The following is a 144,179-nucleotide window of genomic DNA, read 5'->3' as shown; positions in this document are numbered from 1 at the left end:
CCTTATCTGTTCCTCTGGTGCCTCTTGAGGTTCTTCTTCATCGTCAGTCTGATTTGGAGAGTATTCTTCATCCTCTTCGATATTTTCATAATTTACTTGCCTAGGAATGTATCCTTTTTCATCAACCACTACATCAATGTTGTCAACAATTCTTCCAAGTATTTTATTGTAACACTTATATGCTTTGCTGTGGGGAGAATAACCAAGGAGAATGCCTTCATCTGCTCTATGTTCAAGTTTGCCAAGCTGTTCATCATTATTCTTAATATAGCATTTGCTTCCAAAAATTTTGAAATGCTTTACCGAAAGAGTCTCACCATACCAGAGCTCATGAGGAGTTTGAGTGCTGTTCACTCGGACATTTGTTTTGTTGAGAATAACAACCACAACAAATGCAGCTTCGCCCCAGAAGGTTGCGGGAGTTCCAGACTCATCAAGCATAGCACGAGCCATTTGTTGGACCATTCTGTTCATCCTTTCCACCACTCCATTTTGTTGAGGAGTCCTAGCTGTAGAGAATTCCCTTCTTATTCCATGTTCTTCACAGAAATCGAAAAATTCATTTGAGGTAAACTCCCCACCTCTGTCGGACCTGAGGCACTTAATTTTGTGATCTGATTCGTTTTCAGCCAAGGCTTTGAAGGATTTCAATTTTTCGAATGCTTCGTCTTTGTGCTTCATAAGTCCTAACCAAACCATCCTGGAGAAGTCGTCAATGAATAATATAAAGTATTTTTCTCCTTGAGGTGACCTTGTCCTAAATGGACCACATACATCTGTATGGACTAGCTCAAGAGGCCTGCTAGCAAATCCTTCCTTCTCAGGGAAGTTAGTTTTGGTTTGCTTACCAAACTGACATGATTTGCATATTGTGTTGTCTGGAATTTTGATATCTGGAAGACCACGAACTGCCTGGTATTTGCATGCTTTCCTTATTTGTGAAAAGCTTAGATGCCCCAACCTCCGGTGCCATAACCAGTGTTCATCATCCTTGCTCAAATAGCATTGTTGTTGTCCTTCTTCAAATATGTATAAATTATTTGGAGTTCTTCTGCCTTTGATCACTATTTTTCCTGTATCAAGATCACGAACACTACATCCATTTGATCGAAATATTACCTCGGTTCCTTGATCGCACATCTGACTAACACTCAGTAGATTATGCTTCAAGCCATCAACATACAAAACATTTCCAGTTTTGACCTTTTCTTTCAACTGAGCAGTGCCTCTTCCTTTTATGACTGCAGGGGTATCATTTCCAAAAGAAACTTTCTTTCCCTTTTCTAAAACACTATATGATTCAAGTTTTTCTTTATCACCTGTCATATGCTTCGAACATCCACTGTTGATGTACCATAGATTTTCCTGTCCTTCTGCATAAAAAGCTATCCCACATCTTTCTGGTTATGGTTCCTTTATTCTCCATGTTCTGGTGCTTGAGGCTTGTTCCTTTGTCTGTCGAAACCTGCTCTTGCATTCAGAATCTTCATGACCGAAGTTATTACAAATAGAACATTCAATTTCATTTTCAAGGGTCAAAAAGTTGTTATAGGTCCTTTTCGTAATCCCAGTCATACTTCTTTGTTTTTGAGCTTCTCTAGTCATGATTGTCTTATAGGCAACACATTGAGCTGCTTTGCGACCAAAGTTATGGCAAGAGAAACATTGGCCATTGAAGAAACTTTTGCGATTATCAAATCTACCAGCCAAATGATTGTAGTTCCTATTGTCATCCATTCTTGAAGCATCTTGAGAAGTTTTTACATGTGGCTGGTTGTAGCTTTTGTTCACCCTTAAGATGGATTGCCCCTGGTTTGCCTGGTAGTCTTTGCTTATTCTTGATGTAATTTGTCCCTGTTTTACCTGGTGATCTCCATTGGGCTTTTGCTCATTCCTCCTGCTGCATCAAGATAACTCTTTGAGGTGGATGCTTGAGATGCTTCTCCATTGTACCCCAGACCTGTCTTGATTAGTGGAGAATGTTGTACATTGATAATCTCATCCAGAGTTTCAGATCCTTTAACAAATTTAAGATTAAGAGCCTTTGTTTTCTCAATTTCTTTTCTAAGGCCAACAATTTCACATTCTAACTTCTCAAGAAATTTTTCTTTTTCATCAAGTTGGAATTGCAGAGTATCAATGATCATATCTTTTTCTTCTAAACATGTTTTGAGTCTAGAAATATCTTCATAAAAACCATCTACATCTATAGCGTCCATGTAATCATCATCTTCAAAAGCCATTAAAAGTTTATAATCATTACCTCGTTCATCTTCGTCACTATTTGACAGGCCATCACTGTCTTCATGAGTGTAGTAACTTTTCTTAGTTGCATTTTGTTTCTTGTTCCATCTAACAGGTTCCTTCCCTTTGTCAATCTTATCCTTATGAGGACACTTGGCAGCATAATGACCGACTCTTCCACAAGCAAAGCATTTGAAAGGTAACTTACCTCGGAATCTTCCAGCACCCCGTTGAAGATTCTTGACAAAATTTGATTCTTCTTCTTCTTCTGACACGTGTCCTGACTCATAGTAGTCTCCTTTGCATGAAGCCTTGAAAGCAGTTTCTCTCTTGTCCGATGGTCCTCCTTTCCTCATTTCGTAAGCAGTTAGAATCCCGTGTAGCTGTGACATGGTAAGGTTTCGTAGATTCTCTTTTTCTTCTATTGTAGAAACTTTAGATTCAAACCTAGGGGACAAAGATCTTAGAACTTTTTCAACCACAACAGCCTCTTTTATTTCTTCACTCAAGTTTTTCATACAATTAACAATCTCATCTACACAAAGGAAATAGTTAGCCACACTTTCATCATTGTGCATTCTGAGATTTTCATACTGAATTCTAAGGGTTTGAAGTTTTGCTCGTTTTACCTGTTCATCTCCTTCATAGCTCAGAACAATCTTGTCCCATATTTCCTTTGCGGATTTATACTGCATAACCTTGACGAATTCTGATTGAGATAGACATCCTAATAGGGTATTGACTGCCTTTGCATTTGTTTCATATTTCTTCTTCTCAGCCGGATCTATAGGAGTTGCCGATGGAAAAGTGTACCCTGTATCGATGATATCCCAGACTTCTGTACCAAGAGATTGAAGATAGGCAGTAACTCTTACCTTCCAATATACGAAGTTTGTCCCATCAAAAATCGGTGGCCTGATAGATGCTTCTCTCTCGTAGTTGCTCATGATGATGGATCTTCCTCCAAGCGATCAAGCTTCTTCAGAAGGACCTGCTCTGATACCAATTGTTGGAAATAATACTGAGAGGGGGGGGGGGGGGGGGGGGCTGAATCAGTATTATCAAGCCAAATATTCCCTTTTGAAAATTCAGAGGATATACGCTACTTCAGTTAGTAAAACCCGCGTATATACGCAACTATGAAGAAGGAAACCCGCGTATACAATTCAAACTTATGATTTACTTTATCTTTCAGATGTTGATTATTAATCTGTGTGTCTGAGTGAAATAGACAGTAATTAGACTAGTAAAACAGAACAGAAGACAATCACACACAAGAACACAAGATATAAGGTGGAAACCCAATGTGGGTGAAAACCACCTGCAATTCGTCTCTATCTTTCTTTAATTAGAAACTTCCTTTTACAAAAATTAGCTCAAAAATCAAAGTGCTCAGAATCATTCGAAACTTGAATGACAATGTTTGTCTCGAAAAAACTATCCCAACGCAACTCGTTTCGTTCAAAATAGAGTCCGTATGAGGAAGATAGAGCTCACTGACTGTTTTGCCAAACAGAGAAATTTTTTGGAAAAAAAGGTACAATCACTGCTTAGTCAACAATCCATACTACTGACGTGGTAGGTGACTGGGTAGGTTCAACGGATGGTCAACATCCAATCACACTATGACAAGTGGCATCCTGGGGTTGGTTTACAGGTTGGTGATGTGGCACATTTTTATTGGTCAATGCAGGACCAATGAGGAGGGGACAAGTGGCAGGCCCAAAGGCTGCCACGTGTCCCTCCCTAAAGGACCGCTTGGGCGCTTTACCAAAATTTTTATGGAGTCGTCGGGGTTAGACCTCGCGACCTCCTCTGCATAGTCCAACCGAAATACTGTTTTGCCACACGAGTGGTTCTTATTAAACTATGGGTTCTACGTATATTTGTTTACATAATCGTTTGGAGTTGGGGGTTAGGAGGGCCAACCTTCCCATGTGAACACCACGTTAAACTATCGACTAACAGCTATATAACCACGTGGATATGTCAACTAACCACCAATTAGACCACCACTAAACCTTCCAATGTGAACACTCTGGCGGTTAGTGCAAATAGTTACCATAACCGGCGGTCAACACAAAATTGTCAGCTAACCGTCGGCAAACTGCAACATGTGAACACATTACGTAACCTCTAGGGTTAACGGTTAGCGGAGATCGCAGTCTAAACCGCGACATTCAACACGACATGTGAACACACTCCTCTGGCGGTGACGGATATGGTTATGGTGAGCGGAAACGACCAGCCTAATCACCCAATAAACTACGTATGTGACATTCTCCATGGAAACTCTCAACATTAAGGCTAACACTTAGCCTAAAAACATGCCACAAAAATGAGTTTAAAAACACTAATCCATAATTATTGTTAATTAATCTGAATTGTATATTAATTGAACAGGAGTTTAATTCAGTGGTCCACCAATTTCAACACTAGCTCCAAAATTAGTGGGACTAACTGGAGTTCCCCCACTTTTAGTGGAGGTTTTCTAGGGAAAAACAATTTGGAGCATAACTAGAGCAAATTTTAACCAAATTGACCTCAGGAAAAGGTGTTCCTAGAAAATTTCGACATTCTAAACACAATGGAACATGTTGTAAAGGTAGAGAGGCACTTATGTACATGATTTTTCCACATTGAAGTTTTTGGAAGCCTAGGGCCACTAGGAGAGGAGGTCAATCCTACATCGGATGTAGTCCATTCACAGAGTTTGGAGAGTCATCTTTGGGGTTTTTGGATGCTCTGAATCCATTGAAGTAGATTTGAGGAGTCGTAGAGCATTGTAAAATGTAATTTTTTTCCATTTTGAGCAAATACAGAGGCCTAAGCCATAGAAGCTGGACCAAGGAGATGTAGCCTAGGAGGGGTGAACTCCTTTATCAAAACATTGTGTTAAGTGTTCTTCTTGATGGTTTGTTGTACATTTACTTGTTGTTTTTCAACACGTGTCTTTCATGTTATTCTGCTTGATCCAAATGGATCTAAGAACACTCTCTAAATATTGAAATCTCTTAAAAAACATGCCAAAGATCAAAACAATTGCATGCCAAGAGCCCTTAGAATGGCTGAAAAGCACTATCGGGAGGCAAAAACTAGAGAAAACTGTGAAAAAAACATAGTATGGGAGGCGTGAACAATGGATGCATAGTAGCCGTCATATATCGCTGATCAGCAGTCCAGATCTGATCGCCAATCGCAATCGGCACTCACAGACAGTGGATATTAGCGCTTAACATATGTGTGTAGCGACGACAATTAGCGGAGTTAACTAGGACTGTTGATCAAGCGCGCAGATCGACGGCCCACGTTGCATCGCGAGATCGTTATTGGAGATTACAGAGCACTTACAATGGCCCGGGGCATGAGTGATATGCGATTGCAATTAATCGCATTGCGATATCACAATCGGAGAGACATTATGAAGTGATCCAATGAACCAAACCCGATGGTTTTATCAATATTATTTCATAAGATTTGAGATCCGCAGAAAAGCCATTTTTAATGCATTTTCGCAGTTTTCGTTTATTAAACGAAATGCGAAGGGTGAAGTGTCGATGCGATAAGCTGAACCCAAAAGGGTTCCTTAAGGCTATTATATATTATTTCAAGTCCGGAGAAAGGCCATTTCTAATGCATTTTCGCAGTTTTAACATATTTCAAAAATACAAAGGGGAGCCTTGGAGCAAGGCCGAAGCGACTTGCGATAGCGATAAGGATGGACCCAATAGAGGAATAAACCATATTTAAGGATTTTTGAAGTCCGAAATAAGCAGTGTTTTGGGTGGAATTTCACAGTGTTGCAGCGTTCTCTATGCAAAATAGAAAAAGATCGTTTTTGGGCATTCCAAAGGATTTCAGAGGCCCGATAGCCATACTGTTATAGTACAGGTGGCCACCACCCTTAGAAGCATTTAACAATGATTGCTAATTCTTGGAAAGGGGTTTGAGCGGACAGGGGATGGGGAGACTAAAAGCCAAGAAGCTGAAGCGAATAGGCAGCGCTTTTTTGGCTTTAAAGCCATAGCAAACATAATACAAAGCAGAGAGTGCCAAGATAGAGCTAAGACAGAGACAAAGAGTGATCCAGAGAGTCTGTGTACTCAAATAAAGCTTGAGAGGTTCAAGCAAACTCTTACTGTTATATCTGTGTGTATTGAGTCTCAAATTGAGCTCATACTGTTGTAAAAACTCTACTTGAAGATATAATAGAGAGTCCACCACTGAAGGCTGGACCAGGAGATGTAGCCTAGGAGTATTGGGTGAACTCCTTATTAAACTTGTTGTGTTTTTATGTGTTGTCTATTATAGTCTTTTACTGCTTCATAGTCTATGTATTTCGCAATCTAATCAATCAATTGCATAAAATAACATGGGAAAATCCATGCACATGAGTTCCTAAAACCTTCTTAATTGTCTTAGATCTCATTATCAGATCAAGTGGTATTAGAGCTTTAGGTTTACTAAGGTTAGACAAGCTTGTGCTAGATTGATGAATGATAACTAGGTCAAAGCTCAAATTAGGAGAAGGAGGACTGGTTGAAGCTAACCCAGAAATTGGTAGAGTCTATCCTAGGAGGGAAATGGCAGAAGAAAATCCCTTGGAATCAGACTCTCAGTTCATGGACAATTTCATGACCATGAGAGCCATGGTAGAAGAAATGTATCGAGAATTTAAGAAAGGTCGAAGTGAAGATTCTTCAACCTCCAAACAATACAAAGGAATAGAAGAATCTCTTATAGATGGCCATTCTAAAGGCAAAGGGAAAGGAAAAGAGGCTTCTCTATCCACACCTCCTGACAGCCCTAAAAATAAAAAGAAGAAAACATCTTTGATTAAATTAGATGTTAAATTTGATTTTCCAATCTATGATGGAGAATTAAATGCAGAGAAGCTAGATAACTGGATTAGACAGATTGATGTGTATTACAGGGTGCATAGCATTGATTCAGACAGGAGTAAAATTCGGCTGGCCAGCCTACGCCTTGGAGGAACTGCCTTGGTATGGTGGGAAGGCAGGACACAAGCTGACTTGAAGAAGCATGGTAAAATTCTTTTTGTCTGGAGTGAATTTGTTTCTGCAATTAAAAAACAATTCCATCCACTAGCTTATATGCAGCAAGTTATGATGAGTTGGCAAACTCTTCGCCAATTAAAAGGGCAAAGTGTACAAAGCTACACCCAAGAATTTAGAAAAAAGAGTTTTGATTCTAGGCATTTCTTTAGACTCACATGAAGCTTTGTTGAAGTATATAGGTGGTCTACACAGCTATTTTAGGCACACCATTCTCATGTTTAACCCAACTAGCATAGATGAGGTATCTGTTCAGGCTACCCATCTAGAGGCTAGAGGCAAGAATGTGAACCCAGAGATTGGGGGATCATCAAACCCCACTGCAAGCAAGAACAAGGAGAAGAGGAAGTAGAAATGGAAAGAGAGGAAGGCAAATGCTTTACAAAAGGCCAAACCTTCATGCACTCACTACAAGAAGGATGGACATGATGATGAACATTGCTAGTCTTGCATCTGGCGCTAAAACCCAAGAAGTTCGATGGCAAGAAGAAGAAGACTGCTGCTGCTATACAAAAAGATTTGGGGTCAGACTCAGGTGATGAAACAAAAATCGCAGCCACAGGTATAAAAGGTAAACATTCTAAAGCATCTACTAGTAATTCTGCACAAACTATTGATAGTGAAGAAAATGAGAGGAAAATACATGAGCTTTTTCATATTAGAGTTATTTCCAAGCATCAAAAGATTGATACTTTGTTTGATAGTGGCTCACAAGCAAACATAATTTATGAAGCAATTGTAAAGAAACTGGGATTACTAACCACACCTCACAAGAAGCCATATCCATTAGGTTGGGTATGTGATAAAGCAAAGCTACAAGTGACTAGACAATGTAAACTTAGGTTTTCTTTTGGGTCAGCATTTGTAGATGAGGTTGAGTTAGATATCGTTCCCTTAAACATATGTGGAATTGTTTTAGGAAGTCCTTACTTGTATGATAGAAAAGCCATTTTCTATAGAGTTGAAAATAAGTATCAACTCATTAAAGATGCGATCGAATATATTGTAAGAGCTCATAAACTCAAGAATAATTATACTCTCATAAACTCAGGGTAGATGAAAAGAATTGTAAATTCATGCAAGCAATTTTTACTAATGGTTGTAAAGGAAAAGGAACCTGATAAAACCAACTTATTTGAAGGCTGTAATGCTAAACAACAAGCTGATTTAGAAAAAGTTGTTTCAGAATATGATATCCTATTTCAAGAACCTAAAGGTCTGCCACCCAAAAGGGAAATTGTACATGATATTAATTTGCAACAAGATGCTCCATTGCCTAACATCGGAATGTACAGGTTATCCGCTTTAGAGAATACAGAGATCAAGAAGCAGGTACAGGAGCTACTCGAGAAAGGGTTCATAAGACCAAGCACATCACCATGCAGATCTCCAATCATGTTGGTGAGAAAGAAAGATGGTTTGTGGAGGATGTGCATTGATTACAGAGCACTGAATAAAATAATGATCAAGAATCGTTATCCCCTTCCTCGCATTGATGATCTATTGGATCAGTTGAAAGAAGTTGTTTACTTTTCCAAGCTAGACTTGTGTAGTGGTTACCATCGGGTCAGAGTAGTAGAGAAAGATAAATGGAACACTGCTTTCAAAACAAAGCAAGGGCTGTATGAATGGCTAGTTATGCCTTTTGGCTTAACTAATTCTCCTGCCACTTTCATGAGAGTTATGAATGATGTACTCAGGCCTTTTATTGATGATTTTGTAATTGTATATTTGGATGACATTCTTGTTTTTAGTAAAACATGGGAAGAACATTTGAAGCATGTAAAGCGGACTCTAGATGTTTTGAAGAAAGAAAATCTCTATGTTAAATTATCAAAATGTGAATTTGGTAAAACATCTTTGAATTATTTGGGTCATATTGTAGGGGGTGGCGAATTGAAGATAGATCCATCTAAGGTTGCAGTCATTGTAAACTGGCCTAAACCCAAATCTGATACAAAAGTTAGAAGCTTCCTAGGAGCAGCACAGTATTGGAGAAAGTTTATTGCTAACTTTTCCTTAATTGCAGCTCCCTTACATGCTTTAACATGAGTGAACAAGGTGTTTCAGTGGGGAGGCAAACAACAGAAAGCCTTTGACACCTTGAAAGAAAAAATTAGTACAACACCAGTACTAGCATTGCCAAATCTTCAACAACCATTTGAGATCAAAACCGATGCCAATGACTATGCCATGGGAGCAATGTTGATGCAACATGGTAAACCCATATGCTACCGTTCTGAGACTTTTAATTCTGCAGTAGTTAATTATCCTACATATGATAAAGAATTGTATGCATTAGTCCAGAGTGTGAAAAAGTGGAAACATTACTTAATGGGAAAAGAAATAATTATACACACTGATCATCAGCCACTTCAGTATTTGCACTCACAAACTAAATTGCAGCAATCAAGACACTATAGATGGATGGGTTTCCTACAACAATTTCATTTAGTCATCAAATATAAAAAGGGCATACACAACAAAGTTGCAGATATGTTGTCCACACCAACCATAAATGCATCTGCTATACTTAAGCATAACTCAGTAATGCATGAAAACTACATTGATCAATATGCTGAAGACATAGACTTTAAAGATGTATATGTAGCTTTAAGTAATGGAAAAAATGTAGAAGAATTGGATTACTATGTTAAATATCAACTCTTGTATCATTTGGGAAAGCTATGCATTCCACAAACTAAAAGAGTCAACATAATTAGGGAAGCACATACTTATATGATATCAAGTCATTTTGGTGTAAGTGAAACAGTTGCACATCTGCAAAGATACTGCTATGGGCCAATAATGCATGAAACAATTTCTAGATATGTAAAAGGGTGTACCATGTGTGCTAAAAGTAAGCCCAGCAATAGAAAACTAGGCTTTTACAGTCCACTACCAGTCCCTTCCCGTCCTTGTTAAGGTGTTTCCATGGAATTTGTTGGGGGATTGCCAAAATCTAGAAAGGGACATGACTATTTATATGTTATTGTGGACAGGTTCAACAAAATGTGTATTTTAATACCTTGTAATAAGCAAATTACAGCTGAACAAACAATGAAGTTGTTCTTTCAGCATGTCTAGGTGCATTTTGGGTTACCCACTTCCATAGTATCTGATCAAGACTCCCAATTTGTTGGGAAGTTTTGGTCAAGTCTGTGGGAATTGATGGACACCAGACTGAAGAAGAGCACAACCTTTCACCCATAAACAAATGGCCAAACAGAGGTAGTCAACAGGACAGTGATCCAGTTGCTCAGGGGTTATTGCAGCAAGCATCCCAAGCTTTGGGATGAACATTTATGTTATGTGCAACATGCTTACAACCGTGCTAAACATTCTTCTACACAGAGATCTCCTTTTGGGACATATTTTGGTTTTATACTAAGGTCTCCCTTGGATTTTGTCTATGAAAAAGACATAACAGTTGTTGGGCACAGTGATGTGGACAAAGCAACCAGGTTCATCGAACAGATCCAAGAAATTCACCAAGCAGTGCAGGAACAACTGGAAAAGAGCCAAGCCAAATACAAGGCAAGGCATGATAAACACCGGGTGGAGCACAACTTCCAAGTTGGTGATCAAGTCTGGTTGTATATCAGCAAGGGCAGAATGCAAGGTGAAGGAAAAAAGCTAAAGCCAATAAGGTATGGGCCTTTTAAGGTACTTGAAAAAATTGGTGAGAACACTTTCCGCCTTGATCTGCCAACATACATGCACATCTATTCTATTATGAAACCAGATCACAAAAGATAGAAAAGATAGATCAACGCCTTAGAATTCAGCCTCTTCGAGGGGGCAACCTCCTTTGCATTACACAAATGAATGATTCTTTGATGATTCAAATGAAAAAACCTCCTTTCTATATATAGGAGTCTAAGGAGTCACAATATAACCCAGCCAACCTAACATTAATAATATATGGCCACAAAAATAACAATAGAGGGATTCTATGGGGCACAGTAATAACAATATGGGGACAAATAGGGGCACAACAATATTAATAAGGGATACAACTACAATAGTAATGGGGTAATCACTAGTATTATAGGGATCTAACATGCCCCTCTCCTTCAAAAAAGTGTTGTCCTCAACGTTTGAGTAGTTCTGGATGCTTATGTATAAAATTCTCATCCTCCCATGTGGAATCTTTAGCGGATAAGTTCTTCCACTTGATGAGATACTCTGAAATTGATCGATTTCGTAGCTGTCGAGTTCTTGTTTCTGTGACTGCTTCTGGTTCCAATATAATTTTTCCTTCCTCATCAAGTTCTGGAAATATTGTTTGAACTGGGAGCTTGTCGCCTATAACCTTCTTTAAACATGAAACATGGAAAACTGGGTGCACGAGAGAAGCTACAGGAAGCTCCAATTTGTATGCCATAGTACCAATCTTTTGCAACACCTTGTACAGACCATAATACTTTGGTGATAATTTATTATCCTTCTTAGCTTGCATGAGGGACATTTGTTTATATGGTTGTAGTCGTAGGAATACCCAATCACCTACATCAAAACTTCTTTCGCTGCAATGTTGATCAGCCTGTTGTTTCATTCTATTCTGTGCCAACACGAGGTTATCTTTTAAGAGTTGGAGGACTTGTTGTTGATGTTTGATGTGATGTTCCACTGCTTGAACCTTAGAATTTTCTCGTAAATATGATGTGATGGATGGTGGCTGATATCCATAAAGTGCCATAAATGGGGTCATTTTTGTTGTTGTATGGAAGGAAGTGTTATACCACCATTTGGCCAGACGCAACCATTTTACCCATTGTGTCTGTTTATCAGATACAAAGAAACGAAGATATCCTTCCAAACATTTGTTTACTATCTCAGTTTGCCCATTAGATTGAGGATGATAAGATGAGCTATGAGCTAACTAAGTACCAAGACAAGAAAATAATTATGTCCAAAAATTTCCAGTGAAAATGGGATCTCTGTCACTTACAATAATCTTTGGGTTTCCATGTAGCTTTTGAATTGTTTCCATAAATGCATTAGAAACTGTATTGGCTTTAAATAGATGTGATAATGCACAAAAGTGTGCATACTTGGTAAGTCTATCAACTACCACCATGATGACACTCTTTCCCTCAGACTTGGGTAAACCTGTGATAAAATCCATTGAAACCTCCTCCCAATGTTGACTTGGAATGGATAAAGGTTGTAATAGACCCAGGGTCTTAATTGTTTCAACTTTATTTTGTTGGCAAACCAAGCCACAAACTTTTTAATATCTGATTTAAGGCCATCCCAAAAAAAATCTTTCTTAACCCTGTGGTAAGTTTTTAAAAATCCTAAGTGCCCTCCTAAGGGAGAAGCGCGCAATTCCATAAGAATCTTTTGTTTGAGTTGGGAATTCTTATAGAGGTATAAGCGATCTTTGTACCATAACGAATCATTTTGCCAGCTAAATGTATCAGATGTACTGGAATCTTATTGTAACTTTCGAATAAGTGCCCACACTTCTTCATCATTCTTCCATTCCTCCCTTGCTTTGTTTATCCAATCTGGTTGGATAATAGAAATGGCGCACAACAATGCTTCCAAATCCTCATCTTTTCTTGAGAGTGCATCTGCCACCACATTTTGCTTCCCTTTTTTGTAGATGATTTCAAAGTCATAACCCAACATCTTTGTGACCCACTTTTGTTGCTCTTTAGAGGATAATCTTTGTTCTAAAAAGTATTTAAGGCTATCATGATCCGTTTTTACCTTGAAGTGTCTTCCCATTAGGTAGGGCCACCATTTCTTAAGCACATGTAGTATTGCCAACATTTCCTTCTCATAAATAGCTTTGTGTAAAAACTTTCCCTTGATTGGACAACTTTCAAAAGCATTGGGTCTTTCATCTTGCATTAAAACAACACCAATTCCATTTCCTGAAGCATCACATTCCACAATAAAGGTTTTTGTGAAGTCCGATGTAGCTAAGACCGGTGCTTGGCACATTGCCTCTTTAAGATGTTCGAAGGCCTTTGTTGCTTCTGGAGTCCATGAAAATGCATCTTTCTTCAATAATGTTGTTAGAGGTGCCGTTATTTTCCCATAATTCTTAACAAACTTGCGATAATACCCTGTCAACCTGAGAAATCCTCGCAGATGCTTTATGGATGTGGGGATTTTCCATTCCTTAATGGATTTAATTTTGCTAGGGTCTACCTTAACTCCTTCACGAGATACAATATGACCCAGATATTCCACCTCTTGTACTCCAAAGGAACATTTGGATCTTTTTGCATATAATTGTTTCTCCTCCAATAGTTGTAGCACCCTGTCAACATGTTCAACATGATCCTTCCAAGACTTGCTATAGATTAGTATATCATAAAAAAATACTAACACAAATTTTCTAAGGAAGGGTTTGAAAATGGAATTCATCAAACCTTGAAATGTAGAAAGTTCATTGGTAAGGCCAAAAGGCATGACCAAAAATTCATAATGACCCCCATGAGTTCTAAAAGCTGTTTTCGGAATGTCTTTATTCTTCATTCTTATTTGATGATATCCTGAACGAAGATCCAACTTGGCGAAGTAAAATGATCCATGCAATTCATCCAGTAATTCTTCAATGACAGGAATGGGAAACTTATCTTTAATAGTGAGCTTGTTGAGCTCCCTATAATCCAGACACATGCGCCATGATCCATCCTTCTTGTGCACCAATACTACTGAAGCAAAGAAAGAACTTTGACTATGTTGAATTATACCAGCCTCTAGCATTTCTGCAACCATACGTTCAATTACACTCTTTTGGGCATAGGGATATCTGTAGGCCTGATGTTTGGAGGAACACTTCCTAGAATCAGATGAATAGCATGATCATGCTCATGAATAGGTGGGAGACCTTTGGGAGTCTCGAATACCTTGGAATGATTGTCCAAGACTTTTTGGAGATCTAGAGAAATAGATGATTCCGATGTGGAAACATCTAGTGAACATAATTGTGCAATTACACCTCTTTGTTCCTTTTTAGAAGCTTGGTCATACCGTTAGAGCTGATTATCTTTCCTGGTTTCCTTGCAATACCCCTTAATTCAACTTCCTTCCCTTCTGCAGAAAATTTCATGAAAAGTTCTTGAAAATTAAAAGCTATTGTACCCAAGGTTGTAGCCATAGGACTCTTAGTACAACATCAGCACCTCCCATTGGAATGGAAACCATCGGGCTAGTCAATACATATTCTACCATGGATAGCTTGATATTATGGCACTTTCCAAAGCAATTTATTGTTCCTCCATTTGCAACCATCACTTGACACTCTGGTGCTGGATATATGAAGCAATTCAATTCTTTTGCTACCTTACAATGAATAAAATTGTGGGTACTTTCTGAATCAATCAACACTATCACCTTTTTCTTCTTGATTTATCCTTCTATCTTGATGGTTTGAGGAGTGGTAATTCCAGCCAATGCATTACAAGATATGGTCGGATCCATTTCTTCTTTATATAGGCTTTGTTCCTGGAGTATATCCTCTTCTTTTGACCTTTCTTGCTCCTTTTCTTCTTCCTCTTTACAATCTATGTAGAATAATTTCTTCTCAGCACAATTATGACCTTTAGTGTATTTGCTATCACAACTGTAACAAAGCCCTTTTGCTCTTTTTTCTTCCAATTGTTGTGGTGTCAACCTTAGAGGTTGTGGAAGACTAGGGGCAACAACACTTCCATCTTTATAGTTGTGAGTGGTATGCTTCCTGGTTGCCATAATTTTGCTTTCCATTTTTCTTGCTAACCTGAACGCCTTCTCTAATGAATCAAGTTCACAAAGGCGAACATCATGTTGGATATTATCCTTTAAAGTCCCTATGAACACATCAATCCTATGCTCCTCTGGAATATTTTTTACCCTTATGTTCAATTTTTGGAACTCCTCAATGTGCTCCATTATTGAACCCTTTTGTTTGAGACTTATCAATTGGCTAAAAAAATGTTGCTTTTTGTATCCTCATAATGTGCTATCAATTCTTCTGTAAAAATTGCCCAAGTGATAATTTGTTTATGAGAGCAAAGCCATTGATACCATACAAACTGATTTGGTTCCAAATATAAAGTTGCAATACATACCTTTTGTGTGTTTTGCACATTATTGAGGTCGAAAAATTGCTCCATCTGTAATATCCATGTTGCGGGATCCTTGCCATCAAACTTCCTCATATCAATTTTTGGAATATGCTGGGTCTTCGATCCAACATTAGAGTCTATGAAATCATGATTAACATTTCTTTTGTTCGCATCATGAGTTTCCTTTACTACCCTTTTACCATTAGTAAGTATTTCTTGTAGAAAATTTGTCAAATATGTCTTCAAATCTGCCATGCCTGTCGTCAAATTTGTCTTCAAATCTACCTTCAAATCATCCATCTTAGCTTCCACGCCATTCATCTTAGCTTCCATGCCCTTTATCTTAGATTCCACGCCATTTATCTTAGCTTCTGTTAGCTTTTGTGAGAGTGACATTTGTTGCAATTGGTCTTGTAATTTTGATATATCATGTAGCATTTCTTCCTCTTCTTCATGAGTCATGCTAGAGCTTTCAGGTTGCTTACTAGGTGTTTGCATTTTCTTTCCTTGGGGCATCAGTTACCAATAATAGTGCTCTACTATGCCCTTTGAATTCCTTCAAAATAATTTTTCAAACCAAGCTTAAGCAAAAATTTTAAAAAATCTACACACCTTTTTTCACTTTGTAGGAGCTCGATATTGCCTCTGATATATCTATGTAATTTCGGATCATCCAGTTCTGAAATTGCGCTCTGCAGTAGCCCTCTACGTCTTCTTTGCAATGCCACCAGTCTGATCCAAATTGGATTCTCCAAGGAAGAGTTATGCCAATTCTCCCATAGTGACCTGATTATAAACTATTTCAGTAGAGCAAACTTGTACGACATGCCACGTGTCCCTGTTTCGACCTTTCGCTCTGAAAAATATATACAAGAAACTACAGTCCGTCCTATTTCTGTAACTTCTTACGAAATTTCAATCTGATGCTCAGAGAGAAAGTTATGACGATTTTCCCCATGTCACCTTTTTGGAATGTAATTCAGGAGTCTGCAAAAAAGACCAACTTCCTTAGATCATATCTCCACAAATATAGCGCGAAAATGAAATTCGGACCTGAGGTTCAGTATGATTTCGTCTCAAATGGGTTTTTTTTCCACTTCTGAAACGTCGCAGAATTTTTTTTTATAGTGAAAATGCCACGATGATCTATTTGGTGCAGTGAAACCTTAGAATCCAAAGCTCTGATACCAAATGTTATGAAACCAGCTCACAAAAAGATAGAAAAGATAGATCAACACCTTAGAATTCAGCCTCTTCAAGGGGGCAACCTCCTTTGCATTACACAAATGAATGATTCTTTGATGATTCAAATGGCAAAACCTCCTTTCTATAAATAAGAGTCTAAGGAGTCACAATATAACCCAGCCAACCTAACAATAATAATATATAGCCACAAAAATAACAATAGAGGGATTCTATGGGGCACAGTAATAACAATATGGGGACAAATAGGGGCACAACAATATTAATAAGGGATACAACTACAATAGTAATGGGGTAATCACTAGTATTATAAGGACCTAACATATTCAGTGGTAAATGCAGAAAACCTAAGACTGTTTGAACCTTCATTAATTGAAGATCTCGAAGAGCAAAGTCAATTGCCTTCCATTGATGATCTGTTGCCTGAATATCTCAACGAGCTGCAGGAAGATACAGTTTTGGACAGGAAGGTGAGAACCATGCACAAAGAGGATGTTGAGAACCTAAGAATTTGACTCAAAGGTTCAAAACCCAACAGTGCAAAATGGATAGAGATTGGGCCAGTGAGGCAGTTGTATCCTCACTTAAGCGATGCTTGAAAACCAACTTTTGGTGGTCCAAAAGCCTTTTTAGTGGGAAGGCGTGATCCAAATGGATCCAAGAACACTCTCTAAGTCTTGAAATCTCTTAAAAAACATGCCAAAGATCAAAACAATCGCATGCCAAGAGCCCTTAGAATGGCTAAAAAACATTATCGGGAGGCAAAAACCGGAGAAAACCGTGAAAAAAACAGAGTATGGGAGGCGTGAACAATGGATGCACAGTAGCCGCCAGATCTGGACGATCAATAATCCAAATATGATCGGCACTCGCAGACAGTGGATATCGGCACTTAACATATGTGTATAGCGAAAACGATTAGCAGAGTTAACTAGGATCGTCGATCAAGCGCGTAGATCGACGACCCATGTTGCATCACGAGATCGCTATTGGAGATTACAGAGCACTTACAACGGCCTGGGGCATGAGCGATATGCGATTGCAATTAATCGCATCGCGATATCACAAACAGAGAGACATTATGAAGCAATCCGATGAACTGGACCCGACAGTTTTATCAATATTATTTCATAAGATCTTAGATTCACAGAAAAGCCATTTGTAATGCATTTTCGCAGTTTTCGCTTATTAAACAAAATGCGAAGGGTGAAGCGCCAATGCGATAAGATGACCCCGAAAGGGTTCCTTAAGGCTATTATATATTGTTTCAAGTTTGGAGAAAGGCCATTTCTAATGCATTTTCGCAGTTTTAACATATTTCAAAAATGCAAAGGGGAACCTTGGAGCAAGGCCGAAGCGACTTGCGATAGCGATAAGGACGGACCCGATAGAGGAATAGACCATATTTAAGGACTTTTGAAGTTCGAAATAAGCAGTGTTTTGGGCAAAATTTCACAGTGTTGCAACATTCTTTGTGCAAAACAAAAAACGATTGTTTTTGGGCATTCCAAAGGATTTCAGACGCCGATAGCCATAGCATTACAATACAAGTGGCCACCACCCTTAGAAGCATTTAGAAATGATTGCTAACACTTAGAAAGGGGTCTGAGCAGATAGAGGACGGGGAATTGAAAGCCGAGAAGCTGAAGCGAATAGGAAGTGTTGTTTTGGCTTTAAAGCCATAGCAAACAGAAGACATAGTGGGTAATGCTGAGACAGAGCTAAGATAGAGACGGAGTGTGATCCAAAGAGTCTGTGTACTCAAAAACCTTAAGAGGTTCAAGCAAACTATTATTGTTATATCTGTGTGTATTGAGTCTCAAATTGAGCTCATAATGTTGTAAAAACTTTGCTTGAAGACATAATAAAGAGGCCACTGCTGCAGACTGGACCGGGAGATGTAGCCCAGGAGTATTGGGTGATCTCCTTATTAAACTTGTTGTGTTTTTATGTGTTGTCTATTATAGTCTTTTACTGCTTCATAGTCTATGTATTTCGCAATCTGATCGATCCATTGCATAAAATAACATAGGCAAATCCATGCACATGATTTTGTAATACCTTATTAATTGTCTTAGATCTCATTATCAGATCACTGCTCATGATTCTAACATAAAACTTAACATAAATTTCCCTGTTTTGATCCACAAACACCATAAGAGAACCATGCACTTGAAGCAATTGACAAGCATTTGTTTATAAATATGAAGTTGAAATTAGCACAACAAAACTAACATTCAATAACAAATCATACAACACCCTCCAAAATTTCACTACATTCAAATTTTGGTGCCTACTTTATTGTCATATCAAGCGTCCCTTGGTCATCAAGTGTTGTTTCATGTCATCCTATATGTTTCAAGTGTTGTCGCATTGATTAGAACATATTTGGTGTATTTAAGGGTTGTAACATCTTTGTTGTTGTAAAACGACACTTTTTGGTCACATTCGCACACACTTCACCCATTGTTGTTGGGGAATGTTTGTAAAGTGGTGTTTTGATGTTTACTTATCATTGTTTAATCTTGTCTAAGTTTTATTGATGATTTTCTATGTGCCATGCTTGATTTTATGTCTAAACTCATCGTGCTTACCACTTTTCCTATCTTCCAGACTTAGACAAATTTTGGTTTCAAAGCGAACCCCTAAGCGCAACAAAGCACTCTGAAGTCTTAATAGAGAATCCATCATTGTTCGGAAGTGCACCATGTGCCCTCCAAGAGCACAAAGTGCACTCCTTCGACTTGAAGGAATGCACCCTCCTTGAGCGCATGGGCGCACCCTAAAGGCCTTAAGCTCCATCCTTCAACCTTCCAGAACGTGCCATGCACCCTCTTGACCCTATGAGCATATGAGTGCACTTCAAAAGCACAAAGCCTTATCCTTCAACCTTAATAATTGCGCCATGCAACCTCTTGGGCCTCTTGAGTGCATGAGCGCACCCTAAAGACCTGAAGCCTCCCTCCTCTGGCCTTTAGGAGTGCGCCCTGTGCCCTCCTTCTCTCCCTTGATCGCACAACGCACTTAAGAAGCTTGAAGCTTCTCTTTTGTCCTTCGAACTTGTGCCATGCACCATGCCTTGATAACCTCTTTCTCTTGAGCGCATGCCGAAGCCTTGAAGTCTCAGCCCTTTAGCCATTTAGCCTTTTGAAGTGTACCCATTGTGCCCAAAAGCTCTCCATGTTCCTTCAAGGCGCGCTGATAAGACACGAATAGAAAATTTGCATATAACATGTTAGAATAGGATATTTTCAGCTGATGGTTGCTTCTCATGAGTGATTGCAGATGCAAGTATTCCAAGAACAACATGGCAGTCATGCACATGGAATATCGGGCAAAGAAGGCAAACAAAGGAAGCATTGAACACCAAAGAACCCATTGAAATCTTGATGATAAAAGAACTTCGAATACTCCATTAGGTCAACGACCCTTTGGAAGGTGAAGGTATCAATTATCAGAGGCTACATGAAGAACGAAGACACGAGTTGCAACCATGTCACCATTGAAGAAATTCCATGTCATCAATCATTATTAGTCCGAGTCATCAAGGATAGTGACATGTCACATCTTCATCACATGATGATGTGGAAGTTATGATGTAATGATTTAATCATTGTAAAGGAAAATAAGTGAAATTCCAATAGTCATGTTTGGACAAAAGAGTCAAGGAAGTCCAAAGGACATGTAATACCAAGAGTCATAGGTAATTCCAAAAGTTATTTGGAAGTCCAAAGGTCATTAGGAGTTGGAAATTCAAGAGTCATGGGGATGTGGAAGGTCATGCCTCGAGTTATAAAAGGATCCTCATTACTCATGTGAAGATATTTTAACCTTGGCTTCTCCCACAAGGCATTAGAGAGACAAAGTTAGTACTTTTGGGGAGCAAGTAGTGGCTCTAACGCTCCACTATTGGAGCTAGTGATGTTCGTTGTATTTATGTATCTTGGAACTTTTGCTTAATATCAAAGCTTTTCAAGCCAACACATTTTCATACATGGATTGTGGATGTTTCTAAGACTATTATTTGGATTTTTATGATTCATGTTTGCTTTCACATGTATTGGAGTAATTTAACTATTTTGGTGGCTTTGGTGCTTAACTTATTGGAGATGTGTTGTAATGTTTATAATGATAATCACATATATGTGAACTATTTCATTTGATGTTAGACGAGCCTTTCTCATTCATGTGGGTCTCCTTTAGGTTAGTAATATTACTTCTCTCTTAGAGTGTCACTTTATTTCCCCCTTTGTAGTAAAAAAACCTTGATACATCCGCAATCAAACATTCACAAGACACACTCACTTTCTCATTCAAAAGCCCATGTGTGCTTGTCTCTCATGCTAACAACTAAAGCCAAGGCATATATTTAAGTAAATGACAACCAGGATGTATTCTGGATGGGACTCCTACACCAAACAATGTGAGTTCTAATTGGGACCTCATATCGGGGAGATCCCCTATATGTTGGTAGTATCCAACACTGTCGACATGACCATATCTAATTGGCTTGAGATTTTTACCTTCACCTTATAATCTTTCCTTGCTGATGTAAAACCAAACTTGATCTCCCACTTGGAAATCATGATCAACCTGATTCTTATCATGTCTTGCTTTGTACTTGGCTTGGGTTTTCTCCAGTTGTTCTTGTACTCTTTGATGCACTAATTGGATTTGTTCAATGAAATGCTTGGCTTTGTCCACATCACTATGTCCATCTACTGCAATATCTTTACCAAAGATGAAATCCAAAGGAGACTTTGGCAAATAACCCAAACAAGCTTCAAATGGAGATACTTGTGTAGATGAATGCTTGGCACAATTGTAGGCATGTTGGATGTAATGCAAATGCTCATCCCAAAGTTTAGGATGCTTACCATAATATCCTTTTAGGAGATGCACTATTGTTCTATTCGCTACTTCTGTCTGGTCGTCAATTTGTGGATGAAATTTAGTGCTCTTCTTCAACATTGGGTCCATGAGTTCCCATAAACTTAACCAAAACTTCCCAATAATCGAGAATCTCAATTAGAAATAATCGAAGTAAGAAACCCAAAATGAACCCACATATTTTGGAAGAACATCTTTGCAGTTTGTTTAACTCTAACTTGTTTCTTACAAGGCATCAACACATACATTTTGTTGAAACAATCCACTACAACATATAGATAATCATGACCTTTCATAGACATTGGTAGTCCCCAACAAAATCCATAGAAATAATTTCTCAAGGACGAGAAGGGATAGGAAGTGGAGTGTACAAACCCAATTTCCTATTGCTTGGTCTGCTAGTGGCGCACACAAAACATCCTTTTACATATCTTGATACAATTTCATTCATATGAGGCCAATAACAATACCTCTACAATTGAGTAATTGTTTTTTCCTACACCAAAGTGACCAACAATAAGAGAAGTATGGGCTTCCCTTATGACATTAACGTTTTCACCCTGTGGAATACACAACTTGCCAAGATGATACAACAACTTGTTATGAACATGATAATCCAACTCTTCAACATGATTTCCTTGACTCAAACTTGCATAAACATCTTTAAAATCTTCACCTTGAGCATACTGTTCAATATAACTTTCATGCATGATTGAATTATGCTTAAGAATAACAAATTCATTGATAATAGGCCTTGATAACGTATCTGCAACTTTGTTGTAAATACCTTTCTTATACTTGATAACCAAATGAAATTGCTACAAAAATCCCCATCTGAAATGTTTAGCTTGTTGTAGCCTGGTTTGCAATTGTATATATTGCAACGATTGATGGTCAATATGAATAATTGTTTCTTTACCCATCAAATAATGCTTCTATTTCTTCACGCTTTGTACCAAAGCATACAACTCTTTATCATAATTTGGATAGTTAATCATTACATTGGAAAAATTGTCAAAATGATAACATAATGGCCTACCATGCTGCATCAAAACTACTCCCATAACATATTCGCTTGCATCGGTTTGAATTTCAAATGGCTGCTTAAGATCTGAAAGTGTTAGAACTGGTGTTGTACTGATTTTTTCTTTCAAGGTGTCAAAGGCTTTCTACTGCTTGCCTCCCCACTGAAAGACCTACTTCACACTTGTTAAAGCATGTAATGGTGCTACAATTAATGAGAAGTTGGCGATGAATTTTCTCCAATATTGGGCTGCTCCCAAAAAGCTCCTAACTTCTGTTACAATGTTGGGTTTAGGCCAATTCACAATAACATCTACTTTGGAGGGATCAATCTTCATTTCACCACCTCTTACAATATGACCCAAGTAAACCAAAGAGGTATTCCCAAATTCACATTTAGACATCTTCAAATATAATTTTTCCTTTTTCAAGATATCTAGAACTTGCTTTACAAGCTTGACATGCTCTTCACGAGTCTTATTAAAAAACAAAATATCATCTAAGTAGACTATGACAAAATCATCCAGGAATGGACACAATACATCATTCATAACTCTCATGAATGTGGCAGGTGCATTACAAAGCCCAAATGGCATAACTAACCATTTAAACAGACCTTGTTTTGTCTTGAAAGTAGTTTTCCAAATATCATCTTCAACGATCCTTATCTGATGATATTCGCTTCTCAAGTCAAACTTAGTAAAATAAACAACATCCTTTAACTAATCTAGCAAATCATCAATGTGAAGAAGATGATTACGATTCTTTACTGTAATCTTGCTCAAATCTTGGAAATCCACACACATGTGCCATGCACCATCTTTCTTCGAAACCAAAACAATAGAAGACCCACAAGGAGATGTACTAGGTCTGGTGACCCCTTTGTCAAGCAACTCTTGTATTTGAAGGGATGTCACCAGTGCATGAAAGACAATCTCTTTATCACAGGGAGGGGCAAAGGCCCCTCCGAAACCATCGCCATTGGGAATCAACTAAAAAACAACCGACATAAGAAAATAACTTTAAGGTTTCAGATTTGAAAAATTGAGAGCACCAAATTCTAAAAACGTTCACTTATTGAAACTTCATATTTAAATTTAATCAATAAGCATATAAAAATTCAATATCTACAATATTACTATTATTATTATTTTTAATATATATATATATATATATATATTTCATATGAAGTTACCTATATATTTATCTATAGTATCAATGATATTCACATCACGTTAAAAGATTGAATTAAAAATATTATGAAACATATAAAGGAAAAATGTTGCATATACATGTAACCAAACTTATTATTAGAGTTTTAATAAAATAAAAAACAAGAATATTTTTATATATAGAGATGTGAAATTTATATAAATGTAAATAATATTATTAAGAATCAACAAAAATTCATCTTAAAACTATATTTAGCCAAAAGTCGAGAGGAATCAAGCCTCTCAATGTGCAAATCTTTCTTCCGATTTTGTACTAAAAAAGAAATTTGTATTTTGAAAACTTTGATTTTTCTTCAAATTTAAAGTTGGTCTTTCTTTAAATTTTATACTAAAAAAGAAAATTTACATCTTACAAGATTTAATCCTTTTAAATTATAAATTAAGATAAATCTATCCTAATTTTTCAGTACGAAAAAAGCTTGATTGTATTATGTTAGATAATCATATAAAATCCAAATATATCCGATATAGTCTGATATGAGAGATAATCCCAAACCTATACAAAACTGTAGATGAAACAAAAGAAATGCTGATATGTAGCCAATATTCCACCATAACTAGTGAAGAAGAAAAAGTATATGTGCTTCCAACAAACTATCAACCAGAAGGGAAGACTATGCTTGAAACATATAGATAGTTCTAGATGAGTCGAAACCCCGTGAAGGGGCATCTTCTACCAGCTCAGAGAGGATATACAAAATATGCAAAAAATATGCAAGATAAACAGTATCCTGAAAACATACTTGGGAATTTTGAGATGGTAAATGTAAGATTTATGAGCGAGGAAGAGAAAATTCCTGAATGGAAAAGGTTTCAGCTTCTATTTTAATATCCATATTCCATTTGTCCATTTGTGAAAGGAGTCCTCTCTTTGATAAGACATCAGCTTATTAAGAAATAATAAAATGACATAATAAAACAACCTAATATCAAGTATCTTGATTTCACTAAAAACAATACAATAAAATAGCAAAGTATAAAAAATATCAATTACTTAAAATTTATTAATACTAAATGAAATAATAACAAAATGACCCACTATCAATCAATTCATTTGTTTTTAAGATTGTAAATAGTTATTTTTAGTGTTGATTTGATAAATGAGTTATGATAAGTTTTCTCACCATATAAAAAAACATAAATACAATATCGACTATATTAATTTAGTTAAAACGATACAGTGTAAAAAACATAAATACCAATTAACTAACTATCTTGATTTTATACGGAAAAAAAATAGAATAGATTACCCAATACCAATTACCTAAATTACCCCAATTTCATTGATAATAAATTGAATAGCAGAAATTACACACTATCCATTAATCACTTAGTTGGTTTCACTCACATAATATAGCATCCATAAAATTTGAAACCAGGTACCGGGAAAACAAGCACATCTAAATCAGTATATTATTTCACAACATTCTAAACAAAGGCGTCCCTGAATCCCTTTTTTCAAAGGAACAATTCGTTCAACCGGAGGTTTGAACAAACTCCGAACCCTCCACAACGCTTCGACTCTGCATAGGGGTAGATGTTCAGAAAAAACGGTTGATAACGTACCTTTTTCTTAGTTTTCAGTTTTCCTTTGCCACCAGTGCTGTGAAAGAAGGGAAGTTCAAATGGCTGGCTCATCCGCCCCACTTTCATCATCCGCAGCCAACTATGATTTGCCGTGGGTTGAAAAATACAGGCCCACTAAGGTGTCTGATATTGTTGGCAACCAGGACGCCATTTCAAGGCTTCAAGTCATTGCCAGGGATGGCAACATGCCCAACCTTATCTTAGCTGTATGCTTTCTGCACCACCATTCTCATTTCTGAAATTTGATGTATAGAAACAGTAAGAATATGCTTGTTAGCACGTGATGTTCTCAAATGTTGGTTAGCAAGAAAAATAAAACCAGGCTTCTCTATGGCTGTTAGGGTCCTCCTGGAACAGGGAAGACCACTAGTATACTGGCACTTGCTCATGAACTTCTGGGAAGCAATTATAGAGAAGGTGTTATAGAACTCAATGCCTCTGATGACAGGTACTTTGTAAACAATTTCGTGGTCGATGAAATTTTGTATTCTTTTCCCTTTAGTTTATACAATTTATTAAGGTTTTGGTTGGTCTCGCATTATCTTCTGCAGGGGTATCGATGTTGTGAGAAACAAGATCAAAATGTTTGCACAGAAGAAGGTAACACTCCCTCCAGGGCGGCACAAGATAATAATTTTGGATGAGGCTGATAGGTAAGTAAAGACCGTTTATTATTTCTTTTACACACACAGAGCATGGTATACACCAAGACTATGTCACATTACATGGACATTAATATTTGGTACATGTCTGTGTCACTTGCCTCAGTGCATTCGGCAATTTAGGTTTAGGTCATTGACACATGCTTCAGTTTTCACTGTCGGTGGGCTTTATTGGCTAAGACGGTCCATGTAATCTTACCTTGGAATTATCCCCAATTTCACAGAATAGTGCATTTTTTATTCGGAGCAGATGAAACTTAGGGCTTTATTGTAACTCAATGCTTGTCAAGCACCTATGATCTCAGTTTTTTGATTAGGCTCCATAATGCTGTGTTCATGTGGCATGGGGTCGTTCCACTTGTTAGCTCCACTCCCATGTTATGGCTTTTTTCTGGTTGGTTTCAAATTATTGGTACCAGGGCTTTTGGCCATTGGTTTGGTAAAAACCATAGTAGCAAGATTCGAATATCAATGAGAATTCGAATTCAAATACGATTAGGTATGGACATGTTCAGGAACAGAATTCCCATGAAGTCATCTTGCTGATTTTTTGCCCAAGCCATCTGGATGTTTTCGCAATGTGTTTTCGAAAATCTGATTTTTGGACCCTTGCTGAGTTATTTCCAAGTTCAATATTTTCATCAATGGTTTAGATCAAGAATATGCATTTTTAAAGTACGCTTTAGATCACCATTGCTTATAAAAAATATTGTGTTGTATTTGTGTGAGTACAGCATGACAGGTGGAGCGCAACAAGCTCTTAGGCGCACCATGGAAATCTTCTCCAATTCAACAAGATTTGCACTTGCATGTAACACTTCAGCCAAAATCATCGAGCCCATACAGAGCAGATGTGCTATTGTGCGTTTCACAAAGTTATCAGACCAGGAGATCCTTGGGCGCCTTATGCGAGTAGTTGAAGCTGAAAAGGTGTGTTTTAAATTTTAATGTATGCTTTGTATTTGGGTCATGTGATACTTGCAATGTATGACGATGTACAGGTACAGAAAGTCAGTCATAACCCAAATGAACAGTGATGGTTTGGTTAGGGTTGCAGGCCTTGTTAATGGCTAGGGTTTGTTGAAAGAAAGTTTGATTTAGATATGCAAGTTCATTATCTTGTCATATAGGGATGCTTTTTACTTCATTCTCATCATATTTTAGAACATAATGTTTTCTTGTTTCTTTATGCATTTGCATGTGATAGACATCCAATAAGTTTTATGGCACATCCATTACAATTGAAGGATTATGGTACTTGTAGAAAATATACAGTGTCTATAATTATGTAAATAAGAAAGTGGTGCCCCCAAGCTTGTTCACATTTCTCTTTATTATTTATGCAAAGTCCAATTTGAGCAAGCTTCACTGAACTACAGCGGCTCTGAAAAGAGTCAGTGTCTTACATAATACAAGGTATAGGAGGTATATGAATTGACAAAATATGGGAAGACATTGGTCACTATTTTTGTGTGAATGGCAAGAGATGTTGATATATACATTAAAATATATTATCGTATTAGAAAGACTGAAGGAAAAAATTCAATAACAGTTATCCTCTCCCATAGTTAACCCACCTCAACTTATTCAGAGGCTTCGGGGATTAGGGACAGAACAAGTTGCAAATATCTATGGATACAGCCAAATACTAGATCACAGGACATGCAACCATAATTTCTCTGTGTTTTTCAAATTAACAAAACAAGGACAGGTATACTCTCACTTGGCTTCCGTACCTTATGTGAGGATTCTGCAATCTTGTTAAATTTGCTCAGTGCTCACAAACATTATAGAAAATTTTAGTTACTCAAAGCTGATAAAGTTTACATCAAATTTTAATTGTTGAACATTCCATGCCAAAAGATTGAACTTCAAGTTACCAAAGAAACTCCATTAACTTCCCTTTTTTTTCCTTTTGGTGTAATCTATTGACTTAGACTTTTTCTCTTGTAGACCACATGAATTCTCACTTCTCTTTTGATTCACTTTTTTCTTAATCTGAACTCTTCACTCTATATTTCGGCTACAACACAATCTACCTCCTTTTTAAAAAAATGTGGTGATATAAATTATGAATATTTGTAGCTTGTAACACATCATATTGTGAGGTTCCACTTTGTGATTTTCCTCACATTGATGGAAATTTGTTGCTGGTTCATTGGAGCTATTGGATTGTCTTGGGGGGATTAATCTTCATGGAGTCTCTATCTTCATGGCATTATATCATTTGATGGAGGTCTTTAGTCAGGGGAGTCTTACTTCTCTTTGGTTGGATGATTGTGCTAGCTGTTTGGTGGTCTTTCCACATGTGCTTGCCTTGTTGATCAGCTGGTGGTCTTTCCACATGTGCCTGCCTTGTTGCACTTTTGATGGATGTGGAGCATACTATCTCATTATGGTTGTTTGGTATATATGCTTATCTTGGATATGAATTATGGTTCCAGCCCCCTAAGGGGTTAGATGACGATTGTCATAAGAGTTAGATGTTTCATAACATTGTTGTTGATGTCTCCTAGTGACTTGGTCAGTTGGTTTATGATGTTGGTGCCACTAGGATCGAGTATTATACATGATCCTTAGGTGTTGGACAGGGAACATTCTTGATGATTGGATGGGTTGTCACTTTTTATGCCCTTTTTTCTTATGGTGTTGTTTTGGTGGGATGAGTCATGCTGCCTTTGTAGGATTTTCCTAGATGATTTAACTTTGTGATAGCAACATTTGCTAGACATCACTTGGGGGAGAATGTGTTTAATGATATTAGTACCCTCATCGATGTGTTATTTCCCAAGTTTGAGTTAGAGGGGGCGAGGGTGGGCGGTGGGTTCTACATACTACATGTGATTTGATGGTGATCTAACCTCTTTCCTAAGCTTGGATACTTATTTTTGATGTAATAATCCCTTTGTGGTGGTGCACTTTAGTTTGGGATTTATGCTTTTTGTTGTTATCATGGTTGGGTTTTGTTAGGGAGAAAATTTTTAATCTACATGGTACAATTTTTTATTAGAGTGCACCCCTCTTTAGCACACATTCACAATGATTTAATTTGTTGGTGACTAATTGGATGGGGACTATGGTTACATGTGAGCATTAACCTTTTTACATACATGTTGAGGTTGATTAACTATTCAATGCTCTAGATTAAGGTTAATAGCTTGGGCACCCTACTTCATTGGCTTCCTTTTCTTACTTGAATGGGAAAGATTGGCTTCCTTTTCACACTTGAAGGAGAGAGGTGGCACATTGCATGCATTTACATGGTCATCTTACTATATTTGGGCATATCTTTGGAGAGTGAACTTGTGGTGACACTTCTTATTATTTTTGGAGGTGTATATTTATTTATTTCATGGAGTTTGGGCATGGTCAAAACCCGAATTCATTCTTATCTCCTTGGTTTTGTGTTGTTGGAGGTTGCCTACTTACTATTTTGGGGTTTGACTACTACACCTTGCACATTCATCCATGGAGTTGGTTGCAGATTAATTAATTTATTGTTGTATATTCTTTCCTTGCACAAGTCTCGAGGAGTTGTATTTACATTGGAGATTATTTATTTATTTATTCATCGAGGTGGATGTACATTAGGGAAAGAGCCCATGAGAAATCTTTCTATTTTGAGAAAGTTGTTGAAGGTTTGACCAAGCCTTCTTGTGAAGTGTTCGTACTAGTTGGAATCTTGCACACTTGCTCATGCATCTTGTTGACTACTTGCTATTTTGGGATGTTGGTTATGGAGCACTTTTCCATGTCAAGAATATCTGATTGTAGTTGCTTGCATGCATCTTGGGGGGTGCATTATTGAGACATCATTTGACCATTTGATGGAGCACTTGATGTTCATTTTCTAACATTAGAAACTTGGTCAATTACTTCCTAGTAGATGCATGTCAATTTAATAAATAACATGGCTAAAATTTTGACTTGAAAAATATCTAACAACAAAAGCTAATTAAAACATCAATCTCATACACACACACACATGTTTTCTACTCTTTAAAATTTGTTGTTTCATTAACAATAATCTACATCATACGAGGGCTCCCTTTCTAGGATAATTGCCCTTTGAGGAAAACCATAAATACAACAATAAACTTGGAATTGATCTAGCTGGTCAAATCCTTGACTTGTCCTTTGATTTGCTTGTTGATCTGAATCTTTCCCTTGTCGCCCCTAGCACTCTTCCACGAACTCTACACACTTGGATGAATGTCCTTCTTTAACCAATCACTAAGATCTCACTATCTCACTGTGTCTTCTTCTCAATGTTTTGTCTTGGCCCTTAGCCTAATTTTCTTTTTATAAGTTTGAGTTATTCATCAAATTCACAACCCTGATCTCCAAAACGATTGATGGCTGAGATTAGATTTCAACATCAGTTGAGATCAATGTTTGAGATTCATCTAATTCACTAACGCAGATAACCTTTGCATTTCATTAGATTAACTCTCTTTATCTTATAAAAGTCAATTACTTAATGATTAAAGAAATTAGGTGACTTTCACATGTCTAGACTCTTAGACTTGTGTAGAAGTACTTGACCGATGTTATAAACATCAATACTTGACATGGTCAACCTGTCATTTAGAGGAGGTACCCCACCTTCTTGTGCTATTTTTAGAGGATGTTGTTTAACTACTCCATTATTTTATTGTTGTTTGACTTGTCATTTAGTTAGTTAGCAAATATTGTAATTTAGTCAAATAGAGATGAATTTCCTTCTAAATAAAGAGGAGCTTCTCTCCCTTTCATCATTTAATTGGCAATTGGAGGATTGTGTGGAGTAAGAGTAGTGACTGAAGATCTGAGCTTGGAGATGATTGTGTTGGGCTTCCTTGTGTATCAAATTTGAAGACTAATAAAGAAATAAGGTATTGTTGTTTTGGAGTATGATTATTTTCTATGATCTTCATTCATTGTGAGTTTTTTTTTTTTTTTTTTGTAGAAGCTTCTTGCTTTCATTCTAACACATTCATCTAGGAATAAGTAATGTGAGGAGGCTTTCCCGCTTGTCTTATTCATGCTTTGTTTCATGTCTTCTATCATATCTAGTTGTTGATTGGCTCATTACTTAGCTAATAAAACAACACCTTTATGTTAATTTGATGTGTGCTAAAGTGAGCCTTTTAAGTTTAGTTTCTCATAATTTCCTTCAAGCACCTCAAGGTTTAATGCACCAAACAAGTTCACTTTTCCTTAGGTATAAACTAATTGATGAAGGTTTCAAATTAGATCTTTCATCTAAATGGTTGGAAGGTGTCAAACTAATCTATCAATCTCATAGCCTACGCCAAAATATTTGATGGTGAAAAATCAATCCTTTCATTTTAAAATGTCACATGACATCATTAGTGATTTAGATTGGATCATTTTTACCGGCGAGATCCAGTTTGGCAAATTGGGGTTTGAAAATTTTCGGGAAAACTTCGAGGTTTCAAACTTTCTTTTCCTATTCTACACACAAAGACCTTTCCAATAGCGCAAGAATCACCTCAATTAGAGTCCATGTGCAAAATTTATGCCTTAGAAGTTGACCTCCCTGTTTTGACCACCATGATTTGAGAGGATGCCATGCCAACCCCCATCATTCATGGAAAAGGGATTAGCCACGTGATAATGATGGAGAAGACTCTAGAAAAGTCCATATTATAACTTTATTTAAGAGTTTAAGGAGTCAAACCTAACCGCTAGTAGACTATCGGGCTGTGTTATAACCAAGCCACTAGGAGGAAAATGGGTTCTATTATTTTCGAGGGCATTTTGTTCCATTGATGAGTAGAGTAGCCGATAGGGATAGGGAGAGAGTACACATAGAGGATTTATCCATTGTAGTAGCCCATGGGCCATAGGGCTTACTTCTTCTAACTTGCAACCATTTTCTATTCAGACAAAGAGAGTAGAGCAATGTCACCTTCCAACTGGGTTTTTTCCCGAAAGGCTTTCCCAAGATGTATTTTGTGTCAATCGTGGTTTGTGAGTTTTTATTTCATTGTTCTCTATTTTCTGCATCATTTTAATTTGCATGCATACACAATAAACAACAATTCAAAGATCCATAAATCTAAAGAGAATTAAACTATCATACATTAGATTTTGGATTTTTAAGTATAATTTTATCATATTTGTTGTGACGAACTGTTTAGTGGAATATCCATGATAGTTTACAGATCATATTGGTATCAAAGCAGGTTTCTTTGGTTATATTGTGGAGATTTGCAAGGGATCTAGATCGACTAAGCCAAAAGTCATACAACCTCGGTCATGATCGATGAATCTATGAATAACCCTTGTGATCTTGTAGAGGAAAGGTTTTCGCGGCCGGAAGCGCAAGTTGCAGATATAAACCGTAATGTGAATCTCCTCATGGTGGCCCTGACCAATAAGCTCAAACTATTCAGGGAAAATGGGGGTTCTAATGTAGAGGTACGATTGGAGGGGAGATCAAGAGATCAAGAAGAAACAAAGAACAAGCCAAAGAAAGAACCTAAAAAAGATCAACCTAGTTCGAGTGCCATGAACCATTCATAGTTATTGTTCAAAATGGAAGCGAAGGTCGATATCAAGCCATATCAAGATGAGGTAGTTACTTTGAAGCTAAATCACTGGTTGCAACAATTATAAGTTTATTTCAATGTCCATCATATAGAGGAAAAACAAAAGATTTCATTTGTGCGACTGAAATTGGAGGGCCATGTCCTAACTTGGTGGGAGAGCCACATGGAGACCTTCAGGTTGGAGGGATATCCTAGAGTGACTAAGTGGGAGAACTTTTTTAATCCTCATAAAGTCATAATTTTACCCTATTGGGTAAGTAGAGGATCAGTGGATCTGGTGACACTACTTTAGCCAGAAGCAAGGGCAAAGTGTACAGGGGTACACCACAAAATTTAAAAAGATGGCCATAATGTTGGGTATCACCTCGAAGAATCCAGATGTACTCCTCAAGTATCTGGGTGGTCTACAAAACCATTTGTAGAAGCAAGTGATGTTGTTCAAGCCCAAATTGATGGACGAGGTACAGGTACAGTATCTGAAGAACATAGGCCTGGAGAAAGGGCAATCAAGTGAATTGAAGTAGAAGGAGACCAGGACGCTTTAAGGAGGGCAAGAAAAAGTGGAAAGGGGGAAAAGATAAAAGATGGCAACCACAACACACTAGTGCAAAGATCCCAACAACCACTACAATCACTGTAACATTGATGATCATACAGAGAAGTGTTGGAGGTTGCATCCATAGCTTAACTCGAAGAACAAAAAGAAAGATAATAAGAAGAAGAATTTCATGGCCACTAATTCGAACAAGCAAGTTGAAAGGAACTTGGACGTGGATGAGAAGATCGTCCGTACATTAGTGCAGAAGGAGGTGAATCTGAGTAACCTTCAACAACAAGAAGAGAACGAAAGGACTAGGTTCTTCCATATAAGTTAAAAAGACCAACATTGATGCTCTGTTTGACTCAGGATTGCAAGTGAATCTTATTGCAACAAAGTTGGTCACCAAATTGGAATTGGAAGTTTGTGATAATCCAAAGCCTATATCCATTGTGATGGGTAAATAAGGACGCTGAGATAAAGGTTAGGAGTTTTGTTGGGGCAACACAATACTTGAGGAAATTCATAGCCTCGTTTTTAGCAGTAGTAACACCAGTCCACTCCATAACAACAAGTGGCAAGAGTTTCTAGTGGGGAAAGGGTCAACAGAGGGCCTTTGAGGAGTTAAAGAAGAAGATTAGTCAAACGCTAGTTTTAGCATTATTGAACTTGCAACAACCCTTGGAAATGGAGACAAATGTGAGTGGGTATGCTATGGGAGTGGTCTTGATGTAGGGAGGAAGGCTTGTATGCTACCATTCTGAAGTATTTCATGGGGCAATTCTTAACTACCTTGCCTACGACAAGGAGCTCTATGCTAGTGTAAGTTGTGAAGAAGTGGAAACACTGTTTGATGGGAGAGGAGACTGTAATCCACATAGATCACCAACCACTACGGTACTTGTAGGCCCAAATTAAGTTGCAAGTTGCAACAGACTAGGCATTACAAATGGATGGGGTTTCCACAACAATTTCATTTAGTGATCAAGTATAAGAATGACAACACAAACAAGTTGGCCGACATGCTTTCAAGGCAAGCCACATCAAAGATCACAACTTTGGGAATTTTGATACAGATGAAGCCATTCACCCATGATGCATACATAAAGGAATATTCAAAGGATGAGGACTTCAAGGAGGTGTTTCAACAATTGCAGAGTCAAAGTCATGTGCATGATGATGACAACACAATTGACTTCCATCTCTAGGACAGATTACTTTACAGGTAAGTTATGTGTTCCTAAAGTGATTCCTAAAGTGAGCGATTGCAACTGATTAGAGAGGCTTACACCTCCAAGGTTGCAGGGCACTTTAGTGTAGAGAAGATAGTGGCCAACTTGCAGAGGTATGTGTATTGGCCTAAATGCAAGAACAAGTAGCTAGGTTCAAAAGAGGATGCATGCTTTATTGTATCGACAAGCTGAGTAATAGGAAACAAGGTCTTTATCATCCCTTACTTGTACCACCTCGTCATTGGGAAAGTACTTTCATGGACTTTGTGGGAGGTTTACCAACAACTAGGAAGGGACATGACCACTTATTCATGGTAGTTGATAGGTTTAGCAAGATGTGTGTTTTGATGCCTTGTAAAAAGACCATCAACGTTTAAGAAGCAACGAACTTGTTCTTTGGACAGGTCTAGGTGCACTTTGGGATATTGAGGAGCATTGTTTCAGACAGGGACACAAGATTTCTCAGTACATTTTGGACTACTGTGGGAGAAGATGGACACGAAGTTAAAGAAGTCTACAATATTCCATCCATAGATAGATGGGCAGACATAAGTAGTCAACAGGACTTTGGTGCAACTTTTGAGGGGTTACAATCAGAGGCATCTGAAGACCTGGGATGAAAATCTGGTATATATACAACACTCTTATAATAGAGTAATCTGCACTTCTACTGGTAAGTTCCCATTTGAAACTTGTTTTGGATATTTTCCACTTTCACCTTTGGAATATGCAATAAGGAGGGGTGAGGGAGGATTTTACAGGGTATGCCTTAAGGGAAGAAAGATTTGTAGAAAAGATAAGGCAAATCCATATATAGGTATAGGAGACATTGTAGAAGTCATAAGAAAAATATAAGGCCAGGCATGATCAAACAGAATAGAGAAGACATTCAAGGTGGGAGACATTACGGTTACCAAGGATGAATGAGGGAGGACTTTATAAGGGATGTCTTAAGGGTAGAAAGATTCATAGAAAAGATTAAGCAAATCCATATATAGGTATAGGAGACATTATAGAAGTTACAGGAAAATTATAAGACTAGGCATGATCAACACATAATAGAGAAGACGTTCAAGGTGGGAGACAAAGTGTAGTTACAATTGAATAAGGAGAGGCTACAGGGTCCTGGTAAGAAAATCAAGGCTTTGTGGTATGGTCCCTTTGAGATATTGGAAAAGGTAGGAGATAATGCCTATAGACTTAGTCTACCCCTATACATGCACATTTACTCAGTTGTGAATGTAGAGAATTTGAAACTCTATGAGCCTTCCATGCTAGACATGGAAGATGAACATGTCCCACCTTTTGTGGAAGATTTGGCACTAGATGCTCAAGCAAAGTTGACGAAAGATACAGTTTTGCAGAAGAGGTCTAAAACTACAACACAGGGGTACATGACCTTTGGCAGATTGGCTTGAAAGAACAACTTCCAGGCAAGGCTAAATGGTACACCCGAGAAAAAGTTGAGGAAAAATTTCCTCACCTCATTCAGTATAAGCTTTTGGGGACCAAAGGCCACCCAAAATGGGGAGGTGATCCAGATTGGATCATTGTATTCTTTGTCATCAATCTCAATGCTTTTAGAGTGGAAAAAGTGGAGGAATCAACTCAGAAGACCATTTTTACAGGCATGATCCAAGTTGGAAAATTGGGTTCTGAAACCTTTCGGGGGTATTTTGATGCATCAAAGTTTTTCTTCTTATTCTATACACATAGAATTTTCCAATGGTGCAAGAATCGCCTCAATCAGAGTCCGTATGCAAAAGTTATGCTAGTAGGAAGCTGACCTTCCTGTTTTGGCTACCATAATTTGAGGGGATGCTACGTCAGCCCCCATTATTCATGGAAAAGGGGCTAGCCACGTGACCATGATGAAAAAGACTCTAAAAGAGTCCATATTGTAACTCTAGTTAAGAGTTGAAGGAGTCAAACCTAACCACTACTAGGCTATTAGGTTGTGTTATAACCAGGGCACTAGGAGGAAAAGGGGTTCCTTTATTTTTGAGGGCATTTTGTGGTGAAAAGTGTAACTAGGTTTGGTCTTCATAATGACATTTAAATATGATTTTATGTAATGAGATGTAAATAAGAAAAATGAAATTATTTTATTAACTTGCTTCATGGGTTTCATGAGCAAGGATTTTGTTTTTGAGTCAAGACTCTCATTGAGAGTTTTTAGGATTTATTTGTCATCTAGTCATAAAATATAAGAGCCATTGTCATGTAATGAAGTCATGTTACACTTTGTAAAAGGTCATCTTGTCTATGTAAAAGTATCCTCCAAGAACTTGTCACCTAACTCTTCAAGTCGGCCTTCAACGATGAAGGAATACGCTGGAACAAGTCGGCCTAATCTCCAACTGTCAAGTCAGCCTAAAGACCTAGTGAAGACGCGTATAAATAGCCTAACTTGGCCTTATTTGTAGATACAATTCGGACAAGCAACTCGACTTAAGGAAGTGTGAAGAAATGGTGAAAAGCAGAAGGAAGAGAATAAAAGTGCAAAGAAGGGAGAGAAAGGAGGATTCTTTTGGGTAATGCGAAGCTAGTGTTTCTTCTGGGCCAGTGAAAGTGACTTTCTTCTGGGGTAGCAAAGTATCTTCTGGGCAGTGCGATCGAAGTTTCTTTTGGGGCAACAAAGTTTCTTTTAGACCAACGAAAAGACTTTCTTCTGGTGTAGTACGAAGAAGGGTTTTCTCTGTGGCAGCAAGAAAGGATTCTTCTAAGAAGGTCGAAGTAAAGACCTAGAGATCGAGATTCTCTAGGGGAAATCGAGAAGGAGAAGTGAGAAGGATAGAGATCGAGTTTCTCTAAAAGGACCCGAGGAGAGTAATTCAAGATCAAGAAGAAAGGCGAAGGAAGGAAGAGGTAGAGCATCAAGGTTGGTGATAAGGTTCTTGGGAGGATAATAGAGTCAAGGGTCTATGTCATGGTCTTGGTACTTATCAATTGAAGCTCTAGAAGAAGAATTTTGATCGGGTTTTCTTGAGAGGTTTTGGCCCTGGTTGGAGAAGCCTACACACTGTGTCACTTTTCCTTTGTTATGCATTTTGGTAATTGTCTTGATGAAAGAACACATTAATAAGCTAACGAAGAAAAGACTAAGATAAGAAGTAAAAGTGCATCACAAGAAATTATCAAGCAGAGAAATTGTTAACTTTGAATACCCTAGATTTCTCAACATGGTATCAGAGCTTAGGTGCTGAAGACAAGAAGGGGTAGTCAAAGCAAGTTGACACACAAGAATCGATCTTCAAAGAAAGCATCAAAGCAAGTCGAAGGCTATCAACGAGTTCAAGATCTACATCAAAGAAACCCTAGATCGAAGGAAGTAGGAAGAAAAACCAAAACCCTAGAAGCACTTCAAAGAAAGTGAAAGCTCTTCAAATCTAAGGAAGATTGAATCAAAAGTCAATCGTCTCTCTATTGAAGCAGAGATATCATAGAAGGCAGCCCTCCCTCACTAGGAGATTTGAAGTAAGAAGCACCAAGTTCATCACCAAGTTTAAAATTTGATCTTCGCATGTAAGTACCTCTTATTATAATACAATCTAATAAAAATGACTTCATGTTTTAAGGAAGACCAAAAGTTGGTTGGGATATCAAACTTCCTTGTTTGGAAAAGAAGAATAGACATTGTACTCGAAGTAAATGAAGTCATTGATCATGTCTATGGGAAGGTCTCCAAGCCATCCGAAGAACAAGCATTGTTGGAATACATGGAAAGGGATCTCAAGGCTCAAAAGATTCTCAAGGAGTCCATCAAGGATTCACTCATTTCCTATGTAGCCATGCTAGAAACATCTAAAGAAATATATGATAAGCTGGGAGAACTTTTCTCTAGAAGTACGATAGAAAAGATCTTATCACTTAGGTCTGATCTTCATAAATTGAAGGTGTCAAAGGATGAAGGGATATCGTCATGTCTCTCTAAGGCATCTCAATTAAAAGGTCAATTGAAGACCTAGGAGAAATAGTATCTCCGTTATTCTAAATGCATTAACTGATGAACAAGGTAACCTCATTGCCACTAGGGAAGAGGAAGCTATTCCATTCATTAGGTTATGGTCTCTCTGCATGGCAAAGGAAGATAGGATGAAGAATGAAAGTGACGAAAGATCATATGGAAGGGAACAAACAATGTTAAGATGAAAGGAAAAATTTGGGAAGTTTAGTAATCCAGAGAAGAAAAATAAGAACATGGCTAAAGAAAGATTCTATGGTTGTAATAATTTTGGGCACTACGGAAAGGACTGACCTAATTGCAAGAGGGACAGGGAAGAAGACTATTCTATTGATGAAGTGAAAGAACCAAAGACAAAGAAGCATAAGAAGGAAGAAGCGAGAAGATGACTGAGTTGATCTTCTTCATTAGAAGGTTCTTTTCACTTATAAGTTATAGATAGGAATCAATGTAAATAAGATAGGATGCATCAAGTTAGAAAGAAGCGTCGTGATAGAAGCATTAGAAGAGCTCATGACATGGAAAGCAAAAAGTATGTCTGGTACAAATTACAAAGAATAGGAAGCTCTTAAGGAAACCTCATTAATACTTATAGAAGCAAAGGTCATTATTGACTGTGACCATCATCGAAGAAAAACACCTACAGGGTGAAGATATAAAACATCCTCGAGTTTCTCTGAAATGATTCTCATCAAAAGATTCACCAAGGTAGAAAGTAAGCAAAGGTTTTCATCAGGAATTTCAACTCATGGGATTCAAGGAATGATGACATAACAGGAAAGCAGGTCTGAAAGATAAAATCCTTTCGAATGAAGTTGCTACAAGAAGTCTAAATGACTGAAAGAAAGATGAGGTATGTATGCTCACATAGATTATTATGAAAGTCATGTCACAGATAATATGGATCACTATTTCTCTCCGGGGAAATATGATTAAGAGAAGGAAGGATCTCCTCCTCTGAAGGATTGCAACAAAGCATAAATCACACTAGATGAAATCAACATAATATGTTCTTTCATGAATCATGAGGAAGTTGACTACAATCAAGGAACTATGACTGGATGCTCCTGAGAATGAAGTGTGAAAAGATAGGAAGAGATCGTGATAATTTGCAACATAGGAAGAAGACATTCAACATCTGAAGTCCAAGAAGATTTGGCTAGAAGATCTCCCGAAAGGATGTGAAGACTTTGATGGAAGTCGGAAAAAGATAGAAGACCCTAGACACTGAATTCTGTGGGAGATGTGTCAATCTACATGCAAGATGTTGATACAGAAAAATGTCATGGTGAAAGATCATCACAAAGGTAATTCTGATTTGAAATGATTGATTATGTTTGAACTAACATCTGGTTGGGCTTGTGTAGAATTGTCAAAGGGAAGATCTGTGAATGACTTCCAAACAAACCATATAGAAAGATGTAATGTCCTTTCGAAAATATGGCATGAAAACAAAATGACATGAAGAAAAGCCAGATGGAGAATCTGATGGATCACTTTATGATGAGTTAAGGACATGACTGACTCATGAACAAAAGTGATGAATGATCTATGCCCCATATATATAGAAGTTCCCAAAGGATGAAGACTCCTTAACGAAGAAGAAATTCATGACATCAAAGGAAGGAGGTCTTCATGTCGCTGGTTGTTTTAGGATCTCCACATGAAGAGTTGGGACTGGATCCCTGGTTAAGAGGAAGCATGAGAAGAAGTTTCTTACTTGGAAGAAACTTGAAAAATTCCTAAGCAAGAAGCTTAGGTACATTCCTTTGTAATAGGAATGAGTACATTCCTTTAATGGAATAAAACCTCCTAGTTTGAAAAGGAGAGATAGACATGTTGTTTTGTTCTTCATCTGGGAAGACAAAATGGAGGATTGTGTAATCATTTGGCATCCGATGCTCTTAGGGGATGAGATAGGGCATCCCATGAAAGAGTAGTCATGGAGGACCGATATTCTTTGTGGGACTGGGGAGTCCAAGAAAACAATAGTCCTTATGGAGCATATCTTGAGTGAACTCGGGTGGGGTATGTTCCTAGAGAGACAATGATGAGTTTGTTTATAAATCATTGGTCTCACCAACATTGTGCTCTGATCTTGTGGAGAGATAGAACTGTTAGTCAAGGCCTTGCTATATAACAATGTTGGTTGGTATGATGCTATACAAATGAGTTACAAATCCGAATTCTTCTTATGAGAGATTCTTCAGATTGAGAAAGTCCAAGTACCATGATGAATACCTCCCTAGTTATGAGGGAGTGTTGAAAAGTGTAACTAGGTTCAGTCTTCATAATGACATGTAAATATGATTTTATGTAATGAGATGTAAATAAGAAAAATGAAATTATTTTATTAACTTGCTTCATGGGTTTCATGAGCAAGGATTTTGTTTTTGAGTCAAGACTCCTGTTGAGAGCCTTTAGAATTTATTTGTCATCTAGTCATAAAATATAAGAGCCATTGTCATGTAATGAAGTCATGTTACACTTTGTAAAAGGTCATCTTGTCTATGTAAATGTATCCTCCAAGAACTTGTCACCTAACCTCTTCAAGTCAACCTTCAACGATGAAGGAATATGCTAGGACACGTCGGCCTAATCTCCAGCTGTCAAGTCAACCTAAAGACCTAGTGAAGACGTGTATAAATAGCCTAGCTTAGCCTTGATGATTTCAGACCCCCCTCTGCCTAAACCACTTACTGCTCACCCCTCCTTCGAAATCCACCTTCCCTCATTCCCGCCTAAATAAAATTGTCATTCCCGCCTAAATAAAACAGTGAATCCCACTCCTGGCAGAATAAAACAACCAATCCTCCTTCGCCATGTGTCTCATTCCTATTTCAAATACAGTTTACTGTTAATTATCTGTTGAAGGATATAATCGTTGCCAAATTTAATGAACCCGCTTCATCAACGGATATTTATAAACGGTAAATACTTTCAGTTATAAAATTAAAAACCCCTGTTCAACTTTTCCTTTCTTTGTACTATTCTACGAACTGAGCAACTGAGCCTGCTACTGCAACCAAGAAATTCAGCCGAACAACTTTCTTCCTCAAATATTGCAACCAGCTAGCTCCTGGGTAACTACAGTCTCCTGTTCCATTTTTTTTTCTTCAGAATGTCTTCTAAGGGTAAATCTAAAACTGTAGTAGAAAACCCTATGCTTCCCCCTGTAATTGACCTAGATCACCAGCCTTTAGTAGATCAGCATTATAAAATCTCTGAAACCAATTGTGAGTTTGATCTCTACGAACTCCACAATTGGTTAAAACAAAAATTTGTTGATCTCAGTGATGAATTGAGTTTGTGGGACTCCTTTTTTCCACAAACTCACCATTTCCTAGAATTTGTCTCATGGTGCCATTTCAGATATATACCTAGTTAGAGAGCTATTGTTGCCCAAAACAATGACATCTTATTCACAATTACCTCTGAATCCATATGTCAGATGCTCCAAATCCAAAATCCAGCCTCTCTGCACCCTTTCTCTGTAGACTCCCTCATGGAACTCTACAAAAGCCTAACCTTTCCCCACAGAGCTAAAATTTTTGAGACATTTCTGCCTGAAAATGTTCAATTGCCAAGAACAAACCCACCTTACTCATCCTCAATGTTTCCAGAGATGACAAAACAAATCATTTCTTTAGTTTCTTGTTTGTTGGGCTATCAAACCGATCAATGGGTTGATGAAGCAATCATAGGTTTCCTATCAATGTTCTCATCAGGAGAAAAGCCTTCAATTATTTTTCATTATAGTGAATTCTTGGTAGAGGTTATCCATGAACAATTTCTCAAATTTTCTACCGAAGGAGTTTTCAAGCATGCTTCAGTCTTGGTTTACTTGTTCTTATTTCATCAATCAGATAGATTTCAATTTCCACTGCAGAAACTAGATGAACAGGGAAATCCACAGTCTGTGATTCATTGGACTTCCTTGGTAAGGAAGAATACCAATGAATTCACATTCAGTGATTATATGGATTAGTTTTTATACAGAGTTTCTTGCTTGCTCAACAATGATGCTGAACCTAGAATTGGACCCGAGATTAAGAGAATTCTACATCTCAGTGAACAAACAAAGACAGGTGATTGGTACCTATATCAAAATTACACAAAGATCAGAGTATATGGATGTGAATTGCCTCCATATAAATTGCCTAAGTTTGTTCCTATAAGGATTTTTGCATTAGAGTATATTAGGAAAATGATAAATATGGATGAGTTGCACTTTGTGTCAGCCAAAAAGAAATCTCAGTTTAAGATCAAAACTCAGGTTGGACCTTTCATTTGTAATGCTAGAACAACAACAAAGGAGGCAGATCTTCTCCTTAAACAAATGAAATTCAAACTCAATTATCCTCTAGGAATTGTTTCAAAGCTGAGGGTAGAGCAGAAAACTACTCCTTATGCTCACACTCCTAGACTTGAAATTGAGCAGTATATGAATCAAGATGAATGGCAAGAAAATACATTGCAGGAAGCAGAAGAACATGTACTTTCTTCTACAACATCACAGACTCCAGTGCCACAGGAAAAGCAGGATAAAAGACCAAGGGAAGATGTTTCCCCTCTAGTCTCAGAAATTCAAGGGAAAGAATTCCAAATATACAAAAAGAAGCAGAAAACTAATCCAACAAAAGAGTCTTTCCAAGAAGAAAACACACAGACTACAATAGTCTTAATAGGCCCTTATGCTACTACTTTCCCTCGAAATGAAGAAATTTTTATAGGGTCACCAACATCTTCAGCTTCTCAAGAGCCATTGGAAACATCTCAAATAGGAGAATTAGCAATTGTTAGGCTGAACCAAGTATATTTGCAAGATATAAGGAAATCAAAAGGAAGAATGAAAATTTAAAAGCTACAACCTATTCTCAGTTATGGAAGCAAACAACATCATCACAACACAAACTTATCTCTGCTTTTGATACTGAGAAAGGAAAAATGCAAATAGCTTTCCTTGAACTTGAAGTTCCTTTTCCTAAGACTGCAGATGACTACAAAAAATCCATTTTTTCTTTTGATGTTCAACAAATCCATCCTATTGATCAAATGGATTTGCATAAACAAACAAGTGAAATGCTATATTCTACTTTGACAAATTCAGCAATGGCAGCATCCAGACTCCAGGCTTCAGTAAATAATATCCAGTCTTAGTTAAAATTAGAAAAAATATCTTCTTTGGCTAAAGACACCAAAATAAAGTCTTTAGAGGATTTGGTGATTAAATTGGGATATGATCCCAGTAATGTAAAAGCTGTTGAGGAGATAATTAGAAGAAAAAATGCTGACATTGCAGCCTTAAGGAAACAACTCAAACTTCCATCTACTGAGGATCCACAAACAAAGGAAGTTACTGAACTGGAAAAGGAGAAAGAAGATATGTTCAAAATCATCATTGAACAAAATGCACAAATTCAGAAAATGGAGACCGAAATTGAAAAACTACTAAAAGAGAAAGAGCAACAATCAACTCAATCAACAGTCATTCCTCTAACAACAGTTCCAATCACAGGTACATCAACAACAAGGGCTTCTACTTCAGCAACTACTACAACAGTGGAGACACAGTCTACAGATACATCAACTAAATTAATCAGAGCTATGGAAGATTTATCTATCAGAGGGCAGGAGATTGAAAAATTGAAAGCTCAACTTAATAATATCCAAGAACAAAAAATGGAAGTTGATAATGTTTACCTGTTAGAGCTTCAGAAAACTCACAGATTAACTTAGAGGATAGAATTTCTAGAGAATGAATCTGCTATGGCACAGACAATTGCACAAGCAAAGGAGAATATCTGGATAGAGATTAATGAAGCCATGAATGAAATTTGGCCTTTAATTGAAATTATTTTTGAGCAAGAAGAGTTAGCGCAAAAATCAAAGAAGGTCATAGAAGATGTAAAGGAAGATTTGGGTCAGAAATGAAGAGAAGTTACTGCTTTGATAAGGATTTTAAATTCAAAGATAAGAGAAGAACTGGAAGAATATGAGATTGAAGATAGAACTGAGACCATTCTTGAAGTAAGAAGAGTTCTTACTAAAAGAAATTTAATGCTACAGTTAGAGAATAAATGTCATAATCTGGAGGCCAACATTCAAAAATTCCACAGAAAGTTTAATATACTGCATCAAAAAGGACTTCCAGGTTTAAAGGGGATGGGAGACAAATTAGTTCAACTGGAAGACTATCAACAAAAATTATATTCTATAGCAACAGATAAGTCCAAGTTTTCCACTATAAAAGGAACAATTATAGGGAAGGCTTTCATGGAAGGCTTAAAGTTTGACTTATTAATCAAGCATGAAATAAAACATTTGTTTATAGTCAAGCCCACTTTCCAGAAATATAGTAAAGTGGATGAAACATATAGAAAGTTAATTAAATATTCCATCCCATATGAAGAAATATGGGATAAATTATGTCAACTTCTTGATTAAACATGTATTAAATCTTCAACAACAAAGCAACAACCTTTTTAGTCCAAGTCATCCCCAGAAATCCTCGAAATCAGTCCCAGAAAGCTTATGCAGTTTAATTTTCCTATATTCTTGAACTATTTTTGTAAACAATTTTTTGATATTTTGCAAAGAAATATTGATATTTAAATCAAGATATTTTGAGGAAAGTTGTATAAATACTTCATAGATCAAAGTACAAAGGGTTGAACCCTTGGGATAAGCTATCGAGCAGAATTGTATTCATCTAAAGTTTTTTTGATATTAATGAAAGGATTCTGAATTTGCCTCAAAGCAGCTTGTGTTCTTGTGAGTTATTTGTTGTTATTTCATTTCATATTGTAAATTTCTACATATATTTAATTTTGAATGGAGAAATTTGGGTAAGATAAGGTTTAGTGTCAACCTGTCTGAAATCCCCTATTATAATTAAAGAGATTAGTTTATTGGTCTGTTTGTCTGAGACAACTCTACATCTTTAAATTGTCACTTCTTCATCAATTTAAATATATTTTTGTTGGGCTGTAAACATTGGTTACATGCATCTTTTCCATATGGTTAATTAAATACTCTGTCTGAATATTTGATAGACCATAGATTCTCTGATTTCTGCCTTACACATCTATTTTAAACCAAATTTTTGTCAAGAGGTGGAGAACCAACCCTTTTATTATATCATGATTAATTAAGATTCAACACATGTTTGAATTAGTTTAGAACATTGGTCATCCAAACATTTTAAAAACCAACAAAATATTTTAGATGCTCTGGCATAATTCCTAACCTAGAATTATCTTCGGAGGTACAACATCAGACTGGCGCTGTTGTCGGGGAACGAAATTCTTGAATTATTTTCCCTGGGACAACGATTAAAGCTTACCTTTTAACAGTGAATAAAAGGTTAGTAGGTTAAAATCATTCACTTGGCAATTCCACAAAAATAAACTGGCTTCATGTAGACACACTAGGTCTCTCTCAGACCCACAACTTTATTCTCCACTATCAGATCTTGAGAGATTGGTAAGAATTGCTTCTGCAAGACAAAGACTAGAAGCCTCTACTTCTGCTTCTGTAATTCATCCATCTGAAATTGTTTCTGAAACTGATCCTTTTAGACTTGTTCCAATTCCTCCTGAACTATCAGATCTACCACCAAAAGTGTTAGAACTGCTATCTAAAGGAATTGATTTGCAATCAGCTCTCCTTGTCTATCAGTTAGAATCTTACCAGATTCTGGAACCTCTTACAGAATCTTCTAAATCATAAACAAAACTAGGTCTAGATTTACCAGAATTAAAGCCTAGTGATTTTATTTCTTCAGTAGTTCACACTTACCCATCTACTTTGTTAGCTTTGAGGACAACTTTTTTGTTTACACAAATCCTTTGTTTGATAATGAAGGAAAGTTTGGTCCTGAAGAACATAAATTAGTCATACAAACACCAAGAAAAATAAAAACTTCCAACTCATCTTCATTCTCTACAACTCTTAAAAGCTCAACTTCATCCCCTTCATCATCTTCATCTTCTCAAAGCTCATCCTCATCTTCCTCATCTTCATCTAATCAAATGGCTGGTATTCGACCCATCATTCAGGCTCGTTATGCAGCCTTAGTTCTTCCCAATTAGCTAAATCTTCATCCTCTACAACTCTTAAAAGCTCAACTTCATCCCCTTCTTCATCTTCATCCTCTCAAAGCTCATCCTCATCTTCCTCATCTTCATCTAATCAAATGGCTGGTATTCGACCCATCATTCAGGCTCGTTATGCAGCCTTAGTTCTTCCCAATTAGCTAAATAATTTCCCAGATGGATATCTGAAGCACTTACCTAGATTCAATGGTGAAACTAGTTTGTCTGCTGAAGACCATCTGGCAACTTTCTTAGACTTTGCTGATAACATGAATATAGAGCATGAAGATGTCTACATGAGATTGTTTGTTCAATCTCTTGAAGGCAATGTTAGGATTTGGTTTAGACAATTACGAGCTAATTCTATCCCTTCTTGGAATGAATTAGTTACTATTTTTAAAAACTAATGGGGAGTTAAAAAGGATCCAATATACTATCTGACTGAATTTGATGACCTTAAAAGAAACCCTGGTGAACTTGTGGTTGATTTTATAAAACGATTTAATAAAATTTACAATAAAATGCCACCTGATTGTAAGCCACCAGTAGCTGCTGCTAAAGTCAGATTTTCTAAAGGATTTGATGATGACTTTGCAGTTATGCTTAGGGAAAGAACTTTTGTAACCCTAGTAGACATGCAGACTAATGGTATTGAGGTTGAGGCAAATAGATCAGCCTTAGCTAAACTCAAAGCAAAGGCTGAAAAAGCTGAAAGGAAAATGAAAGCTAGGGAAGAAGGAGGTTCTTCTTCTAAAAGCAAAACTGAGGATCACAAAATTGATGAAATCACTTCCTTACTTAGAAATCTTTCAAATAGGATTTCAAAGATTGAAACACAACCTAGAGTAGTTCAACAAGCATCAAATAGACCTCAGGCTTAGTATAAAAGACCTTTTCAACCCTAGATTTTACAAAGACCCAACCTTGATTCAACCACCGTTGATGATTGATGATTGTTAGGATATTCCGACACATAGGAAATAGTTAAGTATAACTTGGTCTAGTATAGAGTTAGGTAAAGTGTGTTTCTTTACTATGTACATTTTGTAACTTACAATCCGACGGTCACGATATGTAGTGATCCGACGGTTCATTCTCTCGGTATTATCGACACTTGATTCGTGGCTTAACACCCGATTGGTCCATGATCTCTATTTAAAGAGCATGGAGGGTCATTTGTAGTTTAACCGTTCATGAGATAAGCTTATGTAAATTTTCATTCTTTTATTAATAAATTGCCTGAAGTGGCTGCGTTGGCTCAGGCCATGGACTGTTTCCCTCTTTGAGGGTTTTAACCACGTCAAAAGTACTAGTGTATTGATCTGTGATTTGTTTGTGAGCGGTGTTCTTTGGTGTTCTGTCTGAGGAACTTACCCTGTAAATTTCTACATGGTATCAGAGCTATTTGAGGGCCGCGTCCGTTGGTGATCCAAATCTGAAGCCGGTAGAACTGCACCCGACTACCGTTTCCTAGATCTATTGTTTCTGTCTGCTTTCGGGCCGAGAGGACTGCTTTGTTGTGTTGGGAGCATCTGTTCTAGTGAGGAACCCCTTTCGTTTCACGCGAAAAGGTTTCCGGTAGCCCTAGTTGCGTCATTTTTAAGATCTGGAGGTATACAGTGTTTATTTGCAGTTTACAGTTATTTTCTCTCTGTTTATTTCGGTTTCGGTTTATTTATCTTTTTTTATTACCGGATCTACACCTTTCATTTCTGCGTATGCTCTTTGCCCCGCGACTCTATGCGATCTGAGCAAATCAGAAATAGAAAGGAAGGATTTTTCTCATGCGTATGCTTTTTTCCGCTACGCCTTAGTGTGATCTCGGAAAATTAGAAACATTGAGGAAAATATTTAGTTTCCGGTTAAAGCGAACTTCGAGCCGCAAGGTTCGTTTTTTTTTGTATGTCTGTGTTGGGTTTTGTGTTTTTTGTTTTGTAGGGAAAAAGAGCTTTCTCAAAGCAAGCACGCGACCGAAAGCTTCAACCCTGCTCTCTCTCTCTCTCAAACTTTTTGTATAGCTCACTTGGTCCAAAGCTAATTTATGAGAGTAGAGGTCTTGAGTTCAAATCTCCTTTTTGTGGGGGCGGATTTTTCATTCCGCACATTCCCGCACTTCGTCGGCGACCTCATCAAATTTTCTTCAAAAAGCCATAACTTCTTCATCCGGAAGTCGTTTTCAGAACCGTTTTTTTTGAAACAGCCTAATTTTTCGAGATCTTTCCATTGGAACACTTAGTTTCAGCATCTATAGCTTCAGTTTCTGTTAAAATGGAAAGTCCATGCCAAGTTATTCTTGACAGCACCAATTACTTCCAATGGTGGTCCTACATTGTGGATTTACTTAGAAGTAAAGGTCTCTACAGAATAGCCACAGGCCAAGAAACCAAACCGAAAGATGAAGATAAGACAGCTAAATGGGAAAATAGGCAAGACCAAGCACGTGAGTTGATATGGATGTCTATTTCTCCAGATCTTAGATTCCATATTGCAGAACTTGATGCTCCTGATGAAGCAATGAAACAGATTACTAAAGTCTTTGGAATTAAAAATGAACTTAGAGCCCATCAACTTGAAAATGAGTTGCTTACATTGGACCCCAATAATTTTTCTTGCATTGAAGATTTTTTGTCTATGTTCAAGACCCTTAGACTTCTCTTGGAAGGTGTTAAGGTTAAGAAAGAAGATAGTAACCTTATATATTCCATTCTTACTAAGTTGGGACCAGCCTACTCTGTGTTTGTTTCCACCTTCCATTCTACAAGAGAAGCCTTCGTTTCTCAAGGACAAGACTACAAGTCCCTTTCCTTTGATTCTTTTTGTGATTCTTTAATAAGAGAACAAGAAAAACTCTTACACCTTGGTCTTCTTAATCTTGGAAACTCTTCTAAGAAAGCGTTAGCCACCCAACAACAACCAAATCCAAAGAATCCTAAGAAGTTGTATCCTAAAAAGAATGGTCCTAAACCAAACAAGGGTCCTAAGCAATTTCAGCCTCAAAATGAAAAATCATTTCAACAAAATGATAAGACAAATAAAAACAAAGGGAAGAAGACTGATAGATTGCAACTTTTGTAATTGAGATGGCCACTTAGAATCCAAATGCTTTAAGAAGATGGAAGCCTTGGAAGCAGCAATGAAGAAGCATAACATCCATTTGGAGCACTCTTCAACTTCAACTTCATCTTCAGGAATGGCACTTTCTGCATGTGGTTGTCAAGCATCTCGGTCTGGCTATGCACTAAATGTATCTTCTTCTCATTCTCATGAGTGGCTCATTGATTCTGGAGCTTCTTATCACATGGCCAAAAACAAAGCCATGTTTTCTTCTTTAAATGATTGTAACACCAAAAATATATATGTTGGTGATGATAGATCTCTTAGTGTTGTAGGAACTGGAACTGTTCATCTAGACAATGGTCAGTTTAATGATGTATTATGTGTTCCAACCTTATCATGCAACCTTCTATCTGTATATCAGATAACTCATTCAGGTGAAGGTAAAATCGTTGAATTTTCACCTCACAATGTTGTAATTAAGGACCTAAGAGATCCTAGACAGATTTTAGCTACTGGCATTGCTGATGATTCTACAAGGTTGTATAAGTTTCACAACTTTGGGTCATTAAATCTTCCGTCAGTATTTGTTGCTCATAATGATGAAATGAGCAAACTTTGGCATGAGCGATTTGGTCACTTAAACTATCGCTCTCTTCAGAATCTATGTAAAGAAAATATGGTGACAGGTCTTCAAATGGTATCTTGTAGAGATGGTGTTTGTTCCGGATGTGTACTCGGAAAACATCATCGGGACAGTTTTGAAAAACGTGCCTCTTGGCACGCCTCAGCCCCTTTACAGCTTGTGCATAGTGATTTATGTGGTCCACTTCCAGTTGTTTCATTTTCTGGCTACAAGTATTTCTTAACTTTCATTGATGATTTCTCCAGACGCACTTGGGTATACTTCTTAAAACTCAAGAGTGAAGTATTTAACATGTTCTTGGCCTTTGTTGAAAAACAATCTGGACATCAAATTCTTAAGCTAAGATCTGATAATGGCGGAGAATATGTTAACAACAAATTCATCAACTTTTGCACTGAGAATGGAATTCAAATGCAACATACTGTTCCATATACTCCACAACAAAATGGTGTAGCTGAAAGGAAGAATCGCACCTTAAAGGAAATGGCTAATTGTATGGTTCAATCTAAAGGACTTAGTTGGGCAAAAGCAATTAACTGTGCAAATTACATAATAAATCGCACTCCTACTAAGGTTTTAAAGAATATCACTCCAGAAGAAGCATGGAGCTCAATCAAACCAGATGTAAGTCACTTTTGTGTTTTTGGAAGTGAAGCATGGGCCCATATTCCAGATGAGAAACATAAAGCTTTAGAACCTAAGAGTGAAAAATGTATTTTTGTTGGATATTCTGAAGATGTCAAAGGATATAGACTTATTCCACTTAAGTCCAAAAATGTTATCATTAGAAGAGATGTAAAGTTTGTTGAAAATATATCGGCCTGCGAGCCTAGTTCGGCGGATGTGCCACCTCTCCCTATCTCTTCTACTTTTGAAAATATTTCTTCTTCAGATGATGAAAGCGAGGATGAAAATCCTCCCCCACCTTCTCAGGATCCTCCTTCAACTCCTCAGCTTCCAAAATGGGTCCGTGCTACTCGGGATGCAACAGGTGATCTTGCCGGTGATCCTACAGATCAGCGACGTACACGTTCTCAGTTTGATAGAGCCTCTTCTTTATTGGCTCAAGCTTCAGTGAATTATGATCCTGACACCTTTGCAGAAGCTTCAGGCCATCCAGATTGGGAAGCAGCTATGAATGAAGAATATCATTCTTTAATGGCAAATGATACATGGGATCTTGTTCCTCTACCAAAGGGATGAAAACTTGTTAGATGAAAATGGGTTTACAGAACCAAGTATGGACCAGATGGAAAAGTTGATAAACATAAAGCTCGTCTTGTTGCTAAGGGTTTTTCACAAGTTGAAGGCACTGACTATACTGAAACCTTCTCCCCTGTTGCCAAAATGAACTCTATCCGCCTTGTTCTTTCCCTTGCTACCTCTTTCAAATGGGAAGTCCATCATATGGATGTTAAATCTGCCTTCTTGCATGGGGACTTGCATGAAGAAATCTATAGGGAACAACCTATTGGCTTTATACAAACAGACTCCAGCCTTGTATGTCGGCTTAAGAAATCCCTTTATGGTCTCAAGCAAGCTCCTCGAGCTTGGTATGCCAAAATGGATAGCTTTCTTTTAGAAAATGGCTTTTCTAGGTGTCATTTTGACAATACTGTCTACACCAAGAAAGTGGGCAAGTCTCTTATCATTCTTGTTCTTTATGTTGATGATCTTATCCTGACTGGTAGTGATCCCAACATTATAAACCATGTGAAGTCTAGCCTTAAAAGGAAGTTTGAAATGACAGACTTAGGACACTTACATTATTTTCTTGGTCTTCAAGTCTTGCAGTCCAAGGAAGGTATTTCCCTTTCCTAGTCCAAGTATGCCTGTGATATTCTACGCCATTTTCACATGGAAGACTGTAAGCCAGCCCCTTCTCCCTTTCAGTCTGGAGTCAAAATTTCAGCCACTTGTACTTCTCCTGAAGTTGATGCTACCTTATACCGTCAACTTGTAGGAAAACTTTTGTATCTAACCCATACTCGTCCTGACATTTCCTTTGCTGTTGGCCCTGTTGCTCGGTTTATGCAAAGCCCACGTGAAAGTCATTGGAAAGCAGCTAAAAGAATACTTCGTTATGTTCGAGGTACAGTTCAGTTTGGGATTCATTACAGTGCCGAAGCATCTCCTCTATTGGTTGGTTTCACTGATTTCGATTGGGCTGGTGACCCTGATGATCAGAAGTCTACTGTAGGTTATGTGTTCACTCTTGGTTCAGGACCTATTACATGGGCTTGCAAGAAACAAGGTGCCATTTCTCTTTCTTCAGCAGAAGCAGAGTATCGTGGTGCCGTAGAAGCTAGTAAGGAAGCCTTGTGGCTTCGTTAGATCCTGTCAGAGTTTGGCTTTCAGCGGCAGCATCCGACTACACTTTGGTGTGATAATCAAAGTGCCATTCAACTATGCAAAGATCCAATCCAACATCAGCGCAACAAACACATTGAACTGCACATGCACTTCATCAGAAAGCTCATCCACGAACATGTTCTTGAAGTGCAATATTCTTCAACAGATGATCAAGTTGCAGACATCTTTACAAAGGCTCTCATGGAGGCGAAGTTCACTAAACTTCGATTTATGGTTGGAGTTCAGGAAGTTGTCACTAAGGGGGGATAGGCTCTAGTGCCTCCAAACTTCGATTTATGGTTGGAGTTCAGGAAGTTGTCACTAAGGGGGGATAGGCTCTAGTGCCTCCTTCCTTCTCCTATTGTGTCATATTTGTAAATCCTTCAATCCTATCCCAAGTTGTTCTTAAGGGGGGATGTTAGGATATTCCGACACATAGGAAATAATTAAGTATAACTTGGTCTAGTATAGAGTTAGGTAAAGTGTGTTTCTTTACTATGTACATTTTGTAACTTACAATCCGACGGTCACGATATGTAGTGATCCGACGGTTCATTCTCTCCTCGGTATTATCGACACTTGATCCGTGGCTTAACACCCGATTGGTCCATGATCTCTATTTAAAGAGCATGGAGGGTCATTTGTAGGTTAATCGTTCATGAGAGAAGCTTATGTAAATTTTCATTCTTTTATTAATAAATTGCCTGAAGTGGCCGTGTTGACTCAGGCCGTGGACTGTTTCCCTCTTTGAGGGTTTTAACCACGTCAAAAGTACTGGTGTATTGATCTGTGATCTGTTTGTGAGCGGTGTCCTTTGGTGTTCTGTCTGAGGAACTTATCCTGTAAATTCCTACAATGATCAAGAACCCGAAGAAACTGGACAATTACTAATGACATAAATTATTTCGATGATCAATCACAACATAATGCTATAATTCCAGTTTCCCATGATCAAGATTTAATCCAAAATCAAGAAACTTCACAGGTTTCTAAATATCAAGCCTTTTTAGAGTTTCTAATAGTTGAATTAAATAGAAGGTATGATTTGAGGCCTAGACCAAGCCCTGGTAGGCCAACCAAGAATGTTACAATCAATGAGCCTCCAGTAAAAACTGCTGAAACCCAAACAACTGTAATTCAACCATTAACTCAAGCCAATGAACATAATACTGTTGAAAAAACTATCCCAATAGTTTTCAATGTAGAAAAAGAATTAGAGAGAGTCAAAATTCCTATTCCACTGTCTGAACTCTCTAAAAACCCAGGATATAAAAACCAAGTATCAAAGTGGATCCAATCTTCAAGTATAGATGCTGAGGGGGACGTGATCAATTTACAGGATGAAAACCTTTGGTGGTTTTTGGTCCTAGTTCTGACATGATTGATGAGAACGTTCCTCCCTTTTATCTTACTCTCAAAGTTCATGATTTTCTTCTATACAACTATATGTTAGACTCAGGGGCCTCTCACAATTTGATGCCCAAAGTAATCATGGATCAATTGCAATTACAAATTACCAGACCTTATCATGATTTGTACACTTTTGACTCCAAGAAAGTTCCTTGTCTTGGACTGATAAAAGACCTAGTTGTAACTTTAGCACAAATCCCTGTAAAAAGTGTAGTAATTGACATTGTAGTCACAGATATCCCTCTCAAATTTGGAATGCTGTTATCAAGATCATGTTGTGCCAAATTAGGGGTAATTTGTAGATGGACATGTACTATGCTACTATTCCCGTATATGAGGGTGAACACCTTAGGTTATACAAAGAGGTACAATTCATTAACACTGTTTGTAGAGCTAATCAAGCAATAAATCATTCGATTTATGCTGTTGATCAAGATTTTGGTTGTTTCACATTATCATCAACTGATCTCCAAAATTGTCAACTCAACATTGAACATATTGTGAACAAACCTAAATGTATAAAAACTGATGTGTGGAAGTTATACTTTGATGGGGCTTTTTCTATAGATGAGGTTGGAGCAAGAATTGTATTAATTTCTCTAGATAGAGAAAATATAACCAATCCTTTAAGTTAGACTTCAATGTTTCTAATAATGTAGCAGAATATGAAACCCTACTTTTAGGCCTTGAGTTGGCTAAAAGTTCTAAATTTGAGTGTTTTCAGTGACTCAGAATTAATTGTCAAACAAGTAAGAAATCTATGCCAAGCAAAACATCCTAGGCTTAGATCTTACCGAAATGAGGTATGGGATTCCATAGAAAACTATTTCCAAGCTTTCAACATCACAACAATCCCAAGAGATGAGAACATTTATGCAGACTCTTTAGTAGTTTCTGCAAGCTCCTTTAAAACTCCTAATCCAATGCAACTCCAATATCAAATTCAGGTAAAATATAGGCCTTCAATCCCTGATAATCTTAAACATTGGCAAGTGTTTGAAGATGATGAACAATTGAAGAGTTTCCTGCAGGCAATTGATGATTTTTCAGCCTTGCAAATTGAGGAAGAACAAATTATTGATCATGAAAATGAATCCTCACAATTGGATAACAAGATAGCTGATCATAATATCCTCCAATTGCCAAGCAACTTCATTCCCAAGGGTCTAATCCCTCTTGAAAGGCTTTTTGATCATAATGATGTTTTAAAAACTTCGTTATTAAATACACCACAAGAGGATGTAGAAGACTGTAACATTGGAACTAATGAAGAAATTAAAAATGTGAAAATTTCAGCATCCTTACCCAAGGACATAAAAGACAAGTATATCAATCTTTTGAAACATTATAAAGATGTCTTTGCATGGTCCTATGATGAGCTCAAAACTTATGATACAAATATTATTGAGCATAAGATCCCTTTAAAACCAGAAGCCAAACCATTCCAACAGAAATTAAGAAGAATAAATCCAATCTTGCTTCCAACCATAGAGAAAGAATTAAAGAAATTGTTGGATGCAAAAATTATTGTTCCTCTGAGATTTTTTGAATGGATTGCAAATTTAGTTCCTGTAAGAAAAAATAATGGTGAAATTAGACTGTGTGGATTTTAGGAATCTGAACAAATCATCCTTAAAAGACAATTATCCATTGCCTAAAATGGACCAATTACTACAAAGAGTTTCAGGTTCTAATAGAATTTCCATGCTAGATGGTTTCTCTGGATATAACCAAATTTTGGTAGCTCTAGAAGACAGAGAGAAAACAACATTCACCACTCCTTGGGGTACTTTTATGTATGCCAGAATGCCATTTGGTTTAACCAATGTAGGGGCAACATTTCAAAGAGCTATGGATTTAGCTTTTGTTGGAAAAATTAATAAATTTATTGTTATTTATCTGGATGATCTAACTGTGTTCTCAAATTCTGATGAAAAGCACTTAAAGCACTTGAGAAAGGTTTTTGATAGATGCAGAAAATTCGGAATCTCACTCAACCCAAAGAAATCTATGTTCGCCATTAAAGAAGGAAAATTACTAGGCCAAGTCATCTCGAAATGAGGAGTGGTAATCTATCCAAAACGAGTTTCAACCATTGAGGTAAGTGGCCTCCCTAGAAATAAAAAAGAAATTCAAGCTTTTTTAGGAAAAAATATATTTTTCTAACGAAATTTATACCAAACTATGTTGAAATTGTTAAATATATTGTTGACATGTTGAAGAAAGATCATGAGTTTAAATGGAAAATGCATGCTAGATATGCATTTACACAAATAAAAAAGGTTATTCCTGAAGCCCCAGTGTTAGGCAGTCCTGATTATACAAAACCCTTCAGCATTTTCTCTTTTGCCTCTGACACCACTTTAGTTGCTGTTTTACTGCAAAAGAATGATAACCAAGATGGACAACCAATTGCATTTTTTATTGAAGTTATGACAGATGCAGATGACATTACTGATGCCCTTGTACAAGCTCTAAAAGATTTCAGAAGTTATGTCCTTCATTCCCCTATCTCTGCCTATGTCCCAAACAATGTTGTCAAAACCATTTTAACCCAACCTAATACAGATGGTAGGAGAGGGAGATGGAAAGCTAAAATTCTTGAATTTGACCTAGACATCAAATCCATTAAGCTAGTAAAAGGACAGGGTTTAGCCAAGCTGTTAGCTGAATCTAACTTCAAATTTCTGGGAATAAGTACTATCATGCAGATATCAGGAGAGAAGAATCCACAAGAACCTTTTAATAGTTCACCAGAGAAATATCCACAAGAACCTCCCTCTTCTACATATTCAGCTCTTTCTCCACTTCATATTGAGGAAAAGTTCTTGTCATCTGAATGGTATGCTGATATTGTACACTTTCTTCGTGATTTTGAATACCCTCCTGATTTCACAAAAAATCAATGCAAAACTCTTAGATTAAAGGCTATGAAGTATTGTATTATCAATGCTAACCTTTATTGGAAAGATCCATTAAATATTTTACTTCTATGCCTGACTGAGAGTGAAACAAAAGTTGTTATTGATCAGTTTCATGAAGAAATATGTGGAGGTCATTATGCTTGGAGAGCAATAGCACACAATATCTTAAGAGCAGGTTTCTACTGGCCAAAGTTGTTTTCACAGGTTGGAGCAAAAGTCAGAAGCTGCATTCCATGTTAGATTTTTGCTGGTAAGCAAAGATTAGCAGCACTCCCTCTTGTTCCAGTTTTGATTGAAGCACCTTTCCTATAGTGGGGACTAGATTTCATTGGAGAGATACATCCAACATCCAGCGATCAACACAGATGGATTTTAACTACCACAAATTACTTTACAAAGTGGGTAGAAGCTATCCCAGTCAAAAATGCTACAAATACTGTTGTCATTAAATTTATTGAGGAAAACATATTATCTAGATTTGGCTGTCCTCAGCAAATAGTTACAGATAATGCACAAACATTTAGTAGTGTTAAAATGATAGAATTTTTCCAGAAATATCAGATCCTATTGCATCATTCTACTCCATACTACCCTCAAGGGAATGGATTGGCAGAGTCATCTAATAAGAGCTTAGTAAAGGTGATAAAAAAGGTACTAGCAGATCACAAGAGAAATTGGGACAACCATCTTAAATATGCAGTTTGGGCCAACATAGTTTCACCCAAAAGATCAACAAGTAAATCTCCTTTTCATCTTGTCTATGGCACTGAGGCCATTTTTCCTACACAACTAGCCTTTTCTGTCATGATGGTTTTTCTAGAAGAATTAATCAGATTATAGAATTGAATGAAGATAGAGATGAAGTTTAGTACAAACTTCGTCAATATCAAAAAGCTAGAGAAAGAGATTTCAGGGAAGGAGATTTGGTTTTAAAATGGGATGCCCAAAGAGAAGAAAAGAGCAAACATGGTAAATTTGATCATCTCTGGCTAGGGCCATTCAACATTGTAGAGGTTAAAGGAAACAATACTTTCATTCTACAGAACCTAGAAGGAGCATACTCTACATTGCTTGTCAATGGACAGTATCTCAAGCACTATATTCAGTACTGAAAGATGTTACAACCATAATTCATTGTACATTTCCGATTTTATTTACTTTTTCATGGCAAGTGTGATTTTCACAGCAAAGACTCCATAGCCCGAGGAGAAGGCACATGGATCTGCATGTTCTCTGCATCTCACAGGGAAACACAATCCCTAGATGGAGCTGATGTTGTAACATTATTCTGCATTTTACATTTATATGTCAAAAATGTAAAAGAAAAAAGGAAAAGAAAGAAAGAAAAATGAAAAAATATATATATAAAGAAAAAGAAAAGAAAATAAAAATAAAAAGGGTATTTAAAAAAAATGGATATGAAAAAATGACAAAAATAAAAAAATGATGAAAACCCTTACAAAAATAAAAAATATGCGAGCCAGCTTAAATGCTGCATTAGATGTTAAATTAATGAAGTTAATTAGTTTAAATCGCAATTATAATTGCGATTAGTTAGTTTCTAATAAAGTTTTTTTTGATGCGACTTGTTTGTCGTATATGATATCGGTCACGCTACAATAAAGCACCACGATCTTTTCCGCCCAGATCGACAACTCTCATCGACTTTGGACCCCCCTTGCCCCTTCGACAATTAATCAAAGGGGAGGGGGGTCCAAAAAGCGGATTCCCTCTATCTCGCTTTATGTAGATGTCACTCCCTCGATGATTTCGGACCCCCCTCCGCCTAAACCACTTACTGCTCACCTCCCCTCCAAAATCCACCTTCCCTCGTTCCTGCCTAAATAAAACAGTCATTCCCGCTCCTGCCAGAATAAAACAAGCAATCCTCCTTCACCAAGTGTCCTATTCCTATTTCAAATACGATTTACCGTTAATTATCCATTGAAGGATATAGTCGTTGCCGAATTTAATGAACCCGCTCCATCAACAAATATTTCTAAATGGTAAGTAATTTTAGTTATAAAATAAAAACCCTTGTTCAACTGTTCCTTTCTCTGTACTGTTCTACGAACTGAGCAACTGAGCTCGCTACTGCAACCAAGAAATTCAGCCGAACAACTTTCTTCCTCAAATATTGCAACCAGCTAGCTCTCGGGTAACTACAGTCTCTTGTTCCATTTTTTTCTTTTCAGAATGTCTTCTAAGGGTAAATCTAAAACTGTAGTAGAAAACCCTAATTTTAGTTATAAAATAAAAACCCTTGTTCAACTGTTCCTTTCTCTGTACTGTTCTACGAACTGAGCAACTGAGCTCGCTACTACAACCAAGAAATTCAGCCGAACAACTTTCTTCCTCAAATATTGCAACCAGCTAGCTCTCGGGTAACTACAATCTCTTGTTCCATTTTTTTCTTTTCAGAATGTCTTCTAAGGGTAAATCTAAAACTGTAGTAGAAAACCCTATGTGTCCCCCTGTAATTGACCTAGATCACCAGCCTTTAGTGGATCAACATTATAAAATCTCCGAAACTAATTGAGCTTGATCTCTATGAACTCCACAATTGGTTAAAACAAAAATTTGTTGATCTCAGTGACGAATTGAGTTTGTGGGACTCCTTCCTACCTCAATTTGTTTTTCCACAAACTCACCATTTCCCAGAATTTGTCTCATGGTGCCATTTTAGATATATACCTAGTTAGAGAGCTATTGTTGCCCAAAACAATGACATCTTATTCACAATTACCTCTATATCCATATGTCAGATGCTCCAAATCCAAAATCCAACCTATTTGCACCCTTTCTCTGTAGACTCTCTCATGGAACTCTACAAAAGCCTAACCTTTCCCCCGCAAAGCTAAACTTTTGAGACATTTTTGCCTGAAAATGTTTAATTGCCAAGGACAAACCCACTTTACTCATCCTCAATGTTTCTAGGGATGACAAAACAAATCATTTCTTTAGTTTCTTGTTTGTTGGGCTATCAAACCGATCAATGGGTTGATGAAGCAATCATAGGTTTCCTATCAGTGTTCATAAATCAATGTACAAAGCAATATTACTAGACTTAGAATCAACAATAAATCTGCGAGGCAAATGATCGGAGAGTTTTAATCAGCGCGGGAAAAAATTGGTGAATTCAATAAATTAAAATATACACATATATTGAATTAACAAAAACATTTTTCATTGAGATTCAGTAAAGCCATGTTCAAACAATTGCATAATATCTATTATCAATAGATGTCCAACATGTCATGAATGAATACGTATCTCATATATGTTATGAGTCCAAACATGATCCAAAGCACTGAGTCTTGACTCCTAACCAGTGACGACATAGAACTAGAAGCATTTGCTTCTAAAAGTTTATAAAAAACTGCATACTAATCAGAAAAAAATCAGTAACTAAGAGTCTAAGACTCTTAAGAGTGAGAACTAGAAGCGATTCCTCCCACTCCTTTCCTTGCTTGACTCTCAAAGTTGTCCAAGTCATGTAGGCTAAAAAGAGGAGCCTCCTCTAATTGGACCCAATCTGTTGCATTTGTAGTTTGTAGATCTATCTCTTCAAGGTTGGTTGGTGAATGATCCAAACCTGTGATTATCATGATACATTGAAATGTGAATTAAAGTTTGACTTTGAAATTTAAAGTTTAGACTTTAAAGTGCAAAAAGATTATGAAACCTTCAAATTCAATCTCACCTAGTATTTGCTTGTTGCGAAGTCGTAGATTGTAATGGAAAAATACAAGGTCATTTAAGCGCTTTTGTGTCAATCGGTTGCGCTTCTTAGAATGTATTTTCTCAAACATGCTCCAGTTGCGCTCACAACCTGAAGCACTGCATGCTTGGTTTAAGATTCGAATGGCGAATCTCTTCAATTCTAGCGTATCATACCAAAGTTTTGCCACCAAAGACCTAGCAAGTGGCAAGGGTTTGTGAGTAGAAGTACTAAATAGTAAATAGTAAAAACTTAAAAATACAACAAAATTTAATAAAACATTTAACATACAAAATAAAGTTTAAACTTTAAAGTTTAAACAAATTTAATGAATTGATGAAGCCTTCAAGCCTCAAAGGGTACTTGGCAACATCTTAGAACTTTTTCGTATAGCACTGGTATAGGCAAATAATTTAGCTGGCACACTATAATCTTGTAGTTGGGAAAAGACACGACTTTGAAAATTTGGATCAAGGAAGCACCTTTCCATGCACGTCATAAGTCCTTTGCCAACCTCCCCATCCTCATTAAATCTGCTTTTATCATAAAAATATTGTGGGTTTAAGAAGTATCCAGTAGCATGTAAGGGGGAATGCAATTGCCTATCCCAACGTACATCAATAATGTCCCAAAGAGGCATATACTTTGCCTCCTCATTCCCATATCTTCTTTTGATGGCCTCCTTTGCGAGATCCATAACCTCATAAATGTAACCCATAGCGGGTTTGTCACCATCAACCATCTTGAAAGTTCAAGCTTTCAAATTTAAAGAAATATGAAACATTGAAAATAAAAAGAAGCTTGAAATGAAATTTTAAAAATGAAAAAGTTAAAAGACTTGAAGACTTGAAGTACCTGAGAACTCTAACAAGGGACTCCGTCACAACAATAATCTCTTCGGCATCTTTCCAGAAACTGTCATTAAACACAAGTGCAACAATTTCAATGCCTTGAAGGGCCTTGGAATGTTTAGATGCCATCCACTCAGGTCCCAAGAACATCCTCTTCAGATTTATCTTTTGCTCAACCACAAATTGCAAAGATACAAAATTTGTTGCAAATCTAGTCACTGCAAGTCGGACAATTTCCTTACCTTCAATGTATTTTCTCATAGTGTTTAGTACAATAGTGTGGTTGTATAGGTATTTGGTTATGGATTTTGCCTTCTCAACAACCTCATGTATCCAATGAAGCTTACCAATGTCCTCAAGCATTAAATCTATGCAATGGGCAGCATAAGAGGTCCAAAAAATAGTGGGGTGCCTAATCTCAAAAAGTCTACCAGCAACCATATAATTAGCTGCATTGTCGGTGACAATTTGTACATGTTCTTCTCCCACTTCTTGAACGACTTCCTCCATCATTTCACAAATAAGTTGGGCTGTCTTAACCTTGTCTGACGCATTCACTAATTTGAGAAACATTGTTCCAGCTGGAAAAGATACAAGGAAATTTATTAAAGTTCTATTCCTCTGATTTGTCCATCCATCACTCATGATGGTGCACCCTGTTTCTACCCATGATGAACGAAACTCAGATAGCACAAGCATGACATCTTCAACACTCTATCAACAAATCTGTCTTAAGGCTCCCTGATGAAGGGGCTTTAAACCCTGGACCTACAACAACAATTGCATCAACCATAGCTTGCCAATAAGGACTTCTAGCACAATGGAAAGGTATGTTAGAATAGTACCAAAAGTTAGCAATGGCCTTCCTTGCTTGACTATGGATATTTTTTTTCCAACCAGTGGCATCCAAGGTAGGTTGGGAACCGGGTTTAGTGCGGGGAGCGAAAAAGGTGTTTATGTTTCCACCTCCAGTGTTGAATGTAGGAGGACCCATTAGTCCTTGAGTTTGAGTTGGACTTGGAGGCATGTGTGGGAAACTTGGGAACATCATTGAGGATTCAACAGAGGGAAATGACACGGGGGTAGTGGAAGAAAATTCGTCAACTCCAGGAGTTCCTATTTCTTTTTTCTGCTTTGCTTTCTTGGCATTATGCTGTGTCAACATATCAATGGCCAAGGTTGCTTGGTGTTTGACATTTTCGTCAACCTTGTTGCAGAGACCTATATCATGGCCGGGTATTTGTGCAAGGTGGTACTTGAATCTATAAATGCCTCCACTACATTTTGATTTGCAAAATTTACAAACGAGCTTGGGGTCTCTGAGAATCTTGTCACAATAAGCCCAAGCAAATTCCTTCATCGGCATTGTTGTTGTTTTGGACTTGTGTTTAAACTTTAAATTGTGTCTTCTGTTAAGATTTCGAGTCGTGCCTTCTGTTTAATTTGGCTCTTGTAATAGTAAAAGACAATAACAAATTTAAAATTGCTTGTATTCTAGTAAACTCTAAATAAAAATTTGTTAGAGCAGTAACTTTAAAATACAAATTTGTCATACAGCAATTGGAGTCGTCTTGTTGAACAGCAGCGGGAGTCTTCCTCATTCCTGGAGTCATCTTGAATCTTGATGGATAGCGGCAACGACTGAGATATCATGAACACAGTGACAATGAACAGTTCACTGCTGAGATATTATGAACACTAAACAGTGAAAACACAGTGACAACTTTTCTGTGGACTGCGGTTGCGGTTTTGCGGACGACTATCTCCGAGACTGAGTTGTGAACACAGTAACAATTTCTATTCGCGGACGGCTATCTTCGGGACTGAGTAGTGTACACAGACAACTGCTGACGGCTGAGAATTGTGAATTGTCGTGAACAACTGTTGACAGCTGAGATAGCTGTGGACTGAGTCATGACTATCAGCGTTTGCGGCTTCAGCGAACTGTCGGCGTCGGAGTTGGCTTCAGTGGCTGCGGACTGAGTCATGACTGCAGGCTTCAAAGTTCAGCGGACTGTCGTGACTGTAGGCTTCAGCGGAGTGTCGTTTGCGGCTGTGACAATGGAGTGGACTGGCTGCTTGCGACTGTGACAATGGAGCGACAATGGAGCGGACTGGCATTTGCGACCGTGACAATGGAGCGGACATACAAACTAACCTAAAACTTTAAAACTAAATCGCGCCCGCAGACTTTTAACGTAGATTTTTAGCGAAAATTAAATTAGTAACTCGGAAACTCGACACACTTGCCAAACTCGGGTACTCTGCGAGTCAAACTTGCGTTGACCATGAGTCAAACTCGGTCAACTCGAGTTTGACTCGCAGAGTTTTGAGTCACCTTTTTTGGTGAACGAGCAGAATATTACTTGCAAGTAATCGACATACTCGATGATTCTTGTTTCACTACAAAGGGTTGAACCCTTGGGATAAGCTATCGAGCAGAATTGTATTCATCTGAAGTTTTTCTGATATTAATGAAAGGTTTCTGAATTTGCCTCAAAGCAGCTTGTGTTCTTGTGAGTTATTCGTTGTTATTTCATTTCATATTGTAAATTTCTATATATATATATATATATAATTTTGAATGGAGAAATTTGGGTAAGATAAGGTCGAGTGTAAACTTGTTTGAAATCCCTTATCAAGTTATAATATATTAAAGAGATTAGCTTATTGGACTGTTTGTCTGAGATAACTCCTCTACATATTTAAATTGTCACTTCTTCATCAATTTAAATATATTTTTGTTTGGCTGTAAACATTGGATAAATGCATCTTTTCCATATGGTTAATTAAATGCTCTGTCTGAATATTTGATAGACCATAGATTCTTTGATTTCTGCCTTATACATCTATTTTAAAACAAATTTCTGTCAAGAGGCGGTGAACCAACCCTTTTATTATATCATGAGTAATTAAGATTCAACACACATTTGAATTAGTTTAGAATATTGGTCATCCAAACATTTCAAAAACCAACAAAATATTTTAGATGCTTTGGCATAATTTCTAACCTAGAATTATCTTCAGAGGTACAACAACACCAATGTCTTTTGTGGCTAAAACCTTCAATTAGGGAACTAGTCCTTGGCCCCCACCAACGCGGCTAATTGAGGCAATATATTCATGCAAAAGGAAATATTTTTACATTTGAGTTTCTCACAATCAATCTTCAACAAATGTCCCTCTATACTATATAAATAGAGATCATGGACCAATAAAGTGATAAGCCACATATCAATATAGCTATTAGTATTGAGGAGAGTATGATTGTTAGATCACTTTATGGTAAGAACATATTGTGATCGTGGGATTACATAAATATAAGTGCATACTATTGCATGCTAAGGAAGCACACTAAAGGAAGGCACTTTACGTAAAGATACAATAGATTAAATTGATCTTAACTAACTCCTAAGTGCCTAAATATCCTAACATTCCCCTTAAGAACAACTTGGGATAGGATTGAAAGATTTACAAGGGTGATAGGTGTGAAAATTCCAAAAGTGGAATCCTGTTGCAGCAACTGGTATTATTTCTTCTAACTGATAAATTAATTATTTAGTTTATTGCTACGACAACATCAAAATAAACACACTCAACCTTCACAAATAAAATATTGTGGAAATAAAATAGCGTTGGAAACTGAGAAAATACTAGCACACATAAAAATTAACACCGTTGTTTTTGGACAAAAGTCCCCGGAAAAACCCAATGCGGGAAAACCGGTGCAGTAGATGAGGGTTTTATTTTATTATGTAGTAGTGAAATCTAAGTACAATTTATGGATGCCTAACTGGCAATCCAAACAACAAGAAAATCTGGGCAAAATTATCTGAAGGAATTACCCTTCCTCCACAAGCAATCTCGACTCCACTTTTCTTTAGAAACTCGTCCACCTGGACCCTTTGCATCAACCTCTGTGCTGTTTTGCACAGACCCTATGATGTCTAGCCTCTGAACTGGCTCTAATGAAGTCGTTTTGCCTGTCTCTACTGAGTAAATTGCTTTTCCAACACTTTGGACCCTCTGCCCGACCTCTGAACTGAAAACGTCTTCCTTCCTAGCAAATCGAACTACCTTCTTGAGGCTTTGCGTTGCCTCTGCGCAACCTCCTAGAGAAATCTCGGCCTCTTTGCAAAAGTACTCGCTGGATCTGGAAAACTTCCTCCAACCTCACTGTCTCTGCCCCTCATTGACCCTGCTTTGATCTTTGGCTCTTCAGCAATTGTTTCTGCTCTCTGGAAATCGATCTATTAAGAAAAGCGAACTACAAAAGTATCTTCTCCAAGTGCCCATTGACTTCTTCTTATAATCTTCTGTTGGGACTCCAACGACCAAGATTAATTCTTAATCAATGGCTAGGATCATATTGAAGTCGATCCGTGTGAGTTTCTAGATGATTCGCACCTTAACTTAATTAATTTTGATTAATTAACCATGTTCCCTAAGTTTAGACTTAAGAAATATTTAAAAAATTGGTTAATAATCTTATAAAGTCACTTCTAGTTGGAAGTTCCAAAAACAGTTATGGGTTTTGGAGATCTCATGTATTCTAGCATGTCTACAAAATTTCGTGGCGAGAACACATCCAATGCTACAAAAACTAACACTCCCTCTTAGTGAGGACTGTGTTCTCTCCAACTAATGCTCAACAACTCATGCTGCTACAACACCCTGTTTCTGTATCACCTCTGTCACGCTGCTAATGTCTGGCCATACTGCCTACCAACCACTGCACAACTCTGATGTTGCATTTGTGCTGCTATTGACACTGCCATATTGCTGCCAACTTTGCATTTGCACTGCAACTCCCTCTCATCTGTCGCTGCTACTATTGCAATTGAGAAGCATCCAAAATACTGAATCAATTGTGTTCAGTACGATGCATCTGTCTCCCGAGTCCTCACTGCTACTAGCCTTTGTGCTGTCACTGAAGAATCTGTGCTGCTGCTAACTCTGTACTGAGCAACCTGCTCTGCGTTCAACATTGCATTGTACTCAACATCTCACTGCTACTAGTCTGCAACTGTCACTCTGGTATTGAGTCCTGACTGCATCCCCTGACATTGATCCATCTTGCTACTGAATACTCTGGGCCCCTGTAGCTAGGTAATGATCCATGAGGTGGACTCCTCAAGGACCCTGCCCAAATTTGTAGCTCTTTGGGGCTACAACTCCAAGTCACCCCACCTCACTCCTGGAGGTATGGCTGCCATCATTGCGAAGTCTTCCTCCAACCTGGAGGACAACTTGTCGATCTTAGTTGACGCTGCCTGTTGGTCCTGCTTCTCTAACTTGTCCTTCTTCCTGAGAGGACACTGCATGCTGTAGTGACCAAGCTCACCACATCTGAAGCACTTGACCTTTGACAGGTCCTTCTTCTTCTTTCTCTGCTCCCCCTGCCCCTGACTGGGACCCTTAGATGCTAGGGCCACATTCTCCTCCTCCTTCACCACCTTCTGTCCGCTGCTACTGTTCCCACTGATGGAGCTCTTCAACAGAGCTCGTCTCAACTCCTCCTGCTGTAAATCAGCCCACATTCTGTCCCATCCTGATAGCGTGTATCTGCCCAATATACTTTGGATGAAGACTTGCCAATCCTCTTAGACGTTGTTCAGTGCCAATCATACTAGCTCTGAAGGTTAAGGCGGTGCCCCAACAACTGAAAGCTGGTCTCGAACTTCCTGAATCTTGGTGAGGAAGGGATCTATGTCTTCCCCTTTCTGCATCTTGCTGCACAACTCTCTGCGTCCAACCATAAATTTTCTTAGCGAAAATCTGAGCTACAATTGCTCCCTCTGATTGCTGGAATCACTCTCTTAGGCAAATCGAATTTTCTGCATCCCTGCAATTGAAAATCGAACTGTTGGCCCAACAATTTGGCGTACCTGTCTGAGCATTGCGCTGTCTCAAGAATTTCGGCACGCTGCTCCCTCTGAGCAACGAAATTCTTTTTCCGCTTCTGAGCTTCCCGGCTGATCACTCACGCTCTGATACCATGTGAAAATTTGAAAATTGGAATCCTATTGCAGCAGCTGGTATTATTTCTTCTAACTCATAAATTAATTATTCAGTTTATTCCTATGACAACATCAAGATAAACACACTGCAACCTTCACAAATAAAATAATGCGGAAATAAAATAGCGATGGAAACTGAGAAAATACTAGCACACACATAAAAATTAACACCGTTCTTTTTGGACAAAAGTCCCCTGAAAAACCCAATGCGGGAAAACCAGTGTAGCAGATGAAGGTTTTATTTTATTATGCAATAGTGAAATCTGAGTACAATCTATGGATGCCCAATTGGCAATCCAAACAACAAGAAAATTTGGGCAAAATTATCAGAAGGAATTACCCTTCCTCCACAAGAAATCCCGACACCACTTCTCTTCAGAAACTCGTCCTCTTGGACCCTCTGCGCTGCTCTGTGTAGACCCTATTACGTTTAGCCTCTGAAATGCCTTTGATGAAGTCGTTTTGCCCGTCTCTGCCGAGGAAATCGCTTCTCCGACACTTTGGACCCTTTGCTCGGCCTCTAGAATTGAAAACGTCTTTCCTCCCAGCAAATTGAAATGCCTTCTTGAGGCTTTGCGCTGCCTCTGCGTAGCCTCCTGGAGAAATCTCGGCCTCTCTGCAAATGTACTCGCTGTATTTGCAAAACTTCCTCCAGCCTCACTGTCTCTGCCCCTCATTGACCCTGCGTCGATCTCTGGTTCTCCGACAATTGCTGCTGCTTTCTGGAAATCAGTTTGCCAAGAAAATTGAACTACAGAAGTATGTTCTCCAAGTGCCCATCGACTTCTTCTTATAATCCTATGTTGGGACTCCAACGACCAAGCTTAAATCTTAATCAATGGCTAGGATAATCTTGAAGTCGATATGTGTGAGTTTCTAGATGATTCGCACCTTGACGTAATTAATTCTAATTAATAACCATATTCCCTAAGTTTAGACTTAGGAAATATTTAAAAAATTGGTTAATAATCTAATTAAGTCACTTCTAGGTGGAATTTACAGAAACGATTTATGGGTTTTGGAGATCTCATGTATTCTAGCCTCTCCACCAAATTTCGTGGTTAGAACACATCCGATGCTACAAAAACTAACAATAGGATAGGAAAATGGCGAAGGAATTAGAGCATCTCCCCTTGATGACAACTTATTGAACTCCCAACATTGTTTTTGTAAGAGAATTTGTGAAAATGTCTGCAACTTGATCATTTAAGATAAAATATTATTTTAATGTCCAACAAATGACCACAAAAGTAGGTCAATGGGACTGTTGAGTATAATTATGTCCTTTAGGTTAGAAGGGGATATTTTTTTGGGTATAGCAAGAACTCAAAAGCTTATAGGATCTTCTTACCAATGCATAGGAAGTCAATTGTGATCAGGGATGTTAAGTTCAAGGAAAACTTGGCATTTAGGAAGTCTTATGAGTTTCCATTAGTAGTGACAAAGGACGAGGAGTAGGAGGTTCCTAAGGGAAAGCAACATGCAAAGACTTCTAGTTTAGGGAGTCAACCTTTAAGTGGGGAGGAGTTAGTAGCTCCATTTAGTTTTGTTAGGAGATCTAGGTGGTCTAAGCAAACATAAGGGATGCTTAGGAGCATGTGGAGGCTCCTAGGAGCACATTTAGGGAGAGCATGCCTCCGAAGAAGTTTTCGAAGTACATGGCACTAATGAATAACATCATTGAAGAGGCAACATACTAAGAGGTTTGGAGGAAAGCCATGGTGAAGGATGATGTATGGGACGTCCTGCCAAGACTAGATGGGAAGCCAGTTCCAGGTGGTACTTCCAAAAGTACCTTCCTTGCTAAGAGGGAGCATTGATGTTAGTAGCTTAGGCAAGTAAACATGCTGAAGTCGTATAGTTGATCTTTAACTCTAGCAATTACTTTAATTATTGAAGTAATTGACTTTGATAAGATTAATTGAGTTAATCTAATGAAATGTAAAGGGTATTTGCGTTAGTGAATTAGGTGAATCTCAATTGTTGATCTCTAGTAATGTTGAGATCTAATATCAACCGTCAATCACTTTGGAGATTAAGGTTGTAGATTCGGTCAATAACTCAAATTTATAAAAGGAAGGCTAGGCTAAGGGAGAAGACACATCTTGAGCACAAGACACAATGAGATAGTGAGATCTTAGTGATTGGGTGGATGACTTTCATCCAAGTGTGCAGGGTTCGAGGAAGAGTGCAAGGGGCAACAAGGGAGAAGGTGTTGAAAAATGTAACTAGGTTCAGTATTCATAAATGTATTTATCAAAAGAATGAAAAATAATTTTTTATCATTGTTATAGTGACTTATTAAAGCATGGGTTTCATGCTTGGGTCATCATTTTATTAGTCAAAGTCCCCATTGTGGACTCATGTGCTGAAGTCGAATAATTGATCTTTAACTCTAGCAATTACTTTAATTGTTGAAGTAATTGAATTTTATAAGATTAATTGAGTTAATCTAATTAAATGTAAAGGGTATTTACATTAGTGAATTAGGTGAATCTCAATTGTTTATCTCAAGTGATGTTGAGATCTAATATCAACCGTCAATCACTTTGGAGATTAAGGTTGTAGATTCGGTCAATAACTCAAATTTTAAAAGGAAGGCTAGGCTAAGGGAGAAGACACATCTTGAGCACAAGACACAATGAGATAGTGAGATCTTAGTGATTGGGTGAAGGACTTTCATCCAAGTGTGCAGGGTTCGAGGAAGAGTGCAAGGGGCAACAAGGGAGAAGGTGTTGAAAAATGTAACTAGGTTCGGTATTCATAAATGTATTTATCAAAAGAATGAAAATTAAATTTTTATCATTGTTACAGTGACTTATTAAAGCATGGTTTCATGCTTGGGTCATCATTTTATTAGTCGAAGTTCCCATTGTGGACTCCTAGGATTAATATTGAGTCATTATAGTCATTGTATATTTTATGAGACCCTTCTTGGGCTTTTAAATGATGTAAAAATAATTATTTTTGAGTCAAAGATGAATTATGTAACCTCCACACCAAGTCGGCCTCAACTGGGCAATTCAACCTCATCAAAAGCCTATATATTGGAGCAGATCAAATTCATTTGGATACACTCTCTCTCACAAGTTTGATATCAAAGATCGAGCTAGGAAAAGTGCGAAGTTGAAAAGGAGGCGAAAAGGCGTGCGAAGTTGGTCAAGAAGGAAGGAAAAGACAAAATCGAAGTTTTGGGATCTCTCTCTCTCTCTCTCTCATGTGGGCTACTTTAGGATATTGAAGTCTCTTTGTCAAAGTCGAAGTTGCTGCTGTTGCTGCCAGTGCCAGTTGTTGCCTGTTGTTTCCAAGTCGAAGTTGCTGGGGTCGAAGTGTTGTTGTTTCTAGGTCGAAGGTTGGATCAAAGAAGGAAAGCTAGCTTGGTGTGGAGGAGGTTTGTGTCTAGGTTGAAGTGTCTCTGGAAAAACTATTGAAGAAAGAGATTTTGATTAGCTTTTCCCTTAGATAGGGGTTTTGCCTTGACAGAGTGCCTACATCTCGTGTCTTGTGTTTTTTGTGATCTTCATGCACATATAATTTGGTAATTGCTTGATGAAAGATAATATAGCAAATAAGTAAAAGAAGCCAACATAATTCACAAGTAATTATCAAGAAAGAGAAATCTAACCCTAATTGTACTAGCATTGATTTCTCAATATGGTATCAGAGCTAAGGTCAAAGAAGATTGAAGATCACTTCGTTGGATTGAAGGAAATGATTACTTCCTCTATGATAAGAATGAGATTCAATACTACAGGAAGATGGATCAAGAATATTGTCTACTACTTATGTTAAAGGTCAAAAGTCAAGGGTTCTTAGCTGCACTTATAGGATCACTTTGATGATATTGCATGGATCATTGATAGTGGAGCATCAAGTCATATGACAGGGGAAAGTAAACAACTTCAAACTCTATCAAAGGAACCATCTTCTCATGCAGTGGAATTGGGAGATAACAAAAGATATGTTGTCAGAGGCTTGGGATCAACATTTTTGAAGCTAGAGAATGGAGAAAAACTACATCTCAACAACATACTATATGTTCCAGGTTTGAAAAAGAATTTGATTTCAATTTCTTGCTTAGAAGATAAAGAGGATAGAGTTGCTTTTGTTGATGGAAAGGTCTTGGTTTGGGAAAAAGATTCAAGTATTGATAAAGCTCGAGTTTGTGAAGGAAGCTTGAATAGAGTCATTACACCAGTTTCTCAAGCCCTAGTTCATATGAAATCGATCCCATTGAACTATGGCATAGAAGATATGGTCATCTTCAATACAAGGTCATTCTCACTCTTAAACAACTAGTTCATGGCATCCCTGATATCAAAGAAGTGAAGGAGTTTGCAAGGGATGCTCTTTGGGAAAACATACAAGAAAACCATTTTCAAATAGTGAAACAAGGTCTAAAAAATATTAGGGCTCATACATTCTGATGTGTGTGGCCCATGTTTTAAAAATCACTTGGTGGTCATCTTTACTATGTAACATTTATTGATTATCACTTTAGAAAGACATGGCTCTGCCGCTCTACCTTCTCAAGAAAAAGGATGAAGTATTTGAGAAATTCAAGGAGTTTAGATGTGAAGTAGAAACCCTAACCGAAAGAAAAATAAAGACTTTGAGATTTGACAATGGTGGGGAATACACTTCTAAAGAATTGATTGCATATTGTAAAGAAGTAGGAATTAAGAGGGAGCTTATTGTTCCCTACTATCCCGAACAAAATGGAGTGGCCGAAAGAAAGAATATGACAATTGAAGAAGGTATACGAACAATGCTCCTTGATCAAGACTTACCAAAATTTCTATGGGGAGAAGTAACAATGACAACCGTATATATTCAAAATAGAAGTCCTCATAGAATTCTTGAAAATATGACACCTGAGGAAGCATTCATAGGGAAGAAGCCAAGTGTGGACCATCTCTGAATCTTTGGGAGTCTTGCCTATATCCACATTCCAAAGGACAAACGAAAGAAGTTAGATTCTACAAGCATCAAAGGGATCTTTGTTGGCTATAGTCTCTCCTCAAAGGCATATAGAATCTACATCAAGGAAGGGAGACACATTGAAGTAAGTAGGGACGTTATATTTGATGAAAATCAAGCCTACAAAAGATCCAAGGACATTCCTATTGATTCTGATGACGAAGATCTACCTATATTTGAAGAATTACAACCGGACAATCCATCTACTATTCAAGAAGAAGAAGTACCAAGTGAACCTATTCAACCTGTGATCATATCGAACCCAAGGAAGAGGCCAAATTGGTTAAAAGCTACTCTTGAAGATGCTGAAGGACATGGAGCTGTGAAAGAAACCTTTAGAGAAAGCAAAAGGCCAAAGAGATATTTTGGATATGCTGCATATATGACAAGACTAATTGAAGCCGAACCATATACATTTGAAGAAGTTGCTCATCAAGAAGTATGGAAGAAAGCTATGTAGGAAGAATATCAATCCATCATGAAGAATGGGGTTTGGGAAATTGTTCCTAGACCTAGTGACAAATCAATTGTCACCTCAAAATGGATCTACAAGATCAAACACGCTGTTGATGGAAGTATAGACAAATACAAAGCTAGATTTGTTGCAAGGGGTTTCTCTCAAAAGGAAGGCATAGATTATGAAGAAACCTTTGCACCCATTGCAAGGTATACTACCATTAGATCTTTGGTTTCATTGGCTGCTACAATGGGATGGAATATCCATCAAATGGATGTGAAGACAACATTTTTGAATGGGACCATCGATGAGGAAGTATACATTGAGCAACCCGAAGGCTTTGAAGTAAATGGCAAAGATACTCATGTCTGTAGACTCAAGAAGGCCCTATATGGTTTGAAGCAAGCTCTTAGGGCATGGTATGCAAGAATGGATGCATACCTTCTAAGAATTGGGTTTGTGAAGAGTTTTGCTGATCCAAATCTCTACATCAAGGTTGTGAATAATGAGCTAGTCATTATTCTATTATATGTGGATGATCTGTTCATTACAAGTGTGGATAGAAGAATACAAGAATGTAAGAAGCTGCTAGTAGCCGAATTTGAGATGAAGGATCTAGGACTGATGCATTATTACCTAGGTCTGGAAGTATGGTAGAAGTCTGGGGAAATATATTTTGGGCGATGAAAGTATATCATCAAGTTGTTGCAGAAATTTGGGTTGATGGATTCCAAGCCCATGACTACTCCTATGATCACCAATCTCAAGAAGTTGAGGGGCTCTGACTCAAGTCTTATAGATCCTACCTCCTATCGTCAGTTGGTGGGTTCTCTAATGTATCTGGTAAATACTAGGCCGGATATATGCTTCGCTGTGGACATTCTTAGTCAATTTTAGTTGGAGCTTTGTCATGATCATTGGATAATTGCCAAGCATATATTGAGATATCTTCGTGGCACGATACATCACTGCCTAAAGTACAATAGTAAGGAAGTCAAGCTGATTGGCTTCACAAATTCTGATTGGGGTGGTAGTGAGACCGATGGAAGAAGCACTACAAGTGGATGCTTTAGTTTGGGATCTGCCATGATCTCATGGATGAGTAGAAAGCAAGATCTTGTTGCTTTGAGTAGTGCTGAAGCAGAGTATGTGGCTGCATGTGAAGTAGGAAAGGAGGCTGTATGGTTGAGGAAGCTTCTGACAGATTTGTTCGAGAAGCCTCTGGATCCTACTATGATAAACTGTGATAATCAAAGTTGCATCAAGATGTTTGGAGATCTTGTGTTTCATGCTAGGATGAAGCATATCAACAATAAGTTCCACTACATTAGGAACTTGGTGCAGGATGGGATCGTGAAGCTATAGTATGTCCCGACAGACGATCAGGTAGCTGATATACTAACAAAGTCTCTTCCTAATAAGAAGTTTGAATATCTTAGAAGCATGCTTGGTTTAGTTGATATTGTTGATCTTGTTGATAATGATAAAAGTTTGGAAGAGATTTGTTGAGGCTTTGTGTGTGAGACACATTGCTTGGGAGGACATCTGACCGACACTATGTGTTGATGTCTAGTTCTCGAAGTAGGGACGGTGGGGTTGGTCATGGAGCTCTGACCTCGGATACACACCTAGATCCCTGGGTTGATGGTTAGCAAGTAAGCTTGATGATACCTAGAGAGGCTGGAAGCTTTAGTCTATTTTAGTCCCACTCGGATAGATTGCGCTAGTTAGGAATCTAGTCCGTGGCATTGCGGTGCCTAAACTATTGAGAGACCTTGGATAGATTGCCTTGGTCAAGAATCTAGTCCATGGCATTGTGGTGCCTAAACTCTTCATAGTTCATATAGTTTGAGATCTTCCTTGTACTTGTTATGAATACCTCCCTAGTTAAGAGGGGGTGTTGAAAAATGTAACTAGGTTTGGTCTTCATAAATGTATTTATCAAAAGAATGAGAAATAAATTTTCATTATTGTTACAATGACTTATTAAAGTATGGGTTTCATGCTTTGGTCATCATTTTATTAGTTAAAGTCCCCATTGTGGACTCCTGGGATTAATATTGAGTCATTAGAGTCATTGTATATTTTATGAGACCCTTCTTAGGCTTTTGAACGATGTAAAAAGAATTATTTTTTGAGTCAAAGATGAATTATGTAACCTCCACACCAAGTTGGCCTCAAGGAGATCAAGTTGGGCTCAACTGGGTAATTCAACCTCACCAAAAGCCAATATATTGGAGCAGATAGAATTCATTTGGATACACTCTCTCTCACAAGTTCAATATCAAAGAAAGAGCTGGGAAAAGTGCAAAGTTGAAGGAGGAGGCTAAAAGGAGTGCGAAGTTGGTCAAGAAGGGAGGGAAGGACAAAATCGAAGTTTTGGGATGTCTCTCTCTCTCTCTCTCTCTCTCTCTCTCGTGGCTACTTTAGGAGATTGAAATCTCTTTGTCAAAGTCGAAGTTGTTGCTGCTGCCAAGTTGAAGTTGTTGGGGTCGAAGTGTTGCTGCTGCTAGGTCGAAGGTTGGATCGAAGAAGGAAAGGTTGACTTAGTGTGGAGGAGGTCTATGTCTAGGTTGAAGACTCTAAAAAAAAACTATTGAAGGAAGAGATTTTGATTGGGTTTTCTCCTAGATAGGGGTTTTGCCCTGGCAGAGTGCCTACATCTTGTGTCTTGTGCTTTTTGTGATCTTCATGCACACATAATTTGGTAATTGCTCGATGAAAGATAAGATAACAAATATGTAAAAGAAGGCAACATAATTCACAAGTAATTATCAAGAAAGAGAAATCTAATCCTAATTCTACTAGCATTGATTTCTCAACAGAAGGATCTAGATCATCCAAGCAAGATTTGCTGAGGGTTTGATTAGCTGGATTATTTCCATGTTTTTGATGTATTTGTATTTTTAGAAGGCCATTATCCTAGGAAGGGAGCCCTTGTACGCTGTAGCTTGTAGATTATTATTAATGAAACAACATATTTGAAGAGTAGAAATTATGCGTGCATATGTTTGAGATTGGTGTTTTAATTTGCTTCCACTATTATCTATTTTGTTTACGTGTTAAAATCTCAGATGTGCTTGGAAATAATTAATGTTGATAGGCTTAGAAAATTAACATTTAATTCAACAAAACTATGGTTATCTTCGAACACTTCTCTTAAGGGTTTTCGAGCACATAAATTAAATTCCAAATAATTCCAAGTAATCTCCTTCCTTGCAAGGTTCGATAGATTGATTTTGGTTTCAACGGACATTAATCATCATCATCATCATAGTATCACTTTGTTGAAATTTGTGGGTTGGATTAATATAACATGGGTTTCTTACATATTGCTAGTATTGATTCTCTAAAGAGATTGATGATAGATGCTTTGGCTACATGAATGCTTACTTGTCTGTTTCTAGAAATCTATTAATTTTTGTTCCTCCAAGTTTTTGAAAACACTTAATGAGGGCGCAGATACAAGTTGTTTGTAGGAGGGGTTTGTCTCTAATTTAGTTTGGATAGTTAAATAGGCAAGAGAAACAGAGGTAAGAAGAAGATTCTTTGCTTAATTTATAGAGGCAACAACTAGATGGCTTGTGGATTCCTCTTTTTGCGCCGAGAGGCACTCTCTAATCCAATATGGAAGAGATGTTGTAATGTTTTGTAAACATTTTGACTCGGTAAAGTTAGCAACAATTTTCGTGCTCCAAGTTTTGACAACCCATGTTTGCCTATGGTATTCTTCTCTAATGTAGCCTATTTAAGGGCATAACACCAACCTAGATCCATCTTCACTTTGGATTTATTAAATGTCAAGTGGGATCAAATCTCAAGTGAAAAACTTGAGGAAAGGCTTGCACCTAAAGAGATTTGATACCTCTCGGCGCTTGATAAATCCAGAGTTAAGATGGATCTAGGATGGCGATAATATTTTCTACATTTAAGGGCTTGTTATGGTGTAGCAGCCATAAAGATGTATAAATTTTTGGAAGGGAGACCTTATCCCATATGTTTAATCAGATGAAACCATAGAATCTTATTTGATGAAAAAGGTTCTCAAAGAAATGAAACCTTCCTTGATTGTGTAATTGCTTGTACACCTATATGCCAAAAGGCACGTCAAGGATGATATTAATGAAGCCATGCTATTTAAGGACTATGATAGGGTTTGGAAATTTTCTCTTAATTGGTGAAGGAAATTATATCGTTTGAAAGAAATTTCCCTTTGTTTTGTACTTTTTTGGTTGGGGCTTGTGGATTCCTCTTTTGATAATATTTTTTGCATTTAAGGGCTTGTTATGGTGTAGTAGCCATAAAGATGCATAAATTTTTGGAAGGAAGACCTTATCCCATATGTTTAATCAATTGAAACCATAGAATCTTATTTGATTAAAAGGCTTTCATGAAGAAATGAAACCTTCCTTGATTGTGTAATTGCCTGTACACCTATAGGCCAAAAGGCCTGTCAAGGACGATACTAACAAAGCCATGCCATTTAAAGGCTATGATAGGGTTTGAAATTTATCTCTCAATTGGTGAAGGGAATTATTTAGTTTGAAAGGGATTTCCATTTGCTTCGTACTTTTTTGGTTGGGGCTAGATGGAGAGATCAACTAGAGTGGAAATTGTTATGTAAGAAAGACAACATTTAACACTTGGTTGGAGTTTTTCTATATATAAATGACATATTGTAAACAAATGTGTTGCAATACCTTTTCATTAATGCTTCTTTCAACCATGATTGGCTTACAATATGTCATATATATATATATATATATCTATATATATATGACATTGTAAGCCAAGAATGATAGTCCCTAGAGAGTGGGTTCCAATTATCAATGATTCTTTTTCAGTCCAATGTGTTGCAATACCTTTTCTTTAATGCTTCTTTCAACCATGAATTCTCCCCATTGACGAGCATCTACAACATCTTTGTTCCTAAAGCTTGATGGATGAAGCCTTTATTAACAAGTCCCTAAGTTGAAAGATGAACTTCGCATTGTCCCATGAAACAAAAGTTTTTTGTTTTGTTTTAGTTTTAGAGAAGGGCTCTTAACTTTTTATAATGTTCACAATCTCCTTTGTAACACTTATTAGGGTGGCTAGCATGGAATATTGATATGGCGGGGGAGATTGTTAGACCGTGTTTACTAGAATGATTTGTGCTTGAAAATTTAATCATTTTGTGCCCCATCTTGCTATTTTCAATCTTCTCCAATAGATGAGAACTCCCAATTGTATTTAGTTGGTCTCAATTGGAAAAGATGAAATATTGGATATCCTTGATAGGGGGAGTCCCTCATTTGCCAATGATATATTTGCGTTTGTTTGCCCTCTTGATGCATTCAAGAGGTGTCCAAGATTGATTTGAATCTTTTGACAATATCTTTGTGCATCCCTCCTAGAAATAGTATTATCCTCAATTTGAGAATGATTCGAGGGCTTTGACCCCTTTTATAGGATCATTTTGAAGGAGTTGCTAGATGCTTGCTTTCTCCAAGCTCATCCTCGATTTTTTTTCTACATAATAAATAAACAAAGGGTGAAGCATTTGGGGAATTTTGAGGTCTAAAATGGGCCTTGTTATTGTTCAAACTAGCAAGGATCCTAGGAGGGGATCCTATAGAGCAACTACTAGGTCAAGGGCAATGATGGAGCAATAACCCATTGTCACCTCAGCTAAGGTTCCCTGCTCTTTACGAACTTTCATCGTTGGGAGGAGACTCGGTCTAAGGGGACTCACTAGAGGAATAGATCAATAAGAGGATAAGGAGTGATTCCTAAGGCCTATTTACAAGAGAGACTCAATTGTACGACTTTCTTGCTTTGAAAGAAAGGTGATAGGATCTCTAGGAAGGGCTAACAGGTTTCTCGAGACTAGAGTTTGGGAATGTATCTTGTAAAGATGATCCCTAGGCTTCAAATCCTTATGGATACTTGGTCTTTATGTGATCTTTGTGGAATTAGAGTTGTAAGGTTGTAGGACCACACAGGACCAAGTGGACCCAAAATTAGGTCAAGGATGTGGATTTGATCAACCGAGGAGGGGCTTGACCTAATTATGGAAGAGAAGAGGATCAAAGGATAATTTTTCTTTAGAGAAATGAATGCAATGATCCAAATGGAGGGCACTAGCCAAGGCAAACCTAGGGCAATAAACGATCCTTGAGCTAGGGCTTGCTATATCTCGGGATCCCACCGTCAAAATTGCTTCAAATTTGGAGGGCCTTTAGAGGGAACCCTAAGGAAATTATGGACCAAAAATCAAAGTGTTTTGATGGCTACAATGAGATTTATTTGATGCCCTAGGTGACCTATGTTGGCTAGGCCTAGAAAGAGAGAGGAGGCAAGAAAAATAGGTGTTTAGGTGACCACCAGTGGATGGATTAGTGCCTTGGCTTTGGGAGAGATGGAGTCAAGATGAACTTGTGATTTGGAGAGACTATTCCCAATCAAGGAGACCCCTAGACAACTTCGCATGGCAATAGGGCCTTTAGAGGGAACCCTAAGGCAATTATCGGCCAAAAATCAAAGTGTTTTGATGGCTACAATGAGATTTATTTGATGCCCTAGGTGACCTATGTTGGCTAGGCCTAGAAAGAGAGAGGAGGCAAGAAAAATAGGCGTTTAGGTGACCACCAGTGGATGGATTAGTGCCTTGGCTTTGGGAGAGATGGAGTCAAGATGAACTTGTGATTTGGAGAGACTATTCCCAATCAAGGAGACCCCTAGACAACTTCGCATGGCAATTAGGGCAGGAGAGTAGCTGCTAGAATAATAATTGATGACTTATCAAAGTATTTTCAACGAAGATAACTTGTAGGAACATTCACCCATTCATACATGGCCCGTCCAATGATGCAATGCTATAAAAGATCAAAATTTCCACAATTTCACATAGGAAAGCAATGAATTTCAAACTTGTATAGCGAAAATTCCAACAACATTCATGTGATAAAGTAAATAACAAGAATACGCATGAAAATATTACCTACATGTACAAACGAGTATATCCAATCATCATATTATGCCAATAATCAAGCTCCAAGACAAGACAAATGTGAAAATTTCTAAATAGAAATCCTACTGCAGTGATTAATATTATTTCTCCTACTTATCACCTCGAAAATAAGTTATCTACAGTATTCTTACGGGAAATATCGAAATATATTCTATTGCAGCCTTCACAATTAAAACATTGCAGAAGGTAAATGTAAGGAAATACACTGGCACAAATACAATCACAATGACACAATTATTTTTGGACAATCGTCTTCGGAAAAACCTAATGTGGGAAAACTAGTGTAGCAGATGAGGGTTTTATTATTGTTCAACAAATTCTCTTGTACAAAATTACAACCAACAAAATAGTAATGAGAAATGTTACAGACACTTATTGACCAATTTCTACCCTAGATGAAGTACTTCTCCTTCCCCGGAATGCTTCTGATCCTCTCTGCGTCAAATTGCTTTCCCAAGCTCAATGTCAAGCTACCTACACAGGCTTTGCGTCAAACTGCCTCTGCGCTGCGTCTTTCTGCGTCACCCTGTTCCTGCTCTACGTCTTATTGACTTGCACTCTCTGAATGAGTTGATACCCTCTCTCTCTGTCTCACCTGCAACTCTCCCTTTGAATCGATTTTCTCTTGCCAAACTTCGACTAGTGAGAAAATCGATCTTACATGGGTAACTGAGTATCTGCCTCTGGTGTATCTTTCAAATGACCCTCAAGCCCCTTCTTATATCTTCCCGTTGGACAACCAAGGACCTATATTAACTCCTAATCAAAGACTCAGATCATTTTGACTTGATTTCCGTCTTTATCTAGAAGATTCATCCACAATTAGATTAATATCCTAATATTTTAATTTTCCTAAGTTTAGACTTAGGAACCCCATTAAAAATATTAATTATTTTAATATAATTGTCTCTGGGTGGAATTTCCCAAAACGATTTCTGGGTTCTTTGGAATGCACGTGCCCAAGCCTCCCTGCAAAATTTGAGGCCTAGAGGACATCCGTTGCTATCCCAAATCAACAAGAGATAGATCCAAACATCAAAATTCATCCATAACATCCAAACTCGTCTTCCAAAAGGAAATGCAAAATTCTCAAGAGCTACTAGATCCCAATCCAAGTGATGATGATTAGAATGGATCACCTCACTTCTATTTATACAATCCTCTAAGGGATTCGAGTGGCCTAATTTGGACTAATAATGCCCCTAGAATAAAATAATGTGCATAATAACAATACTTTTGGTGACAAGCCCACCAAAATAACTCAATAGCGTAAGAATAAGCCTCTCAAGAGGGAAAAATGATCAATATAGTGAGTTGTTGGGCCTTTGAGGAGGCTTAATGAAGTCCAAGGGGTGCCATGATGAAGATCTGGTCTCCAAACAAAGTGGACAAGGGGTTGGCACCTTGTTTTCTAAGCAAGAACCTGTGGTGCTCCCAAGTGGGTGTGGGGGCACAAGGACATCCTCATGGGTCTCCAAGTGGATTGAAAACACTGGTAGTCCATCTGTAAAGGCTAGGATGATGACATAAGCCCTCCCTCTGTAGTGGGAGACATTCTATGGATCCTGGAACATCTAACAAGTGTATGGTGCATGTGTGGAGTCGGCTGGGAATGGTGAACTAGGTGCATCATACTTATCTAAAAGGTGGAACACGAGCAATCAACGAGTGGGGCTATGGATCCATGAAGTACTCTCTACTATGGTGGAGGTTAATGGCTCTCAACGCTCACCCTACAAGTGCCAATATGGCCCTCTAGAGGGCTAGGACCCCGTATAGGGAGACCAAGCCCCAAATGGAGACCCACCTGCAATTCTGCATAAGATCCAATGCATCCCCTTGCCCTCCAATATAACAATTCATCAGAATAATCAAGTAAAAGAGCTTTCAAGTCATGGAACCAATGGGGCACTTCATGGTAGCATGCACTTCCATAATGAGCTTTGGCATTTACAAATGTCTCCAAGCTCAATAGGGTGTTAATGAAGGACCCTATTAGGTGGTTTCAACCTCTAAAGGAGGTGACACATTCGTGGTACATTCCTCAAGAGGCAGGTAGGAAATGATATAATAATGGAACAAAGTGGGGATAAGGGGAATCATTTAGATCACATGTCATGGTACAAGGGTATCTATAATAAGGGAAGCCCACACCTGGGTATATGAGTGTAGGAGGGAGAAAATGGTGGTACATGATTTACCCAGCCTTTGTTTTTCCACCCTTCTTCATATGCCTTTTGCTCTTGATTGATTCTTCTTCATAATTGCTTGGGGCTACAGGGGATGAGAGCATGATGTGTAATATATAGTAGTGGATACCCTCTTAAGGTGGGGCGGTTCATCACCCACTAGGGGTTGCGACAATCATGTGTTCCTTAATGATGGAGGGGGCTCATCTAGGGCCCATAGGAACCAGAGTGATGGCCATGGATAAGGTGTAGAACTCATGTTTGACTTTTGTCCACGTGCTAAATTTGTATGTCCTGGCCATCTTTTGCATTTTGTAGTATATTTCTTGTTGGGAGTGGCCAAATTTTGTTTTTTCTTTTCTTCTTAGTTGCATCAACCTTCGGGGCATCGTTCTAGGCCTAACCCAAGGTGTGGACAAGGGGAGGGGGAAGCTAACCCTATGTGGACCCAGTGGGCACTTGTGGACCTTGATGGAAAAGAGATGAATGGGCCTAAAATGAGTGCAAGGGGGGTGATGTAAATGGTGTCGGGAAGCGGGACCACGCAACCAAAGTTGGGATTTCCCATGTAGTGGCAACGTTAGAGCTAATAGCCAGTAAAGGAAATCCCGTGGGACTAGGATACAAGGTTAACCACGAAATCGGGCAATGGAGACAAGAGTGCAAACCTAACCCACTCTTTGCGTCGAATACCCCCACCAATCCATGCCCAAAATTGCTGATGACAAGTAAGGAAAATTACTTAACTATACCAATGAAAAGCCATACCTTTGGGATCGGGAGGCCCACCTTCAAACATAGAATCATAAAAAGTGGGTGAGGAACCACATGGTTGACTCAGTTGGCAGAGACACTGACACATCAAGCTATCATGTGGCTGCAAGGTGTTGTCGGCTGTCGGCCGAGGACAATCTAGGAGAAATTTTTTCTCCTATATACACTACCCACAGGTGGTGGGTAACATTTGGCTCCAACTGGGACATGATCTCTTGGGAAAGTGCACAAAGCTACTCGAATGGGAGGTCATGAGAACACGAGCAATCTCTTGGTATCGCAAACTTGTTATCTACACATATCAAAGACCAAGCACACGGTGCAACATGTTTTTGTGGTGTTTTATGATCATCCATGCTTAGTATTAGGCCGTAAAATCAACAATAAATTAAAATGAAATTTAATCTAAATGCAGCTAATCTATCATGAGAATATCATATGATGTTAGTTCTAATGAGAAAATCAGCGTGCAATGCATCCTAGCCTAACATGCATATGATATAATGTTAATACTAAGTGTAATCATAGAGCTAGTGTAGCCAACATATCATCAGATCAACATAAATATTCCTGTCTATATGATTACTTATGTAGGAAATCCCAAAGTGAATGTGGACACAATCACAATGTGGATGAAGCGGGTGGTAGGTGGGAAAATATGATCGCCATTCCAGGCAAAAGGAAACCCTAGGAAAAGGAAAATAAGTCAATTTAAAGGTGTGGGGCTTTCCCTCTAAGTACAAAATGGTGGAATGAATGATCATTCTCAAGAACTCCCTATCGCAATCATTGCTCGTAATATTATGCTTTGTGGATGTCACAAGGTCATGATAGGAGGGGAAAGGGGGATGAGGGAAGGAAGGAGTGTGATAAACATGTTGCTCAATGTGATGATCACATTAGAGGGACAATTAGGGTGTGTCCGAGGAGGTAAAATATATTCAATGAGGGGCTCTTCCTTGACAATTTACTTAGGAGGAGGAAAGGGCTCATGGTCACTTGGGGATCATATGACAAGGGGTTAGGGAATCACTTGTGGAAGACTTAGGACGATGAACAAGAGAAAAAGGCAAAGGGGAGGGTGAAGTATTATATTCAACAGGTCTTTCCTCCTCAAAATCATAATCTAAAGGTTCAAGTGATTTGAACATAGAATCATACAGAGGATAGGTAGGAGCTTTATCGATTTCATCATTATTAGTATCAAGGATTGGGTCTCCCCTAATTGGAGAATCGATTACTTCCAACTGCCCCTTTTCATGGAAGGAAAAATAATAATTTTCCTTCCTAAGGGTATTGATGGATATGTCATGATAAATAATTCTCGAGAGAAAGGGAATACCAATCTCAACCTCATCCTCCTTGTTGGTGTCATAAATGGGAGCCAAATCAAATTCAGGACCAACAATTTCCCATTTCTCCTTTTCAAATTGGAAGTAGTCTCCAATGTCATCTTCCAAGGGGCTAATGGGATCACTTTCCTCAAGGTCCTCAAAAGGGGAGTCATCAGGAGTAATATCCTTGAGAAAGGTAAAGGCAACCTCAACTTTATTTTCCATAGACTCATCTTCCCCAACACGTGTTCCCAAATTATTCTTTTCATCATGTGGACCCAAGGAGGATTCATCTTTTTGCTCATCATTTAGATTCCCAAAGTCTTCTCCTTCTTCTTCATTACTTGGCAAGCGAGACTTCTCTTCTTCCCTCTTCTCTTGGAGAACCATAGCCAAGGTATTTGTTACATGAATGCTTCTATGAGGAGAGCATCAATAGGGTTCTCTTTATATTCACATTTCATTTTATAGAGCTTCTCCTCTTCCTTGTACAAATGGAAGAATACTTTCTTAGCATTACATTCCTTTACTAACCCCCAACATGATTTACTATATTCATCCACTCTTTATTGCATGATCTGGAGGCTTTCAGGATCAAATTCATTGTCATTTTCAGAGGACATGTTACCCATCTCATTGCTATTGGCCTCTAATTCTATAACTGACATTTTCTCATTGTCCTCGCTTTTTTGATCATTTTGGTCATCCAAGTCTACATCATGTAATGAGCCATATTTTTCTTTGATTTTGTGAGATAAGGAATTGAACGCATTAGTATAATAGGAAAGCTTAGAGAAAAGATGATGCGCATTCTTTTCTTCATAATCCTGCCTTATGATGTGGAAGTTTGACCTGCTCTTGTTATAGAAATTGAGTATGGAGTCTTCATTTTCATGCTCTATTAGGTGATCACAAAGCTCAAACCACAAATCCAATCTTTCCCACAAGATTTGGAGTTCTTCGGGGCTAAGGTCATGCATACTTTCTTCATCAAAATTAGCCATTTTTCATGATTTTGCATATAATGCCAAAATAGAGCCGTCAGGGTGAATTCAAGTGCCTTGATAGATGCTTGCTTCACCCTACAAATATCAACGTTGAAGTTCAATGAAGAATTAAGGCTTCATTCTTCCAATGGAGTCGCCAAAATGATATATCAATAATGTCGTATAAGGAATAAGACACACGTCTCGTGTATCTGACAACGATGCCAAAATGTTACCCGCTCAAACTAGCAGGGGTACTAGGAGGGGATCCTATAGAGCAACTACTATGTTAAGGGCAACAATGGAGCGATAGCTCACTGTCACCTCAGCTAAGGCTCCCTACTCTTTATGGACTTTCACCGATAGGAGGAGACCTGATTTAAGGGAAATCACTAGATGAATAGATCAATAAGAGGATAAGGAGTGATTCCCAAGGCCTATTCACAAGACAGACTCAATTGTATGGTTTTCTTGCTTTGAAAGCAAGGTGATAAGCTCTCTGGGAAGGGCTAAGAGGATTCTTGAGGCTAGGGTTTGGAAATGTATCTTGTAAAGATGATTCCTAGGCCTAGAAATCCTTATGGAGACTTGGTCTTTATGTGATCTTTGTGAAATTAGGGTTGTAAGGTTGCGGGACCGCACGGGACCAAGTGGACCCAAAATTAGGTCAAGGATGTGGAGTTGATCAATCGAGGAAGGGCTTGACCTAATTATGGAAGATAAGAGGATCAAAGGACAAATTTTCTTTGGAGAAATGAATAAAATGATCCTAATGAGGGCACTAGCCAAGGGAAACCTAGGGCAAGAAACGATTCCAAGTCTAAGCTAGAGCTTGCTATATCTTGGGATCCCTCTGTTGGAATTGCTTCAAATTTGGAGGGCCTCTAGAGCAAACCCTAGGGCAATTATGGACCAAAAATTGAAGTGTTTTGATGGCTACAATGAGATTTATTCGATGCCCTAGGTGACCTTTGGTGGCTATGCTTAGAAAGAGAGAGGAGGCAAGAAAAAAGGGGTTTAGGTGACCACTAGTGGATGGATTAGTGCCTTGGCTTTGGGAGAGATAGAGTCAATATGAACTTGTGATTTGGAGAGACTATTCCCAATCAAGGAGATATCTAGACAACTTCGCATGGAAATTGGGGCATGAGAGCAACTCGTAGAAGATTTTATACTTCGATATGCAATAATTGATGACTTATCAAGGTATTTTCAACAAAGATAACCTCTAGGAACATTCACCCATTCATACATGGCCCATGCAATGATGCAACGCTATAAAAGATCAAAATTTCCACAATTTGAAATAGGAAAGCAGTAAATTTCAGTCTTGTATAGCGAAAATCCCAACAACATTCATGTGACAAAGTAAATAACAAAAATAAGGATGAAAATATTACTTACATGTATAAAAGTGTATATCCAATCATCATATTATGCCAATATTGAAGCTCCAAGACAAGAGAGAGATCCAAACATCAAAATTCATCCATAACATCCAAACTCGTCCTCCAAAAGGAAATGTGAAATTCTCAAGAGCTACTAAATCCCAATCCATGTGATGTTGATTAGAATGAATCACCTCACTTCTATTTATACAATTCTCTGAGGGATTCGAATGGCCTAATTTGGACTAATAATACCCCTAGAATAAAATAATGTGTATAATAACAATACTTTTGGTGACAAGCCCACCAAAATAGCTCAATAACATAAGAATAAGCCTCACAAGAGGGTAGAATGATCAATATAGTGAGTCGTTGGGCCTTTGAGGAGACCTAATGAAGTCCAAGGGGTGCCATGATGAAGAAATGGACTCCAAACATAGTGGACAAGGGGTTGGCCCCTTGTTTTCTAAGCAAGAACATGTGGTGCTCCCAAGTGGGTGTGGGGGCACAAGGACATCTTCATGGGTCTCCAAGTGGATTGAAAATGCCTATATACCATCTGTAAAGGCTAGGATGATGACATAAGCCCTCCCTCTGTAGCGGGACACATTCTCTGGATCTTGGAACATCTGCAAAGTGTATTGTGCATGTGTGGAGCTGACTGGGCCTGGTGAACCAGATGCATCATCCTTATCCAAAAGGAACAAGTGGGGTTGGGGATCCATGAAGTACTCTCTGCTATGGTGGAGGCCAATGACTCTCAACGCTCATCGTACAAGTGCCAATATGGCCCTTTGGAGGGCTAGGACCCTGTATATGGAGGCCAAACCCCAACTGGAGACCCACCTGCAATCCTACATAAGATCCAATGTGTCCCCTTGCCCTCCAATATAGCAAATCATCAAAATAATCAAGTAAAAGAGTTTACAAGTCATGGAACCAATGGGGCACTTCATGGTGGCACGCCCTTCCATAGTGGGCTTTGGCATGTACAAATGTCTCCAAGCTCAATAGGGGGTTAATCAAGGACCCTATTAGGTGGTTTCAACCTCTAAAGGAAATGACACGTCGATGGTACATCGCTCAAGAGGCAGGTGGCAAATGATATAATAATGGAATAGAGTGGGGATTAGGGGAATCATCTAGACCAAATGTCATGGTACAAGGGTAGTTATAATAAGGGAAGCCCACACCTTGGTATATGAGTGTTGGAGGGAGAAATTCATGGTACATGAGTTACTCGACCTTTGTTTCTCCACCCTTTTTCATATGCCTTTTGCCTTTGATTGCTTCTTCTTCATAACTGGTTGGCCAGGGGATGAGACCATGATGTGTAGTATATAGCAGTGGATACCCCCTCAAGGTGGGGCGACTCATCGCCCACCGGGGGTTGGGACAGCCATGGGTTCATTAATGATGGAGGGGGCTCATCTAGGGCCCATAGGAACTAGGGTGATGGCCATGGATAAGGAGTAGAGCTCATGTTTGGCTTTTGCCCACGTGCTAAATTTGTATGTCCTGGCCATCTTTTGCATTTTGTGGTATATTTCCTATTGGGAATGGCCAAAATTTTTCTTTTCTTTTCTTTTAGCTGCATCAACCTTCGGGGCATCGTTCCACGCCTGACCCAAGGTGTGGACAAGTGGAGGGGGAGGATAACCCTATGTGGACCCAGTGGACACATATGGACTTGGATGGGAAAAGAGATGAATGGGGCTAAAATGAGTGCAAGGGGGGTGATGTATATTGTGTCAGGAAGCGGGACCACACAATCAAAGTTGGGATTTCCCATGTAGTGGCAACCCTAGAGCTAATAGCCAGTAAAGGAGATTCCATGGGACTAGGATACAAGGTTAACCACGAAATCAGGCAATGAAGACAAGAGTGCAAACCTAACCCACTTTTTCTGTCGAATCCCCCCACCAATCCATGCCCAAAAGTGTTGATGACAAGTAATGAAAATTACTTAATTATATCAATGAAAAGCCATACCTTTGGGATCGGGACTTAAGTATACCAATGAAAAGCCATAACTTTGGGATCAGGAGGCCCACCTTCAAACATACATCATAACAAGTGGGCGAGGGACCACATGGTTGGCTCATGTGGTGGGGACAATGGCACATCGAGCTATCTGGTGGTTGCAGGGGGCTGCTAATTGTCGGTTGAGGATCATCTAGGAGAAAATTTTTCTCCTATATACACTACCCACAGGTGGTGGGTGGTTGATCTCTTAAGGGAAATAATAAAATAAGAGTTAAAATTTTTTGAAGGAAAAGAAATAAAACTACTTTTTTAATTGTATTTTTGGTTTATCTCCTTATAGGTTTACTTAAATGTCAAGTATAGCACCCATTAAGTCTAGAATTAAATTATGCATCCAACCCATCTCACATACATTTGAGTAGACACGCATAAAAAATGAAAAGACATGAAAAAATGTGTTTCTTTTAATGTTTGAGTAGACCCACATCGACAAAAAATGAAAATACATGATTTTTTTTGATGCGGGTCTACTCAAACGTTAAAATAAACTCACATAAAAAAAATCATATAGTTTCATTTTTTTCGATGCAAGTCTTACTCAAATGTTAAAATAAACACATTTTTTCATGTATTTTCAATTTCTTTTCAATGCGGGTCTACTGAAATGTATGTAAGCTGGGTACTTGTTGGAGGCAAAATTTAATTTGGCATCCAATGACTGGCTAAACTTGACATTTGAGTAAATCCATAAGGAGATAAGTTGAAAATACATTTACAAAAATAGTTTTCTTTTTTTCCCTCCAAAAAATATTTACCTTGGGGGATGGCATCATCATATTGAATCTTATTGGTTCTTTTAAAGTTGATTTTGTCAATAAATTTTTTGTTTTGAAGCCCATTTTTGAGCTCAAAATCCCACTAATGGGACCTTCTTGTCTATGTCCTTTGGAAATAGGGAAAACATTTGCTTGCCCTTTGATTAAGGGAGCCATCCATGAGTTCCTAATGTTGGCAGCAAGGTATTTTTTTTAGTGGTGAATTTTCACATGATGACTATTTTTGGCCGTATTGTTAGAAAATATATTTGTGATTTCACTGTTTTCTCTTTAATTTTTTATTTATTTATATAAAATATTCTTAGATTAGTAGTACTTGCCAAAAAAATTACAAGTTTTTAATAATAATTTTAATGTTTTAATGGAATATTTGCCTACATATTTATATGCATGATTTTTTTGAACCAAAATAGTCACCTAGAATACTATACTTGGTATGGTATGATATTTGAGTACTTAAAAATACCCTAGTAGTTATACTTGGCAGCCCAAGGAAGAAATAGGTAAAACCAACCTAGATGGAAGAGGTAGGATTACTGTGGTTCATCATAGGAGGCCAACTAACCTTAGGAGGGGGCAGGAAATGAGCGAGGAACAACCATATGGCATCATCTCAATGCCCTATGAAAGAATTGTAGCCTAGATAGGATTAGGTAGATGGAGCCACCACTTGGTTTTTTGGGTGTGACTTGTTGCCTCAAAATCTATCAGGTTGTTTGAGATGCCTCACAAGGCAAGAACTAGACTAAGATACAACAATGAGGTGGTTGTCACTGTCACCTTAACACTCCACCTCCTTTTTTGGAGCTGCTTGATGAACCAACTGAAACTAGGTTTGATTCACCAAGACCCAAAATTTCTCTACCAATTTTTTTTTTCTTTGTTATTGCAATGAATAAACTAGTGTTAAAGTCACAATCACACAAAACAATAACACAATATTTTTCAGGGAACCCAACTGGGAAAACAGTTTGCTAGTTGTAGAATTTTTTTTTGACAAAAAATAAAGCAATCTGATCTCTTTTACAAGGCAACTGTTTCAATAGAGAATGCAACTTTTCTCATTGCTTGGACTAAAGCTAGAAACCACCCTGCAAGACTCGACCTTCTGCGCCGTATTTCCTTGCGTAGCCTGTGCTCTTATCTCGTTGGAAATCTCCTATTTCCTAGTGCTAAGCAGGCCTCTATTATTTAGGAATTCTTTCTAAATCCGAGCTCCCTTCTACAAGGAAACTATCTGCCTTGAATTTGTGTCTAGGTTGCTCCTAGATACTTTCTTCCCACAACAAGCTCTCACGCACACAACCTGTGCATATAAGAATGGATTACAAGGGTGCCTTTGTCCTCCTTATAAGCTTTTCGATCATGCTAAATCTGGAAAGTTAATTTTGGAACTTAGACTTGTGATTGAATTGTTAACTAAGTCAAACTGACTCTTCTAACTCATCCTACCTCAATTAGAAATTGAAGCTCACTAACTCATCCTTTTCCAAAAATAACTCACACTTGGAGACAAACGAGACTGAGCCTCCAACTCCTGTGCATGAGTTAATTGCTCCATGGCTCATCTTGGTTTCTAGGAACTCATGCATGCTAAAGGAAGACTATTTGTGGTCATCTTGACTAAGGCATGAGTCAAGAAGACCTTCACTCGCTACTTTTCAACACTCCCTCTTAGCGAGGAAGGTGCTTCTGGAAGAATCTTGTCCATGTGGATTTGTCTCCAACACTACCACTTTCTCCATTGCTGTAGCTGCTCCCTCTGAACTAGAAGACTTTCCTGCTTTCTTCTATGGAACCTAATTTGAAGACTCGTTTTTCCTCACCATGCTCTGTGAGTCTATCACTTCAATGATAAGTGCCATGTACCTTGTGTACCTCTGGTTGCTTCCACTAGTTGAAGGTGATAATGGAAGATCCTGTTGAAATTTTGATGTTCTATGCTGTAACAATCACTTATTACAAAACTTCTATATGTTGCAATATTAGATAAGCAATTGTGGATAGAACATAAATCAAATGCACAATAGAAGACAACCAAGAATACAATGAGACAGAGAATTTAGGTCCAATGACCAGGGTAAAACCCACAAGGGGAAAGCCCAACCAAATTCTTTTTCTATTAAAAATCAATTGTTCAGCGGAGATACAAAGTACAATGAGAGATCAAGAGAATGAGTAAGTTCAACCAAATTTGAACAAGTTGTAGCATGAAGATAACTGGTAGCAACAACATATGCATACATTGAATCAACCTTCCCTTCAGCTGAATCAATGATAAAACACCGAAGCACCGAATCAACCTTGGCTCAACAAGTTTTGCTCTTCTTCTTCAAGTCTCTCTTTCGCAATCTTCTTCAACTCTCTCCAACTCTTTCTCAAGTTTGAATTCTTCTTTCACAATGCACATGTAGCGAGGGGAGAAAGAATGAGACATATATATAGGAGGAGAAATGAATCCATGCCATAAATGAGGAGTAACTCGCATGCCAAGAGGAGTGTAACTCATGCCCATTTAGGAAATGTAACTCATGCCATTAAGGAGGTACACATGCCTTTGTAACTTATGCTTTTAAAAGAGTGTAACATATGCATTAAAGAGTGCGTAAGGGGAATTTTTTATGACATGCTTTATTGAGTTTAAGAGGAATCTTTTATGATGAGCTTTTACCGAGTGTAAGAGAGTGTAAGAGGAATATGCCATGCCAATAATGAGAGTGCAAGAGAACATTATTGAGAGCCATGATTGAATGTCTTGAATTTCTTTTTAATAATAATATAATAGTATCATAAGAAAAATAATAATAATATTAATGATAATATTGATGATTAAGTTGAAATTGAACTATTAGGATTGATTGATGATTAGAAGGGATTTTCCATCAACAATACTTGATTACCAATTGATGCAAGGTGATTTACTATTTTTGGAAAGTCATACTTTAGACTTTCTAATTTTAGAAATTCTATTTTTGACTTTCTATTTTTAGAAATTCTATTTTTAGACTTTCTATTTTTAGAAATTCATCCCTGAGCTACCAAATTTTCAACATTCCCTCTCAGCTAGGAAGGAATTTTTTTCTACAACAAAAATCTCGACTTTCTCTACTCATCTCTGTTCATCCTTGTTCTGTATCATCTGGAACAATGATGTCTTACTCTAATGAAGAAGAATCATCATAGGGGAGCTCCGATTACCACCCTATATTCACTTGGGGGGATTGCCACTTGCCAACATATGACAAGGATCTCGAAAAACCAAGTCTCATCTCTGCTTGGGGGGATAACCCATTTGACAAGGATCTTACACAACCAAGTCTCATCTTTGCTTGGGGGGATAACCCACTTGTCAAGGATCTCGCACAACCAAGACACATCTCTGCTTTGGGGGATAACCCACTTGTCAAGGATCTCGCACAACCAAGATACATCTCTGCTTTGGGGGATAACCCACTTGTCAAGGATCTTGCACAAGCAAGGCACATATTTGCTTGGGGGAATAACCCACTTGACAAGGATCTCACACAACCAAGTCTTGTCTTTGCTTGGGGAATCCACTTGTCAACACATGACAAAGATCTCGCACATCCAAGCTCATCTCTGCTTGGGGGGATCCACTTGTCAACACATGACAAGGATCTCACACATCCAATGCTCGTCGCTACTTGGGGTGATCCACTTGTCAACACATGACAAAGATCTCACACATCCAAAGCTTATCACGCATGACCACTCTCTCTAGGAAGGGTCACATCTGTCAGTCCAAGTTGCTCTTTGAAAACCAAGAACTTTCCCTTTGACTAAGGCTTGGTAAGATTGTCGACAATCTGGTCATTGGTCGCTATATTATGGAGCCTCATTGCTCCTCTCTGCACCATATCCTGAATATAGTGATATTTGATCTCAATATGCTTGGACTTGTCATGTAACATGGGATTTTCTGCTAGTCGAATCCCACATTGTCACAGTATATTACTGTCGTATCTAGCACATGCTCAAACAACTCTCCAAAGAGCTTCCTCATCCATATTGCCTCACAACTAGCCATGCTAGTAGCAATGTACTCAACTTCAACTGTGTTGAGGGCTACATAATTTTGTTTTCTGCTCATCCAAGATATCATGGTAGATCCCAAGCTATAGCAGCGTCCAGATGTGTTTTTTCTATCAGCAAAGTTACTAGCCTAATCAACATCCAAGTATCCATGTAGTCTTACATCTCCAGTAGTATATTTCAATCCAGGATTGATGGTCCCGCGCAAGTATCTTAGCACATGCTTTGCAACAATCCAGTGTACATGAGATGGTTTAATCATATTTTGGCTCAGAGTATTGACCACAAAACATATGTCTAATCTAGTGTTCACTAAGAAAATCAGTGCACCAATCAATTGTCGATACTTAGAAGGATTTTCCAAATTAGGACCTGCAACGTCACCACACAACTTCTTGAAGTTCATTTCCATTGAAGTATTCATGGATTTACATTCTGTCATACCAAATCTTTCTAGCAACTTGACAACATGTTTTTCTTGAGAAAGGAAAATCTTACTAGGTTTCTGCCATACTTCAAGACCCAAAACGTAGTGCATTAAATGAAGATTTTTCATTTCCAATTCAAAAGCCAACTCCCTTTTACACTGGAGGGTAAGGGGTTCTCCACTTGTCAAGAATAAGTCATCAATATATAATGCCAAAATCAAAGGCATACCTTGGACCACTTTGAAGTAGAGATTTGGATCAACTTTGCTTTTGGTAGACCAAGCTTCATCAAGAAGCTATCAATGTGGGCATACCAAACCCTTGGAGCTTGCTTCAAACCGTAGAGGGTTTTCTTCAGTCTACACACGAGTTTTCGGTCATGTACTTCAAAGCCTTGTGGTTGCTCCACAAATACTTATTCCTTGAGGAAGCCATGTAGAAAAGTAGTCTGCACATCCATTTGGTGAAGGGCCCATCCCTGGCTAGTAGCTAGAGCCACAATAGATTGGATGATTGTATAACGGGCAACAGGTGTAAAGATTTCATCACAGTCTATTCCCTCTTTCTAAGAGAACCCTTTGGCCACAAATCTAGCTTTATATTTTTCAATACTATTATCAACACCATGTTTAATTTTATACAACCATTTAGAAGACAATAGTTTTATCTTGGGGTCTTGGAACTACTTCCCATACATCATTATGAATGATGGACTCAAATTCTTCAGCCATTGCATCTTTCCACACTTGAGCCTTCACAAATTCTCAAAAGTTCATGGTTCGTCTTGAATAATGTTGCTCATGGCTAGAAAATATCCTTGGAATTGACATGGTTTCTTGCTTTCTCTAAAGGTTCCTCGGGGAGCAGCATGTCTATCAACATCCTGTAAAATGTCACGAAGCCATAATCGTCTCTTTCTAGCACATGGAGAAGGATCTAAGGAATCCATGGGATCCATTGGTTCATCAACAAGATCAAGCTCAGGGTTAGGATCTTGTGCATCCAAGGCATCATCCTATCTTTCAACATTAGCAGGAGGAGGAATGTCTATGGCATTTCAAAGAGCAACATCTTCCCCAATCTCGATATAAAGGACTTGGTTCTCACATTCATCAAATGTACCTCATGATCCCAGAACAAGAGCAAGAGCAATAGTAGCAAAGTAAATAAACATAATGAAAATATACCTGGTTATGAGGCGGGTCTTTCTCTATTTTCTAGATGTGAGAGTGGCTCCTTCATTATCCTTGCACCAACTTCCTCTTGGAGTTTACTCTTCTTGCACTATTCTGCACCCTGATGATCTTCAAGATCTGTTTTTCTTGATCTCATCCTCATCAAGAAGTTGTTGATCTAGATTGTCATTGATGTCAATATGGCAATATTTTGGGATACTAAATGATGATGTGAAGCCAAGCAGAGCAGATCCAACAACATTACGTGCAGAGCAGATCTGTGAAGCAACAAGAGCATTACATCGGAAGAGTAGCGACATCAGAAGGAGCAAAGAGGAACACGCAGCGGAGAAAGAGCTAAAGGGAAGAACTAAGAACCCAATCGGAAGATTAAACCGTGGAAAACCCTTTAAAAGTCCACAACGCATCGAAGTTTAACATATCGACGACTTTATCATATGGCACATTAAAATCTGCAATTGCGATTTGAGCTGCGGACCTAATTGCTTCAATAAAACACACCCTAATGTAATGTCGCGTCCGCGTCGTCGGAAGTTAGTCTTAAAGAAATGTCACACCAAAACTCCTGATTGCGATATGTACTATAGACCCAATGGTTCCATCACAATATGCTCTATTGTTATATCGCATCTGCCATACCGGAACCTTCACATCGGAAGTTATGTACCCCAAGTCTTAAAGAAATGCCTCACCAAAACTGCGATTGCGATATAATATGTGGACCCGACGGATTTATTAAACGATTTATTAAAATATCGCATCCACTGCGTTGCAAGTTTCAATAAAGGCTTGACACATTCAAAAACGCCGATTGCAATAGAGTGGTGGACTCCGGACCGCCGATTGCGATAGTGTGGTGGACCCAACAGAGTTATCAAAATAGTTTAATATAATATCGCATCCAGTAGGGGCAATCGACAATCGGCTATGTTATGATCATGACTTGTAAAAGACCTCTGAAAGTTGCGATTGCAATTGAGGTGATGACGTGGATGTGGGACCTCATGTGGGTACGACCTCTCTTATGAAATTTTCTGTAAATAAACAAGTCTATGAATAATTGGATGAATATTCATAAGTCGGCCTCTCCCTCCAATAAACATGTCTCTTGGTTATTGGTGAGACTCGTATAAATACAGGTTAAAAATTCCTCACCTCAAGTATCGATCTTAGTATCGGGCACAGAGAAGAATTGACAGTTCACAACTCGTGAACTTGAAGAAATAGAGAGAGCCGAAGGTCGAAGACGGAAGTCGAAGGTCCAGCGTGAAGAAGGAAGCCGAAGGTCCAACAAAAAGGAAGGAAGCCGAAGGTCGAGCAAGTCTGTTGGTTGGGTTAATCTCTAAAAGGGCTCGAACCTGTAATCTGTGGAAGAAGTACAGAACACAATCTGGAGAACAGTTCTGTAAATGAAATAAGGGTTCATCAGTCATCGTTTGAAGGAAGCAATAGACTACACCAACATTGAAGTATGTATGAGTATATTCCTTGGAAGTAAGACAGTGAGAAGCAGTCACTCCTGAAGCAGTTATGTAGTGCAGACCGCGATCTGTTACAAAGATCACAAGGACAGGGAGCAGTGTAATACAATCAAAACATTTCTTGACAAAGCAAAACTATAGGGTCGGAGCCCTTGGGGTTGGTGCCTCAGAATTGGAAGGATTGGTGTCCTTGGAGTTGGAGCTCCTAAATTCAAGTTTGGGGCCTTGACAAGATAGGGTTAGAGCCATAGAGGTTGGAGCCTCATCAAAGTCCAAGTTGGTGCTTGGAAAAATTCATCAGATATTGTATTCAATCTTTTTCTATGTTTAATAAAATCATTTCTTTGAATAAAATTGTAAAGAATCTAAACTGGTAATAATAACAATTGAAAATAAATACTGATTCACCCCCCTCTCAGTATTTCCAACAGAAGTTAGTGAAAAAATCATTCAAATACTCATGCAGGAAGAATAACTGATGATCTATAAAGATAAATCTAAACAAGAGCAGTGACACAAGGAAACAACATAAGACTTGAAAATACTTTCTTTTTTAATGGGGATTGAAGAAGCTGTTAGCTCCCTTTTGATCTATCCTCTATAAATTACTACTGTCCATCAGTCATATGTCATTGGCAGAAGAAATGTATGTTCTTGAACACCACTTGGCAAACTCCAACATGATCCGCTCTAATATTAGGCATTTCGGAAACTATTTTTCTCACGAGGTAATGCTTTATAGTGAAGATGAGTGAACTTTCGGTGCCACAATTTATATTGATGATTACTTAGCATGAATTAATGCATGGATAGGTCTTCCATTTATTTTATAAAGATCTTCAAATATTGATCCCAGAGTGAAGACGTGTAATAATGGTTATACATATTGACTTCATTGCCTGCAATGATATTAGTTATAATCCATCTTTGATTGTTGCAAAAGAGGTTCGTTTAGAAAATTATCATTCCATCTTTTGGAGAAGTCATGATTCTTACCTTTCTCATATAATGTGAGAGAGTCAAAATCCCCCTATCTTCAACATTCAATTTCTATGAGTTATTCTTTCATAACCTCCTATGCATTATACTTTTTTCAAGACAATACTTTCTTGCACACACATAAACAGAAGTAAAACTACTATTTACTTTTGCATACATCAACAAGTACCAAAACCACAACTATTAAACACATGCAACACCTTAATTACATTCTGCAAAATTACTATCATATCTTGGGTTCCTTGAAATCTTGGAAGAACGATAGCAGTAAATTTCAGAAGTAAAATTCAGCAATAAAATTCAACACTCAAATTCAACAGTAAAATTTCAGCGGTAAAATTTCAGCAGTAAGACTTTAGCAGTAAAATTTTAGCAGAATTGAACAAGTGATATTGCAGTGGAAAATGCGCTGCAAATAGAGTGGACAACGCTTGATATTCCAACAAAAAATGGAATGTACCAAAACCACAACTATTAAACACATGCAACAACTTAATTACATTATGCAAAATTACTATCATATCTTGGGTTCCTTGAAATCTTGGAAGAATGATAGCAGTAAAATTTCAGAAGTAAAATTCAGCAATAAAATTCAACACTCGAATTCAATAGTAAAATTTCAGCGGTAAAATTTCAGCAGTAAAATTTTAGCAGAATTGAACAAGTGATATTGCAGTGGAAAATGGGCTGCAAATAGAGTGGACAACGCTTGATATTCCAACAAAAAATGGACTGTAAATAGAGTCGATAGCAAGAGATATTTTAGCAAAAAATAAGCTGCAAATAGAGTGGACAATAAGAGATATTTTATCAGAAAATTGGCCACAAATGTAGCGGACAACCAGAGATATTTCAGCGAACAACAAAAAGAGAGCTGGAAATGGAGTGGACAACAAGATATTCCAACAAAAAGAGAGCTACAAATGGAGTGGACAACAAGAGATATTTCGACAGATAGAGAGCTGCAAATGGAGTTTGTCTTCACCAAAGCTTTGATACCATGTTGAAATTATGATGTTCTATGATGCAACAATCACTTATTACAAAACTTATTTATGCTGCAATATTAGATGAGCAATTGTGGACATGAACATAAATCAAATGCACAATAGAAGATAACCAAGAATATAATGAGACTCATAGAACTTAGGTCCAATGACGAGGGCAAAACCCATAAGGGGAAAACCCAACTAGATTCTTCGATTAGAAATCAATTGTTCAACAAAGATAAGAAAGTACAATGAGAGATCAAGAGAATGAATAAGTTCACCCAAATTTGAACAAGCTGTAGCATGAAGGCCTTCCCTTCAGCTGAATCAACACTGAAGCACTATATCAACCTTGGCTCACCAAGTTCTGCTCTTATTTTCCAAGTTTCTCTCTCACAATCTTCTTCAACTCTCTCCATCTCTTTCTCAAGTTTGAATTCTTCTTTCACAATGCACATGTAGTGACGTGAGAAAGAATGAAACATATATATAGGAGGAGCAACGAATCCATGCCATAAAGGAGGAGTAACTCGCATGCCAAGAGGAGTGTAACTCATGCCCATTTAGGAAATGTAACTCATGCCATTAAGGAGGTACACATGCCTTTGTAACTTATGCTTTTAAGAGAGAGTGTAACATATGCATTAAAGAGTGTGTAAGAGGAATCTTTTATGACATGCTTTTATTGAGTGTAAGAGAGTGTAAGAGGAATATTTTATGACAAGTTTTTATTGAGTGTAAGAGAGTGTAAGAGCATTAATGAGAGTGTAAGAGGAATATGCCATGCCAATAATGAGAGTGTAAGAGAACATTATTGAGAGCTATGATTGAGTGACTTGAGTTTCTTTTTAATAATAATATAATAGTCATAGTTTTAAAAACCGATCGACATGAATTGGAAACCGATCAAACCGGTCGGTTCATTAGGCAACCAGGTCGAACTGGGAAAACAATCCGGTTTAAGGGCCGCCTTCGCCAAAAAAATCACAAAAACCGGACCAAACCGACTGATTTATGATGGAATCGACTAGTTTATGGTCAAACCGGGCATTTCTGTCATAAACTGACCAGTTCATTGCCAAGGTCGCGACAGATAGTGACAAACCCACACAAAATCTTTTTGGAAGCTTCCTGGGTGTTTTGGAGGGAAATTAAGGGTTGTTTCCCTCCAAAAACACCCTCTCCAAGCCTTTAAAAGGAGGTCAACCCCCTCATTTGCATCACACATCTCATTTGGAGTTTTTGTGAGTTTGATTGAGAGCTTGGAGCCTGTTGAGTTTTTGTTGGAGTAGTCATTTTGGAGGCTTGGAGTTGAACTTGGAGCTATTTTGGAGATAGTTTGGAGCTGTGAGTAGAGTTGGCATCTTCAAGAGGAGGCTAAGGAAGCTAGTTTGCATTTCTAGGTAAGGATTTTCACTTGAAAAATTCCTCATTTCACTGTTGTCCATGTATTAATCTTTTTTATGTGTTCTATGCTATCGAATTTTGTAGGCTACAGAGGCATTTTTTTTCCTAATTTTTTTTTAGGTTTTCCATTTTTCTTAGTTGCAATTTTTTTTAAATGGCAGATTCCTTTGCAAATTTTAAGTATTTCAAGCCAACATGGCTCCAAAAGCCAATGACACTGCATGGGCCCATTGTGATGTGATTGATGGAAAAATGATATGCAAATTTTCCAATAAATATATTGGAGGTGGGGGTATTCTTAGATTGAAACAACACTTCGCTAGGATAAGAGGCCAAGTAAAGCCATGTGAAGCACCAAAGGAAATGTTAGGTCTTGTTAGGGCAAAGTACCTTGCCAAGTTTGAAAAGTTTGAGGAGAATAAGGCTAGGGATAAGGCCATCCAAGAAGAAATTTTAAGGAAGAGGGAATTATTACAAGCCATAAAGAGAGCGGGTATGATGATTATTAGATTCAAGACTCCTCTTCTATCCCTTCCACCAATAACCCCTTTCACTATGTTCCTCTTGCTCTTGGCCAACAATCTAAAGGAGCAAAGAGAACAAACGTCCAAAGTTATTTCTCATCCTCTGTCGCCATTGCCTCTACTAATCCACTTCTTCCCAGCCAAGTCGTAAACCCATTTTGGATGAACACTGGAAAAAACAATGCAATTTTTTTTTTATCAATACATTGCTAAATGGTGGTATGATGCAGATATCCCATTTAATGTTGCTTGCTCGCCTTACTACCAAGCTATGTGGGACTCTGTTATAGCTACAAGAATGGGCTTCAAAGGCTCTACTATACATGACTTGAGAGGAGCTCTTTTGCAAAAAGAGATTTCTTCCATTGATGAGTATTTGGCTGAGTATAGAGAGTCATGGCTCAAAACAGGTTGTTCCATCATGTCAGATGGAAATAACGCACTATCATTAATTTCTTTGTTTCTTGCCCTCAAGGAACCATGTTTTTGAGATCAATTGATGCATCTGATAAGGAGGATGCAACCCTTCTATTTGAGCTTTTGGATGAGATTATTCAGGAAATGGGAGAGCAAAATGTTGTGCAGGTTGTCATAGATAATGCCTCAAACTATGTTCTTGTTGGAAAGATGCTTGAGTCTAAATATAAGGCCATATTTTGGACTCCATGTTGCACATTGCATAGACCTCATGCTTGAAGACATATGCAAAGTGGAGTGGGTAAAAAACACTATAGATCATGCTAAGTGCCTTACAAAATACATCTACAACCACTCATGGGTATTGAGCCTAATGAGGAAAAACACTGGGGGCAAAGAGCTTGTTAGGCTTGCAATTACGAGATTTGCAACTCACTTCCTCATGTTGCAATGTCTCAATTCTCAACAAAAAAACCTGTAGAAAATGTTTTCTTCTGATGATTGGACTGAATCTCGGTGGGCTCGTAGACAAGATGGCAAAGACACCAAAAAGAAAGTTTTTGACAATTATTTTTGGAAAAGGTCTGCAGAGCTTGTGAAAATTACCGAGCCCCTTGTTAAGGTGCTAAGGATGGTGGATGGGGAAAAATTGGCCATGGGCTACATTTATGAGGCTATGGATCAGGCAAAGGAGCAGATACAGGAAGCTTACAAGGATAAGTTAGCTAAATATGGGCGTATATGGGAGATCATTGATAACAGATGGAACAATCAACTCCATCGTCCTATACATGCAACTAGGTATTTTTTGAACCCAAAGTATCATTATAAAGCTTGGCTAGGAGATCTGCAGGTTGGGGAGGTCAGAGATGGATTGATTGATTGCTTGGAGCGCATGGTCCCTAACCATGCAGACCAGTTGGAAATAAAAAAACCAGTGTTGACAATATCGCCGAGGAAATATCGCGATATTTTGTGACTTGTCTCCCCAAAAATATCACGATATTTCTAAAATATCGGCGTTATCTCGGGAAAATATCGCGCTACGATTGAAAATATCGCCTGGGCACAGCGAAAAATTGCCGCCACTGCTAGAAAAGGTCGATTTTGTTTTTTTTTCATTCATTTTCATTTTTGATTTGCTGGAGAAGGAAAGGGAGAGTTATGTGCTTGCTGCCAAGGAGGATTTGAGTGTTGAATAGCCATTATCGCCACCAACAACGAAGATTTTGTTGATTTAAGATTGAAGAACAGTGATACAATTTCATTTCTTCCATTAATAGGCATGTTCAAATAAACCCCTATGTTAATGAATTTTTTGTTAGCTTTAGGATTATTCTTGCTTGCCTATTTGCCTACAAACATATTTTTTTTTTTAGCTTTGCTTCCATTTGCTATGATTTTCATGCCCATGAGCAAATGCAAGGGTTTTCTCCATATTTGGATAGCAAACTCCATTTTTTTTGAACTTTCAAATGCACCCTCTTATTGTCATTTATGGTTTTTCATTGAATTCACATTGTAGATAATGTAGCAAAAAAATTATTTTGTAAAATGAGGTGGTTATTACTTATTAATTCCATTTTTTTTTTGGTGCCCTAGGTTTGAGTTAGCTCACTACAAAATTCAAATATGCCAAAAGCCTTGGACCCATTTTAGGAGTATGGGGAGCCTAATGGTGGGACAAATCGGGCATATCTTACATGCAAATTGTGTGGGACCAGGATGACAGGAGGGGTTACACGATTGAAATACCATCTGGCTAGACTCACTGGACATGATGTTGGGATTTGTACAGTTTCTAGTCCGAAGCTTATACAAAAAGCTCTTGAGGCAATTGATGAAAAAGACAGAAAGAAGGAAGAGACAAAGATAAAAGGCTGAATGTGCAGGTAGATCTTTCGGGATATCTTCTCCTGATTTTGATGCTGAGGGTAGTGGGAGGGGCTCCACAACATCACGTGCTATTGCTAGTGCGAGGTCATCATTTTTTGTTCCACGAATAGGACATGGATCACAACCTGGCATAAAATCACTTGTTAAAAAAAAGGAGAAGCAAGAAGCAGATAGAGTCATGGGGAGGTGTCTTTTCTAGAGCGACTTACCTTTTAGCATCACCAAAACCAATCCATTTTGGCAGTCAATGTGTGAAGCTATTGTTTTTGTGGGCCCAGGGTACAAAAGTGCTAGATATGAGGAGTTGCAGGGGCCAATTCTTCAAGCAGAAAATAAGGACATCAACTCTAGATTGGCGGAGTTGAAAAAAACATGGGAAGTTACTGGATGCACAATGATGTCTGATGGTTGGACAGATAGGAAGGATAGGACCCTTCTAAATTTCTTGGTACATTGTCCTAAAGGTACTATGTTTATTAAATCAGTGGATGCATCAGAACATATCCAAGATGCAGCAACGATATGTGAGTTGTTAGATGGGTTCATTCGGGAGATTGATGTGTAGAATGTGGTGCAAGTCATAACAGACAATGCAGCTAATTATGTGTCTGCCGGCAATATGCTTATGGAGAGGCATTGCACATTGTTTTGGATTTCGTGTGCAACACATTGTCTTGATTTGTTGCTTGAGGATATGGGAAAATCTCGTTCATCAAGGAGGCAGTTGATATGGCTAGGAGCGTCCCCAAGTCTATTTATAACCATGATTTTGTTCTTAGCCTCATGAGGAAGCTCACTAGAAACAAGGAGTTGCGGCGTCCTGCGATCACACGTTTTGTCACAAAATTTATTACTCTTCAGTCTTTGCTTCGATGTCAGTTTGAGTTGAAGCAAATGTTCGTGTCTGATGATTAGCGTAATTGTAGATGCAACAGGAGACAGGACGGGAAAGCCATTGCAAAAATGGTGTACTCTGAGACGTTTTGGCGTGGAGTAGAAGAAGCATGCTCAACTAGTGAACTTATAGTAATGGTTTTAGATTGGTAGATGGGGAGAAGCCTGCAATGGCTTATTTGTATAAGGCCATGGATAGGGCCAAAGAGGCCATTCGTTCTTTTTATGCAGACAAGGGTTCTACTGGCCTTGATAGGCATATGATGTTATGGGATGTGATTGATAGTCGGTGGACAGGAATGCTTCATCGACCCATTCATGCAGCAACACTCTTCCTCAACCCTGCATTTTCATACAAATGTGGCTTTGATTTTGATGGCGAGGTGATGGAAGGGCTCCATTCCTGTATTCATAGGATGGTACCTGATCTTGAGCCTCGTAGCAAAATCAATCGCGAGATACAATTTTATCAGGATTGTGTTGGCCTATTTGGATTTGATGATGCTATTAGTTAAAGGACCCTCTTCATGCCACGTAAGTGACAAGTCATCACTCATTAGAAATTAGAATTTTCAATTTAGAATTTCCTTACTTATAATTCTATTTTTTAAAAATTCACTTATGTAACTTTTATTTGAAAGTTTAATTATGTTTTAAGTTTTTGAATTTTTTATTTCTTTATTTTTTTGTAGATCTTTGGTGGCGAAGCTATGGTGCAAGGGCACCAAATTTGCAGAAATTGGCCATAAGAATCTTGAGTCAAACATGTAGCTCTTCAGGGTGTGAGTGCAATTGGAGTGTATTTGAGAAAATACACACAAAAAAGCGCAACAGGGATAACTTTGAGCTCCAGCCTTCAGTTGAGAAATTACACTTATTGTAATTTTTAATTTTTAATTTATGACCTTCAAGTGTCAAGAGTCAAGACTCATTAGTTTTTTTGACACTCTTATAGGTTGGAGTTCGCACACCTCAATGATTTAGTGCATGTGCATTACAACATCTGACTTTGAGTGAGGCAAATAAAAGCACCCATGAATCCAGATGCCATTTCCTTAGACAATATGGATGTATTGTCTCAGTGGATAGTGGAGTTTGAGGAGCCCATCTTGGAGGAATCACCTTCATGGTTAGAGCTAGATGATCCATTAGAACAGGGGAAGCAAGAGGATGAGGACTCGGAGTAGGAGCAACACTCAGAGGAGCAAGAGGAGGAGGAGGAGGACACTGTGGGAGCATCAGCATCAACACCATCTGCTATAGATATAGGAGAGCACAGCTCCATACCTAGCACTTATTATTTGACATTAGGTGCAGAGGCAAGGCCAGGGCCTTCTACTACTAAGGGCAGGCCTGGCAAACAGCCCATCATGTTTTCCCGTAAAAGGGGGAGAGGGCAGTGATTTCAGATAGATAGCTGCTAGTTTTATTTGTTTTGCTACATATAACTCATGATGATAAGATACTTTTATATATGTGATGTTATTTTGTATTGGTTCTCCACATTTGAGTCCTTGAATGGACAATTATCAGGGATCAGCAAGATTTGGTATCGCCTTTGATGTATCATTTCTATTTGACATCATATATATTAGTGCTTTCTTCATATTTATGTGCCAATGTCTTTATTTCATGTTGTTATTGCTTTATATGTTTAAAAATCTGAAAAAAATGAATATATTATGCATTTTTTATGCTTGCCGATATTTGCCGATATTTTCGCCGGTATTGCTGACAAGATGTTTTCTGGACCTTCGCCGATATTTTGTCGATACCGATATTTTCAACACTGAAGAAAACAACTTACTCTTTTCAGCATGGCAGTTGGTACCTTTGGCAAAAACTTGGTAAAGATGGCAAGAGATGTGGATCAACCAGGTAAGCAATTCCAATTTGTTTTTCTTTTCAAGTTAAATTGTTTACAAATTTACAATTCAAATTATCTATAAATACTTGTAATTTGTAAATAAGTAATGAAAAGAACTAAGGTACTAAGTAATGTCTTTTTCTTTGCAACGCATTGGTGTAATTTGTAAATAATTAATGAAATGAACTAAGTTACTAAATAATGTCTTTTTCTTTGCAACACATTGATGGGAGTCATTTGGCGGCCAATGTCCTCAATTGCGAAAGTTTGCAATTAGGAGTTCTCAACCAAATTTGCAGTGCTCCAAGTTGTGAGTGTAATTGATATGTTTTTGAGCGCATACACACGAAGAAGAGAAATCGTTTGGGACAAAAACGGTTAAATGATCTTGTCTTTGTGCAGTACAACCTTCGACTAAGGCGCAACCAAATGATGAACACAAGACCTGATCTAGATCAAATGATGAACACAAGACCTGATCTAGATCCCATTGTGTTGGAAGATGTTGATCCAACATCAGAAAGGGTGGAAGAGAATAAAGATCCTGAGTTTGATGCTAATTTTGATATTGACATGGTGTTAGGGGGGGATGAAGCATCAGAACCAGGATTAGTAGCCGCATAAAGCAAAGACAAACAACTAATGGAAGGCACTAGTCGTGCAACTCGACCAACTTGTGCTTCCATTAGGTCCGCTTCTATTGTTATTGGTGGCAGTGTTATTACTAAGGTTGCAGATGAGGCTGAGGCATCCTCAAACACTGATCCAGATGATGTCTATGTAGCTCCTGTTGATGGTCCCGTGTCTAGTAGTGGTGATGAATTTGATGATTGATCATGTGTAGACTTGTAGTAGGCCAATGGCCCCATAGCTTGTAGTATTGTTTTTGGACTTTATAGGCCATTTAGAGCCTCATTGCTTATGTATCTTGTCAATAATATGTATCGCACTCGGTGCCATTTTGATATATTCACCTTTACATGGTATATAGATGAGCAAATTTTGTATATTTTTTCTTTGTTGTCTTGGATCATGGATTTAAATCTTAAAACTAGTTTTTTTTCATTAAAAAATAATTATTTAATGTATTTTTTTAAAAACCGTTTCATTGAGATCTGACCAGTCTCGGTTTGACCAGTTCCGATTTGAAACCTAGTTTATTAGGTTGACTGGTCTAGTAACTGGTTTCGGTTTTTAAAACTATGATAATAGTATCATAAGCGTAATAATAATAATATTAATGATAATTTTGATGATTAAGTTGAAATTGAACTATTAGGATTGATTGATGATCGGAAGGGATTTTCCATCAACAATACTTTATTACCAATTGATGTAAGGCGATTTGCTGGTTTTGGAAAGTCATACTCGAGACTTTCTAATTTTAGACTTTCTATTTTTAGAAATTCATCCCAGAGCTGCCAAATTTTCAACAAATCCAACTCTTTCCTGATCTCCCTTAAACAAATCCTCTGCCCACTTGGCTGGAACTCTCCCTATACTGGGAGTCACTGACTGAGTGGTTGCCTCCACTCACTCTGGGCTATGCTCGTCATCATCTTGCTGGTTGGCCCAACTGCCAATTAGCTTAGACGCAAATTGAGACACTGACTAAGGCTCCATCTTGAGTAGCTTCTTCTTAGGTACTCTAATATGCTCTTGCTCTAAGGATTCCCTCTGAGTTCTGCTCTCCTCAACCATCACTTCTCTACTTTGAGCTCTCCTTGCCTTGTTGCTCAAGGTTGCACCTGTCTATACTTGGAACTTGTAAAGATTCTTCATCCTCACACCTATCCGCTTCTTACATTCAGAAGCTAAGTGTTAGAGGTATGCCTTATCTCTGCTGAAGATGACATCATAATCCTTATACTCAAGGGTAGCTACTGAAACAAGATTTTAATTTAATCCTGGAACATAGAGGACATCTCTAAGATGAAGAGGATAACTTGACTCCTTTTGAAAACTGACAGTACCAATTTCTTTAGCCGCATACATGCCATCATCTCTTAGCTCAATCTAAAATTGCATGTCCTTCTCCTTTAGGGGGTCGAAAATCTTCTTGTTCTCTGTCATGTGGAAGCATGCTCCTGAATCAATATACCATACATTGCTGTCTGCTAAGCTTGCCATGCAAACAATCAATGAGAAATATTTCTCAAACTGGGCAAAAAATGCATCTACCTCCGCTGTGTTGAGAAATCAATGCTAGTAGAGTTAGGGTTAGATTTCTCTTTCTTGATAATTACTTGTGAATTATGTTGGCTTTTTTTACTTCTTTGTTATATTACATTTCATGAAGCAATTACCAATTTATGTGTGTATGAAGATCACAAAAACACAAGACACAAGATGTAGGCACTCTGCCAGTGCAAAACCCCTATCTAGGGGAAAAAACTAGTCAAAATCTCTTCCTTCAATAGTTTTCTTGAGACTCTTCAACCTAGACACAGACCTCCTTCCACCACCAAGTCAGCCTCCTCTTCTAGCAGCTTCGACCTTGAAGCAGCAGCACTTAGACCCAACAAATGGCAGCAACAACAACTTTGACTTGACAAGAAAAACTTCGATCTCCTAAAGGAATCCAAATGAGAGAGAGATAGATAGCCCAAAATTTTGATTTTCTCTTTTCCTTCCTCTTTCTCCAACTTTGCACTTCTTTTATTCTCCTTTCCTTCATCTCACTTTTCCAGCGCTTTATTCTGGATATTGAACTTGTGTGTGAGTGAGGGAATGCTCCAAATGAATTCGACCTGCTTGTATATATAGGCTTGAGGTGAGGTCGAATTGCTTTGTTTAAGACCGACTTGGTGTGGAGGTGTCAAATGCCTAATTTGACTCAATAATAAATCTTTTTACATCATTCAAAATCCCAAGAAGGGGCTCATAAATGTACAATGACTCTAATGATTCAATAATAAATATAAATCCTAGGAGTCCATAATGGGGACTTTCACTTATAAAGGATGACCCAAACATGAAACCCATGCTTTAATAAGTCATTGTAATAATAATAAAAATCTCTTTTTCATTCTTTTTACAAGTACATTACATAATGACTCAAATACATATATGAAGACCGAACCTAGTTACATTCTTCAACACTCCCTCTTAACTAGGGAGGTATTCATAATAACATATACAGGTACAAGAAAGATCTCAAAACGTATTAACTATGAAGAGTTTAGGCACCGCAATGCCATGGACTAGATCCCTGACCAGGGCAATCTATCCAAGGTGCTCCAACAGTTTAGGCACTCATGATGCCATGGACTAGATTCTTGACCAGGGCAATCTATCCGGGTGGGACTAAGATGGACTGAAGCTTTCAGCCTCTGTAGGTACCATCATGCTTACTTGCTAACCATCAACCTAGGGATCCAGGTGCGTATCCGAGGTCAACGCTCCATGAACAACACCACCCTCCCTACTTTGGGATCCAGACATCAACACATAGTGTTGGCCAGATGTCCTCCCAGGCAATGTGTCTCACACACAAAGCCTCAACAAATCTCTTCCAAACTTTTATCATCATCAACAAGATTAGCAATATCAACTAAACCAAACATGCTTCTAAGATATTCAAACTTCTTATTAGGAAGAGACTTTGTTGGTATATCAACTACTTGATCGTCTGTCCGGACATACTATAGCTTCACGATCCCATCCTGCACTAAGTTCCTAATGTAGTGGAACTTATTGTTGATATGTTTCGCCCTAGAATGAAACATGAGATCTTCAAACATCTTGATGCAGCTTTGATTATCACAGTTTATCACAGTAGGGTCTAGAGGCTTCTCGAACAAACCTGACAAAAGCTTCCTCAACCATACAACCTCCTTTCCTACTTCACATGCAACCACATACTCTACTTGAGCACTACTCAAAGCAACAAGATATTGCTTTCTACTAATCCATGAGATCATGGTAGGTCCCAAACTAAAGCATCCACCTGTAGTGCTTCTTCCATTGGTCTCATTGCCACCCCAATCAGAATCTGTGAAGCCATTTAGCTTGACTTCCTTGCTATCGTACTTTAGGCAGTGTTGTACAGTGCCACGAAGATATCTCAATATATGCTTGGCAACTATCTAGTGATCATGATGAGGCTCCAACTAAAACTGACTAAGAATATTCACAACAAAGAATATATCCGGCCTAGTATTTACTAGATACTTTAGAGAACCCACCAACTGACGTTAGGAGGTAGGATCTACAAGACTTGAGTCAGAGCTCCTCAACTTCTTGAGATTGGTGATCATAGGAGTAGTCATGGGCTTGGAATGCTCCTCAACTTCTTGAGATTGGTGATCATAGGAGTAGTCATAGGCTTGGAATCAATCATCCCAAATTTCTGCAACAACTTGATGATATACTTTCCTCGCCCCAAATATATTTCCCCAAGGTTCTACCATACTTCCAGACCTAGGTAATAGTGTATTAGTCCTAGATCCTTCATCTCAAATTCCGCTGCCAGCATCTTCTTGCATTCTTGTATCCTTCGCTCCACACCTGTAATGAATAGATCATCCACATATAGTAGAATAATGAATTTCTCATTATCCACAACCTTGATGTAGAGATTTGGATCAACAATACTCTTCACAAACCCAATTCTTAGAAGGTATGCATCCATTCTTGCATACCATGCCCTTGGAGCTTGCTTTAAACCATATAGGGCCTTCTCGAGTCTACATACATGAGAGTCTTTGCTACTTACTTCAAAGCCTTCGGGTTGTTTAATGTATACTTTCTCATCGATGGTCCCATTCAGAAATGTTGTCTTTACGTCCATTTGATGGATATTCCATCCCATTGTAGCAGCCAATGAAACCAAAGATCTAATGGTAGCATATTTTGCAGTGGGTGCAAAGGTTTCCTCATAATCTATGCCTTCCTCTTTGTATTTGTTTATACTTCCATCAACAACGTGCTTAATCTTATAGATCCATTTGGAGGTGACAACTGATTTATCACTAGGTCTAGGAATGATTTCCCAAACCCCATTCTTCATGATGGATTGATATTCTTCTTGCATTTCCTTCTTCCATACTTCTTGATGAGAAGCTTCTTCAAATGTAGATGGTTCAACTTCAATCAATTTTGTCATATGTGTAGCATATCCAGAATATCTTTTCGGCCTTTTATTTTCTCTAAATGTCCATTTTGTATAGCTCCATGTCCTTCAACATCTTCAAGAGTAGCTTTTAACCAATTTGGCCTCTTCCTTGTGTTCGGTATGATCACAGGTTGAATACGCTCACTTGGTCCTTCTTCTTCTCCTTGAATTGTAGATTGATTGTCATGTTGTACTTCCTCTTCTTTGAATATTGGTACATCTTTGTCATCAGAATCAATAGGAATGTCCTTGGATCTTTTGTAGGCATGATTTTCATCAAATATAACGTCCATGCTTACTTCAATATGTCCTCCTTGCTTGATGTAGATTCTATATGCCTTTGAGGAGAGACTATAGCCAATGAAGATCCCTTTGATACTTGCAGAATCTAACTTCTTTCGTTTGTCCTTCAGAATGTGGATATAGGCAGGACTCCCAAAGATTCAGAGATGGTCCACACTTGGTTTCTTCCCTGAGAATGCTTCCTCAGGTGTCATATTCTCAAGAATCCTATGAGGACTTTTATTTTGAATGTATACGGCTGTCATTGCTGCTTTTCCCCATAGAAATTTTGGTATGTTTTTATCAAGGAGCATTGTTTGTATACCTTCTTCAATTGTCCTATTCTTTCCTTCGACCACTCCATTTTATTCGGGATAGTAGGGAATAATGAGCTCCCTCTTAATTTCTGCTTTTTTACAATATGCAATCAATTCTTTAGAAGTGTATTCCCCACCATTGTCAAATCTCAAAGTCTTTATTTTCTTTCGGTTAGGGTTTCCACTTCAGAGCTGAATTCCTTGAATTTCTCAAATACTTCATCCTTTTTCTTGAGAAGCTAGAGCCTTGTCTTTCTAGAGTGATCTTCAATGAATGTTACATAGTAAAGATGACCTCCAAGTGATTTATCAGACATAGGCCCTCACACATCATAATGAATGAGGTCTAATATTTCTTTAGACGTTGTTTCACTATTTGTAAATGGTTTTCTTGTATGTTTACCAAAAGAACATCCCTTGCAAACTCCTTCACGATCTTCTTTGATATTGGGGATGCCATGAACCAGTTGATTTAGAGTGGGAATGACCTTGTAGTGTAGATGACCATATCTTCTATGCCATAGCTCAATGGGATTGATTTCCATATGAACTAGAGCTTGAGGAGGTGGTGTAATGAATCTATATAAGCTTCCTTCACGAACTCCAATAACCCTAGCTTTGTCAATACTTGAATCTTTTCGCCAAACCAAAACCTTTCCATCAACAAAAACAACTCTATCTCCTTTATCTTCTAAGCATGAAATTGAAAGCAAATTCTTTTTCAAACCTGGAACATATAGTATATTGTTGAGATGTAGTTTAGCTCCATTCTCCAGCTTCAACGATGTTGATCCGAGGCCTCTAACAACATAGCTTTTGTTGTCTCCCAATTCCACTGCACGAGAAGATGGTTCCTTTGAGAGAGTGTGAAGTTGTTTATTTTCCCTTGTCATATGCCTTGATTATCCACTGTCAATAATCCATGCATTGTCAACATTAAGTGAACTTGTAAGTGCAGCCAAGAACCCTTGACTTTTGACCTTGTTGAATAAGTAGTAGAAGATCTTCTTGATCCAACTTCCTACAATATTGAATCCCATTCTTATCATAGAGGGAGTAATCGTTTCCTTCAAGCCAACGAAGTGATCTTCAATCTTTCTTGACCTTAGCTCTGAAACCATGTTGAGAAATCAATGCTAGTAGAGTTAGGGTTAGATTCTCTTTCTTGATAATTACTTGTGAACTATGTTCGCTTCTTTTACTTCTTTGTTATATTATCTTTCATCAAGCAATTACCAAATTATGTGTGTATGAAGATCACAAAAACACATGACACAAGATGTAGGCACTCTGTCAGGGCAAAACCCAGTCAAAAGCTCTTCCTCCAATAGTTTTCTTGAGACTCTTCAACCTAGACATAGACCTCCTTCCATCACCAAGTCAACCTCCTCTTCCAGCAGCTTTGACCTAGCACTTCGACCTTGAAGCAACATCATTTCGACCCAGCGAATGGCAGTGACAACAGCAGCAACAACTTTGACTTGACAAGAAAAACTTCGATCTCCTAGAGGAATCCAAAAGAGAGAGAGATAGATAGCCCAAAATTTTGATTTTCTCTTTTCCTTCCTCTTTCTCTAACTTTGCACTTCTTTTAGCCTCCTTTCCTTCATCACACTTTTCTAGCTCTTTATTCGGGATATCGAACTTGTGTGTGAGTGAGGGAATGCTCCAAATGAATTCGATCTGCTTGTATATATAGGCTTGAGGTGAGGTCAAATTCCCTGTTTGAGGCCGACTTGGTGTGGAGGTGTCAAATGCCTAATTTGACTCAATAATATATCTTTTTACATGATTCAAAAGCCCAAGAAGGGTCTCATAAAATGTACAATGACTCTAATGACTCGATATAAATCCTAGGAGTCCACAATGGGGACTTTGACTAATAAAATATGACTCAAGCATGAAACCCATGCTTTAATAAGTCATTGTAATTATAATAAAAATTTCTTTAGTACATTACATAATGACTCAAATACATTTATGAAGACCGAACCTAGTTACATTATTTAACATGCTAATTCAACTACACGATCCTTATTGATCTCCTTCTTCCGCTTAGGACACTTAGTGGCATAGTGTCCAAACTCATGGTAATGGAAGCACTTGATCTTGCTTAGATCTTTATTCTTTCACTTCTGACTGGACTCGGCCACTCCTTGGCCCTCCTTGCCCTTGGCCTTACCTTTGTCTGCCAAGGCAAAGTTCTCCTCGTCCTCTATCTTCATCAATCTACCATCTCTAGTCCCTCTCAGGATCTTCTCTTGAACATAGTCAATCCAAAATCTTTCCCAATTGGAAAAATTCTCTCCTACTAACAACATCCTGGAATCCCTGCCAAGACTTGTGAAGTCCAAGTAAGGCAAAACTCACAAGATAATGATTAGATACAATCACGCCCACACCACCCAGTTCATCTCGTACTTGAGTGAGCCTTAGCAAATATGTGATGATGGGCTCATCCCTGATCAACCAGATACTCCTCAGCTTCTCCTTAAGAGCAAGCTTCCTGGTATCACTAGTATGATATAGTTCTAAAATAGTTTTGAACATCTCAGAAGCTGTCTTCTTTTTATGGATATGAGGAACTAAATGATCTCTGACCCCTTCTAGAATAATCCTCCTTGCCTTGATTCTTAATATGCTGGGTCAACTGTTGGGGATATTGTGCCTGCTTCACAAATTATCCGACCTCGTTATCCTCCAAAATGATCATGATCCTCCCTTTCCATGGAGCGAAGTTAGAGGCTCCCTCTAAACAGTTGTCTGTTCTCAACCCTTGGAACCACATTCTGCCTACTTAGAGAGCTCTCTAACACCTGCCCACTAACAGTCTTGTAGTCCTTCACAGGAGGCTGTACTTTAGGGCACAATGAGGCAACTTCTAACAACACTTTGACTGATACTTAAGCTGGCCACCAACCTGTCCAAAAGACTTCACCACTTAGCAATGCATCAACATGGAAGAAAAACAAATGTACCTCAAAAAGATGACTTCTTTCTGCCCTTCTTAGGTCACGGTTCTGTGGCTGATCTCTGAAATTTTCTGACCCTGGTCAGGACACCTGTCCACGATGCACTTGTCCTCCAAATCAGCCTCTGAACCTCTCTCAAATCTGCACTGTCCCTTCTTCTAACCAACCCAACTCCTGCGCAGCCTTATGAGATTACTCAACCCCGGTTTCAGCTCCCTCTTAGACCTTATGACTCTCCCAAACCAGAGCTACAGGAGCTCGGCCTCCTTCCCAAATGACAATCACTGCGGCCTAGTTAGCACAGAAATACACCAAAAAAAATTGCATAGAACAACCCAAAATTTGTCCTCAACCACTCAACTAGCTTTCTCCTCAACTCGGCCTGAACTTGTCACAAAAAGAGACAATAGAATCTTCTTCTACACTTTGGCCAGACTCCTAGAGGCTGCATCTCAAACACAAAGGTCTTCTCCTTAGATGTTTGCACTCAATCTGTGCTGGTATTTATTCTTTTCCCTGATCTGGTACCATGTAGAAATTCTGGAGCTGCTTGATGAAATTGGGTTTGATTCACCAAGACCCATAATTTTGCTGCCATTTTTTTTTTGCAATGGAATAAAACACAGAGATAAAGACACAATCACGTAAAATGATAACACAATATTTTCTAGGGAACCCAACTGGGAAAACCCTCTGCTAGTTGTAGAATTTTATTGAGAGAAAATAGAGCAATCTGATCTCTTTTACAAGGCAATTGTTTCAACAGAGAATGCAACTTTTCTCACTGCTTGGACTAAGCTAGAAATCTCTGTGCAAGACTTGAGCTTCTGCTCCCTATTTCATTGTGCAATCTGTGCTCTTATCTCATTGGAAATCTCCTATTTCCTAGTGCTGAGCAGACCCCTATTATTTAGGAATTCTTCCTAAATCCTAGTGCACTTCTACAAGGAAATTATCTGCCTCAAATCTCTGTCTAGGTTGCTCCTAGATACTCTCTTCCCATAACAAGCTCTCACATACACAACCTGTGCATACAAGAATGGATTACAAGGGTGCCTTCGTCCTCCTTATAAGCATTTCGATCATGCTAAATATGGAAAGTTAATATTGGAACTTGGACTTGTGATTGAATTGTTAACTGAGTCAAATTGACTCTTCTAACTTGTCCTGCCTCAATTAGAAACCAAAGCCCACTTACTCGTCCTTGCCAAAAAATAACTCGCACTTGGAGACAATCAAGACTGAGCCTCCAACTCCTATGCATGAGTTAACTGTTCCATGACTCGTCCTGATGTCTAGGAACTTGTGCATGCTGAAGGAAGACTGTTTGTGGTCATCTTGACTAAAGCACTAGTCAAGAAGACCTTCACTCACTACTTTTCAACACAGGAAATAAGCGAGGAACAACCATATGGCATCATCTCAACTCCCTATCAAAGAATTGTATCCTAGATAGGATTAGGTAGATGGAGCCACCACTTGGTTTTTTGGGTGAGACTTGCTGCCTCAAAATCTAGCACGCCTTTTGAGATGCCTCACAAGGCAAGAACTAGACTAAGATACAACAATGAGGTGGTTGCCACTGTCACCTTAGCACTCCACCTCTTGTTCTTTAGAGGAGTTTGACCTCACGGGAGACTTCTCAATACATATTACCTAAAAAAAGTAATCTAAGTCAATAGGTTCAAGGTGATGTAAGAGAAAGGCCTAGTCAAGGTATTTCTTACTTGGATTAGGGCACAGTTCTTTATGCTAAGGAACAATATACCATGAAACAGGCCTTGAAAAGAATACTTGAGACCTAGGGTTTCAAGATATGATTCAATAAGGGAGCATCTAGGCATCCACGTATAAGAAAAGGTTTACTCTAAGGGAATGATCAACAATATGGAATGGTAAACCTTCATCAAGCCCTAAGTTGAAGCCGATTTGAAAAACTAGGGTTTTACGAGGCCCTTAATTGCTTAGGGTTGATGACGTCAACCCTGGTGAGGCAATTTTCACCAAGGAAAATATTAGATTTTGAGTTAAGGTCAAACGAATTGAAAAGGTGCCAAACTAGCTTGTTCTTTAAAGGAGTTTGATCTCATGGGAGGCTTCCCAGTACATATTACCTAAAATGTCAATAGGTTCAAGGTGATGTAACAAAAAGGCTTAGTGAAGGTATTTCTTACTTGGATTAGGGCACAATTATTTATGCTAAGGAACACTATACCATGAAACAGGCCTTGAAAAGAATACTTGAGCCCTAGGGTTTCAAGATATGATTCAATAAGGGAGCATCTAGGCATACATGTATAAGAAAAGGTTTACTTTAAGGGATTGGTCAACAATATGGAATGGTAAACCTTCATCAAGCCCTAAGTTGAAGCCCATTTGCAAAACTAGGGTTTTACGAGGCCCTTAATTGCTTAGGGTTGATGATGTCAACCCTGGTGAGGCAATTTTCACCAAGGAAAATATTAGATTTTGAGTTAAGGTCAAAAAAATTGAAAAGGTGCCAAACTAGCGGCAACATTGAACACATTTCATGATTTTGATCATCAAAGGGGGCCTTAGTGCCTTTTTCCTACTTGGTTGATGGAGTCTTAGGAACTTAAACCATAGAGATATCAAGTTTTTGTATGGTGTAAGGGGGAAAACCCTAGTTTTCACTTCCTAACCCTTGCTATCTTTTTATGAGGGCAGAAATTAACTAGAAAAATGCTCACTAGGATGTTTTCTAGGGAGCTCAAGGATAATAGATTAAACACACAATAATTTGCTAAGAAAACCGAATAAGCATTTGTTGCATTAAGACAAGGAACAAATAGGAACCCTAGCAATATTTTATTACACGTAAAAACATAAAAAATATGCAGTAACTCACAATTATCCAAGAACATGCCTTCTTTCAATCCCAAACAGATGTCTCCAACAAAAAAACTAGTCTCCAATAGCAAAAATCCACATAAGATCACATCTCAAGCAACGAGGTACAAATAGGCTAAGTTGAGCTCTTCTAGAGAGGCCGAAATCCACAAGTATGATGCTGACAAATGAAAAGAGCGGATCCTCTTTTTATATGAGTTCTATCAGCTCTAATAATCCACTAAGAGCCCCTAAAATGAGTTTAATTTGAGTAGACACAGTAAAATGGGTTACAAGCCAGCCCACTAGCTCAACCAATAAAATATGCCAATAAATTCCCACACATGTGAGTTGTAAGCCCTTTTAGGGCTCAAAATGCTCTAAAGGTGCATTGCAAGGGCAAATTGAGTCTCCAAGCGTCATGATCAACCATCAATTTGAGGAATAGACCTCAAATCAAGCCTCAAAGCATCTCCATGTGTTCAAAAGCCAGTGCTATGTGCCCTGTGTCATTTCTATGGGTGCCATGTAGACAACATGGTGTACTTTCTCTCTAGTGTTAGGGATCCATCAAGTACAACAAGCCCTCAATCATCTTAAGGGATAATCATCCTCATTTGGGCTCTAGATCAAGGCATGCCCATCAAGTAGTGTCAAGGCTAACTTGGGGGCATGTTAGGTCCACTGGTGCATCATCAGGAATCCTCAATGCTAAGTAAGAGAAGCTCAACATTTTGGCATCTGAGGGTGCTTTGCGGTGTCCATCAATTGCCAAGATCATCGAAGTACCCAGTGCTTTGTTGAATAAGGGCAACGCTGCATTTGCAAGGTCATCATGCTCTCGAGAAGTGTAGTTTGGTTTGGGCATCATGTGGAGTAGGAGTGGAAAGTAGTGTCAAGGCCAACTTGGGGGCATGCTAGGTCCACCGGTGCATCATGAGGAATCCTCAATGCTAAGTAAGAGAAGCTCAACATTCTGGCATCTGAGGGTGCTTTGGGGTGTCCATCAATTGCCAAGATCATCGAAGTACCCAATGCTTTGCTGAATAAGGGCAATGCTGCATTTGCAAGGTCATCATGCTCTCAAGAAGTGTAGTTTGGTTTGGGCATCATGTGGAGTAGGAGTGGAATAGGGTGCACTCCAGGCCTCAACTGCTCAAAACCACTTGGAAAAGCCTTCTCAAACTAGAGTGAAAGCAACCATTTATTAGAGACTATAACCATAGATGCATCTATGTGGACCATACTTAATTGTTAAGGGCATAATATGTTAGGATATTCCGACACATAGGAAATAGTTAAGTACAACTTGGTCTAGTATAGAGTTAGGTAAAGTGTGTTTCTTTACCGTTGTACATTTTGTAACTTACAATCCGACGGTCACGATATGTAGTGATCCGACGGTTCATTCTCTCCTCGGTATTACCGACACTTGATCCGTGGCTTGACACCCGATTGGTCCATGAATTCTATTTAAAGCGCATGGAGGGTCATTTGTAGGGTAATTCGTGCATGAGAGAAACATATGTAAATTTTCATTCTTTTATTAATAAATTGCCTGAAGTGGCCGCGTTGGCTCAGGCCGTGGACTGTTTCCCTCTTTGAGGGTTTTAACCACGTCAAAATACTGGTGTATTGATCTGCGATCTGGTTGTGAGCGGTGTCCTTTTGGTGTTCTGTCTGAAGAACTTACCCTGTAGATTCCTACATGGTATCAGAGCTATTTGAGGGCCGCGTCCGTTGGTGATCCAAATCTGAAGCCGGTAGAACTGCATCCGACTGCCGTTTCCTAGATCTGCTGTTTCTGACTGCTTTCGGGCCGAGAGGACTACTCTGTTGTGTTGGGAGCATCTGTTCCAGTGAGGAACCCCTTTCGTTTCACGCGAAAAGGTTTCCGGTAGCCCTAGCTGCGTCATTTTTAAGATCTGGAGGTATAAAGTGTTTATTTGCAGTTTACTGTTATTTTCTCTCTGTTTATTTCGGTTTCAGCTTATTTAGCTTTTTTTTAACCGGATCTATACCTTTCATTTCTGCGTATGCTCTTTGCCCTGCGACTCTGTGCGATCTGGGCAAATCAGAAACAGAAAGGAAGGATTTTTCTCATGCGTATGCTCTTTTCCCTGCACCTTAGTGTGATCTCGGAAAATCAGAAACATTGAGAAAAATATTTAGTTTTTCGGCTAAAGCTAACTTTGAGCCGCAAGGTTCATTTTTGAAAATGTTTAGTTTTTCGGCTAAAGCTAACTTCGAGCCATAAGGTTCGTTTTCTTTGCATGTCCGTGTTGGGTTTTGTGTTTTTTGTTTTGTAGGGAAAAAGAGCTTTCTCAAAGCAAGCACGCAACCCAAAGCACCCCCCCCCCCCCCTCTCTCTCTCTCTCTCAAATTTTTTTGTATAGATCAATTGGTTCAAAGCTATTTTAAGAGAGTAGAGGTCTTGGGTTCAAGTCTCCATTTTGTGGGGGCGGACTTTTTCATTTCCGCACATTCCCGCACTTCGTCGGCAACTTCAACAACTTTTTTTCAAAAAGCCATAACTTCTTCATCCGGAAGCCGTTTTCAGAGCTGTTTTTTTTAAACCAGCCTAATTTTTCGAGATCTATCCATTGGAACACTTATTTTCAGCATATTTAGCTTCAGTTTCCATTGAAATGGAAAGTCAATACCAAGTTACCCTTGACAGCACCAACTGCTTCCAATGGTTGGCTTACATTGAGGATTTACTTAGAAGTAAAGGTCTCTACAGAATAGCCTCAGGCCAAGAAAAGAAACCGAAGGATGAAGATAAGGCTGCTAAATGGGAAAATAGGCAAGATCAAGCACGTGGATTGATAGGGATGTCTATTTCTCTAGATCTTAGATTCCATATTGCAGAAATTGAAGCAATGAAACAAATCAATAAAGTTTTTGGGATTAAAAATGAAATTAGAGCCCATCAACTTGAAAATGAGTTGCTTACATTGGACCCTAATAATTTTTCTTGCATTGAAGATTTCTTGTCCAAGTTCAAGACCCTTAGATATCTTTTGGAAGGTGTTAAAGTTAAGAAAGAAGATAGTAACCTTATCTATTCCATTCTTACAAAGTTGGGACCAGCCTACTCTGTGTTTGTTTCCACCTTCCATTCTACAAGAGAAGCCTTCATTTCTCAAGGAACAGACTACAAGCCCCCTTCCTTTGACTCTTTTTGTGATTCTTTAATAAGAGAACAAGAAAAAATCTTACACCTTGGTCTTCTTAATCTTGGAAACTCTTCCAAGAAAGCGTTAGCCGCCCAGCAACAACCAAATTCAAAGAATCCTAAGAAGTCATATCCTAAAAAGAATGGTCCTAAACCAAACAAGGGTCCTAAGCAATTTCAGCCCCAAAATGAAAAATCATTTCAACAAAATGATAAGACAAATAAAAACAAAGGGAAGAAGACTGATAGACATTGCAATTTTTGTAATCGAGATGGCCACTTAGAATCAAAATGCTTTAAGAAGATGGAAGCCTTGGAAGCAGCAATGAAGAAGCATAACATCCATTTGGGGCAATCTTCAACTTCAACTTCATCTTCAGGAATGGCACTTTCTGCATGTGGTTGTCAAGCATCTCGGTCTGGCTATGCATTAAATGTATCTTCTTCTTCTCATTCTCATGAGTGGCTCATTGATTCTGGAGCTTCTTATCACATGGCCAAAAACAAAGCCATGTTTTCTTCTTTAAATGATTGTAACACCAAAAATATATATGTTGGTGATGATAGATCTCTTAAAGTTGTAGGGACTGGAACTGTTCATCTAGACAATGGTCAGTTTAATGATGTATTATGTGTTCCAACCTTATCCTGCAACCTTCTATCTGTATATCAGATAACTCATTCAGGTGAAGGTAAAATCGTTGAATTTTCACCTCATGATGTTGTAATCAAGGACTTAAGAGATCCTAAACAGATTTTGGCTACTGGCATTGCTGATGATTCTACAAGGTTGTATAAGTTTCACAACTTTGGGTCATCAAATCTTCCCTCAGTATTTGTTGCTCATAACGATGAAGTGAGCAAACTTTGGCATGAGCGATTTGGTCACTTAAACTATCGCTCCCTTCAGCATCTATGTAAAGAAAATATGGTGACAGGTCTTCCTATGGTATCTTGCAGAGATGGTGTTTGTTCCGGATGTGTACTCGGAAAACATCATCGGGACAATTTTGAAAAACGTGCCTCTTGGCACGCCTCAGCCCCTTTACAACTTGTGCATAGTGATTTATGTGGTCCACTTCCAGTTGTGTCATTCTCTGGCTGCAAGTATTTCTTAACTTTCATTGATGATTTCTCCAGACACACTTGGGTATGCTTCTTAAAACTCAAGAGTGAAGTATTTAACACTTTTTTGGCCTTCAAGGCCTTTGTTGAAAAACAATCTGGACATCAAATTCTTAAGTTAAGATCTAATAATGACGGAGAATATGTTAAAAACACATTCATCAACTATTGCACTGAGAATGGAATTCAAATGCAACATACTGTTCCATATACTCCACAACAAAATGGTGTAGCTGAAAGGAAGAATCGCACCTTAAAGGAAATGGCTAATTGTATGCTACAATCTAAAGGATTTGGTCTTAGTTTTTGGGCAGAAGCAATTAACTGTGCAAATTACATAATAAATCGCACTCCTACTAAGGCTTTAAAGAATATCACTCCAGAAGAAGCATGGAGCTCAATCAAACCAGATGTAAGTCACTTTCGTGTTTTTGGAAGTGAAGTGTGGGCCCATATTCCAGATGAAAAGCATAAAGCTTTAGAACCTAAGAGTGAAAAATGTACTTTTGTTGGATATTCTGAAGATGTCAAAGGCTATAGATTTATTCCATTTAAGTCCAAAAATGTTATCATTAGAAGAGATGTAAAATTTGATGAAAATATATTGGCCTGCGAGCCTAGTCCGGCGGATGTGCCACCTCTCCCTATCTCTTCTACTTTTGAAAACATTTCTTCTTCAGATGATGAAAGTGAGGATGACAATCCTCCCCCGCCATCTCAGGATCCTCCTTCAGCTCCTCAGCTTCCAAAATGGGTTCGTGCTACTCGAGATGCAGCAGGTGATCTTGCCGGTGATCCTACAGATCAACGACGTACACGTTCTCAGTTCGAGAAAGCCTCTTCTTTACTGGCTCAAGCTCCAGTAAATTATGATCCTGACACCTTTGCAGAAGCTTCAGGCCATCCAGATTGGGAAGCAGCTATGAATGAAGAATATCATTCATTATTGGCAAATGATACATGGGATCTTGTTCCTCTACCAAAGGGACGAAAACTTGTTAGATGCAAATGGGTCTACAGAACCAAGTATGGACCAGATGGGAAAGTTGATAAACATAAAGCTCGTCTTGTTGCTAAGGGTTTTTCACAGGTTGAAGGCATTGACTACACTGAAACCTTCTCCCCTGTTGCCAAATTGAACTCTATCCGTCTTGTTCTTTCCCTTGCTGCCTCTTTCAAATGGGAAGTCCATCAGATGGATGTTAAATCTGCCTTCTTGTATGGGGACTTGCATGAAGAAATCTATATGGAACAACCCATTGGCTTCATACAAACAGACTCCAGCCTTGTATGTCGACTTAAGAAATCCTTTATGGTCTCAAGCAAGCTCCTCGGGCTTGGTATGCCAAAATGGATAGCTTTCTTTTAGAATCTGGCTTTTCTAGGTGTCATTCTGACAATACTGTCTACACCAAGAAAGTGGGCAACCCTCTTATCATCCTTGTTCTTTATGTTGATGATCTTATCCTTACTGGTAGTGATCCCAACCTTATAAACCATGTGAAGTCTAGCCTTAAAAGGAAATTTGAAATGACAGACTTAGGACACTTACACTATTTTCTCGGTCTTCAAGTCTTGCAATCCAAGGAGGGCATTTCCCTTTCCCAGTCCAAGTATGCTTGTGATATTCTACGTCATTTTCACATGGAAGACTGTAAGCCAGCCCCTTCTCCCTTTCAGTCTGGAGTCAAACTTTCAGTCACTTGTAATTCTCCTGAAGTTGATGCTACCTTATACCGTCAACTTGTAGGAAAACTTTTGTATCTAACCCATACTCGTCCTGACCTTTCCTTTGCTGTTGGCCTTGTTGCTCAGTTCATGCAAAACCCCCGTGAAAGTCATTGGAAAGCAGCTAAAAGAATACTTCGTTATGTTCGAGGTACAGTTCAGTTTGGGATTCATTACAGTGCCGAAGCAGCTCCTCTATTGGTTGGTTTCACTGATTCCGATTGGGCTGGTGACCCTGATGATCAGAAGTCTACTGCCGGTTATGTGTTCACTCTTGGTTCAGGACCCATTACATGGGCTTGCAAGAAACAAGGTGCCATTTCTCTTTCATCAACAGAAGCAGAGTATCGTGGTGCCGTAGAAGCTAGTAAGGAAGCCTTGTGGCTTTGTCAGATCCTGTCAGAGTTTGGCTTTGAGCAGCAGCATCCGACTACACTTTGGTGTGATAATCAAAGTGCCATTCAGCTATGCAAAGATCCAGTCCAACATCAGCGCAGCAAACACATTGAACTGCACATGCACTTCATCAGAAAGCTCATTCACGACCATGTTCTTGAAGTGCAATATTGTTCAACAGATGATCAAGTTGCAGACATCTTCACAAAGGCTCTCACAGAGGCGAAGTTCACTAAAATTCGATTTATGGTTGGAGTTCAGGAAGTTGTCACTAAGGGGGGATAGGCTCTAGTGCCTCCTTCCTTCTCCTATTGTGTCATATTTGTAAATCCTTCAATCCTATCCCAAGTTGTTCTTAAGGGGGGATGTTAGGATATTCTGACACATAGGAAATAGTTAAGTACAACTTGGTCTAGTATAGAGTTAGGTAAAGTGTGTTTCTTTACCGTTGTACATTTTGTAACTTACAATCCGACGGTCACGATATGTAGTGATCCGACGGTTCATTCTCTCCTCGGTATTACCGACACTTGATCCGTGGCTTGACACCCGATTGGTCCATGAATTCTATTTAAAGCGCATGGAGGGTCATTTGTAGGGTAATCCGTGCATGAGAGAAACATATGTAAATTTTCATTCTTTTATTAATAAATTGCCTGAAGTGGCCGCGTTGGCTCAGGCCGTGGACTGTTTCCCTCTTTGAGGGTTTTAACCACGTCAAAATACTGGTGTATTGATCTGCGATTTGGTTGCGAGCAGTGTCCTTTTGGTGTTCTGTCTGAGGAACTTACCCTGTAGATTCCTACATAATAATACTTCAAAGTTCAAACTGTGATCACCTTCAAATATCTAGCTAGACCAAGTCTCGTAAAAGTGTTCCCTACCTTTGTAGGGGTGGCTAGGTAATCAACGCTATTAGGTGTTTCTAACCCCTAAGGGGAGGTGACATTTCCAAGGTCAACCCTTTAATTCATAGGTGTTAGTGAAAATAGGTGGTAATGGAGAGGAACAACTTCATGGCCAAGTGCCATGGCCAAGGGACCAGCTAGTGAGCGTCCACGTCTTGAGTGCATAGATGTAATGGAGGGAGCAATCATGGAGGCATAAGTTATCCCTTTCCTCGACCTGCTTTTCCACCCCTCTGCTGTGCCTTTTACTTCTTTTTGATAGTGCTCAAGGATCAAAGCTTGCTCTTTATGATATAATATTTATTTTACCCCTTAAGATGAGTCAGTGTCTCGCTCATCAGGTTTGGGACATGTAAGGGTTCCTTATAATAAGGGGGGTAGAGCTCATGCTAGGCTTTTGCCCACGCGCTAACTTTTGTGTCGGCCATATTTTGCATTTTGTTGTGGCCATCTTATGCTTTTTCATTCTTTTAGCTGCATCAACCTCTAGGGAAAAGTTTTCCATCCCTACCCAAGACCCAAGGATGTGGATGTATGAGTGCCAAATCCCAATGAATCAATGACCATTAACTTGAAGGATGGAGGTGGTATAAAAGGAATGATTAAAGATGAAAGATGCTCATTGTTAAGTATGGAAAAGGGCAATGGAGATGTTACTTCAATTCGGATATTCCAAGTAGCGCCCCTCCTATAACCCTAAGGCCTTAGAGGAGGTCCCATTGGACTAGGGTTAAAGACTAACCCCTAAGGTAAGGTGAGAGAACAAGTTTACAGTCAAGATTGGTCAATCATCCAGATCACCCCTTTATCCATGTTAAAATGCCCAAAACATCAAGCAAAAGCACTCGATTGCAAAATGGTCAGAGTACTTGTTAGGTGGTAAGCCCACCTTTATCGAAGAGTAATGCTGGATGGTGATAGGTGCATGACAGGTGCAGATGGTAGCGGAAACTGGCACATCATCATCAATGAGCAATGTGTAGGGCTTCTGGTTAGCTGGCTGTCCAAGATAGGAGAAAAAATTTCTCCTATGGGGTTACCCATTTTAGTGGGTAACAAGACCAAGAAAAGTAGGGAAGGAAGATGGGCAAGGTTCCCTAAGTAGATTGCATGTCAATCTTATTAGTGATATGATGACCATTTGGATACTGATTTTTTCTTATTTATTGAGTTATAGCAACAACAAAAGAGACTACATGGAGCTGATACAAAGCAATTAAAAGTGCTGAACATAAACTAGGTTTATTTCCACTTTTCATTTTGGTGATCTATCTAGCCTAATTAGACTAAGAGCAATTTTAAGAATCATGATGCAAAGGACCATAAAAGAAACATTTATATCCTGTAACGAAAATGAAGATTGCAATCATCAAGCATTATGATTAATTGCTTCTTAGGTAGGTGGAAGGAGAGAGTGAATTAACCTCTTAGGTGGCTGAGAACCTTTAACTAGGTTTTGATAGTCCATGAATGCCCTTGAAATTTCGAAGGAAAATAAGACAAATAACAAGAAACAAAATTAGATAGGGTTAGGCCTCCTTCACATAATTGAATTGGCAAAATCCCCTTGTGAAACAATTAAAGGTTTATCGATATCCACAAATATATAATAAATAGAAACAAACAAACAATGCGAACAAGTAAATCTACACTACATTCAAGCATGAAAGTAGATGATATCCATGTGTTCTTAATAGGAGTCCTTCTACCCCACAAGCTGATTGTTGAAGTGTTCCATTGAAGTGTGAAGGGATGGGAAGAAGATTGATTGAAGTGTGAAGAGAGAGTTGCTCAAACCCACCACAAGATGCAATTGCCAAGTGCAAAACCAAAGAGGAAAGACCCAGACCAACAAGTGAAGGCTATGAACAATAATTAAAACACGTCCTTAAGCAAGGGGGGTGATAGGGATAGGAAATCAACAGGGATCCAAGAACATGCGAGAGCTTATAGTATAAAGAAATCTACAAGGGCATAGAGCTATCAAGGTTTAAGAATTTTAGAGAGTATGAAGAGGACCAAATGAGGAGAGAGTGACCTATTTATATATATCTAGCCATTATGGAGGGATGTCAATGTGGCCCATAAATCTAGGGTACATTATCTTCCTAGCAACAATATAGCTGCTTGTGTTGAATTTATAACTACAGGGACAGGGAAGCAAACCATGTTGGTTAAGCTGAAATGTAGGAAAGATAGACAATTAGCTAAATGCTACATAGCCCAACTATGCACAAAATTGCTCGCAGTAAGAAAAACACAAAAAGAACAAGGAAAAGGGATCACAGTTGACCAAATTTAACTAATAAGAGGGGGCTAGTTGTCCTAAACTGGGTTCCTGGTAGTTTTGAGAAATATTTGGGGTGTAATATTCCCCATCAATGCCCAAGTACACTAGAGAAAGATGCAAGTGGGGGCTTACATGGCCGCAAGTGATCAACAAAGGCATGAGACCAAGGAAAAGGCCTAGGGAGGTTTTTGAAATGGGAGTTTAATCAAATGAGGCTCTAAGTTTAGGTTAGAAACCCAAAATCATCTATTTGAACCATCAGAGGGACACTCAAAGGAAGGGACTTTAGTGCCTCTAGGGTCATCACAAAAGTGTTTTGGAGTCCATGTTGTTGCCTTAGGGCATGCAGAAAAATCCGATCGGTTTGTCTATGGCTAATACGAAGTGAAAATTCACATTCAATTACATGCATAGATCCATTGAATACAGTCTTCAGAAAAACCGAAATTCTGTAGGACAGGCATGATTTACCTATTCAAAGGTATTTTCCATTTTTCCTACGGAATGTCCTGTATTTTCTATATGGTATGTATACGATATGGTACCCAAAATGCAGTATTTTTCTCTTGCAAAATTACAATAGTGATGAATACATTTTTTTTTTCAATGCGAAAATGTTTGCACACTATTTAGGGTTTATGTATTATTTGAAGTGCGAAAATGCAGTTTTAGGCATTTATTTTTTCTGTCTGTGCCCCTGGTGTATGCATAAACTCACTTTTTCTCTCTGCCCTAGTATCTGTGTATGTTGCAGATTCACATCTGAATCTGTATATGTTGTGGGCTTCACACCTATTACTTCTTCAATGATATTGTGGGTATTGGCTTCCACATCATGAGTATCAGAGTGCTTCTCTTGCTCTGTTGGAGTAAAAATATATTGGCAATTAGTAATATTATAAACGTTTTACCTTTTTAATAATGGTTTAAAACTTTTTAGTACTTACTAATATTATTAGTAAATAAAATTTAAATTATGTTTTTTAATTAGAAATATTAATACAAAGTAATTAATATTAGTAATCAGTGATATTAGTAAGTAATTTGCCTTTGTGAGATGTATACTCCCGTATTGGAATTGTACTGATGTTTTCCAGATGTGTATTTATGTTTTACCATATCGTATCTAGATTCTATATACATATCTGTATTTGAATTTGGTAAGTTATGATGTTGAGTTGATCCCCACACCTCACCCACACCCCACACAATTTTCCCTCTTTCTTTGACTTTTTCAATGAATCTTGTGAGGTCCTTTATGATTATATGTCAAACTCTCCTATAAAAGTGAACAGAAAAGCCATCAGGATTCAGGAGTTCATTGACATGTGGCTGGATAATGGTACGAATATTCTCTAGCATGACTTCCTGTTCAATGTATCTATTCAGAAGTGGTCCGGAACTTAGTTTCCTGAAGTCAACATGAGCTGCTGCTTTAGTTTTGGAAAATTTTGAAACTTTTTTTCCATCCTGAAGTGTAATTTCCATTATTGACTTACAGGTTCTGTTGGCATTTGTTTTCTTCAGGGAGTATTTACATTTGTCTCCATGTTTAAGCCACAGGCTTCTTGATTTTAATCTCTAGCGTGCCTTTTCATTGGTGGAAGCCTTGCTTAAGGTGATAGCTTGCATTCTTTTTGAATGTTTTATTATTGTCGTTGTAGACTTAAGTTTCAATATTTTTTATATCTCTTCTAGTCTTTTATGATTTTATATATCTTTCATTGGGAGGAGGGATCCAGAACGTTCACCCAATTTTTTATCTCTAACTCAGCCTATTATCTTTTGTTCCCAGATGTAGGAGGTGGAGCTATGTCTGTTAAATGGGCCATTCCAGAAAACAGACAGTTCTGTGACACCATCAATTTCAAACCAATATGGGCTGAATCTCAATGGGATGAGGCCAATGGCCTTTGGGCTGTTGGTTTCTAGAATTTGGCCTGTGATCAAAATTAGAAGCAGGAATGATTGATGACGAAAGAATAATGTCGTCTAGTAATAATGAATCTTTAGCCATAAAGCTGTTAAGCCTTCCGGGAATAAATCCTGGGGCATTTGTCCTGTTGGTCCAGGTGTATTTGCCTCTTTTTACACTTAAATCCCTTGTATTTCAGTCTGCAATGATCTCTTCTTCCCCATACTCTCTACAAGGTTGTCAAACTAGGGAACCTCCTTTTCTCTCATTTGCATCAAGAGTTAGATTAAAAATTAAAATCCACTGCTATAGTTTTATTTTGACAAGATATTTTTAAACTTTGAAGTCTTTTATCGTGTCAGTTGTTAGGGGCTTAGACATTTGTAACATGAAGGTATTTGTTGGTATGAGTTTCTGTAAAAGAAAGTGTATTCTGATGATTTGAAATGACCTGATTAATGACTGCCAAGAGATTGGGGTTCCATATGAAGGCTAGTTTACTTTAGGTCCCTTTTGCTTCTTTTATACTAACTCCACAATCTTCCATAGTGAATCTTTAATTGAATTAAAATTTTCTTGACATAATTTTGTTTCTTGTAACAGAAACAAGGTTGGCCTTTCTTTCTTTACCAGAGATCCAATTATCTCTCTTTTCTACTGAACCTAATTTTTGACAGTTCCAAGAGAGGATGTCATTGCTTACATGGCTTTGATTTGCTCTCGGGTCTTTGTTGCAAAGGCCTCTTGGATGGTTGACTGGGTGCCCAAAGCTGTTTCTAGCTGCCCCTTCTTTTCTTCTCTGTATATCTTCTGCCTGGTTTTCTAGGATATTCTTGTCGTAAAAAGACAGGCCATTCATACAAATGTAAGGGATTATTATTTTCAGCAATCCTGGTTCTTGATGCAATTCCTGAGTCCACTGCCTCCCATAGCTTTCTTTGGTTTGGGAAGGGTTTGTGATGACCTGCTTCTAGAAGGGGAGGATGCTGGCAATATATGCTGTTCTTCTGGGGTCTCATTTTCACCTGGGATTTATCATTTCTCCTTATTGTGTGTCTGGAGAAGGGCCCTTTCCAGACTCTCTGTTGTTAGCAGTATGCTGCTCCAATGACATTTTATCTGTTTGTATGTGCTAGTGAGTGGATTTCCTTTTCAATGTTACCCTGAGATTGAAGCTCTGCATCAACGGCAGAGTATCTTTTATGGGTCTCAGCCAATTGTTGCTTGTTTTGTTGATGACTCTACTAGTTGGACTTCTGGTTTAGAGATGGTTTCTTCCCCGTAGGGCTTGTGACCTTATCGAAGCGTTACTTGTTTTAGGGGGAGGGCTATGGACGGGAAAAGTTCACATACTCAAATAGTGTTTCTTAAAGTGATAGTGTTTTATGAAACTATCTAGTACTTTTGTTAATTAACAAAAACTTTTATTAATTTTGAAGGTGGCTTATATACCTGAAGGACTGGAAGCAATTATATTCACAGCTGATGGAGACATGAGGCAAGCTTTGAATAACTTGCAAGCCACATACAGTGGTTTTCAGTTTGTCAACCAAGAGAATGTGTTTAAGGTGACCAGATTTTTCTGCTGAGTATGACTTTTATATTTCTTAGATATCTTGCATTATTTGTTGGTTTTACTGCCAGGCTGTTTCTTGATCCCGTGGGATTGTAAATTACAGGTTTGTGATCAACCTCATCCTTTACATGTGAAAAGCATGGTCCAGAATGTACTGGAAGGGAACTTTGATGAGGCCTGTAGTCGTCTAAAGAGCCTGTATGATCTTGGTTATTCTGCAACTGACATCATTACAACACTTTTCCGTGTGATAAAAAATTATGATATGCCTGAGTATCTGAAGCTGGAATTTATAAGGGTATGCACTTGCAACCCTTGTAGCCTTTGATGAGTAATGCCTTGGATTTGTATTCAGTAGTCATGTTTGACATTCTTGAACAATTGTTTGCAGGAAACTGGTTTTGCACATATGAGGATATCAGATGGAGTTGGTTCACTTCTCCAATTATCTGGTCTTCTTGCCAAGTTATCCATTGTCCGGGATACATCCAAAGCTGCATAGTTATGTTTGGGTTTGGTAATGTGCGTTTGTTTAGGAAATGCAAAACTAGTCGTGAAAGGTTAGATTGTGTGAGAAACAGATTGTCTAAGAGCATGGGTACGATGAAATCGATGAGAAGCATGCCCTGCATATGCTATAATCCAAATTGTTTTGCCAGACTTAAAAAAACCTTTCATTATTTTTTGTGTTTAACAATGAGTTTGAGTTGTCTAATTTAGCTCAGCTAATCCTATTCTGGGGATAAAGATTTCTACGAAAGTTATTCTGTCAATTTTGAAGTGGGTTGAATTTATTGCTAAATTTTACTGATTAGCATTGATTCTCTATATGACATGTCTATATGAAGCAGGTGCAATCAGTGCTGCCAAAAGCCTAGTTGGATAAAAGAAAGCTATTTCTATCACTGAAAGTAGCATAAGAATCGAAGTTTGGCTCCTTGAACATAATTCCTCCACTCAGGTTGCACAGTTCATAAAGACAATAACATAGTTAATTAGCATGTGTGTGCATATGTGACTTTCATAACTCATACACGCAGACATAAAAGTGCCAGGAAATATACTCAATACAATGTTCATTTGTATTATGTGTTGATAGTGATGCCACAATTCAATTTTTAGGGGGCGTCTTTATATCCATGAGGCAGCACACTCTAAGACTACGTTGGGAATGCATTGGTTTGGCGATGTACACGTTGTACATGTGTGCATAATTACCTCATCTTCATAGTTATTACATGGCTCGCATATGACATCATCACTCTTATTACATTTACATAACCACATTACTCACTGTTATGATTGTTCTAGGGGTCAAGTGGCCACAACTTTATTTGACAGCCTGATATCTGCTCAGCAGAATAAATAAAACAATGACAAGATTTCTTAGATAAATGTTAAGCAGCATGAAGTTCCTTATAGTCTACCGAAGTTTGAATTCCTCCACATTTCACATCCCTTCAAGATTTATCAATATTTGATTTCTTTAAAGCTTGCTTGGTGATTAAACATGATTACCTTCAGGACATAGGCAGCAAAACTTTACTGCACTGTTGTTTTAAATGTTTGTGCACATATATTTTATCTCCTTTGGTTATATTCTAATTGCCTCCATCATGAGGTTATCTTCATGTAGTTTAGTGGAGATAATGTTTTTTTTTTTTTTAAATTTATTTCTATTGGGTGTATCTGTCACAGGTTTTGGTTTTATTATAAATTTATACAAAGGCATATCACCACAGGTTTTGGTTTTGTTATAAATTTATACAAAGGCATATCTTCACGTCCTTGGTTAACTAAGATTATCTTTTTTTGATTTCTTAGCTATATCGTTACTGTCTTTTTATTCGTTTGTTTGTGTTTTTTTTAACAGATGATAGAACTGCATGCCAAGACACTTTTTAAAAACGTGCTGCAACCCTCCTTGTATACAGGCAGCAAAACGTTAACACACTTTGTTCTTTTAAATGTTTGTGTACTATTATTTTGTCTTTTTTGGTTGGAGTTATGGTCTAATTGCCTCCATCAGGATGTTATATTCACACAGTTAAGTGGAGATCATGCTTTATTTATTTATTTTGTCATGGGTTTTGTTTTGAATTTATACAAAGGCGCATCTCTACCTCCTTTGGTAATAAAGATACCAATTTCTCAGCAATATAATAGCTCTACGCTTTGTCTTTTGTATTGGAATTGCATGTCAAGACGTTTTTTTCTGAAACGTGCTGAGACCCTCCTTTTATTTACCCCACTTTGTGGGTGGATGCGTGACATATTTTGTTACGAAGTTATTCAAAAGTTATATCTCCACCTCGTTGGGTAAGTAAGATGATCTCCTTTCAATTTATTACAATAATAATATAAAATATTTTAACAATATTTTAAATTTAAGTTCACAACTTAGACTGAAGCCAAGTTGGTGCTTAGTTTACGGAGATACACTTCTTTCTGGTTTGAACCTATGATCTCCAAAGCGGAACACATGTTCACAATAGTTACAATAATAATATAAAATATTTTAACAATATTTTAAATTTAAGTTCACAACTTAGACTGAAGCCAAGTTGGTGCTTAGTTTACGGAGATACACATACCCTCCCTTCTTTCTGATTTGAACCTATGATCTCCAAAGTGGAACACATGTTCACAATAGAATTGCTTCTTTTGTTTTTTCTATTGGATTTTTTTGTAAGACACATTGTGTTTGAGCCTAAAAGGGATTATTTATTGTCACTACAAATAATCGCTGCCATATCGATCTCCTTTGGATTGAGATGGGCTGAAATGGGCTATTAAATGCAAGTATCACAAATATTAGGTAACCATTCTAGGACTCACCATTCAGTCTCTGACCATAACTTCTCTAACCTAGCAACAAAGAAAACCCTGCACTATGTGCCAAAGGTGCCAATATTCCTTTGTTGGCCCTTTAACGGAAACCACAACCTCTCCTTGGCTACTTGTGTGCATTCCTTTCCTCTACATGCAAGGGAAACCCTATCAGGATTGTTAGAATATGTGTTAAAATGTGTAAACTTGAGATATTGGGCTCGTTGGGGTTAATGGGATCATTAGAATGGGGCTTTGACCACACTTGAACAATGTAACTTCAGTGGGGTTGTTATAACAATTGAGGAAGACCAAGTATCTAAACAGGGTAGTCATTTGGTCATTTGTAGTGTATCGAATTGGTGTTCTATCCTTCTGAGGTGTCTTGACTATTCCTATCTCTTAACTCTTCGAGATTCATCCATATGCAACGGAAAATGATTTGATGATATAGTATATTTTTTGAAGTATTTTTCAAAACTTGTAATATATCTTTGTCTCTATTTTAATCACTTATGGGGAGCTTTTGGGTTGAACTCCCCTAGCTCATGGCCCTAGTTTTTGCGAGGCATTGGAGGTTGTTGCATCATGAAAAAATTGTGGATTGCGCTTTGTGCTTCTAGAGGTCATTCATTTGAAGTAGATTATCTGTTTTCAATTTTGTAGGGGACTTGGACAATGAATTTGAATTTTTTTTGTCTTTGCTGTATAAATTTACATAGGTATTTTGTGGGGTGGTTCACTGCTGTACGAAGGCCCGGCAATGCAAATTTCAGCTTTTGGAAGTGTGTTGCTTTTGTGATTGCAGAATCAGGGTATTTCATAAAATTGTTGTAACTTCTTCACATGATTGAAATTTTGAGTATAGGTTTTTACATTGTTCTTCGTGAAAATCTAGGGTTTAGAGTGGGGTATTGTTTTGGTGCTGTTGGTTGTATCTATCTCATTATTTTCTTTGGAATTTTATGAAACTACTTCAACATAAGTTTGTATTCTCTTCCTTCCATTGGTATGAATCCTTGTAAACTTCGAACACTAATATTTTGCCGAAACATGCTCATATGGCTCAAAACATTGACCAAATTAAACTTGAGGTGGTATATCCAACAAAAGATGCAACTCCTAAAATTGCATGGTGATCTATCCATTCATCTCTAATGTCTCAAAGTAAAAGAGTTCTAAAAGTAAAAGAGTTCTAAGGGTATCGGGACTTAGATTATGTTGTTTTAGCTCTTTTGACATTATAATGAAATCTTTTCATATAATCTTCAAGGGGCTCATTTTCTTGCTGAGTCGTTTTAAAAATTCTCTCTAAGATCAATATTTATATTTTTCAAGAAAAAGTTTATGCATTTGTTCCCAAGTTCTAACGTTATTTGTGCCTAACCCCATAAACTATTACGAAGCTCCCATCTTTTAGAGTGGCTGGAATTTTTTTTTAGTTTTTGAGCAGAAGTGAATATTCGTAAGTTCCACATAACACTTCAAACTCAAAATAAAAGTTTCAGGGTCTTTATTTCTCAAACCATGAAAATTTAGTAGTATTGATGGTGGGATATTTTTCATATTGATATTAGCTGTTGGATATTCAATAGGAAAGCCAAACTATTCTTCTTCATCTTCACAGTTTTCACATATTTCAAATCTTTCTCCTATTGTTGCTCCTATTTCCCCATTCCATCTTGCCTTTCAGCCATTATTTCTTTTGATGTAGGAGAGTATTCTAGTTCATTTAATAGATTTTCTTCAAGTGGTTGTTCCTCAATTGAAGTTTGTTCTGTTAGTTTATTCAGTTAGTACAAGCAATTTGTGTCCACTAAATACCTCTCATGATGGATGGGAATAAAATATTACTAATTATTGTGAAGACTTAAGATTTTATTCCTCCTCTTCCTTATCTTTCCCTTTAGTTTGTGGAATTTCTTCAAAGTATCTTCTACCTGCAAATAGTATAGGAATGTGTGATGGTATGGTTATTACTGCATTGCGTGTTGAGCTGGTTGGAGTGATTGGGGAACGAATTGTTGAAGTGGTTTTACCTCTAACAAATCTACCTCTAGAATCTCTCTCCCTACTCATGCATACTATTTATCATGCTTTGTTTTATTATGCCTAATTGATACCTAGTTTAGAAACTAACTCCTTTTGAAACTTCTGCAACAACAACGCCAAAAATGTCAATCAATTCTACTTGTGAAGTGTATGCAAAGTATATGTAGGGTTTAATTTATAATCTATGAATAAAAGAATACTTTACAAAGCCATCTACTATTTAGTTGTGGAAACATAGTTTAGCTACAAAAATAAAAGTAAATTCAATTTAATGAAGGCACAATAATGATTCTAAATACTTATAAATCATTAACCTTCAGAGATTACTTGCCACAAACTAGTTACAAAATTTTGTATTTGGATTAAACAAATTTTCAATTAGTTAACAATTCTCGCGCATAGTCTTATTGTGCATTACAATGACACAACATAAGCTACAACAAAGAAAGGAGCTATATTGAATCCACATAGTCTAAATAAATAAATACTTGAGAGCAAGTGAGAAGCAACACACAAGACCCTCTGGGCTTGGTGAACGCTGCTAGAAAATCTTATGAAATAGCATATACAGTTAAAGCACGAAAGACATCACATGAGAACGTTGGAGCTTTAATTCATGGACACTAGAGCCTTATATTGATGATAATATAAAAATACAAAGTCTTAATATAAGAATTCATGATTCCCTTCGGTGTTCATGTTATGGATATTTATACATTTCAAAATGAGATCTTTGGAGATCCTCATACACTGATTTGAAAAATGGATTCACTACAATATCAAATCAAAGAATATTCATGGATGGATAAAACAACATTCTCAATCCACATATGGAGAAATTCATGATATGAAATGCATGAATTTCTTCATTCAATATGTGGAGTTATTAAGAATGAATCCGATTTCAGTACTCTACCACCGATTCAAATGTTTTGCCATTGCATACCATTCCTTTTATGTTTGAATGTAACTTTGACTTGACCTTTTTATGTTTCCCTGGAGAGTTTTGGATTTGAGTTGACAAGTGGATAAGCTTTTGGACTTGATTTGTAATCATCTTAAACTTTTGATCTTGTTCTAGAATGCTCATAACCATATGGAAACTAAAACTCTACTACAAAGTCAATCAATGGCTATGGAATTGTATATGACTACAAAATTTATGATTATGTAGCTATTTTATTAAAATAACTTTTAGAACTCTTGTACAAAAGAAAAGATGAAAATATGTGAACAATTTACCTTAAATATTCATCACTATACAATCCAGTGGTTTAGAGGAAGGGTGATGCAGGTGCATTAGCCTTGTTAGGGTCCTATGATTTATAGGATCTCAAGGTAATTGAGTATTATATCTTAGGAATCCCATTTTGTAAATACTTGTCAATTTGCCAATGATTTCCAAATTAAAAGAAAAAATAGAATAAAAGATGAAAAGAAGGTATAAAGAAAAAAATAAAAAGAAAAACAAAAATATTGAAAAAGAAAAAGTTTGAACCTCACAAAAAGAAAGAAAATAAAAAAAGAATAACACTGAAAGTGTTGCAAGTCTAAATGCCACTACTCATATTTAGTTTTTGCTTCCTCTCTGAAAAATAAAGTTGTGTGCAACTTGTTCAAAATGCCACAATCACTAGCTTTAGTTTAATCATTATGTTTAATCATGATTAGACTTCTTTAAATTTCTATAAATTAGATAGAGAATAAAGGTTTATTCAACTGTTTAATCTGGGTAAACCATTAGTTAGGTAGAAAATGACATTGACCCAACTGTTTAATTTGGGTCAATAGGAGAAATAAGAGATAGGTTAGATAGTTTTTCTTTCTGCATAAAAGAAAATAAAAATGGATTCGCTAGTCTAAGTGCACCGTAGAGATCAAAATAAAAAATGCTAGTCTAACTAAGGGTAGGTAGATTAGATGCTTTTCTTAAATATTAGCATGCATGAATTTTATCTTAAGTTTGAGGATATGGAGAAAAGGGCAGAAGTGCATGCTATGCATAATGCATTTCAAAATATTTTGTTGTTAATCCCTTATCCTAAGTTCAAAGGATAAATATGTGCGTGGGGATAAAGTACTTCATACCTTATATTTCCCCCCTTATCCTAAGTTTGAAAAGGAAATGATAAAGGTGCAAGTGGACAACTATTTTTTTGTTTGCGATTAAGCCTCAGTCGTGATCACTACCTTCGGATCTAATCCTTTGCTCCATCCACGATCCTCGTCCTTTTTCGGCCCCCCCTTCACATTCTCCCTTTACCGTTGGGAGGGGCGGAAGGGGGGCGGGGGGTCCTGAAGGTGGTTTCTCCCGCCGGGCCCTACCCCCTACATGGTGCGTCGCTGTGATTTCGCATCCCCCCACCGATACCGCTTACTGCCCATCACCCCCTTCGGAAACCGCCATCCCTTATCCGTTCCTGTCGCGCCCCACCACTCTTCCTCCACCACTCTTCGCCTACCACTTGTCAAGACCATTGCACCAATTAAATGCTTTCCTGCTTAATACTCGTTTCTCATTTAATTTTTCTCGGGTAACTGTTCAGTAACGGTCCCGCGCCATTTCTAACAGGACTCTGTCACAAATGTTTAAATAAATCCAAAGCCCACCATTCTCAATCTTTCACTGTTTATGCTATTCATAATCTCTTGCAACAATCTCCATCAGAGTTTCTTCGCCACCAACACTCCGACATTCACCAACCTTCCTTTTCCCTTTTCGCTTGACAGATGGTTATCGTTTCTGAGCCTGGTAAGCCTCCTCTGCATATTTATATTGTTCAGAAAAATTCTACAGTCATGCCTCCTAAAGCTAAGACCCAGGACAAGGCCATTAACCCTTTAATTCCACCTTCTATAGATTTGGATCATACACCATTAGTAGATAGGGATTACAGGATAAATGAAACTCTCTGTGATTTCCTGGAGTTGTATTGCTGGTTAGAGGATAAACACACTGATAAGACTGATGAGATAGGACTCTAAAAGTCAAAACTCCACCACTATATATTTCCTTTGACATTCCAAGCCCCAGAATTTACCAGAAGATGCCAAGCTTTTATGTCCTTGTTATGTCCAGTTTTGCATTGCAGAAGTTGGATGATGCAGGGGACCAACAACCAGTGATCTTTTGGACCTCATTGGTCATGAAAGAACATCAGGAAGTCACCTACAAGCAATTTTAGAAGATTTTGTTCATCTAGCTATGAAAATTCTCTATAGTGCAGTGCAACCCAGAATCAATGAAGAGATCTAAATAATTTTGCATCTATCAGACCAAGCAAAGGCTGGAGATTGGTACTTGTATCAAAACTACACTGAGATTAGAGTCTTTGGATGTGAATTGCCCCCCTACAAACTCCCCAAATACCTCCCAATGAAGATTTTTGCACTAGAGTAGGTTAGGTAGATGTTGAACTCAAACGACATCCACTTTGTAGTGGAAAAAAAGAAGGCACAATTTAGAATTAAAACACAGGTGGGCTCATTTGTGTGCAACACAAGGACAACAGGTGAGGAGGCAGATAAGATAGTGAAGGAAATTAAGTTCAACTTGAGCTTCACATGGTCTTATGATCCCTGTGGCATCATTTCAAAACTCAGAGTGGGCAATAAAAACACTCCCTACATCCATACTTCTAGACCAGACATAGAGCAATATGCCAACCAGTTGGAGTGGGCAGAAAATACCCTGAAGGACGCTGAAGAGCAGCTTGTTTCCACTTATAATTTGCATACTCCTGTTCCTTAGGAAAAATCTAGCAAAAGGAAAATGGAGGAAGGGTCATCATCTACCACTGGGAGTGAAGCTAAAGAATTTAGAAATAGTTATAGAAAGAGGCCTAAAGTGACTCAAACTAGAAGTAGACAAAGAGACTGAAGAACATGCAACTATCATCATCACCGATTCACCACCTGCAACCACCAAGTTCACTACTTATCCTTCTGAACCTTCACCTTCACAGGGTCAAAAGAAGATTGATTTAGAATCACACATTGTCCAAACAGAAAAAGAGAAGACAATGTTTGATAGGTAGAAAGAGATAAAGCTCAAAAATGAAATCTTGAAGAACAACACTTATAACCAACTCTGGACGCAGGGTTTCAGCGCACAAAGTAGACTTCTGTTAGTGTTTGATACCGAGCATGGTAAAACGCAGATGACCTTTCTTGAAGCCCAGACTTCACAACCCAAATCAACAGCTGACTTGTTAAGTTATGGTATGTTCTATGCTTAGAGCAATTTACTTAAATTTCTTCTTATTAGTCCAATGTCAATTTCAATGTTTAGTAATCACATTAACATAAAGTAAAATGCTGTTAGAACATAAATAAATCGACAGAAAACAAGCCAAGACAAGAGACACCAGATGTGGCAGCTAGCCAGGGACAAACCCCAATGTGGGGAAACCCTTTGATCAATTCTTTTATAATCTTCAATAATTCAACAGAAAGAGAGATAGTACAATATCATAAGTCTGATATTTTATATCAATAATAATAAATCAATAACCCGCAAAGTCAAAGCTAGTCAAACAAACCCGAATTGACCTCTAGTCAACCTTGAAGAACTTGGTCTTCAACAACAAACTTCGGCAGCCCAAAACAACCCTCAGTTAACGGTCAAAACAACAATCAATAATCAGTAGCCTGTGGTCAGCCCTAACCAGTCAACCTTGGTCAACAATTAGTCAACGCAACACCCAAACATCATGCATAGGTTAACGCTTGGTCAACACATCATTTAACAACCCCACACCTTGGTCAACGCAGCCCTGAAAGTCAACGATGCCCTAAACAAAAAATTTGTCCTTCCTCTTGCACATATCAGAGAAACTGCTCCTACACTGGACCAATGAGATTAGGAGAGGGAAGATGAGTGTTGAGATGATGTGAAATAATGCCACAAGGTATCTTCCTTTTATATGAATCATTGAGGTTAAGTTGGGGGTGTGCCACATGTTAGGGCCCTATAATAATATGATTCATAATTTTGAATTGTCTATGGCTAGTCTTGTAATATTGTACATACTTTTGCTTTTTGCAAACTGTTTTCCATATTAAAATTAAAAAAATGTAAAGAGGGTATGTCCTAAAAGAAATATCAAAGGACAAAAGAATAAGAAAAGATAAAAAAAGTGAAAAAATATGAACTCCAAACAGAAACAGATCATGAAAGTGTGCAAGTCTAAGTGCCACTACTTTTTACTTTACTGTGCAAAATAATGGTTGTGTGTAGCTTGTCATAAATGCCACAACCCATAGTCAAACTATTTAATCTTGACTAGTTCATGCTTTAAATTTCATGTTTATAGATAGAGAATAAAGATCTAGCCAAACTGTTTAATCTTGGCAGATCAGTAGTTAGGTAGAGAAATAAAATGTGCTTATAAGATTAATACGAGCCACTGAAAGTTATAAGGTTAGAATTAGATAGTTTACTTTTCAAAAGAAAAAGGAAAGAAAGGGTCTGTTAGCTTAAATGCACCCAATAAAGTGAAGAAAAAATGTTAGGGTAAGTAAACGGTAAGTAGAAGAAAGGTTGCAGAAGTACAAAGTTGATTGAAACATAAGCACATTTATCATGCTTAATTCAAGATTTCAGTGTGCAAGAGCAATTATGGGAATGAAAAGATGTTCACATGCTGATTTGATTAACTTTCCCCCATTTCATTTCACCCCCCACTATATACTTACTAATTTCCCCATTATCCCATCATTACTTGTTAAAATACCATTTCCCCCTTCATTTTGACCCTTACCCCTTGGTTTCACACATTTCCCTTGCAAATTACCCTCTAAAGGTCATTTCCTTACCAAAAAACCCCTTTTCCCTAGCGTGAAACTCATTCCCCTTTGAAAAAATCACTTTCCCCGTATTAATTTCCCTATTTCACCTAAAAAACCCATAAAAACCCTTATCCTAAGTTTAAATTCCCCCACTATATTTCTCCACAATCTCATCTAAGTTGGCAGAATTGATTAGAGAACTAAATAACATGTTAAGAAAAGATTTAACACTTAAATGGACAGTGGAGGCAAAACAATCCTTTGAAGCCATCAAGGAAACCCTAATCAAGACTCTAGTCCTTATTTATAAGTCCTGGTTTTCAGAAAGATTTTATTATTTTTTTTCTTTTGCTTCAGAACACACTATTGCAGTAGTCTTGCTGCAAAAGAATGACCAAGGATATGAACAACCAATTGCATTTTTCAGTAAATCCTTAAGAGATGCCACACTAAAATACAACATTATGGAAAAAAAAAGCATTAGCTTTAGTAAAGGCTATCAAAGATTTCAGAGTCTATATTTTGTATTCTCACATTATTGCTTATGTTCCAAATTCAGTAGTTAAGGACTTTTTGACACAAAATGGGCCTAAAGGGAAAAGACGCAAATGGATTGCCACTATATTGGAATATGACATAGAAATAAAGCTTACTAAACTTATCAAAGGCCAAGGTTTAAAAAAATTCATGGCTGAATCGAATTTTCAGGCCCTAGATGTTAATTTCATTGGTGCCCTTGATGATCAGGAAGAGATGGCGACTCCATAGATCAGTGAACCTTTTATTGATTCACCCTGGTATGCAAATATCATATTTGTATTACTAAACTTACAAGCTCCTCTTGGTTTAACAAGAACTAAAGCTAGATTTTTGAAAATGAAGTCATTAAGGCATTGTATCATAGATAATGCTTTGTTTTGGAAAGACATTAGTGGTATTCTTTTGAATTGTTTACTTAAAGATGAAGTTGATAAAATTATGCAAGAATTTCATGCAGGAGATTGTGGAGGACACTTGTATTGGAAGACTACTGCTGACAAAATTCTAAGCACTGGTTTCTACTGGCCCACCCTGTTTGTAGATGTTAAGAAACATGTGACCTCCTGTCATAAGTGCCAGATATTTGAGGGAAAAAGAAAGCTTTTACCCTTGCCTCTAAAACCAATCTCCACAGAAATGCCATTTCAACAATGGGGGTTAGACTTCATTGGAGAAATACACCCAACCTTCTCAGCCCAGCATAAATGGATTTTGATAGCCATTGATTATTTTACCAAATGGATAGAAGCCATCCCTTCCAGACAAGCCACAGACACTGTCATTATTTCCTTTCTAGAAAATAATATCTTGTCAAGATTTGGATGCCCCCAAAAGCTCATTATTGATAATGCAACTACCTTTAAATCCAAGAAAATGGTAGATTTATGTAAGAAATACCACATCACCCTTGGCCACTCCATTGCCTATTACCCTCAAGGTAATGGACTTGTAGAATCCTCTAACAAAAGGCTGGTCAATATCATTAAGAAATTACTGGAAGACAACAAGAAGACATGGAAAAAAAAGTTGGTCAATTCCTTATCGACAGATAGACTTACTATTGAGAAGTCCATTGGAACATCTCCCTATTAGTTAGTATATGGGATGGATGCTGTTTTTCCATCCTATTTGGGAGTGCCAATGATGAAGATCACCCAGGGGTTGCAGGTAGAACCAAATGATATCCAGAGAAGGATAAATTAGACCATACACTTGCAACAGACCAGAGAAGAAGTATATGTAAAATCACAAGTAATCCAGGACAAAATAAAAAAGATATTTGATAAAAAGGCCAACGCTGATGATTTTTACATAGGTGATAAACTTCTTAAGTGGGATTCAAGAAGAGAAGACAAGGGCAAACATGAGAAATTTGACTTCTTATGGCAAGGGCCTTATGTCATTTATGGTTACAAAGGTAACAATGCTTTTTTCTTGAGAGAGATAGATGGATCAAATCTACCAGGAGGACCTGTCAATGGTAGAACGCTGAAGCATTATTTTTCCAGTGATTAACAATAGTTCATTTTACTTTGATCATTGTATATAACATTGCAGAGTTTAGATTGGATTGGATGATGATCTTTTGAAGTTGAAGCCCAGAGAGAATGCCTTGAGCTTTGAAGATTTCACCATCATAAGTATGAATAAGGCAGAAATCAAAAAAGAACAGTTTACAGGGTAACTGCAGTCACAATTCAAAGGCCACTGATCTTAAATTTCTTGACATTTCACCAGGAAATGCCATCCCCAAGTGGAGCCACGGTTAGGGTCACACAATAATAGGATTCATAATTTTGAATTGTCTATGGTTAGTCTTGTAATATTGTACATACTTTTGCTTTCTGCAAGTTTTTTTCCATATTAAAAAAAAAAAATGTAAAGAGGGTATGTTCTAAAAGAAATATCAAAGGAAAAAAAGAATAAGAAAAGATCAGAATAGTGAAAAAATATGAATCCGAAACAAAAATAGATCATGAAAGTGTGCATGTCTAAGTGCCAGTACTTTCTACTTTACTGTGCAAAATAATAGTTGTGTGCAACTTGTCATAAATGCCACAAACCATGATAATCAAACTATTTAATCTTGACTAGTTCATGCTTTAAATTTCATGTTTATAGATAGAGAATAAAGATCTAGCCAAACTGTTTAATCTTGGCAGATCAGTAGTTAGGTAGAAAAATAAAATGTGCTCATAAGATTTAATCTGAGCCATTCAAAGTTATAAGGTTAGAAATAGATAGTTTACTTTTCAAAAGAAAAGGGAAAAAAAGGGTATGCTAGCTTGAATGCACCCAATAAAGTGAAGAAAAAAATGTTAGGGTAAGTAAAGGGTAAGTAGAAGAAAGGTTGCAAAAATACAAAGTTGATTGAAACATAAGCACATTTATCATGCTTAATCCAAGATTTCAGTGTGCAGGAGCAGTGATGGGAATAAAAAGATGTTCACAGGTTGATTTGATTAACTTCCCCCCATTTCATTTCACCCTCCACTACATACTTACTAATTTCCTCATTATCCCATCATTTCTTGTTAAAGTACCATTTTTCCCTTCATTTTGACCCTTACCCATTGGTTTCACACATTTCCCTAGCAAATTACCCTCCAAACGTCATTTCCCTACCCAAAAACCCCTTTTCCCTAATTTGAAACCCATTCCCCTTTGAAAAAATCACTTTCCCCTTATTAATTTCCCTATTTCACCTAAAAAAACCCATAAAAACCCTTATCCTAAGTTTAAATCCCCCCCCCGCGCGCTTTATTTAACTTTAACTCCGCCATACCATATTTTCCATATTTCCCCTAAAAACCCATAAAACCCCTTTTAGCCTAAGTTTTGTTTCCCCCCGCATTATTTAACTTTAACT

At 38.0% G+C, this 144,179-nt stretch overlaps 1 protein-coding gene across 1 annotated transcript; it reads left to right on the top strand.

The window, feature by feature from the left end:
* The first annotated feature begins 25,110 nt into the window (after positions 1 to 25,110).
* Positions 25,111 to 130,927, top strand: RFC2 (replication factor C 2). Its single transcript, XM_089383926.1, has 7 exons — positions 25,111 to 25,532; positions 25,668 to 25,774; positions 25,878 to 25,979; positions 26,723 to 26,918; positions 129,963 to 130,091; positions 130,203 to 130,397; positions 130,491 to 130,927. The coding sequence occupies exons 1-7, from the start codon at positions 25,365 to 25,367 to the stop codon at positions 130,599 to 130,601; spliced, it is 1,008 nt and encodes a 335-aa protein (XP_089240052.1). The 5' UTR covers positions 25,111 to 25,364; the 3' UTR covers positions 130,602 to 130,927.
* Positions 130,928 to 144,179: the final 13,252 nt, after the last annotated feature.

The sequence above is a fragment of the Pinus tabuliformis genome, chromosome Q (assembly GCF_031772625.1).
Source record: "Pinus tabuliformis cultivar Carrire ecotype Pingquan chromosome Q, CPIR1, whole genome shotgun sequence".
In the NCBI taxonomy this organism is placed as follows: Eukaryota; Viridiplantae; Streptophyta; class Pinopsida; order Pinales; family Pinaceae; genus Pinus; species Pinus tabuliformis.
This window is presented reverse-complemented; position numbering and strand designations above follow the sequence as displayed.

What these genes read in the sequence shown, in the direction of transcription:
- RFC2 (XM_089383926.1), top strand. Translation starts at nt 25,365, where the DNA reads ATGGCTGGCTCATCCGCCCCACTTTCATCATCCGCAGCCAACTATGAT. An exon ending in TGCCCAACCTTATCTTAGCT is followed by an intron (nt 25,533 to 25,667) that starts GTATGCTTTCTG and finishes TATGGCTGTTAG; the next exon opens with GGTCCTCCTGGAACAGGGAA. An exon ending in GAGTAGTTGAAGCTGAAAAG is followed by an intron (nt 26,919 to 129,962) that starts GTGTGTTTTAAA and finishes TTAATTTTGAAG; the next exon opens with GTGGCTTATATACCTGAAGG.